Here is a 144,179-nt window from a genome sequence, read left to right as displayed (position 1 = left end):
TCATACCCTCATTGACTTAAATGTATTTAATCAAAGATAACGTACTTCCTTAAATAAGATGACCAACTTGAAAAGTGCTTGTGGACCTAACTAGAACTATTTGCTTATACAAAAGCACGTTTTATGCTGAGGCATCACACCCTCAGTAGAACATTGATACTCAATACCTCAATATCATACTAAATTTAAGCTAGTATCAATATAACTAACTAATCAGTTGATTAATTTAACCTGTGGGTTCCATCTAATACTGGTTATACATTACGATCCTCATAATTTGAGCTCTTTTAATATAATACGAAGTGAAAATATTTCTTTTTTCTCCCCCTTAGTTGGGCTAAACTCAAAATCTTGTCGTGGACACAAAGGAACACACATTATAGTTGGAGCTAAAAATGTATTGTTAGCCTATTTCATGATTTAACAGCCTAATCAAAATATATGAAAGGGTCATTGTAGTCATAATTCAAATTATCTAATTAACACAAAAAAACCTCATTAGTAATAGTAAAAACTGTGTTTATTAGGTGTAGGTGGCAGGGTGTTTTCAGTGGGGGAGCTGCAGAGGTGACCTCTATGAGGAGGCTGCTTTGCGCCTGTCACAGCCAGTTCCAGCAGGTTCCAAAGGACAAAGCGGAGCCCCTCAGCCACCGGTGGGACGCCTCTGGGAAAACATATTTGAGAAAGGGCAAAAATACCAGAGGGTGAAGAGAGAGGATTCAGAGGGAAAAAACCCAAACAAAAAAACCCCACACCACCATGACGACAAAAACAGTGTGAGAAACAGACCTGCAGACAGCAAGGCCAGAGAACAAGGAGGGGGAGGAGGTGCTCCAGGTGCCAGAGCAGAAATTCTCCTGCAGCCCCTGGAGACCACAGTAAAGCAGATTGTCCCCCTGCAGCCCATGGAGGACCCCATGCCGGAGTAGGTGGATATTCCCTGAAAGAAATTGCAGCCCATGGAGAATCCCCACTAGAGCTGGTTTATCCTGAAGGACTGCAGCCCATGGAAAAGGTCCACCCTGGAGCAGGGGGAAAGTCTGAGGAGGAAGGAGCAGCAGAAAGGAGCTGTTATGGACTGACCACAACCCTCATTCCCTATCCCCCTGTGCCGCTTGCGGGGGAGGGTGTAGAGGAGCTGGAAGTGAAGGAGTGAAGTTGAGCCTGGGAAGAAGGAGGGAGAGGTGAAGGTGGTTTAGGGTTTTTTTAATTTTTAGCTCTGATATTTTTTAAGCACAGAACTATGTGGAAAGGCCATTTCCAAACCCATTCGATGACCATCATCACTACAGGAAGCTGCTTTATAAGCAGAGCAGTGGCAAAAGAGTTTTGCTGTTCTTCATTACAAAATTCAGTATGTTGACACCATTTTATTGTCATATCAGAGGCTAACGTGTTTTTCCTTCTACATTTGTCTTTTCATTCTACATTTGTCACATCAATGATTAAATTAGAAAAAGTGGGATGCTGTGGTTCTGTACATCTTGTGGTGAAGTTTGTCCCACAGACCAATCTGTATTCAGTTCATTTCTTGTGCTGAGATCACAATTTAGAAGACATGATGTTGATGATAGAGAGATGGTAGACAACATAGCTCACTGGAAATCATGTTCAGTATCAGCAGTTAGGGGTCAAACTTTGCTAGAACCTAACATTAAATAAGTTAAATATTTTCAGTGTAGGCAGGTCCTTGGCAGCCCCTTCTGACTGTTGTTAATTTACATGCATACGTCTCAAACACACACACAGGACCAATTTTCAAGGTCGTTATTAAATCCTTTGGTAAACTTCCCACTCACATGTCTTCTCCTTCCCTAATCTCCAGCTTCAGTGAAGTTCTGGAATGAGTGCAAATAAAGAACAGAAAATGCTCATGAGTGATGCAAATTCTGGCTTTGAAAAGCTGAGTTTACAGTATCTTATCATTACCCCTGTTCAGACATCTTATTAATATACCATATATGGATCTTTAAAGGAGCACCCTTTGTTTAATGTAGCTGTTGTAATGTGATTAAAATGTAATGCTCATTCTCACTTATAATCAGCAGCATAGACTATGGGGCATTTTTATCTCCAATTTGAAAAAACAGAGCTTCAAATAAGCAACAGGTATGAAACCATGCTCTAGAAAAGAAAAACCAATGCAGCATCACAGCTGGGAGATGACTGTCAGAAAAGGATCACAGTCCAAATGTGGGGGAATGGACTCTCCACTGAAAACTGTGTTTTCACAAACACAGGATTGAATGTGTAATGAAAAAATTCTTCAGGAACCCAGGCCATACAGGGCTGATACCACTGCAAAACTTGCTGCATTTCTATAGTTTTTATGTTTTCCCACAAAAGAGAGTAATGCTGCTCATCTTTTCAACCTATCTTGCTTTTAGATACCCAAGAAACTTAAAATTTCCTTGGCTTACAGGATATGATTCTGAGGTCATGTGCATAGCCTATTAAACTCATGTAAGGAGGGATTTCAGGTTTGAATACATATAGTAACAAATTCTTCTCTTAGATGCATTTGGACAAGTGGTGTTGATTTTAATGCATGTATCAGCAGGTCACATTTGGCCCATGGTCAAGGTTAATTTTAACTGTAACTTTTATTCTCGTACTGTCCTTTTTAAGGGCAGGGCACAGAAAGCTGACTTTATTCTAAAGTAAATATATCCTTTTGATATTAGCCTGTTGTTACTCAGCCCACTCAATTACAAAACTTTGAAAATGTTCAGAGTACAATTTATTGCTTTCTTCTCATTAAGGTTAGAATCATTCATCTTTCAGCTTCTGTATAACTGAGAAACAACCATTTTAAAGAATTTGTTTGGTACTTCTCTCAGATTTCTGTGATAATGTGTGTCAATTTCCATAATTTTCCTATTTTGATTATACTGAGAAAATAATGAGCAGATTAATTTTCTTGAAGATCTACTGGAAATGAGACATATTTAAAACTGCTAAATGCTCTTGAAATAACCAAAGTTGAGGCAAATAAATACATGTTTCTCATACTCTGCCAGCAAGCGGGTGTACAAGAGGCTGGGAGGGAGCATAACCAGGACAGCTGACCCGAACTAGCCAAAGGGATATTCCATACCATAGAACGTCATGCTCAGTATATAAACTGGGGGGAGCTGGCCAGGAGGGGTGGATCGCTGCTCGGGTATCAGTCAGCGGGTGGTGAGCAACTGCATTGTGCATCACTTGTCTTTTCTTGGTTTTTATTTCTCTCTTTTTTTTTGTTATATTCCTTTTCATTACAATTGTTATTATTATTATATTTTTATTATTATTGTTAGTATTATATTTTATTTTATTTTAGTTATTAAACTGCTCTTATCTCAACCCACAAGTTTTACTTTTTTCCCCGATCCTGCTCCACATCCCCCTGGGAGGGAGGAGGGGTGAGTGGCTGCATGGTGCTTAGTTGCTGACTGAAGTTAAAGCACGACACACCCCAATATTAAGACAGACAGCAAGATTTGTCTTTTGGGGTGTTTATCTTTTATGACTGATTAGTCAGGAATGCAGTTAAGTTTAGATACATAATGTTATGGGGGATATAACATCTAAAGATTCTTTCAGTGCACTTTTTCATATTACATCCTGCATCATTCCTAAACTCTGCTTCTTCCCACAGTTGAAGAACAAGTCCATTTTCTGAAAGCAGTCTGGTCAGAGACCACTTTATTGCACATAACTGTAGAAACAGTAAATTTCTCCTCAAATATGCACGGTGCAATTCAAACAAATGTATTAAAAGTGTTGAAATAGTCAAAAGCAAATAATGAAAATAAAATCTAAAAAAATATGCAAATATGCTCAGACTGTAGTTTGCACTGCTAAACTCTAACATGTACACTCAGATGCCATAAAAGACAGCAGTTGTACAATAATACAGAAAATATTAGAAAGATTGGATTGATTTTTATAAGGCATACTAAAATCCTAATTCAATAAGGGCAATCCAACATTTTAAATATCCCATCCTATGCTTATCATTTGGCTTCAATTTGCATTTGCAGAACATCTCTCCCCCTCCCCCCAAACCCAAAGGGGTAATTTTTCATTTGCTGTCATTACTTTATGTGATGTATGAGTTATTCATCCAATAAATTCAATTTACAAATAAAATATTGATGTTTAAGGAAGTCTCATGAAAAAGACTTGTGTGTTTTGAGTTTTGAAAATAAAAAACTCCTGCTGCTTTCATTAAACCAAAATCTGCACCTCTTAGAAAATGGAAGGTGGAGTAGATTATGGAAAAAATGTTTTTCTTTTCTCAGGCTCTTGTGCAAGGAAATGTTTGTTTGTTTTTGTATTCAATCCCTGCTAATTAATTTTAGCCATCAGTCTGGTTGCTGTCTTAGAATTTGTGATCACTTACAGTCAACATAATTATCATCCCCTGAAATCTGACATTTCTTCATGATACTGTATCTGTACCATACACTTTTTAAAGCTTTTTAATCTAAAGAAGGTCTTATCATTCCTGGTCATAAAGTATCTATCCAGAGTTTTGGCCATTCTCAATATTTCACAATAACGTAGTGTAAAAATATAAAAAAAATAACATGTTGAAAGAGAAGTAAATGAACAGATTTGTTGCTAGTAAAGCCTGGAAACCTCTTTTGCTATTAATTCTCTCAAAGGCAATAAGATATATTAAAGAACATATATTAAGGAAGGTAAAGGTACAACTACATTGAATAAGTCACAGTGTATTATAGATATTATCTATTTAAAATTTTAAAATATTTTTATAATGTTAAAATGTCATTCTCCAAGGAAGGTAGATGGGAAGGAGCATAAGATAAGGAAGATAAAAGTGGCTTTATTTGTGGTATAGATTAAGAGGAGTTAATTATAAATCTCCTCAGTTGACTTTGCTAATTTCATTGCTTATTTAAATGTAAATTTTTTTTTTAACAAGGATTGTATGAGATTTCATCCCATGTATACACAAGAGATGCTATCAAGCGTGATAGGGGACCGTTTCCTTTTCATTTGGATGTTAATGCTCAGAAGAACATAGTTTCTGTTTTGGGTGTTTTTTTCCTAAATGTAAGTGCAAAGGGATGACTAAACTTCCCTATTCGTTTATCCAGAGAAAGACTGTTGTCTTGATGCGGGAAAAACAAAACAAACAATTTAAAGGGAATTCAGTTTGTCAAAGAAAATAGGAACTATCTGCTGTCTTTATGAAATGAGAGAATGCCCACTTAAGTTATTCTTTAAAAAAGAGAAAAAATGGGAGGGAAAGTAGGTCTTGTTTTCATTCAGCTATTAAGTAGACATCCCTAGCAAACAATGAGTATTATTTGGTCAAACTTGACAAGCCTGCTTGAGAGAAATCCTGTCCACAGTTCCTCTGCAAAGATACCTACATTTGCACTTCTACACCTTTCAAGGTTTTTTCAAGCAGTTTCCAGTCAGTGTCATTGAATTAAAGCTTTCAGCAATGTTGTGAGGTATTGGAAGTTTTGTATCTCTGTTTTATGACTTGAGGTATAAAAGTTTAAAGCCTTAATCCATAAAAGGCCTTCAATGTCTGGTGTAACACTTAAATGGAATTTTAGGGAGTCCAAGTCTAAAACGTAGGTCCTCGACTCTTCTTTCATATACAGTCTAACCCTGGTGATGCTTAAACTATATTACCCTCTCAGATTAATTTCTTGGGGAGAAAGAAGATATTACAGCTAAATTAATGGGTGTTAAGATGGTTCAATAAATAACTGGAATAAAAATACTAAGTGATTGGAGCAGGGATTGGAAACCAGGTTTCCTTCCTCTCAGGTGAGTGCATAGTGAAACATACATAGTGAAATGGTCATTCTCTTTTTCTCAAAATTTTCAGTCCAATGAACTTGTAGTTCTCCTTTGCAAAGTGTACATCTTCAAAAATAGAAATAGAGGGTGATGTCCTACTGCCATGTGATCAAATCATTCTCCAGGGGTATAGGAGAGAACAGAACCAGATTCCAACATCCTGAGTGGACTGTTCTGAGTTATGGACTGACATCTCTTCCTAAAACTTATTTTAAAGATGGAACACAAAGACAAGGGATTCAGAAAAGAAAAGAAAAAATCGAAAGGAAAAAGGAAAATCAGATGAGAAAGGAGATGGGGCAGGGGAGGGGAAGGTCAATGGAAGACTGGGCAGAGGTGCCCATATACCATATGCTAATAAATTAAGAACTATATTACATTTAAATGGCTATACTGCTTCCAATTCTTCAAACAGACTGGTTATCTCTGTAAGGTATGGCTTTGCACAGTACTGAGAAACCCACCATAGTACCTGTAAAAGTATTATTAAAAATAAGAAGACAGCAGTTTGTGTCCAGACCAATGCTTGTTTGGATGCATTTTTTTATATTTGTAGAATACTAGGAAACAGAACTACTCAAGTCCAAATGAAATATATTGCAACTTTCTCCATGAGATGAAAGTAAAACCAAATCAAGAAATATATTCTGAAACTATCTGACATGAAAGCAATATCGTACTGCAGCTGTGGTATAGCTTTTCTTCTAACGAGCATAAATGGGTAAAAACGACTATTATTTCTTCAACAAAATTCTGGAAAGGAAATTCTTTATTTCACAAATGAAAAGAAAATTCTAGTTTTGCATTGGCTGTCCTCTGGCCATCTTCCAAGCATTTACACTTTTTCCCATAAAACTGATGACTCAGTTTGGCTTCAATGCTTCTGATTCTGTTAATAAAATCCAGGCTGGAATTTACAAAGGAATCACAAGTCATGAATTAAGAATAATGATGTGCATCTTAGCTCCTTCTGCTTCCACTGAACAAATGAACACTCTTTCTCAGAATAGCTTTAAAAGAAAGTATTCATGTGTTTTAACAGAATAAATGAACACATGAAGTACATTTCCTTCCCTATATAGTTAACATGTCATATATAGTTAAACATATTTAATCAAACTTGTCCATTTGCTTTTTCAAAGTCAGCATCTCTTCTAAAGTTAGTGAGAAATTGAATACGTTTTTTGTAGAATTTGCATTTTTTCTTTCCTTGTTCTGTTCCAGGTTGTATTTCTTCATTTTTATGGTTTGGTTTCTGATTTTCCACTATACTGTAAACTTATTTTTAAGGTTGATTTTTTTTTTGTCCAGTGAAAATAAAGATTCCTATACTGTGCTTGTAGATGGTTACTGTCACTATACAGGAATGAGTCTTACAGTAGTTTATAGGTCTTGGATGAATAATATCTTGTGCTCCTTTTTGTGCATGTTTGCCATCATCTTGCACAGGAGATTTTCAAGAAGATGAGATAATGGTACTTTTAAGAACATAAGATTTATACTGGTCATTATTGGTATAAATAACATACTTCAAGTATTATTAATTGTGGAAAGAATAAAGAAAATCCATTATTGACATGTTCATGTGAAGACTAACCTTCATATATGGACTTGCACTAGCTCTCCACCTTCATTCCTTACTTATAATTTGCATGTTCTTTTCTCCTTTGTTGTTGTTGTGCTTGTTTCCTTGCTCCTCTCTTGCTTTGGCTCCCTCTCTCCACTTGTACTTTTTTCACAGGTACTATCCTTTTCAGTTCCTTCTGCCTATTTTTTATTGACCCTGTTTGCCTATGGAATAACAGTCATCATGATGAGACACACACAACTGATGAGCATATAGTATAAGCAAATGCTGCTTGTTGTTAGCGTTGTTTACCGCATCAGGTTGACACTAAATTCTTTGAATAAATCAATTAATTTTCTTAAAAATAAAAGTACTGGATGAGAAACGTACCTACTCTGGACTATACAAACTTTACAAAATTTGTCCAATTCCTTTCTCTCTAGCTCTCCTCATCCTCTTTCTCTTTCACAGCTGATGAAACCCACTATGTGCTCAATATATCTAAGCTCTTCTAAGCATCAAATAATGAATAGTCATGAATAGTAAAAATATCTAGCTCCTGCAAGTACCTGTACTGTGGGAGTTGGTGGGGTTTATTTGCTATAATTTCCTACAGCATTATGTAGAACAATAATAAAATTATCTCTTATGTTATAAACAAATACTTTCTGGTTTATTTTTGTTATGTTGTAGAATTCAGGTATATTTCTTAGTTCGATAAGTTTTTGTTCGATAGTTTTCCATTTTTTTGAGTTTCATAACCAAAATCTGAGAACCAAGTACTAAGAACTGTGTAATAAAACTCAGAATTATTTCTTTGGATCTGGATCCCCAAGACCTACCTGGAGCAGACAGTAGATGCTCAGAATTTATTGGAGTTCATGAAAAATCGTGGATGATAAATTAGCCTGATCACTGAATAGGAAGCATAATAGTTGCATTCTCTTGGAAATGTTCTACAGACATTGGTTGTATTTTTTAAAAAATACAGTAGCTGTTGACTTTGGCAATAATGACCATTTATCTTAAGGAACGTTTGTTGCTTGTTGTAATAGTTCTCAAAAATTTCATTGGCTTTGCATTCTGAAAGTCTGTGACAGCACACTTTAAAAACATTCCTGTGTGCTTCTGGCCTTTTTTTGAGCTGACTATGCTATCGCTTCGGTCTCACTGATCAATAGATAATATGCATGGGTCACTGACCTGATGTATCCATAAGTTTTTAAAAAAATTGTATACTTATTGTACTAGAGTCTGACTAATTTTCCTCAGTACTTACTAAGCTCCTGTATTCCAAATATCTGATTATCTATTGAGAACAATGAAAATAACTTAAAAGACCATTTTCTCATAGGATATTTTCCATTTCCAGTATCTTTTTCATTTGCATGCTTTTCACAAACTGTCTCCATATATATGCTCTAAAAGTGACATACTGATTAGAACAGCATGGAGGAAAATGGCATAAAATTGTACATAGTAAGTATTTCCCTATGTGTATTCAATCACATAAATTGAATTTTGATCTTCCAATGGTTTCTCCAGCTCTGAACAACTAATGTCCTTATGTTCTACTTCCAACTGCTTTGTAGAAACTGTTCCTTTCCAAGGAAAGCTAGCTCCCATTAAAAAAATCAAGCAAGGAAGTTTCTTTTTCATTTTTTTCTTGAAAGGGAATGACATATATTGTATTTTCATAGATATTATTTTAAGTTTTCTATACTTTTGAAATATGTAGTGAAAGCAGAAGGCATCAAGTTAAGGTTGTCTTTCATTAAGGTTCAGAAACTCAACCAAATTCTGTCTGTTAGAGAACTAGCTACCTGTTTTATATCACTAAAAAGAAAAGGGGGAGATATCAACAGAAACAAATGTTTCAGTGCATCTAATTCTATTGTTTCTAAGAAATATTAAACAAACTGCGGTTTTTGTGATGTGAAGCTGTATTGAACTAGCTACTTTCCAAAGTTTCCAGTACTTTGGATACAGTCTCCAGTCTTAATTGAGGCCTCTCTAAACATTTCACACTTCCTTGACATTTAGCTACTGCACAACTTGAGTTTATGTTAATGACGTCCAAATTCAAGGCACTCACTACCACTTAGTATTGTAATACTTCACTTTTTTTTTGGAGATAACCTAACAGCTCAGCTTTTTCAGGACATGAACATATATAGTACAAATATTTCAGTCTAGTCACAGTGGAACTTTTGATCTCAAGGCACTTCATCCAGTCTATATTCACATGTACAGGATGATATTAAGTAAGTTACAGTTTTGGTGTAAGCTGAGTCCGTTTTGAGTACAGTTTTGATTGTACAGGTTGGTCAGCATCTCCAGTGTATCCCTCATATCAGATGGCATAGGAAATTCCAGTTATATTAGATCTATCACACATTTACTTTGTATCATGTTCTGAAATAATTCAATATTTTTGGGTTGTATCAAATTCATTCTTTATGTGTAGCAATGTTTTGTGCATGGGCTGTGCTCATTTCCCAGGATTGTAGTTGTGCTGTAGCCCAGACAGCCAGAAACTCAGTAGATCACTGCTAAAAGAGGCAGGCCTGTGACTAGTATTCGCACAAGGTCAAGACAAGAGGATATCATACTATCTTTCTCTCTTCTCCCTTACCATCATCCACCAATATGTGAGTTTCATGGTAATTTTGAAGGAGGTAGTAAAAATCTTTGTTTAGGCTTTGTCTGAAAATCACAGTCATCACTTCATCACTCATAACTGCCTGTTCCTCCCTAGACTGGAGTGGTGCAAGACAGCTTTTGCCTAGTATAAACCTGAACAATTCTGCTACAGTAAATATTCAAACCATAGCTATTCTTTCAACAGCTCCTAAAAGCTTCATTTTACTCTTTTGTGCTTTGCCTGTGATTCTTCTTCTGGCAGCAAAAAAAAAGTGTCAGTCTGCAATTGCTTATGTGCTCTGAGATGACCTTCCCCCTGAGCAGACTTGGATATGGGGATGAAATTCTGTCCTCTAGAATATGATTCCATGCTGCTACTTTAAACTCCAGAGAGCAAGTAGTGATAATAACTCATTTTGGGGTTGTGTCTTCTCAGTAATTAAGCAAATATGCCTAATTGACATTATAACCAACAGTGCCATAAATATTAATCCCTAGGAAAGGGGGAACACAGGGACTCCAAATAATTTGGCTATGATCTCATAGCAATTAAAAAAAAGATGCTAGTTTAGAACTGGTATTTTGGCTTACAGATCACTGGCACTATTGCATCTCAGCCTAGAGGAGAAGTCCTATTATCTAGGTCCCATGTTGTCAAGTCCGAAAACGAGTCCTGAGTGTTGCAGTGGACAATGGAAGTCAGGTTAGCAATACATTTAACTTGAATTAGATGACAACATGCTTAATTGCAGCCACACCTAAGTTCAGGGTTGATGATCATAGTAATAAAAAAGCTGGAGAATACATTGAATGGCCAGTACCCAGTATAAACCTGTTCCAAAACCACCAGTTTATGGCAGATCACCCAAAGGCACATTTTGGTGAAGATTATTTCCATTCTGAAATTTAACCTTCAGTCCCTGGCCATGAAACCTAGGTGTGTTTCAGGAAACTGCACCTTGTCTGGATAAATACAAAATACTTCTTAGAAATCATAATGACATTTAACAGGCCATTACAGGAATGCTTTCTCTAAGTAAGTAAATAGTTAATAGATGAGGCTGAAATCTAATCAGCTAGATGGTGAGTTCAAGACCCTGAATCTAGTTAACCTGTACAAATTTAGACCAGGCCTCTGCCCTTCAATGCAGAAAGCATTCTATTACCTGTTACGTGCAGAAGCACATGGATGTATTTTCTAAGAATGTAAGATGCCCACTGCAGGTTATACCAAAGCCCCAGCTAAGCACCCCCTCTGTCAATGCAAATGCCCCAGGAAAAGAATACAAATTGGTGCCAGTATGTAGTGATACTCACTGAATGCACTCCCAATAACCAGTGAGCTGAAACCCAGGGGCTCCTGATGACAGAAGCAGGATATTCCATGGTGTACATAAAAGGCCATGGATCCTCTTCTGCGAAACCGTCCAACCCCTTTTTGAACCCTTTAGCACTGGAAAAGTTTTGTGGCAAGGAGTTCCACAAGTCCTCTATGCATGGTGTACGGACATGTTTTCTTTAGTTTCTTTTGTATCTGCTAGTTTATTTGATGCCCTCTTGCTCTTGGACTAGAAAAAACAGTGAAAAATATTTCCTTTCCCCTTGTCTGCATCGCTCATGGTTTTATTATCTGAGAACCAGCCAGTCAGAGCATGAAATGAAAGAAGACATTAAACCCTAAACCCTTCAAACTTCATTTATACTTTAAGTTACTTGCAATTTACATCAGATTTGGATAATTTTGTTTGGACTTACAGAATTTGTTTTCAGTCTCATCTAACTTAACAATTTTATACAGTCTAGCTAAATTTCCAAGCCCAAATCAATAATTGAAAATATTGCTTTAAAATGGAAGTTTTAAAATCGGCTGCAATATTTCTCACATACAGCAAAAAATATTGAGAAGGCAGTTTGCTTTTACTCCATAAATACATCTGACAAGCTTTCTGATACTCCTCTAGAAGATTGACATTTGAGTCAAATGGAGAAAACTAGAAAACATTTGTACAAAAAGTGAAAGTAATAAAAGACAGATATGAGTTGATTAGAATGAAAACAATTTAAGCCACCCTTAACTGCCTAGCCTTTTAAACAGTGCTTTTTTAATGATGATTTGGGAAAAATATACTTAAGCAGATGGTATCATTAACTGAAGATGTAAATCTTCATAAAACTACTAATGAAGCCTGACATTTTCCTACAAGGTTAAAACAATGTTACATTGCTGTTTGTCCACTTCTCTGAAGGAAAATACATTTAAGAAGAATTTGCTGAACACTAGAAGCCACTTAATTGAGATTACCCAGAGAATGACTTATCATTTTGATTATCAAGCCCTTCAGGTCTGCAGTCATGTAGCAGCAGCAGCAGCAACTTTTTGCCTAGACCAATGGAGCTTTAAAAACTCTGTAGTTACTATTTGGGTGCTTTTATGCTCTCTGTCAGCCCTTGCAGTGTTTGCAGCTTTGCCAAGAGTTTACTCAGAGCACTTGTGAGCATCACGTTTTGGAAGCATTTAGGAAATACCACAGCAAGAGGCTTAGTTTGCAGGAACTCTAAAGTAGATAATGAGAAAGCTTGTTTGGTGTTCGGTGCGAAAGATGGCATTTTGACCAGTGCATAAGGGGCATTTGCTACGCAGTATTGATATTACATCTTGACTTCCACTGGTAATTAAGCTACTTTTGTAGTAAAAGTCTCATTTAGGGCCAGATGGTGGCATGTTTATGTTTCTAGGTAATGATAGGTAACAGTATGTAAGGTGAGAGGGCAAGATCTCTTTCCCTTACTGTAATGTCCCATGCCTTGTTTTGATTCCAGTCAGAAGGCACAGAGCACACCTGACCATGACTGCAGCTAATACTCTCCTTTGATTTTGTCTTTACTTGTGAACTATACTGTAGAGGTTAACTAAAGTTTACTCCTTATTTTCCTGTATTTTCCAAATAATTTTCTGGACTTTTAATGCAATATTCATTGAGTCAATATATTCCAAAGGTGCCACTCTGAGTAACTTTCTGTGCCATTTCTTTTTCCTATGGTAGTATTTCTTTATATTAGCCAGTAAAATGGGATATTTTGATATAGCAACACTGACTGGGGAAATTTTTTTTTGAGTTCAAATATTGTAATTTGTTGGCAATCTATGTGCAATAAAAGTGATCAATAAAAAAAGACAATTCAGTAGAAGATACCTCAACAACAGATTGAAATATGTTTCACACATTCACTGTTATTTAAATTGTCGGTTGCTAACAGTGTTTTACAAGGTGCAGCAATTTTGTCTTGGCAGAAATTTAATTCTCTAGAATACTGAGCTTTCAAAATATCCTTATGTACCTGGAAAATTAAAAATATTTAATCTAAAATCTGAATTACTAGTATGAATCAGTCACACTGGATGCAAATCACAATTACATGTAATGTTACAGTGGGGCAGTTTCTGTCTTACTCAAGCTTCTGGCTCATTAGCCTCAAACTAATATTAAAACCATTTAAGTCCATTTAATCTATGATGTAAAGAACAACATTTCTCTCTCTTTATTGCCTCTCCTGTCTTTAGAATGTCTTCTATTTTTAATGTCTTCTATAATGTTACATGGTTTATTGCTGTTTTTCCCTTTGCAGAAATTATTAGTCTCTTATATTCACTTTAAGTTTTGGGGAATTTTTTGTTTATCAACCTGGAAAAAATCACTTTCATTGAATAGTTGTCCAGCTTATTTTGGCAGGAGTTCACCTATTTTCTAGTAAATCTAATATCTATCATGTGAAACAAGTCTGACCACAGAATTTGTACATGCCAGTGTATCCTCTTCAGTTTATGACTGTAGCTCATTTCATTTCTCTCTAGATGTAATCCTTCTTCCCATTTGTAACTGACTTGACATGGTTCTCTAATTTTATCTGTTCCACATTATTTGTTGTTATAAATGCCCATTTCTTTGTCTGGTATCAGTGTATAATTGGGTTCATTGTCTCTTTGCTGGCACTTGCTGAAAAATGCTTTGGTATTCCAATTCCATTACCTTTTATATTCAAGTTATTCTAAGAGTCAAAATCATCTTCCCAGTAATGCTGTGGAAAGAAATGTGCCACCGTCTTTGCACTGCCCATGTGCTGTCTGCCCTGTCTTGAGAGCCTCTTCTTGGTTCCTTTTCTGAAGTCTGTCTTTCAACTGCTGAGATTTTTGTAGAGAGTTGCACTACAATAGTAGATCAATAGGACAATACAATTTTTTCCCAAGAATATCCTGAACAGCTTAATTCACTTATTTCTTTGCTGCCAGCCGGTGTCCAGGATGGCAGAGGGCATCATTCCTCCTGCATCATTCCTCCTGTCTTCACCATATGAATAATTAGGTAGTTGAAACATAAAATATTAAAGGAACTTGGATCTCACTACCACCGATTTTCTGGTGTTCACTTGTCCTTGAAGGTATGTGCCTAATTGCTGAGGTGGAACCAAACCTCTTTGAAAGTTTCCAAAGTGAATGTTTTAAGTTTATCTCACTAGATCTCAGTGTTCAAAATGTGTTCTTCTTAGAAACATCAATGATTTGCTGACAAACTTGTTCTTGGAGGGTTTTTTCAGCCTGTTTATCTTGTGGGTATTGTTGACCTTATGTAATATTAAATTTTAAAATTTAGTTTTAGAATCCTATCACTACTGCATTTTGAGCTACAGCATTTAAACAATGTAATAACAGACAAGTAGTATATCTCTGTGCTTGAAGTTTGAAAGTATTTCTCTGGCATTTTTGTGGCACTTCAACAATGTTCTGGGTTTTTTTCAGTAGGGGGAACGGGGAAAAAAAGGAATGGGTATTTGTTTATTTTTGTTTTTGAAAAATACTTTTAACACACTTGGGTGATCGGTCTTGTATGCTACTGAGTTTCATAGGAAACTTTGTTACTCATGATATATGTTCCATATTTTGATTGATACCACAATTTTGATTAATTTCAATTTCTATGATTCTGATTCCCAGACTCCCATGGGAAGGGAAAAGAAGAATGAAATAGAAGCACTGAGATGACCCTTCAAGGCTTTTTTCAGACCACTTGCTGCTTAGCATTGGCAAAAATTAAGCTATTTAGTTTTATCTCATAACATATCAAGTATTCACCTAGCTTTCAACACCTCTTCTTATATGTACCACCCTCTTCCTGTATGGCTATTGTATATTACAAAATGTGTGCATGACATCTTGTGTTTTTCTGATATGGGGGTTGTTTATGTCTCTTTTGCATCCTTTTCCATGTGTAAGTGATGATGTTGGATAATGATGGTTTGGTGTGTTCTCGTGACTTTCTCCTCTCAGGAACTTAATGAGTTCTTTTTCCAGGATAGACTGCAGACACTCACTTAAACACATAATATAACAAAGCATAAAAACAAGGTTTCATCTCAAATGATCTTTATTTTTCTCTAATAATTTATTGTGACAGAAGGCTTTTAAAATTGTCTTAATTTTAGTAATGAATAATGGATGGTGTAATTACATAGAAATAGCATTTAATTATGCTTTTTTTCTTTGCACAATATGACCTATTAGCTACAGTTATTGAGGCTCATTAAACTGCAATAGACAATAGCACTCACACAGTGTGTCTTGGTCATGCCAGAAACCTTTTGTACCATTTTGTACTGCTTGACATTGCTTTATTACGTTTGAGTGACTGCAATGAAATATGAACTCTATTGTAGCTAAAATTAAAAATTCAAAACTAATTAATATTTGAAATAAATCTCACTTCACAATCCTAGCATTGTTCCTGAATGCTAACATTTTATGCTCTTTCAGTATAAGTTTCTAGTGTATTGAACTAAAAGGAATAATTATTTATTAATGGAAAAGCATACAGAATGTTAAACACATTCAGCTAATTCTTACTCATGAGTCATAAACCACCCTTTGCCTCAAATTAAAACAATCCTTGAAAGACGTATAGGATAGCAAACAGTTAAAGAAATCTGAAAATATGAGTATGTAAATGAAGGACTGTCCATTCAGAGTGACAGGTAACAAATCTGGAAAATGAAAAGGATTTTTTTGTAGAGGGAACAACCACATGAATGAGGAACTGGTTGGATGGTCGCATCCAGAGGGTAGTGGTCAACAGCTCAATGTCCAGATGGAGATCAGTGATGAGTGGTGTCCCTCAGGGGTCTGTATTGGGACCAATACTGTTTAATATCTTCATCAATGACATAGACAGTGGGATCGAGTGCACCCTCAGCAAGTTTGCAGATGACACCAAGCTGAGTGGTGTGGTTGACACGTCTGAGGGATAGGATGCCATTCAGAGGGACCTGGACAAGCTCAAGAAGTGGGTCCATGTGAACCTCATGAGGTTCAACAAGGTCAAGTGCAAAATCCTGCACCCGGGTCGGGGCAAACCCCGGTATCAATACAGGCTGGGGGATGAAGGGATGGAGAGCAGCCCTGCCGAGAAGGACTTGGGAGTACTGGTAGATTAAAAGCTAAACGTGAGCTGGCAATGTGTGCTCGCAGCCCAGAAAGCCAACTGTATCCTGGGCTGCACCAAAAGAAGCGTGACCAGCAGGTTGAAGGAGGTGATTCTGCCCCTCTACTCTGCCCTGGTGAGACCCCACTTGGAGTACTGCACCCAGCTCTGGAGTCCTCAACATGTTGGAGCGGGTCCAGAGGAGGGCCACAAAAATGATCAGAGGGATGGAACACCTACCCTATAAGGAAAGGCTGAGAGAGTTGCGGTTGTTCAGCCTGGAGAAGAGAAGGCTCCGGGGAGACCTTATAGCAGCCTTTCGGTATTTAAAGGGGCTTATAAGAAAGATGGGGACAAAATTTTTAATAGGGCCTGTAGCGATAGGACAAGGGGTAATGGTTTTAAACTAAAAGAGGGTAGATTTAGACTAGATAGAAGGAAGAAATTTATTACAATGAGGGTGGTGAGGCACTGGAACAGGTTGCCCAGAGAAGTTGTAGATGCCCCATCCCTGGAAACGTTCAAGGCCAGGCTGGACCTTGGTCTGAGCAACCTGATCTAGTTGTAGATGTCCCTGCTTATTGCAGGGGGGGTTGGACTAGATGACTTTTAAAGGTCCCTTCCAACCCAAACTATTCTATGATTCTATGAGTCTATGATATGACGTAAAAGAATGAGTAGGGAACGTTCTTGTGTTGGTAAATAAGAATTCATTCACTCATATCAGTGAAAGTGCTGAAGGACTGATAAAAAAATAAAAAACCTTCCAGTGAACTGAGGACCTGAAATATAATAAATGACAAAACTATAGAAAGTCAATGCCAATGAAGTGCTATGAGTAATACCCTTCACTGTCTGCCTGAGAGAATCTGATTTGATTTCTGGATTTGTTCTTTTTCCTTATCAGGCCACCAAGTAACTGCAGGATTCTAGCCAACATCCTCTTTCGCTAAAATAAGCCTATGTCTTTGGATGTTGTCCAGCCTTTGCTGAAAGCATAGTGACTGCTTTATTTTTCCATACAGTTGGTGCCCCTTCAGTATTTAACTCATACTTAGTAAAATACATCTGAGTACCATGAGTGTGAGAAGAGCTACTTAGGAACCAAACTATTCCCCTTCAGTTACTTATGGGAAAGGATGCTGGAAAAAGAGGTATAATTCCAGAGTGTGAATACTCAATAAAATTCACTCCAGGAAATCACAATCTGACTTTAACGAGAGCAGGAAAAGTCAAGTATAGCCTCCATAATGAACATTAAGATACAAAGCTATGAGGTTGCTATCAGAAAACTGTGTTTGCACCCTACAGTTGAGCTAGTTTGCCAAGCTTCACAAGTTTTTATTTATCGTGAGTACAAAGTAGTTAATATATAACTACAATACAAGTAAGATCATATTGTCCTTAGCACCTCATCTCACTCTACCTCTTTCAGAGCCTGATGCTGCAATCCCAGCTCAGAAAAACAACCTTTGTAGTTGTGGCTAACCCCATCCTTTGTAGTGGATGTCAAACAGATGAGGAACAATTATTTCTGAGTAGAGTGCACAAAGGTTTAAATATCTCATTGAGGAGCAGTTGCTGAAACTGAGCTGAAAAGGCATAAAATATTTAAATGTGACCATTTAAATAAGTAAAACACACAGAGGTAGAGGAGTCAACCTAAAGAAAATCTTTGCAAGGTCTTGGAGCCTTACCGAGTAGCTTAACCTCCTTAAGGATGAGTCGTCTCCTTGAAGTGAAATAAACCAATGATTACAAAAATGCAGGGGTCCAAAGTATTTCAGCTACGCTATTCCAGTCTTGTTTTACATATACCAAACTCTTTATATATTATGCAATAAGCAAGAATTACCAAACTCAACTGTAATTTGATTAGAGTATCAGTTAAGTTTTTATCTAATTTCTATTTAAAAAGTGTAAAAAAAGTGTAAATATCTTGGAATCTAGTCTTCAGGTTAGACAATGGCAGACTGAAGTCTTTAGTTTGCCACTTGAATTTTTGTCATGACATACCACAGTAGTTGTGCTGGTTTTGGCTGGGATAGAGTTAATTTTCTTCATAGTAACTAGTATGGGGCTATGTTTTGGATTTGTGCTGGAAACGGTGTTGATAATTCAGGGATGTTTTAGTTACTGCTGAGCAGTGCTTACACAGAGTCAAGGCCTTTTCTGCTTCTCACACCACCCCACCAGTGAGGAGGTTGAGGGTGCACAAGAAGTAGGGAGGGGACACAGCCGGGACAGCTGACCCCAACTGACCAAAGGGATATTCCATACCATATGACATCAGGCTCAGCATATAAAGCTGGAGGAAGAAAGAGGTGGGGGTGGACATTCAGAGTGATGGCGTTTGTCTTCCTAAGTAACCATTACGCGTGATGGAGCCCTGCTTTCCTGGAGATGGCTGAACACCTGCCTGCTGATGGGAAGTAGTGAATGAATTCCTTGTTTTGCTTTGCTTGCGTGCGTGGCTTTTGCTTTACCTATTAAACCGTCTTTATCTCAACCCACGAGTTTTCTCACTTTTACTCTTCCAATTCTCCCCCCCATCCCACTGCGGGGGCGTGAGCAAGCATCTGCGTGGTGCTTAGTTGCCAGCTGGGGTCAAACCATGACACACAGCTGGGGGTAAACCAGACTGTTTAGTCAGAAATGCCATTTATGCTAATATGAAACAGTAGCTTAGAGTTGTTGCCTCTAGCACTGCATGTAGATGTCTGGAGAACTACTGTTCTCCAACGTAGTGCTGAGGATATGAAGGCTGAAAAAGGACAGGAATTTCCTCCATTTCCACAAATATACAGGTATTGAATCAGAAATTTTTTTTATGACTTCGGTATGTTCTCCTTGAGAAATAATGATTTAAAAGAGTTAGATAGTTGTACTTGCTAGTTAATTTTAGGAAAAAGCACTTTTAAAAGCCTAGGAGAATCTCTCATCTGATTATCCTTTCATTTGAAGAGCAACAAACCAAAGTCACTTGTACAAATATTTGGCAGTGATATCGGCTAAGATCATTAGGAGCTTTAAAATCCCAATGAATTCTTGAGGCTTGGCAAGCTGCCAAAGTGACTTTCCGAACTCACAAGCCTAATGCAGGTTATGTAAGACAAGATACAGACAGAAGACTAGATAATTCCAACTGTTTGACACAATTTACTCCTACAGTATTCAACTGTACTGTACAAGACACAGTTACTATTTGGGATGCATTTAGTATGCTGCAGGTGCTTTAGTGCTAAACCACAACCTTCAAGTAATGACAGATATGATGCAATCTGGGATGCAGCAGCTGCTAATGAGTTATGATACTGCATGGGAAAAGCAATTGTTTTTCTTGGCCTGTCAGGCTGGCTTTGATTAGAGAAAGGCAGCAGAAATATTCAATTAAACAGTTCTTCCAGAAAAATGGCCTGTGCACCTTATTCTTTGAGTATTTCCAGTGTGCAACTGGACCTGTATAATTTCCTGTCAGACTTGCCAACTCCTGTTGAGTTTTAGCTTTTGTCTTGCTTTCTTTAAATATTTTTCTTTTGCAGACTTTTTAACAAACTGAATTAACGTGTCATTGCAGTCATTGCTGAGTGAATAACACAGCCACACCATGAGGACCACAGCAGAAGGTAAGGAGACTGCACTAGTAGCTATTGCAGGGATCTACGTACTTTCAGTCAAATTAGTGTTGTCTATATAGTGTGTACTTGTCTTTCAGTTTTGTGTATTTTTATAAGCAGTGGATGAAATGCCTTGTTATATTTAAGATATAGCAATGATGACATATAAGTCTCCGCTTCTCTCATCAAACCTTCACCATACGACTGGGTTGCATTTCCTATAAAGTGAGAAGTTCTTTTCTAAGGGTCTGAGACATGACTGACCTTAGGAGCCCAGACTCCTAGTCCAGACACAGCAGCTGCTGTCAGGCACATTAAGCAGTCCTTTACCAGCCCCTGCTTGCCAGCTCACTTGGGAAAACATTTGAAAGCACAAGTCCAGAGCAGCAATACTTCAGCAATTTCTGTTATCAGGGCTTGTGAGCCTATGAGGAACCTGTCATCTCCTCAGAGGTTTTTTACACATTTAACTCACAGCTCAGTGTCTTGGTTACAGGAAGGTTTCGAGTCAGAGACAGAAGAAAAGCCAGATCCTTCCTCTGTTTCCACATAGGCTATATTTAGCACATTTCTCTTCAAATGTTAACTAAAGACAAGGAGCTGCCACCTGGGCTGTGTGATCCCTCACTGTAGTTTGGCCCTCCTTTGAAAATGCCCTTATTAGAGGAAACACAGCAAGTGGGCAAAGAACACAGATATTCCTCCTTCACCTTGGGGTGAAGACCCTCTAGGCTAGAACTCCATTCATTGACAGGCTAGCACTGAACTCACCTACTTAACTTGTAAACCGAAGACATGAGTTTGTAGGAGTGCATGCTTTAAACAAGTTGTACAAATAACTGACTGTTTTCCTTCCCATCTGTCATTCCTGGAATGAGTAACTAGTGCATGCTAGAGTTAGAGGAATGAGCACAAGTGTGAGAGTGCATCACTGTGTATTTGCAACAGGTAGCATTTCATGTTTTTCTTGAAACATGTGTTTCTTGAACTACTTAATTTCTTTTGTCAGTCTCTGATTTGTTTTTTCCTTAATATTTACCTTCTTATATCTGTCCTACTGTTAACTGTGATAATATTGCAATAATCTCTATGCAGAAGTATGATTTTTACAAGATAATAGACAGAAGCTGTCAAAATGGAAATAGCTTCCATTTGTGGCATTCTGAAAAAAATCCTCTGCCAGTTAGCATGGCTATTCCTTTCTGAGTCTGAATTTTGTATAATATCTGTATATAATTTGTTTATTTCCTAAATAGTATCTTTATCAAAATCACATGAATTGTGGAAATATTCAGATATATTTTGTTCAGCTTTGCTAGCTTTGCTGAGCATGATGGGGTGAAGGATGCTAATTTTAGCAGAGATCAGCTGATGTACATTGTTTGTTATTCCTGGAGAAATTTGGTCATATGCCTAAGTCCTTTCAAAGTACAAAGCATGAGAAGTGATGGTAAAAAACCTCTTGTTCCTTGTGAATTTGTGGCAGTAGATCTACTCTTTTGCTTCACAGCAGCCTGTGTCTTCCTGCTAAGTATTTTTCCGATTCCTTTACTTAGCAGTCTTCTCAGTCAAGGAAGAAAATCTAAAAAAAATGAACAAAATGTTCATATCTGTATTGTGTAAGTCCCCCCATATTCAACTTATATGGAGCACAACCTTGTTCAAAGCACTGCAAAATATATATACCACTGTGCATATGGGATGGGCAGAACTAACTGAAGTTTCTCACTTCTTTTGCTTCTCTTCTAATTTAAAAGTGCCAAATAGAACTTAGATTTTTGGACACCAATTGCTCATACCCTTTTCTAGCCAGTATGTTATAAAATTGAATAATGTTCTTTTTCATTTTTCAGTTACCAAAAGGCTCAGTTACCTGTAGGAGGGGAAAGTAGTAACTCAGAGTGAATCCTTTAGACAGGAGTGTATCCTAGAGAGCTATAAAAATTGGAGACTTGATGTCTTTCTGTGAAAAGGTGCCAAGCCTTTCTCTCTGAAAACTTTGTTCAGTACAAAGTCCCAATTCTTATATTAAAAAAAAAACCCTGTCCTTCCTTAAGCCTTTTAAACACAGCTGTCTGTCATGAGATTCATTTGCTGCTAAATTCAGAATCACTTTGAGGCTGAACAGATACCCAGGATGCTCTTTCTCTCAAATGGTCTCTGTAGAGTCCTTAACTGTAGATCAATGTTTCTGAATTTTTATACAGGCTTTAAAGGGAGTATTGAAAGGAAATGCTCTGTTTCCTAGAGCTAGTCATGGGCTGTTACATTTGGAGAGATTTTACAAAGTAGTTTCCTTATTGGTTTGTCAGTGTTATTACCTGAAGGACCTGTTGGGCTTGAGTTGACATACTTTATTCTTTCCCATCTGTCCACACTACTAGACAGGGATAATATCCCCCAATTCTTTGTATATATGAAAAGAGCTCCCAGTGCTAGAAAGACAGCTGGGGAGAGCAAGCAGAGCAGATACAGGTCACCAAAAATGAAGGGATTCCTGATAATAAATGAGGAGTGTTATGGAATAGGAGGGATTGCTCTTCGTGTTGTTTAAGACCATGTTTGAAGGGCTTTCTTGAATCAAGGTTGAACCTCATTAGGTATAGAAGTGCAAATTTTAATTTAAAGTGTCATCGTCATTTTGCTTCTGGCCTGATAATTTCAGGCAAGCAACCTGAACAAAGAGAACTGGACAAAACACTTATTTTAGATTTTTCAAGAATTCCAAAAGTCTGTATACTTCTAATTCTTAGTTCATTCATGATCTCATCAACCTGGTTACCAAGAGATTTATTTTCTCTTCCAGTCCCAAGAAATAAACCCACATTCTTGTCATTTTCTTTGATGTTCTTTGAATGCTAGCATTCCAAAATGTTAATCTAGTAGCACCTTACATCTTTTCTTATTGGTTCATACAATTGAATTCTGCAAAATATTTGTGTAGGAAATCCATAGGGTGTATACTGCCAGCTTCTGAAATCACACATCTGCCTTCAGATTTCAGTTATCACAGAAATCACTGAGGAAGTTATACCGAAGTAAAACCAAAAGCCTATGTTAATGCAAATTTAAAATAGGATTCTGGTTCTTGAGTACACACAAGTTAATTCAAAGATTCATGCTCATTGACAGCACTGTGTAAACTTTTACTACTCTACCCTGTGATTATTAGTATTAAATTTTAGAAATGAACCTGAATGAAATCATTGCTATAATATCCTGTCTATAATTTATGGTAGTTGGGGTTTTGTGTGGGTTTGGTTTGGGGTTTTTTTTTGTGGTTTTAGTTTTGGTTTGGTTTGGGGTGTTTTTTGTGGGTTTGGGGGCTTTTTTTGATTTTGTTGTTTGCTTTTTTTTTTTTTTTAAATAACCTAAAATCTAACTGACTACTGATGTAGGCAGCTTTATATTTATGGTGTGCTGAACTAAAAGTCTATATCCAGACCTTTCTGAATTGCAGTCTTTTGCATACTCACAGCTCTGAGTGTGAATGTAACTGCTTGGGCTGATTTCTATGGCATTGGAATTTGTGAACTAGTAGAAGTATTTAACTTCTTTTTCTCTTGCATTTTCTTCCCACTTCCTCTCTTTTTCATCCACCTCTCCCAGCAGAAATAGAAAGAAGAAAATGTAGAAAAATAAGACAATACACTTGTCAGTACCTGTTTTTGATGGGGTTTTGCACAGTTTAAACATTTAGATGAGGAGTGGTCAGGATCCAAAACAGAAATCTATGTGAAATGGGAACTGCAGTGAAATATTACATTACAAATAGGAAGAAATACGGTAAAATTATTTACAATTTTATGAGCATGTGGTCTGCTTCATGATGTGACACTTACTACCGATCTCCAGTGAGTTCCATAGGAGAAAAAGTATTTTATTTCCTCACAAGACTCAGTATTAACAGAGCAATACCCTAATAAAGGAAAAATACTCAGTGCGTGTTGTTAAGGGAGCAAGAGACAAGCTGATGTGTCCTGCTGTATTGTCACAACTGAAATCTTCGTAAAGAATTGAATTTGATCATTAAGACAAATTACTTTTGAGATAAGATCAGAGAAGTACAAAGTATTTAACTTGTGCTTTGAATGCAAGCAGACATTAGTCAGTTGATGTCTGTTCATACAGGAAGGTTGGTGCGACAGTTTTGTTCCATATGACAAATACAACTGCAGATAAATGATCTTGATTTCCAGAGTTCAACTCGGGTGCTTTTCAGCAAACTAAACTGCAATTAAAGAAAAACAAAACAAAGAAGTGTGGATCACAGTGCTCTGTCGAGTTATAGTGATTGATCTGAATAATTATTACCACTGTTTCATTTTCACTGATTCAATAAGATTTCTGGAAGTGCAATACACATGTATGTACACACACAAGAAGGTGGCTTATCTACTTGTCGAATTGTTTAAACCACTGGTTGTCAAGGGACCTGATCAAATATAATGAAGAAAGAGATCTCATTAGTTAAAATAGACAAACAGTTACACACACAGGGAAATGGTTTTGTCTGAGATTTCAGGGAGTTCTTAAAAAAAAAAAAAAGTATTTATTTTTTCCACAAAGAAGGACATAGAGATTCACTGTGGTGTTCCCAGGCTCAAATTTCCATTCTACCTGAGCCGCACACAGAACTTCAAATTTGTTCTCCCAAATTCCAACAAGTGCTCTAACTTCTATGTTTCGGGCCTATTCTGCTTGAAAGCGTGTAAATAGTTAGTCCTAACAAATGGGCAAGAGTCACTTCTCCTGGTCAAATGTATTCAGTTTAATGAATCAGCAATGCACCACTTCTGAGTCTTGCCTTGTCAGCTTCCCTTAATTCTGTCCTGGAAGTACATGAAAGAACAATTTATTCTCCTGTTAGCTACGTTGTTGACCTTTGCTAAGTGAGCTCACAAGATACTTAATATCAACCATGGTAATAATTATTTCAGCCTTGATTTACCCTCTAGGTAGATCAGTGAAACACTCACATTGCTGAACATATTTTCACTGAAAAACTTCTATTTATAATCAGTCTGGATAAACTTTGAACCAGGTTCTTGAAAAAGATAACAAACAGTTGTTACTTCATGAGCCATCCAGTCTCTTCACAAAGGGTATCCAAAGATGTTCCAAAGTTACTGTGGATTAGCCTTTCAAGTGGACTAACTAAATTACATTAAACCTCTGTGTGGTGATGCTTAATCAGAATTACAGGATTTCAGTTCAGATCAAAATAGGTTAATGCATTTTGAAGTGAATTGCACTAAATCAATTATTCCATTTAAATTTTGAATGAACATGTTCATATGAGTAGTAGATGGGGTTAGGTAATGTACTTTAAACTCACACCTTTAGTTAATTTAATTAAGTTTTTGACCACACCCATGTAGCCTCAGTCAATTTCAGCGTTTATACAGGCACAAGGAAATTTAGCCCCCATTCTTTTACCTTTTCTCAGGCCAATACTTTAGAATAACTAGAGAGAACATAGAATTACTTTTTTTCTGAAAATACTTTCTCCCTCTGACTGCTTGATTAAATCAGATCAAAGAGTTGTTGAACATATTTCACAAATTAAGAATTACAGTAGTGATGTCTTAGGTGCTTGATCTTAAAATAACTAAAGAAATATACTTCTTACTTAGGTAAGTAGCATTCACCAAAGTTGATATTCAAGGAAAGAAAATCCCTTCTTAATAGTTTCTGTTCTTTTTGCAGAAAAATTAAGTGTAGAATCTTCTCTCTTACTAATTCTCTCTTAGTCAAAACCAGTTTTGAGTCAGGGAAATTAAATCAATTTAATTTATTGCTAATTAGCAAACTTTTCATTACTGATTCTTGTGTTTAAAGATAAAACCAAACAAATAAACAATCAGGAAAAACATCTCAGCTTCCATCTGGACACATCTCCTCTCTCCTTCCTGGTCTCCAGTCCCCTCGCTGCAGGTTACACTCAGTCCCTTCGGAGAGACGATGGGTGGCACAGGAGATAGGGGTCATTGCATTGCGGTTTCTACTCAGCTGCTCCAGTGTGGGTTCCTCCACTGGCTGCAGTGCCTTTGTGGTTATGCCTCTTCGTGGGTCTCCTCTCTGCCCCTGCTTCGGTGTCTCTTTTGCTCCTGCCCTGCTCTGGGTGGTTAGCTTTGCTTTGACGTTTTTCCTGCTCTACCATCCCTCCTGCTCTGGCATATTTCTTGCTTCTCCCTTACCTCTGCCGTGGTGTTGTCTCTTGCATCTCCTCCATTGTTCAGCGCCCCTCCTTTGGCATTGTTTTCTTGGCGTTTACCATCATTACTTAAATGTCTTCACAGCAGCACCACAAACTCATCGCATCATTGCTTCAGTTTTGGCACACAGTGCATCTATGCCCTCTGTTGTGGAGATGGCTGGAAGCGGCTGTGTCTGTCACGGGGCAGTAGCTGACCCCCTCCTACAGAAGTTCCCCCTGTTCCCCTTCACTACTGAAACCCTGACAGTTATGTCCAATACAGTAATGGACTCCTAAATTTCTTGTTTGATTAGACTCAGACAATAAACTTATCAAGACTTTTCCTGTGAAAGACCTGTAGAGAGCCAAAAGGTGTACACTGTAAATAACAGATTTCCTGCTATTATTCTGCACCGTTGTATACCTAAGGCTATTCTGCTTCTGTCAGTGATCAGTTTAATAACCCATTGACCATTTTTTATAGTCTTCATGCAGACAAAACTTTCTTGGCTGCTAGCATGCTGATGTTGCCAAAGTGACACAGAAATGTCTCCTTATAAACAAATAATAAAGGCCTCACCATGCTTGAGACATTTACTTGCAAAAATGGTATCTGCTGGGAAAACCTAATCTGTTAATAGTGAGATTCAATCAATTTCAATACAGAAATCAATTTAGAATTTTTTTTGGTTTTGAGTTTCACTTGGACCTTGGCAGTCCCTCCCTTAACAAAACCAAGAAACATTTCTTGAGAGGATGGACATTGCCCACATCAGACTTTCACTATGAGTCGATAGTTAACTGGTGAACTAAATGAAGAAGAAAAATAAAAAATAAAGCCAGATCAGTTTCTACATCTGGTTCAGTGTCACACAAAGGCAGAAATGAGTTGCTAGGCTGAAGAAAAGGCAAGGCTTCTTCTTATGGAGACAGTGATACCTCATGCTGTCTAATGTTTTCTTGAAATTTTGGGTTAAATCTTCCTGTTGCTTCTCCCTGTCATGTTTTCTTTTTTCTTTTTTTTTTTTTTTTATTTTGCATTCCCAACAATCACTTCAAACTCTGTAAGGCTCTTCAAAGCTGTCCACTTACTACAGCAGAGCAATATTTAGCTCAACATTTTCAGTGGGAAATGTATGTCTGCGCTGTCTACTCATCACCAAAGACCAGAATATTTTTTCACTGGTTAAGAAGTCAGGAACAATAGTTCTGCTAACAAAATCTGATCATGAATCTAGAGCAAGTCATAGGTAAAGTAAAAGGACAGAAAAGTTGCATTGGGAAGAATGAAACTCAGAGGGTTTCAGCATAGTTCAAAGCCTCAGAAGTGGAAATCAGATCCAGAATTAGCTTTTGCATCTCATCCTTAAGTTAAATCACCTGAAATTAGCATTTTCATATTAAAAGGTGAGGGATTATAAAATTAAATTTTGACCTGCCAGTCACAGAATATATGAGTGAAATGCCAGGGCAACATGCCTCAATCTTTGCATGTCACTACTTGGCAAACCTTCTAAAATATAAATAAAATAAATATAAAATAAAATAAATATAAAATAAAATAAAAAAGGTCAGTAACTTACTGTGGCTATTGGTTGATAAAAACCATGCAGGACTTCCTAGATCACTATTTTTTTCAAGTGAAACAATTCCAGGATCTCCAAATATCCTTTCTACACTTATATAATCTATATATAAACACCTTTTTGATGTTTTCTATAATAATTCACATAGCTGTGTAATCATGAATATTTTACTTCAAATTAAGGAACAAGTATTCTTAATTTAAGTGTGTTTTTTACTTCATTGCATGCAAATGCATCCAATATAGTAAGAGCTAGACTAACTGCACTATGTACTCAGGTTTTTCACAGCTTTTAAAGACCGTTACAAAACCAGTTTTAAAAAGTTTCCCTGCCCTTCTCAGTGAGTGACTCTACTAGCTTGTAGGGCAGCAGCCAAAGACGGTTTTGTAATGAAAGCTTCCAACGTGTGAAGGAAACTTTAAGTATCATTATGCAGATCATCATTTAGCAGCCACTCATATCTGAACAGATGGTGAAATCAATTCAAATGAATATGTAAACATATTTTCAAAGATCACAGCACCCTAAAGGAGAGTGCTAGAATTTATTTATCTTAAAGAGTTTTTGATGTCTTAAAATAAGACAGAGATAAGACTACTGAGACAAAGATTTTTCACTTATAATTGCCATTTTAGATGTCTAAATCCAAAGTTTAGATCCTTAAAATCTCTCCATAGCTGCAGAGGTTCCAGAATTTCCAAAGTGCCAAATTTTAATGCCAAAAGGACCCTTATAAGCCAACAGTTCTCAAATGGGTCATATTTCTATCTGACTAAATTTGACAACTGTTTGATGCTTGGTTTACACTGAGGGTCCAGTGACATTCACAGCTTGGTAATTTAGATCTATTTCCTGTTCAAAAGGCATGACCAGCACTACCTCTCTACCTCTCTAGCCAAAATTTGAGAGGATGCATGCTTTTCTTACAAACTACAATCCGCCTACAATCCATCTGGAGCATATGAGACCCAAGACTTGTCTTGTCCTCTCCTGCACTTCCCTTCTCTTCCCTACCTTTCCTCCCCGTCACCATCTTCTATGCCCTTCTGTTTTCTAAATTCTGATTTTAAAATCAGTTGCGGGCCATTTATGACTGCCCGAAATCATAAAACTGCATTTTTCTTATGGTGATAGACTTTAAGTGTTGCACTCCATCATTCTGGAGCAAAGCAAGGCCTTGGCCCTGTTAAGAATACTTATGGTAGTTGTATGCGACTACCATAGAATCAGCTTGTCATAGGATGCACTAAAAATCACATTTATTATTGCCCAGTACAGCCAGGCTGAGGGTTGATTTAAGGCAGTAGGTAATTCCTTTAAATATTGAATTACCTCTCTGTGCGGTGTTACAGATGACACAAACCTAAGTCCTGTTTCAGACTTGCACTTAGCCTACTTCATTACTGTGAAACCACATCTATTATATTGCATTAAGGGCTTTGAAGGTTCAAACTGATGATCATAGAGAGAGGTGAAAAGCTTATAGCTTTGAAGAAATCTGGTATACATATAATGAGAGGTTGCAGTTAGGATATTAATTCTTACAGAATGAATGACAAAGTAAGTAATTTTTTCAAAATCCTCTTCCTATTTTCATTGAGTCTGAATGGCCCTTTACTATTTTAAGGAATGGGATGGTTACTCATATTTAACTAACTCTTTACGTAATGAAAAAAAAAAGAATCTTAGTATTTTCACTGAGATCTCTTGTTATTCTTGAATGGTAAAGCAAGAATGTCAATTCAGAGCATCTTTTTTCTATTCCACTTGCTTTTTTTCCTTACTACCCTACAGTTGCAAGTACAGCAATTCAGAAGAAGTTGGCCATAGAGTTTGCATACAGAGAGACAATGCTAGACAAAGAAAATCACTTGCAGTTAAGTAATTTTTCCTCTTGGCTGTGGTCTGTGTCTACCTATGTCTAAAAGCAGTTTCCCTGTGCAAAAGGAAACCAGACTTTCTGATGTCAATGACAAACTCTGTGTATTTATGAACACACACACACACATATTTATACAAATGGACAGTAAACTGAAATCTTAGATTGAAGGAATAATTATGAATTTATCATCAACTATAAAAGAACATGCTTTATATGACAAGTTAAACAATTTGCCTTTAAAATATGTTGTACAATAGTTGATTGGAAAGCAAGGTAAACAGCAAAATCATGTTTTTCCTACTATTCCAGTATAATCAAGATTTTAATCAAGCCATGCAGTTTTATCATTCTTTTTGTCACAGTATATGTCTACTGCCATCCTCACTGTAGACAGAGGAGCTTCCAGGGATCTGGTCTGTGACACAACAGTAATTGTCTGAGGTTAAGAAATCTCTTGATCAAATGATCAAGATGATAGGAAAGATTGCAAAGGCTGAAGAATTTTAGGATTCTCGAAAAGTAGTAAGTAGTAACAGCAACTTGAGGGAATAAATCAAGAACTCATTAATTGTTAATATCTTAACAATCTTAGAAAAGAAAATGGTTATATTTTAAAATATACTTTTCCACTCACTTTTTATATTTATTTTTCCTTTTTCTAAAGCTTCCAGGTTTCTTTTGTATCTGATTAAAAAAAGGTAAATCTCTCATATCCCATATATCTGCTGTAGCTCTAGCAAAGTGCTGTTGCAGTTCATCTAAGAGCAGAAAAATATGAAAGAGGAAAAAGTATGCTTTAAAAACAGAGCACTTTACTGCCTGATATTGTGGAGAAATTATACTGCGTGTCATGTGATTATACTATCAAAAAATCTTTCTTTGGCGTGTGCAACAATCTGACAAGATAATTATCAAAATATTATTAGGAAAAAAATAAATATAAGCAAATATTTTTTGTAAATTCAAACCAGAGATATTTAAATTTTAGTTTGATTTGCCTGTAATAATCAAGGCACAGAAATGCCACTGTAAGTTTACACTTGTTGCCAAAGGCCTGAGAGAAATAAGATCAACAACAGCTGAAACATTGTCTACCAGTATGTCTCTTTTTTTGTTAGGTTTATATATGATCGGTTTGATAAATCCCTTTCCTGAAATCAGACTATGGTAATATGTAGTGAGATCTTTGCAGCAAAAGGCTACCACTTTGCACTGAAATAAGCCTAATAATCTAAAACCCAAAAGATGTAGAATCCTTGAGACAGACTCCTCAGCGTCAGTATGAACTGAGCCACTACATTAGTCATGGAAAGAGGAGGACATTTAGATGGCAAAACTACTATACAGTACTTGATGAACAGCAGAAGTTAAAGGAGTTCTGGTGTATTTAACCTCACCTTGTACAATATAATGAAATGATTCTTGCAATTACTGCAATGCACCTGGAAATAGGGTACTGAATTTTTACTGACTGAAAATCTGCTGAAACCAAATGCATTGAAAATGCAGTGAAACTAAGCAATAAATTCAATGTATATTTGGGTAATTGAACTTTGAATGTGCATGGCAGATGATTTCTCTAGATATTAGAAACCTGTGTCACATAGCACTGAGACAAGTTTTCTCATTCCTCCTTCCAGTCAAGAAGTTTCTGTCTGCCTACAATTTAAGGAATTGACTTGTCTGATTTGTCTATTTAAGCATGTTCTCTGGAAAACCTTAACGTATGGTTTATTCTTTCTATAATGTTTGACGATTTGTGACTCATTTTTCAGGTGGCCAATCTACAGGGATTTGTTGCTGGGAAGATACTACTTCTGCTTTTCTAAAACCATTCAGGGGTAAGTCGGCCATCCCTATCTGGGAGACAGTAAGGTCACAAAATATTTGTAATTTTGAAGAAAATGTTAAGATGCTTACAATACATAAGCTGTAAAAATTAGGGTAACGAGGTGAAGAAAAGACTTTTTTGTTAGTGCATTTTTGTATATTTTTTGTTCGTGTAAGCACTTCATTCATTTGTATCTTTTTACTTGTGCTGTTAAGGCCTGTTGGTAAGTTTAGAAACCTGCTTTAATTGACACTGAAAAATTACTGGGCATTGTCTTGGCCATAATCTCCATTCATTCTTCCTGACTGTGATTGGACAGAGAAAATAAGATGGCTCAATAATTTATATTAGTGCCTTAAGACAAGTACCTGCACAACCTTGTACCCTTCTGAAACTAGCAAAACTGCCATAAAGTTTTAGACAATTTCTATGGATGTGTTTCTTTAATAGGATAAAGATCTTCATCTGCCTTGATTTAATTTTGATTTTTCTCTTAAGACTGCAATTATCCAGCTGGCAAACACAGAATGGTCTCTTTAGTTATTCCTCAGCTTAAATTTATAGAGATTCATCCAAACTGAGTCTAGCAACTGAAACGTGAAGCTGCTTTGGAAGATCAGGGAGAATATAGCTCTTAATACTCCACCTGTTATTTCTCAATGCATTTCAGAATAGAACTGCATGCATGGATAATAATTCACATAAGAGTGAAATGCAAGTTATGGCGCATGGAGTAATGCAAGCTGGGTGTGTTGATATTGCCTGGTAGCTTGAGCTCCTGAGGAGAACTTTTGAGACCAAATTTGCTGTGCCATCATCTGCACATGCAGGATACTTTCCTAGTCATAAGCACGCATGATCATAAATGTTTCAGAAAGTATTTTGAGAACATGAATATAAGCAGATTATGTAGCTGTTTCTTGGATCCTAACAAATCTCATTTATGTACTTTTACAATTCAGTGTCCTGATTAACTAGAATTGAAATGAATGGAAGTATAACCCCCTACTGACAGTAAATATAATTGGACTTGTTTCTCTCTGGACTATTAAACCATATGACAGAGAACTCTTGCTTTACTGCATTTGAAAGAAAAAGAGTTCTTGCCAGGAAACATATACTGGCTGTAACTTTTAGAGGTCTTCTGAAAGTGTTTTGATAAAAATACATCAGAGTGGAGACTGTGAGACAGAAATGTGCTCAGAAAGAAGTAACTGTGACCTCATCTTATGTCAGAACATTTTTTGTTGTATTGCATCATTTCCCTGTGTTGGTGAAAATGTTATCTAAGGCTGATTGCTCAAGGTCCTGACCTGCAGATATAAGATATTTTGAGTGAGATTTTTCAGTGTAGATCAAAAACTGTTTTGAATCTTATCATCCAAGTGAATACCCTAAACTTTACATTTAAAAGGCACACACTTAAAACATTCAAAGACTTCTATTTTATTTTGAATCAAAAAAATGAAAATAAATCATAAGAAGAATGCAATTATTATCTTTTGCTGTGTTCTATTCACAGATCTTACAGCTTAAGGCAATGATCTATATCAGCTTTACAGTGGATTACAGCAGTCACTTGGTAGTTCATAAGACACCAGAAATTCAAGTGGTTGCTTATTTTCAACTTGTAACAAAAAAAGGCCCAAGGACCTGCTGTTAATACCACTTTATCATTCATGTCACCATTATTAGGCTGCCTTTAACAACATTCTAAGTGGTATTTACCCACAAACTGATACTTGAACAACTTGTATAATATGTGCCTCCCTCAAAAATAAATCACTGTCAAAACTTTCATATCCCCAGACATGTGACTATACCTTTGGCAACATCTGTTTTCCTGCATGACCTTTTTCAATATATTCAGAACTGTCTTATTATTCTTGACACCATCAGCATTTGACACCATGTGAAAAATTTCAAAATGAGCGTCTCCAGGTGTAATTGCTAAATGAAATCTTGTCTGACTTTTCATTACCTCCTGTAAGAGCTACATTCTCTTTTTGCAATGGCTATCCTGTAGAAATAGTAGAATATACTGCTAAAGGGTATTTTGCAGACAGAAAGGCATTTTCTGCACAGAGTGTTTTTACATTATGGAATACCCTGATGATTTTGAAACTCTAACATTATGTTAATATATCTGACAATGTAACACACTCTTGCGACCACATGAACATTAGTCGCAAACCTAGATATGTCTTACAATCTCATTTTTCAAGCTACTAAAGAATGCAGAGATAAATTGCCACACATTGCTTGCCCCAAGGACAGTGAACTGCAGGTGTCAAAACAGACAAGACTAATTAGTCACCTTTCACTACCTCAATGTCAGAGGAACAGGTTTTTTGTAGTTTGCATGAAGCAATCATCTACGTTCTTTTATGGTCAGAATGTCCCTCTCCGTTTTTCCCCCTCTGTACCATCAGTATGGGCAGCCATGAGGAAAAGACTGCGATACTGAAGTCCTATTTTTGCAAAGTGCTTTGGTCATCATCAAGTCTTTGTATAATAATTTATTTTCTTCATGGAGCCAATTGATCACGCAGTCATCTTGGCTGTATTTTGATAAGCAAGTAGTCTGCTATTGAAGTCTGTTTATCTTCACATGCATTGTCATGTGTTTTGGATCTTTTTAATGCATGTCAGGATTCTGCAACTTTGAAGGTTAAAGCCATCTTGTACTTCTCTATGTTTAATGTCCATCCGTGGTAAATGATTGTCCATCCTCATTCAAACTTTCCTCTTATGATGTCTTTGAAATAGCTTAATGCTACATTAATGCTGAAAATAAGTTCATCATTTCTAATGCACTGTTTGATGTCTGTTCATTCACAGCTGTTTAAAATTTCACCCAGTGTAAGCTTTTTCCCAGTCAAAACTATTTTCTTTAAAGCATCCTGTAACAGTCACATTTTGCACCATTCAGTATTTATCTAGCCACAACTATTGCTCAAGTAAAAAATTTACGATTTAATAATTACAAAAAATCTCACTGTACTCCTGTAATTGATGACATACAACTACAACGCAGAGGCACATATTCTTTTTTAAATGGGTTTATTTTACCCTTGAAAGTATGACAACTCTTCAAGCTTGGCCATGCGATTCAAATCACATGGTCCACAACCGTATTATACTTTAAGAAGGGTAGATGGGATGGGTATGTTAGATTTTCAAGAGAGAAGGGGCTTCCTCTTGTGCTGTAAGAGAATGAAAACAAAGTTGTGACAGACGCTCCAGAAAGAGTTCTGCTTAGTCTGGAATATGGCCGAACCTTATTAATGCAATTCTCAAAAATGTCAGATTCACCGTGGAGCAAACACTCCCTTTCATCTATGACATCTGTAAGTCACATAACAAAATAAGCCTACTAGCTAGCGTCTTCATCATGCTTTTATTTTTGTTTCTATTCTGTTGTATCTTTCTTTAGTCAGTCATACAAATAGAACATTTGCTCCCATCCAAACTACAGTGTCCAAACCTAAAGTAGTTTAAAAGAAGAATCTATTAAGTCTGTAATTAAGCACAGGGGAAAATATGAATATCAGTTATGGGTCCATGTTAAATCAAGAAAAGAAAGGAAATTCAGACTGTGATTAAGGATGAGAGATTCGCTTTGATATCAAGAATTTAAATAGCTTTTTTTCTAATGTATAGCTAAGAGTATTGCATTGCATATTATGGTTATCACAAGATTTTGGGAATATAATTCATTCAGTGCATTCAAAACACATGTAAATGCAGAGTACATTGTGGACTACATAACAGCAAAACTTCTGAAAGAATTGCATTTCTTTCCTTTTACACCTTGAGTCATACAATGCAAGTGAATTTTATTCTTTCTCTTTTAAATATGGCCTTTTAATGTTGCATTATGAAAAGAGACAAAAATTAAACAAGCTCTATTTTACTCAGGATTGTGAAACAGAGAAAAGGTTTGACTAAAAATGCAGCTTTTATTACAGCCAAACTTCTAACTTTTCTGTAAAGTTCTGTAAAATGAGTGTTGATCTGTTGGGTTTTGGGGGTTTTGTTTGGTTGGGTCAGGTTTCTCTGCACTCTTCACAGCAGTCTGTAGCAGACCTGAGTTGTGGAATTAACAGTTCTATCCCTATATTGATTAAATTTAAGCTGAGATTTTGCCTCTGGGAGTGTAAATGAATCAGATCAAATAATTGAGTATATATTTCAAGCACTAAAGGTGTGTAACTGGCTACAGGTTTTTACCCAAATTGCAGAATAAGCACAGGCTGTGAGACATTAGTGGTGTACTGACAGTGAGTCTGGAAGCCAGGATTTCTGGACTCTGTAGCTGCTCAGTGTTAAATCAGGGACTGCAGAAATCCCAGGAAGGATGTTTGGCCAAGAGAGGACCTTCCTGTTCACCCCTGGAGTGGGAAGAACCTGAAAACTCCAGACTCTTAATCTCATTCAAGGACACTTAAGAGGACTAAGGCAGAGGAATATTGCTTGGCAGGACTCCCTTGGAGCTTGAGAATATGAATATCTTCAAGTCCTTGTGACCTGCTTGAGAATACACAGGGGAAAAAAGGAAGAATCTTTCAGGTCTTTTATAACAGTTGATTTAACTAGGTGCCTGATGGGGAAACAGCTAGCTTTGAAAGAACCAGCATCACCCAATGGAAGTCTGTACTAGCACATACTAGTACTTGGCCAGCAATTCATGTGATATGACCAAGTCCAGGTAAAAATTTCCTTCTTTTTAGACTTATCATACAGATTGCAGGCAAATAATACTTTGACATGCATTTTTTTTTGAAACAGAGCCTGAAAAGCATGTTAGTAAGAATATTTTTAAAAATGATGCATTGCATCAAACCAAAATCTGGTTCAATGTCCTGTCCCTCACAATCAACAAGAGCAGATTCTTAAAGGAAAAAAAGAAATAAGGTATTTATCTTCCAGCTTTCCCAGTTCACCCACTTTATGTCACTAATAATTCTGTGGGCCCCCCATCATATCTGTTGTCAGTACTCTCTCTCCAAACCTATAGAACCTACTCCATTTCTCTCAACACACTTCCTATCTTTTGCAGTTTTTTGAGACAGGATGAACAGGACTGTAGGCAGCACGTAAGAATGTGCATTCTAACCTAGTTGTCTATTTTGTTTTTTTTCTATTCCTGATTATGGCTAACACTCTTGCCTTTTTGCCTACTGAAAATTCTATCTGATATTTTCAAAGAGCAACCTACAAAAACTTCAAGAGCTCTTTCATTCATCATAATAGAGTCTGTTATTGTGAGTATGTCACTGTGTGATTTTTTTTTTTAATTGATTACCTTGTATTATCTCGTTTGAGTTAATCTGCCACTTTATCTTCCAGTTTCTTGAGACTTCATCCAAATAAGGTCCTTTTGTAATACTTCACATTCAGCTTTGACTCTTCTGCATGATTTTGTATTCTCAGCAAGCTATATCACATCATTGCTCATGTAATTTTCAGTTTTATTTGTGAACATATTTAACAACAGAGACCCCAAAAGATTCCTCTGAGAAGTCCCTGTAATTGTGAAAACTAACCATTTATTCCCGTGTTTTGTTTCTTACCATGGGAAAATCTTACCTGGTATCTCTGACGTCTTATTTATTTAGGAACTTTTGTGTAGAATATGCTGAAAAGCCAAGAATATTGACCAAAGTGCCTTTTATTTTCTCACAAGTTTATTGCTGTGTTGGAGAATTCTGGTGGATGTATCAGACATGGCTTTCTTCTAGAAAAGTTGTGTTGATTCTTTGTAGCATGCAGTATTCATCCTCAGGTCACCTTTTCCTCATGTTTCTACCATTTTGCCCACTGTGGAGCTCAGGCTGATCTATAGTTATCCAGATCATTACCCAGCTTTCTTTCACAAGCTGTCATTGCTACTGTCATCTTTTATTCCTCTAGCACCAATTCCAGTTTAAGCAGTACTTTAAACTCACCCATAAACAGTAGTTCCAGAGAGGGAACATCCTCACCTCCTCTGTGATGAAAACCAATATGTAGAATTTATCTACTTCCTTTTCTGATAAAACTTTAGTTTTCTTGCATATTCTCTATATATTGTCTGTATCTGCCTTATATATATGCCTTATATATCTGCCCTGTCAGGTTTTCATTAAACTATGAAGCAACGGAAACTGAATGAACACATTCCTTTTTCCACTACATCATATATTTTTGATTCTGAAAGTAGTATGAAATCCAATGCTAATCCTATTAAAATTTTCATCTTATAACTCAGAATGTGAATGTGGCTTGTGGTGGACTTTTTGGCAAATACAGCATTTCATTAAATGAAACAAGTCATATGTTTATTCAGTTCAGATCTACTGTGGAAATTAAACCTGATCAATAGGATTTTTTTAATTGAAATAATTTATTTTGCAAGAGTAAAGACAACTTAGTGAATGAATTTTGTTCCTTTTTTTAAAGTGCATTTCAAAGAAAAGTTAAGGACAGTATAAATTTTGTAGGCATCATACGAAAGGATGAGCAGACTATGTCTCAGAGCATTCTTGAATTAACTTTTGAATGATCTCAGAAATGTTATTGCCTGTAATTTCTTCAATTCTGTATGGCAGGTGAGTTCCTGAATATTTTGAAAATGAACTGGTATGATTTATGAGCATTATTGCTTTATTATTTTCACAAATGCCGTCATCTGACTGTTCCTGAGATTTATTAGAAAATTTAGGGATTATCTGGGAATTATTTAGATTCCAGCAAGCATGTTCTGATCACAGGGCCTCGTGCTAGACTGTACCTTAATATTATATGCTGTGGATAAAAGATAAAGACCTTTCTGCTTACTTCGTAATTTATCTTTTTTCATGCTTATTAAAGCTTTGTGCAGAAGTGGGCTGTGAGAACCAAACTTTGATTAGAAGCAGCAACCAAAACGAGCGAGGTGAGCAATAGTGAGGGACATCATCTCATGTGCTGCATTAGGCAGCCAGGAGGGAAATGAGGAGGGAATACTTGGCACCCCAAATGTCTCAGGTATGTGGTATCATATTATAACTTATACCACAAACAGCATAAGTGGTGTAACTGAACTAAAACTGCAATGCTTTCCATAAACCACTGAGGAATAACTTAAAGTATCCCATATACAAGCTTGCAGGGACAGTAGTTTGGCAAAGAGTTGCTCTGCAGGTAGTTTAGAGGGAGGAACTATGAGTGTTAAGCCCGCAGTTTATGTTTTAGGATATCTCTTTTTTGTACTCTTCTTTGGTGATCTCTGTTTTAGCCAAAGACTAGACGGATCATAATGTTAAAGTGCAAAATCGAGTTCCCTTAATAGAAGAGTAAGCTTCAACTGAGCAGCCCCACTGCACCCAGAGCAGTGTAAGCCCAGAGTCTTGTGATGCTTAAACACGCTCAGCTGACCTGTGGCATTTTGTCAGTATATGGTGGATTTGCATCCAGAAAGATGCAGGTTGGATATTAGCACAAATGTGTGTAATAATAGGGGCACTGAAGCATGGAAAGAAACTGCCCAGAATTTAAGGACTGACTACACAAACATGTATCAGGAATGACAAAGACGTAGTTCATCTTACCTTGTGCCAGAGAACTCAGTGACCTCTTAAAGTCCCTCTCAGTTTTATTTTCCTATGATTCTATGAAGATTTGAAAATAAATATAATAAAAGCTTCAAGATGCTCACAGACTGCAGTAAAGGAGCCATATAATGTTTTGACTAGATGACACCGATGCTGTCTTCCTGGGACTTTTGCCAGGCAAGTGATTTTGAACTACAGCTTTTCTGAACACTTCTACTACTGAATCCCTCAAATTATTTCCAGTGAAGCCTTTATTCTTAAATCCATATAAATAAATTAGGCATCTGAACAGAAGGGAACACATTCTGTTTATTAGGAATTGATTAGTATGCTATAAATGCTAATAAATGTAAATACCTCTATAAAGAACATTTCTCTGATTTAGTCCATTTCCTTTTTGACCTTCGGAGACTCCTTTTAATTCTGATTGCTATGCAGGTCATCTGATTAGTAACATGTACATGCAGATCTCAGAGGGTTATATGAGTCTTTTCTGGCTTTCAAGCCTTTTAATATTGTCGATGGAAAAAGGCAAGTTTTCTGTGGTCAAAGGCTCATTTTGATATAAATTTCAAAGACGAAATCCAATAAATAGTGTTAATTACTGCAATGTAATTTAGTTATGGCAATATGTATAAAATTGAAAATCACCTTAAAAAGTACCTGAAAACATAAATATAGTATACATTCAGAAGTTAGGTATGCTGTATGTGAGATTATTTGATATCCTAATAACATCCCTTGTTTGTATAACAATAGTATAGACCCTAATTAATTTATCACAATCTTTTTTTTTCTAAAAAGATTTTTTTTTTCCACAAGAGCGAAGCAATAGCACCATCTAGAAGAAGTATACTTTCAGTTATGTGTTAGTCTTTTCATATCTGTCTTTTTCCTCTTTCCTTCCTACTGGGTGGAAGCCCTAACGTGTTTCTCAGTCTCCTAATTTGATCAAATTTGGGTAGACTTTTATTACTTTTATTATTTGTGTAAGGTATTAGAAATTTAACTTAAATTCATATCCTTCTATTTAAAATAAGGTGTCTATAAAACTTCTCAGTGAAATAATTGTCATAAAGATAAAGAATTAATTAGCAGAATTTTTTTCCTTTACATCAGACTGAGAAATGGCTAAACCATTCTTGACATTTTTCCAAAGTATGGAGATAGAATCAGATACTTGGCAGAAAAAGCCTACACAAAGGGATAAAGCTTAGAAAAGTATAAGAAACTGAGAATTTACCTTAGAGTTGAAAAAGCTGAAAAAATTGAGATAAGCCTTGATACACCATCCAGGATTTGCGCTCATATCAGTAACACTGGGCCAATATTAACATGTCACATGACAATAGCGTAGCTTGCAAAAAATTTCTGTCTTGTATAATACCATGATAATCCTGATAAAATTTTCTCGAATAAAAAAGACCATGACATAAAATTTTATCTGTAGGCAAAAAAGAGCTACTCAAGTGTGCAGTACATCAAAAGCAAGTTTCACTGATCCTGGATCAGTGAAAAGCCAACTCATTGAATGGTTAAACTCATTCTCTGAGGAGAGAATGAATGATTGAACATCCCTCTCTGGGTATCTCTGCTGGTAATGTAAATTCAGGAGCCAAATTCAACAATGTTCTTGGTATGGATACTTACGCTTTACATTTGGAGTTTCAGTCTCTAATTCTACAGTTGATCCTACCTGACACCTGAGATGAAGAACCCTCATGGACTGTCCAACACAGTTTTTGTGTTGCACCAATTAGTGTGACTAACATCATTTGAGCATTTGATATCTCATTGTCTTGAGGATGCACTGGAATGCTTTGCTTTGGTTTTTCTAGCTTTCAAACATATTATCTTATATTTTGGAAGGGCTAGGGTTTTTTCAGTGCAGCAGTTTGACAGAAGAGGGTTGTTTGGGGTTTTTTTTAATTAAAACATAATGACTTGTTGAAGTGAAACTTATTGTGGCAATGAGCTAGTTTCAAGAAAACATCTTTTGGGAAAAGTTTCTTATGTTCAGCATTGGATTTTCCAGGAAAAGTAAACAAGTGAAAAGAAGGCCATGGTCAGCATCCTGACAAATGCTTAGGGCAGCACCCTAGATTAAATCTGTAATCTGAATCAGGAAAAAAAAATATTTGAACCAAGATTTCTCAGATTCCAGATGCAGATTTCCTGTCCAACTCTTTAAAAGTGTGTTAGAGAAGACAAGGTCAAAGAGATGAACCTTTTAGCTGGGAAGAAAGGGGAGTAATTTTCTGTCCTTTGCTTCATAGTGATGATAAAACCTTGTGTTAGTTTCTTAAACTTTATCTGATGCTCTTACAGGCTAGACCTATAATCTACAACACAATCTTGATTTTTTTTTTTACTGGAAGAGTAAGCCTGTTTTCTGTGCCTTCCTCCCCAAAATTTGAATTGTTCTTTTAGTTTCCCTAGGCCCTGGCCATAAAATAGCAATTGAATTAGAAATTATAGGGAAAGTCAAGTATCATGGAGAGGGAAGGACAAGCCTAGTCTGTTGTTCTTGTCAAAAATATGTGTCTTTTAAATCTTCTTGCACAAGCGGGAATTTTCTCCACATGGGAAGTTTTGTGGTGACACTTACTGTATTACTGCAGTTCTACTGAGTGCTGATACAATCATGTGGCACACACAGCATCCTGTTCTAGAAAATAAACCATGTTTCCCATGGGTGCCTTGTGGCTCAAGCTTCTTCAGGCCATGGTGATTATCCTGTTGGACATTCCTGTTTGGCAGCGAGTGGGATCAGTGCTAGTTTGGGAGCAGCCATGCTATGCTCCATGGCACACTGCAGACATATCTGCTGAGACTTTCACTGCTCCATGAGGAGACAGAATCACCAAACGGGAGACTGTTAAATTGTAGTAGAAACCAAATTGCCTAAAACTCATGTTTCTTCACATGTAGAGTGCCTTCCTTCTGTATAACCTAAATTTTGGACAACCTGGAGAAGTTGTAAATTTACAAAGCATAGAAAGCACTACTCCACAGCTTCAGGTGAGAAGTGTTTTGGACCTTGTATCTTCTGTGGACCTATAGGTGGCAATTGTCATAACTGCACAACTGAGGTCTGGCATCTTATGCGATAAGAATATGGTGAAAAGACCTATCAGATACCAGTTGATTTTCCTACTCAGCACAAGTTGGAAGAGAATCAATAAGAAAAATGGCACAGCATAACTAAGAAATATGGTATATGATCTAACTTCTGATATTTTTCGAGTCAGTTTGTAAATAGCAGGAACAGGACATATGCATTTAATACTTTTCAACTTACATTTAAAATGTATTACATGTAACTGATTTAGACTTTTTTTATTTCATGTTCTAAGTACAAATAAGCAGGACATTAGTGTTTAGTGTTCTTTTAATTAAAATAGCAGTTTACTCTAAGCCCTGGAATTAATTACTTTTTGAACTGCTTCTCTGCTTTACTAATAAAGCTTGGCAGTTTTAAAATAGAGTAGCTAAACTGGAGGCTATTCATTTTAGAAAGCTGATGCAGAATACACTGAGTAAGCTGAACTGTAATTTAAAAAACTGTCATGTGCCAGCGCATACTATTCGTTTAACCATGAAGACCTCTGTGAAAATTTGCATAAGCACACTGTGAATGAAAGGCCATTCAAAAGATGGAAATCAAAGCTAATTTTAACATTATTGACCTAATGATACTAAATTTTGTCCTAACTATAACTTTAAAGACACCTGATTATTTTTGCATGAGCCTAGCCTGTGGAAAGAAATAGTTTGCATTTTACAGGAAATGTGTACTAAAAATGCTGGGGTTTAACATATTTTTCTTAACTATGAAGAAGTGTTATAGGACTTAAATGACAGGACATGCATTTTAAACTAGAAATTGAGAGAAGTTTTCACCTGGTAACAACTTACTGTTGTAAATAATAGTCAAGAAAAGACTCTGTATTTATAGATATATTCTTGGAGAAATTACAACCTTATTACCTACTAACATTTTGTCTCAAAACATAATACAATCATTTTGCCTCATTTAGAATACTTTGATGCCAGTCTCCTAAAAGTAAAATCCTTTTGTATGCAGAACAAGAAAAACATCCCAGATAACTTCAGGCGTTAACAGAATAGGCTCCTACATAAGGCAACTGACTTCTGGAAGCAGTAAAAAGACCAAAGTAAGGACAGGCATAGCATCAGTGTGTTCTGTGCCATTATAGACAGGGACTGGCTGTGCGAACCACATGCGATACTGTGGTGGTTTGACCACAGTAGGCAGCTCAGCCCCACACAGCCGCTCACTCACTCACCCCACCCGGTGGGATGGGGGAGAGAATCAGAAGGGTAAAAGTGAGACAACCTGTGGATTGAGATAAAGACAGTGTAATAGGTAAAGCAAAAGCTGCTCACACAAGCAAAGCAAAACAAGGAATTCATTCACTACTTCCCATCGGCAGGCAGGTGTTCAGCCATCCCCAGAAAAACAGGGCTCCATCATGCATAACCATTACTTGGGAAGACAAATGCCATCACTCTGAACATCCCTCCCTTCCTCTTTCTTCTTCCCCACAGTTTTTATTGCTAAGCATGATGTCATGTGGTATGGGATATCCCTTTGGTCAGTTGGGGTCAGCTGTCCCAGCTTGTGTCCCCTCCCAACTTCTTCTTCACCCCCAGCCTACTCACTGGTGGGGTGGGGTGAGAAGCAGAAAAGGCCATGACTCTGTGTAAGCACTGCTCAGCAATAACGAAAACTTCCTTGTGTTATCAACACTCTTTTAGTCACAAATCCAAAATATAGCAACATACAAGCTATTATGAAGAAAATCAACTCTATCCCACCCAAACCCAGTACAGATACATAGGCAACAGTCTCTTCCAGACATTTGGGGTGCTAACGAACACTCCCTGCAGACCCACTTGTGCAGGATCTGCTGGAGCAGTGACTCTTTGGAGTGCTTCTCATGTTCTGCCCAGGTCAACTGTCCCCATTTTTGGGATGCTATCACTTGAATTTGCTTGTATTGCTGAGAACCTCAGCGTGATTCTCCCTTCACTCATGGTCACTGTGTTTAAAACTCAGACACCTCCTGGAGGGTGTAAGCTGCATGGTATGGTCCTGAACGAATTCTACCCTGGTGGAGGTTGTCTCTGAGTACTTCTGTCATGTGAATTTACGTCCTCAGAAGTATTTAGATTTCTACTGCCAGATGTTGATCTGATATCTAATAGTGGAGCTTCCTAGATTTTTAAGTATTTTTAATGAAGCAGTTTTACCCAAGAAGAGTAAAGTCTGCAATGTTATCCATTAATATCCAAGTATCTCCATTAGGAATATGTCATACTTGCCTTCATATATGTACTCTTTCCATCTCCTGCCAACCTTCCCTTTTCTCCCCACCTCAAGATTAAAAACAGAACAATACAACTAAATTCTAAACTATATGTTAATCTAGAAGCTAGTAATTAAAAATAGGACTTCATTTGGACTGATAAATATGTATCCAACATCTTCAGTGAAATTTTGTTGATTTACACCTGCTGACCAAGCTAGGCTTCTGCTTCTAATTTAGTGTTCCCGTATAACTCTTCCTCTTTTACTGTCATCTCAATCTACTTTTCAGTACATCATTTGTTTACTTGTAGCTTTGCTGTATATGCTACATATAGAACTCGTGTGCTAGATATAGCAAAGATGCTGACTTGGCAGTTAGCAAATTGCGTGCAACATTCAAATTCCTTTTCTCTAAGAGATTATAAATAAGTGCCCTTTTTGAACCAGGTCTACAGTAATGAATATTTTCATGGTATCTAACAATAACTAATTCAAGTCCAAAATGTATGACCTGTCACTGCCTCTCTTACTCTCTCACAAGGATGAAAAGTTTAGTAAAATAGCACGACTCATGCTCTTCTTTCCACGGCATGATATTACACACATTCCATTTAAACAATAAAGACGACCTACCCTGCCTCCCTAGTGTAAAAAAGAGTATTTGTCTTAAAATGTAAATTGAGTCTTATAAACAATCCCCTGGAAAAATGCATTTAATCACAGTGTTCCACTGGAACACTAATGAAATAAAAATTAGTTGAACTTTCCAATTAATCCTTTTAAGATTCCATACTATTAAGTAGGAGAAATGGTGGTGTTTTGTCTTAATAAGGAGGTAATTTCTTTTGTCAATGCCAAAGAGAATATTTAATAAGCTTCATGGAAATGTGCAAATATCTTTATAACTAAATTAAACTTCGCCTTAAGATGCAATGAAGAACAAGCACATACAGTCCCTACATACGTCACATTATTTTTAAATACAGTTTTCAGGTGGGAACCCCATTTGGTATTTGGATATATTTACCCTAAATACAGTTATGGGAAAAAGAGTGCAGGGAAAGCTGCAATGGGATGGCTCAGAGGTAAGTGCAGATGAATCAGCTCATAGTTAATGTCACCAGAACATGGCTATACAGTCTACTTTATCTGCATATTGTGCTGAGGTCCCAATGGCATCAATCATTAGGCTATAATTTATTACCACAGTAGTTATCTGCCTTATTTCCAGACACTTTCTGATCACACGTGGCAGACCAATAGGCAAATGAATGCTCTGTTATAGTATTTGCATATAACTAGTTAAAGATGATACAGGAGGAATTTTCTATTCCCCCGTGACTCAAAAGGGAAAGTTCTCCTTCAGAAGAGCAACAGGAACGAGGCCTAGAGCTGTCTTACTTGCGTGAGCAAAAAGTTCCTGCAGTTTATCAGCAGCTTCTGTTGGCTATCTATAGGCACTGGAGTCCTCCTCTGGAGTATGCAGTCACTTGATTTTATTGAGAAATCCATCCTACAATTTACATTTCACTCCTCCACTTTGGAGCCTTGCAGTTTTATCAGATGCTTTCATTTTGGATTAACATTTTCTACATCTGGCATCATATGGGGAGGATTCTTTTTTCCCCCTTTTCTTAGGATTGAGCAAAATCTCTGCAAGGACTACTTTTAATTCCAGTAAATATGGAAATGAATGCTCTGACTTGTATGAGTGTTCATACTTGAATTGGCATAGTTCAAAAAAGATGAAGTTAGAAACCTCAAAGTTGGCTTATTTCTAGTCTTCATTACACAAGATAAAGCAGTGCTAATATGAATACCTAATTCCAAAATTCTGCATATGCATGTTTATGCATATGTGTAGCATTTGATTTTAGGAAGGTTTTGAAATGTGAAATATAGTTTAGGATATAAAAGTGAAAGATAGCCTAGATATTTTACATGTTTGAAAAATTCACAAACTTCTGTTTGTGTAAATATGAATCACAGAAGAGCATATTTTCCCATCCAAGGGATTACTTTCAGGATTTAAAAATAGGTAGATATGTCAGCATTTTGAACCATTCTTAATAATTTTTTTGATCCTTTAATATCGTATTGTTCTTGAATCTAACATAGTCTTTTTTAGTATTAAATAGCAGATCTAATAATAAAGTAATTACAGAAGGACTCTTAAAATATTTACCATTAATATATAATGATATATCTGTAATTCATTACTTCTTAATAAATATAAGATAGTTTTAATTCTTTAATGCATTTGCCCAACATAACATTCTGCTGAAAAGTGTTGCATTTCATTTTGCAATAGATCTTAATTTATTATACCAATTATTGATTATATGGTGGTTATCAGGTTGAAAGGGTTACCCTTAACTGTGATATAAAGTTCTGAGTCTTGCATCTCAAACATGGGCCCGTCAATGTTATGTGGTACCCAAATTTAGTAGCACTTTCTTACTGTAATATTAGTGATTGGGGTTAGCCTGATCTATGTAAAAGAGATTTTGACTTTCATAGAACATGCCTATTGTGTGGAAACTAGCTGGAAGTTATTCTTTAGAAAAAATGCAAGTAGCAATTTTTAAATAAGTGTTCATTATAGAAGTTTTGTAAGGAATAAGTTATCTATTTTAAAATTAATTTTAGCTTCTGCCATTTCAGTTTTCAATTTTCAATTAAGCATATTCCCATGGTTTATCTTGCACAGTTGTCTTCAAATTCTTAGCCTGTGGTTGATGATTCAGAATATGATCTTGGGAAAGGTTTACCATGAGATTTGTGTACTCTTACAGTTGTTTCTTTGACAACTGATTATAATTTTTTCTTGTTAATTTTATTTTTTTTTTAGCATTAGTTATTTTGGCCAAAGAGTAGTAATCACAAAATTCCTACTGGATGAGTTGGAAGAGAGAAAATATTTTCAAATATTCCTGTTTAATAGCTTTCTTCCGCATTTTGCCAATAATAAGCATGGAATTTCTTGAGCTCTTTCAGATAGCAATATGTCTATGTTTAATTCATAAACCAACTCACCAACATGTGAATTACAAAAAAAAAATTCCCATATTCTGCACTAAGAAATTCCATTAGGAATGCCCTTATTCTTGAAATGGTAAAATCAAAGGTTCTTGAAACCATTAATTTAAGTGCCAAATATTTCTCAGCCTAAAACTTAGAATCCTGGCTAGCACTTTTGCGAGTATCATTTGCTCCAGAGAGGATAGTTGGCAGTGGTTTTCTAGATCAGTGGTCTCCAAACTCTTTTGATTGTGAACTCCTATCAGCAAAAGATTTTTAAGCATGCACCTTCAATATATGTTTATTTATTTATTTATAAATTATAGACATGTACTACTATATTAATGTATTTTGTACATTATAAAACATATACAAAAACAAACATTAAAAAGGATGAGATAAAGATGAAATAAACATTATTTTTAAAAATATTTTTATTTTGTTTATTAATGGTGCAAAAAATATTTTCTTCCCGCACCCCAATGGGTTGTATTGTGCACCCCGTGAGTGCACAATCTCCCTGCATTTTGGAGACCACTGTTTTAGATAAAGCAAAGAAAACTGAGTACAGTAGGCAACCTTGCCAATTCCTGTATCGCACAACAAATATTTTTTAATTAATTCCATTTCAGAGTGAGGCTAATCAAACGGGAAGGTAAAAAAAAAAAAGAGAGAGAAAAAAAAGTAAGCGTCCTCTAGAAGAGAAGTCTATTATCTCATTGAAATCATGGGGTATCGTGTAAATCCAATTGCACTTAGCAAATCCTAGGCTAATTATGAGTAACTCTGCAGATGAAAAGTATCAGATTTTTCTTTCCTTGTTTAAACTGTTTTCTTCTCATATTTAAGTATTGTCACCCAGACTGGCTTGTGTAAGGGAAACACACTTCAATTTCCAAGAAAAGTTTGTGAAAAGAGGTGTTCTAACCCTGTTGTGTTCAGGAAAGCCTTTCTCAAAAGGGTGCAGACCCAGAATCCTCCTGCACTTACAGGAGAGAGGTCTGCGAATGACCAGAAAATGGATAATGAGAGAACAGATTTTATTTTAAGGGACCAAAAGGTGCCATTATCCTGATATCAAACAGGGATATATATATTATGCCTCTTGGTAGGTGTTTTATCACAAAAATAATGGAGTATATTTCAGTTTTTCTTGTTTCAGCTTCTATCTCAGTTGAAAGAAATATTGGATAATTCCATATTAATAAGTAACTCAGTGCAAAAGGAGCTTATCTGAAAGGTGAAATGGTTGGTACTGAGATCTCCACGCCTTCTCTGTATCTGTTTTAAGGGGTATTTATTTAGCATTAGTTTTACTCTGTTCTTGTGAACTGCATGCCCTTTAGAAGTTGGAAAACAGACTCTGCTCCTGGAACACATCTCTCAGCTTAGTTTCATCCATAAGTAAAACAGCTCACACACTCAAAGACTGCTCCAATTTGCAATTCAAAATGCCGTAAGTGGGGGCAAATGGGAGATTCACTTCAAAACCACACTCCTAACCCGAACTAAAACATGAATGTAGATGTGCTGATCGGCTTGGTGATTCGTTTTAGCGTCTCCAAATGTCACACTGTGTATAGCTGTATTATTCTGAGCCTGAAGTTTGGATTTGCTACATTCTAGCAACAAAAACCATTCACAAAGAGACTGTGACAAAAAGTGCATCTGCAATTACATGTGTCAGCACAGAATCCACACTGTTTTTAAAGAAAGTGTAGAGAAGTGAAATATCGCTCTCTTATTTCTTCTTTCCCACCCTCAGAGGTGTAGATTGCTTTCCATAAATCAGGAAGCCAATGTCTCCTCCGTTTCATAACTTTGCTGTTTCTTGCAGTTCAAGGAGTCTTTCAGTAGGAATGTGGGAGTAACTCGTGCCTACTTTGAATCCTTTGAGTCTTTTATCTACACAAAGAGGAATTAATTCACTTAGTTATTAAGGGGCATAGTTAGAACAGTGGTCAATGGCAGAGCAGGGATAGGACAAGACTATCCAAAATGGCCAAGAAAAGGTATAAATGCTGAATGGATTCTGTTTTCACAAGAAAGATTTTAATGGAGAAAGGTACAGGGGCAATTTACCTAGGATGCCTCCACGTTGGGGGATTTTTAACAGAGACTGAATAATTTTCCTTTTTAACTGAGACTGAATAATCTCCTCTGGTTCAAGGAGAAAATAATCCAGATGTATTGTCTAATTCTATTACATGTTACAAATGAAAACAAGCTAATTCAATCCTTAATATTAAGGAGTTTCTTTTTCTCAGTAACCGTAAACCCGAAGCTGTTCCCCTCCCTTATGCTCCATTGTCCCCCATTGCTTACAGAATCGCAGAATCACAGAATGGTTGAGGTGGGAAGGGACTTCTGGAGGTCCCCTGCTCAGGCAGGACCACCTACAGCCAGTTGCCCAGGACTTACTTCTGCTATTTGTCATATAAACACATAGATTAATCATAGAAGGAGGAAAGCAAGGCAGATTCTTTTTTTTCTTTTCTTGTGATTGAAACACCAGCATAACACAGTTCAGGGCAAAAGCTTTTCTTCTGTCCATTAAAGAAAAGTGTCTAGTCCTTCACTTAGTTCTCAATAGAGGACTGTACACTACTGTTTCTGACAAAACTATTAGAAATATCTTTGTACTTGTTTGTCTTTTTTCATTTTGTAATCTCAATTTGAAAATGTTCCGTGGTGCTTAAATTGGTCTCCAAGTGGTTGATCTCCTTTCTGCCATGCTAACCATCCTCAGGCTGATCAGTGTCTTAGGTTAGCCTGAAGATGTTAGACCACAGGAAGGAAGTGCTTCATATCTTGCTGAATAAAGTATTCTGGGTTCAAACAAACTCCCATAAAAATCAATAGAAAAACTCAGCTGTGAAAGTGAAAGAGAGAGGCTGACGGAATGCGCTATATGAAGAGATTACCACGTAATGAATGGTTTAAAACTACAAAGAGTAACATTGTATGTACTGAGTCAAGGAAGATAATTGTGTTTGGTTGTCTTGCTTGTTTTTAAAAATAAGATTTCAGCTGACATCCAATAAAGAACTAATAAAAGTACATTTCTAATCTAAAAGTGTAGCTGTCATTCCACATAATAAAATAAGGCAATATTCTTACTCTAAGGAAAATGTAAAACTTAAAAAAAAACTTCAACCCATTTAAAAATCAATAGGTCTCTTACCAAGTAAAATCCAAAGGATTCCAAACAATACTAAGATGTCATTCGAGACAATTGTTTATGGTCACTATTCTTTCCCATTCTTTTTTTTTTTTTTTTTAACTTTTCATGTTTTATTAGATGTGAATCCCTTTCTCCCTTTTTTAGTTTACTGCCTAATAGAAATGTAAGGGTATGGTTATTGGCTAATTAAGGATGCAAAAATACACACTAAGTATATAAATATTTACCCATACAAAACCAAGGTAGTGAAAGGTGCATGCCAGCTGGTGAGCTACTACCTTTTCAGAAAGAGTGTTTACCAAAACTCAACATAAACAGATTTTATAACAAAATGAGACATAAAGCAAAAAAAGCTGGTGGTGAACACTCTAGTAGTCGTATGAAGTTCAAAATTTCAAACTCTCTACAGGAGGGAGATCTATTGAGGTAGAAAGTGATTTTGACCAGCCTCTAACTTACAAACCCTGTGTGCTTGCTTACAAACACATTTGAACAAGCTTTTAGCATCCAGCTATGTAGATCCTGAGATATCCCCTTAAGATCTCATTAGCAGAACATGCAATGGCCACTGTGGCCATTCCTCAGCTATTTTGTGGATGTCTCACTCCATAATGATGGTGACTGTTTACATTTTGGCATATTTTAAACATACCTAGTATGTACCACATGCTATTTGTCAATACCGTTGCACTGGTGTCCTTAAAATTAAGAGTGCCAATCAAAAGAGATCTAAGATCTTTAAAGATGAAAAAACCCTATTTCAGAAAAGGAAAAATGTTGAAGCTCGCTGTTATATGATGTGACACAGCACATTTTCCCAGAACAGCAAAATCAGCTGTTTTGTGCCTACTTGTTCTATAACCTTTTTTTTTTAAGTAACTATAACTTGAAACTTAGCCATATGGATGTCTGCATCATCCTGCAGAAGAAACATCTGACTGTCTATAAACACTTCTATGACTGTTTTCAACACTATCCTTTTCCATTTACTCTACTGTTGCTTGACTAAGACAAACTCCACATCTGTATTATAGAAGTTTATCCTATGGATAAATCAGGTGACTTTCAATTACTGCACAAATAAAGTTCTTTAACTTGAGGCGGGAGAGAATAGCGAAGGTCAGAGAAAGTGCTGAGAGGGTTAGAAAGCAGAGTAGGACAGTTTATTAAGATTAACAGCTGCAGACTTGATGTTGCTAATGGCAAGACAGATTACACAAAACATAGGTGAATCCTTTCATGAAGTCTTATATCTTCTATATTCCTTATTATAAGGAGCTTACTGCAGAGCCCTGTAGCTGAATCCTGTGCCCTTCTCACCCAGCAGGATTTTTACATGCTTGAAGTCAGGCTGGCTGGGGTGATGGCTGACCGGCTGGTTGAACGGATGAATTCTGCTGGTCAAGATCACCTCAGACTTATCCTAATGTGCATGCCGCTATTGCTGACTGTCTGCATTAATAAGCATCGATGGCAGATATATTCTTGATTTCAGAGTACAGAGCAGACAATCCACAGCCTGAAAAAAGCCCTGAGGTTCTTTGTTAAAACACGGCGATTCACTGAAAAAAAAAATCGAGACTTCCTCATCATTCACCTTCTGGAATCGCAGTTGTGCTGTTCCGCGCTGTCCCAAAGGGAGTAAAGGTACCCGCCTCACTAAAAGGCTGCCCTAAAGACAACAGGCCGCCCGACCACGTTACTACTGCCCACCAGGCAGCCGGCAGACCCCGGGCTGGGAGACCCGACCCCGGCGGGCAGCCCGGCTCCGCGGGTGCCGCCTGCAAACAGCGATCGGCGCCGTCCGACCTGCGCTCGCCTCCCCTTTTGCCTTTCCTCGTCGGCGCAAAGGTGGATCCCGGACTGTATTTTATTTGTAATTGATTTACAGCCTCCTCCTCAACACCCTCCCGAACCCCCGCCCGGGCTGCGCGCTTCCAGGCACACTTTTCTCCTTGCAAACGGCGTGAGCATCAGGTGCGGGCAAGGAGGAGCGGAGGCGCCCCTGCCTCCGGGGTGCTGGCTGCGGCCTGGGGAGCCCGGGGAAGGGGCTGGGTGTGCCCCGCGGCCCGGGGTCCCCCGGCTCTGCCCCCCAACCCGGCGGGGGGCGGCGGCGGCGGAGGCGGCTCTCCCGCGCCGGCTCTTCCCCAGCCTCGCCGCCGCAGCGGCGGTGCGGTGGGGCGGGGGATCCCATCCTGCCCCCCTCGCCCTTCTGTGGCACAAATCTTCCCGCCTCCTCGGCCCTCCCCGCCGCCCCAGCGGTGCGCTTCGCCCCCCTACCTACCCCCGCCGCCCTCCCCTTGCCCGGGCCGGGGTGTGCCGGGGCCACGGCGCTGCGGGAGGCAGCTGCCGGCTGCCGAGGCCCCGCAGGGCCGGCTCCTGGGGCCAAGAGGGGACACTGCCCTTTCTGTCCATTCACTCCTCCTCCTCCTCCTCTCTTGTTTTTCGCTGAGATCAGTTCAGCTTCTCTCAGTACTATTATTATTAATATGTTTTCCCTACTCTACTCTCCCTCCTCCCTTCCCGCCCTGGCCACTAGCCCTCCGCAACCTCGTCAAAGGGATGGGTGTTTGGGGTGGGGTGTAGCCGGGGAGGAAGATAAGCCTGAGAAAGGGAGGGGGAAGCGAAAGGGAGAGATTTTGCTGTCGTCTCTGGGCTGATTGGAAGAGGCAATCATTGTATCTGCGGCCGGAGGATTAGCAGCTAAACTTTTATTGCTCCCTTTTGTGCGTGTGTATGTGTGTGTGTGTGCGTGTCTGTGCGTGTCTGTGTGCGTGCGTGTGGGGGGGCGTGTAAATGGAGAAGTCGTCTCTCAAGGGGGAAAATCTTTTCAATTTCCCTTTGGCAGGTGCAGTTCAAGGAGGAACTCATGAGCATTTTGGCTGATCCATGAACTGATTAGGGGAGGGGAAACGGTCCCTCTCGTCTTACTCTTCCTTTCCCAGTTTTGAAATCATTCTTTCCCCATCACTGCCACCCTCCCGCCCTTCCCCTCCCCTTCCCCTGCACTGAATGAATGGAAGAGTCTCCAGGGTTTTCTTCTGCTTCTCGCCCTGGACTGGAGAAGTGAGGGGACATCTCTCTATCCTCATCCATCTCTATCTCGCTCCATCCATTCCCGAGAGGATTTCAGACGGTGCAATGTGTCTTCAGCCTCTTGCTGCTTCTACCACTTGATACTATGCTACGCGCAGGGACAGGGTTTTGCAAAAATGGATTTGTTCGATTTTAGAGGATTTCTTCTCTAATAAGGATCGCATTGCACACAAATATGACTAAATCCCCTATTTGGTAAATCTTTCTTCCCCCCCACCCCTCCTCTTTGGGTTCCCTCCCGCCCGCCCCCACCCCTTCAGAGGAGCAAGCACAGGGAGCTGATGACGGACCCATTAATCCCTTCTTCAATGCATCAAAAGAAGCCGAAGGGCTGGAAGTCGCTGGGCTCGGAGTCCTGCAGGAAATGCTTCGATCTGCTTTTGGTTTTGTATGAAACTGGTGACTAGGGGCTCGGCTCGCCCCGCCGCCGCCGCCCGCCGGCACCTGGATGCGCGGGCCGCCGCCGCCGCCGCCGCCTTGCCCGCCGCCGCGATGCAACGCTTATGGTGGTGCTGATGATAGCTCGGGTGTGATGGGATTGAGCCGGCGGTGATTATTTGAAGGCGGCGAGGGAGAGCGAGTGAGAGGAAGGGCTGCTCCGCTCTGCTGTGTGTGGGCTTCGGGATTTTTTTTTTTTTTCTTCTTTTCCTACTTCCATCCTCTCCCCGCCACTGGAAGTCCTCCCGTATCTAAATGGAATTAGTGGAGACCGAAGCCCCTTGTGTAAGGAACAGACATGACCCATGGGCGCAGCTTCTTTCACAGTGAGTATCTCCCCTTTCCCGCCCCCCCCCCCCCCCCCCCCCCCGGCTGAGCTCCGCCGCCGCGCACGGGCTCCTGCCCTCCGCTGCCTCCACAACTAGCCTAACGGGACGCCCAGACCTCCGCGGCGTGGGGGTAAACTCCCCCCACGCACACACAACACCCCCTTCCCCACCACTCCGCGGTGCAGCGGAGGGGAGCCGGTGTGTGTCAGCGCTGTGGGGCGGGGGGGGGGGGCACACACGCTCCTGCGGGCTGGAGGTTTTCACCTGGGCGCGACGCGGCTGATGGCTTTGGGCTTGACAGGGGAGAGAGAGGGGAACGGCCCCCGCTGTCCGCGGCGGTGCGGTGCGGCCCCAGCCGGGGCTCGAACCGGGGGGGAGCCAGGGGCGAGGGGGCGCGGGGCAGCGCCGAACGCCGCGGCGGGGGCGGCCACAGCGGGCGCGGATCCCGGAGGGCTGCGGGGCGGGGGCGGCACCCGCGGGCGAAATCCTCCAGGAGCAGCAGGGAGGCACCGAAATGTAGCACTTATTCGTCGAAGACCCCCAGGGGCCTCAGGCTGCGTGGATGGGACCCCCTCTCCCGCCTCCGTTTTGCAGAGGGTCCGCTCTGCTGAAGGGGCTTGACTGGCCACAGTTCCTTCCCGCACCTCTCTCTACGCCCACACCTGTAAAATAGCAGCGCTAAGGCCAGGTATTGCTTGTCCAACAACTCTTCGCTAGGCTAAGCCACGTCTATGCCAAATTACATTCTCCAAAAAGCTGCCTGGCCAAGAGATAAATCTCTTAATGTACAGCTTGTAATGGAAAAATGCAGAGATCCAAAAAGATGCAAAGATGCGTAATCAGAGTGGCACTAGAAAGCATGATTATAATTACACCCGTGATTAGGAGGGAAAGGGGGAGGAGGAAGACAGAGAGAGTGCAACAAGAAATGTGGTGGAAACTTCTTTAAAATAATTCCCAAACCCAGATAATCACAATATTGTTGCCGTACTGTCAAAGCTTTCCAAGTGACAGTTTTCAGTGAGTGAAGGTTGCATGATTAGTCTCTGGGGTCGTCTTTTTTTTTTTTTTTCCCCTTCTCTATAAGAAGCACTGTTCTTTTTCTGTGGCTTGAGAAAGAACAAGGCAAGGGGTCATAGAATAAAATGGACTACCTTGACTGCCTACGAAAAAAATATTGTGTTATCTTTTCCCATAAAGCCCATAATTTTAATTACTTTCTGGCAACATACAGCTTTTGGTGATGCTGTGTTAACGCCACTAAATCAAGAGGCTTTCTCCCAAATATGGGAGAAGTATTTCACTTCTTCTATCCAAATGTTAGATATGATATGTCCAGAACAAACTTAGTCTCTTAGTCTCTTCTTGTCTATTACATTTTATTATCAAGGATTATTTTGACTCCTTATTAATAATCAATACTGACCTGACGATATGTTAGTATAGCTCCCTGCTTTGGAATAACTCTGTGACTTGGAAGCATCCTTTCTAGCAGTTACAGCTGGAATTGAAAAGACCTGTGTTTTTTCTGTCATCTTGGTAATAATATCTCTGTGACTTGGACCAACTCTCTTTACTTCTCTGAACTTGAATTTTTTCCATATAGAAAAGGAGGGGAGAGCTAATTGGTAACGGTGCTTGAAATGAACCTGTAAGGATCAGATATGAATTGTTATTAATTGCCTAAGAAGAAACATTTCTCACATGAGGTTGGTTTGGCTGTTGTGCATCCTATTCTAGCTTCCATAAATTTGTGGGCAGAAAGAACGCCGGCAGCTGGCTCCATATTCTAACACCAATCCACGTTACACTATTGAGAAATTGGGTTTTGACTGGTGAGGATTACAGGCATAGATGCAGTATGTTCACTGCATGAAACACAGCTAAAGTAAATGAGCAACTTAGTAAATGGGCAAATCCTGCATTGCCTTCAGATTCTGACACAGCCGGCAGGCAGAGTCCCAGCTAGCACATATTTCCAGAATCCATCCCTGAGGAGAGTAAGGGCATGAATGGTTGGGTAGCATTCAGATCCGAGCAGAAGATGTAATGTTCTCACTGAATGCTCATGACACAGAAGAGTTTTTAACTACCAGCTCTGCCAACATCTGTCTCTGTTAGCTGGGGGATTCAAAAAGACACAGGGGCTGTGAGCCTGACCAAGAAATAGTGAATATGCTGCCAAGCCTTCATTTTCCCAGGACTTCAGCCTTTCCCTGCTTAATAAGGTAGCCATCATCCATGCCTCAAACCCTCTGTCACACGGGAGGAGTCAAAGGCATAGAAATAGAGATCTCAATGTCATCAGAATACTGGAAATATGGAGACTGGCTTCCTTCAGGGTAAAAACTGCACACAATTTGCAGTATAAAAGCTGAAAATGACAAAAGCATCATCCTTGAAAGGATCATTTAGGTAGCTAGTTACTAGTCCATGATGACTTTTGGTGTCTCTTGGGGATAAGAAGAGAAAAGAATGCCATTCAATAACATTTGTTAAAGACCACAGGTCCATCACTTCCTTATGATAGTCAACAATACGAATGGCAGCTGATTGATCCAAAATACTCAGAACAAACACGCAACTTCATCTCCACTTTAACTTCAGTGCAGTCTGGGCACTATGTCTGGGCTTAACGCCAAACTAGCTGGGGTCAAAACCCCAAGCACTCCAAGAACTGATGGATCTGTTCTCTTATGCTCTTGGTATCCCACTTTCTCCAATAACCAAAGAAGATATGGGTGATGACAAGAAAATGCTATCATCAGCGCATGATTTCTTCATCAGGTAGCTAGCTAGTCACTTTGATCTTCCAAAGCAGTCTCATTATGACTGGCCTAAGTGTTTGCCTCTTAGCCTTTTCTAGCTAAAATGTTATATTCAGAAACTCCCAGAAACTCAGGAATTATCTCCAGGTTGAAGTCCATCTCAGAAAGGTCACATTTGTTCCCAAGAGGCATAGCTATCCTATCACAGTTGGAGATAGGAGATTTCTATTTGTAAAATGGGCTGCAGATTCACTGCAGCACAAAGCAACACCCTCTCTACAAGTCAAACAAACTAGATTAATGAGACTGTTAAGCACACACAATAATTTACTTCACTGGGGATTTGCAAATGCTTTGATGGATGTGAAAAACCCAACCCCACACTTCTTTCGTACTCCCAGTACTCATTTTCAGATTTTATTATGCCATAGCAAGAGACATTAGTGAGTCCAGTGGCACTGAAACTTAGCAGGCCTTTGTCTCCCTCTGTTAAAAGCAGCCGCTTTTCTATTACTGGCCCAAGCTATGATTATATAAATAAATATTGGTAAAATGTTTTTCTCTAATATTAAAAAAAGAAAAAAAATACGAGGGAAACATCAGTGCCTGGGGATTTTGTTTTAAACCCAAAAGATCTCCTCTTTAATTGGATACATTTACAAAGATAAATACTTACAAGGACAGATCACAAAGAAACTTGTTTATACAAAATGTGCAATTTAAAGATGCAAGTAAGCATGAAACCTTTTTTTTACAGTAATTCTATTTAATTTGTATTCTTCTAAGATAGATGTTTACAATTGATTCGATTGCAGGCACTATCACACTGTGATTTCTAATGTGTATTTCTCTTTCAGTTGTAGCAAGTCTAATCATCCTACATTTGTCTGGGGCAACCAAAAAAGGAACAGGTATGTAAACTTCAGACATTTTTTTCAGACATTATATCAGAGTCCAAAGTATGGATTTGAGTTGTTAGTTTAGTTCTTGAAATTTTTAGTAGTTCACCTACTTCCAGTGTCTGTCCTTTTTTCATTTGTTTTGAGTATTAGTGTGCCTGTACACACACAAAAAACCAGTGGTACTTTTTTTAACAAGTTAGTGACCTGAGCCACAGCTAGATCTAACTAAAGACTCAGCCTGACTCTAACTAAAGACTGTGAAGTGCCCCCACTTTCAAATTGGGAAGTCCAGTTTGGGCACTGAGCTACCTATGCTTGAGATCTTTTTGCTTGTTGAAGTAGAATTCAAAATCTGAAATTGGGTATCATGGGTGCATTTGTGCAGGGTGGGGATAGAAAGAGGTTCTTAAAAGCCCTGGATGCTAAGTGTGGTGACAGTCAAGCATGGAGACTTGCTAAGCACAGTGTGTGCCTGAACTTGTGCCTGAATACTCAGTCCCTGCAGGCCTGAATTCATTTCAGGAAATTTGGATCCATGTCGCACTCAGCTTGGATAGAGACCAGGAGGAAAGAGAAATGCTTGCAGAGCATAAGACAGATCTCAGGTGGTTAAAATCATCCTTGGAATGTGCCTGTCTCCCTCCATTGATTATAAGAGGGAGCCTCAAACAACTCGGCTCTACACATCAGAAGCTTAAGTTAGATGAGACATTCCTTGGATATAGATACCTCATTTGGAGCAAAACACAGGAGTCCTCTTCAGACACCTGTTTGAGGTCTAGAATCTGCTATCCTTCCTTTTAATACCAGCCTAGGTATTTTTCCCTCCAAAGAATCTATCTTACTTTAGCCTACTTCTTAAAGCATGATGCCCAGGAAGTGATCCTTCATCTTATTCAGCCTGAACAGACTCAAACCTTTGTCTTCAGGCTCTCTACCAATGTACAGAAAGGAGTGCAAGAGTTTCAGGGCTAGGAAGAAATCAAACAAGAAGGTCTGACTCTGCCCTCTGATGATTCACCTAGGAGGAGGAAAGTTCTGGGCTGTGATTCCTGGCCTCAGAGCTTCTTATTAATTTTACAGCAAACAGCAAGATAAAAATAATCTATGAACCAGAATCCAGGAATTCCCCCATCTGTCTCTGTCCAGTGAATACAAAGTCAAGCTGCTGCGAATGTGAAACAACTTGTACATTCTATCACAATTCTGTGTTTTTTTCCTTGATTTTGCGACTCCAATATATTCCTGTATTAAGGCACATAGCTTGCTGATAGAGCACATGCTTGAGCCTTTTGAGATATATGAGTGGGAAACACGTCTGCCATTTCTTGAGCAAGTGCTTTCCCTACAAAGTTATTATTTAAAAAGCAATATAAATATGTCTTTCCCTAGACAGCCAAGCCTCTTCTCTGCTTTGAAAAAATGTTTTGAGTAAGAATTGTATGTTTGTACCCCTAAAGAACAGCCTCGTTTTCCCCCAGGTCAATGATCATAATCTTAGTCTCAATAGAAAAAAGCTGAGGCTGCTGACAGAAGGGACTGTTTTATTCTGTAAGAGAATTCTAAGTGTCATAGGGACATAATAATTTGTGAGCTAATTGTATAACGCTTAATGTGATCATTTCACAGAAAAGCAAACTACTTCCGAAGGACAGAAACCAGTGCAGTGTGGAACTTGGACAAAATATGCAGAAGGAGGCATCTTCACTTCTCCCAATTACCCCAACAAGTATCCTCCTGACAGAGAGTGCGTCTACATTATAGAAGGTGACCAGCCGAAGAATCTTTATATTCTATCATCAACTGTATTAAAAAAAAAAAATCTTTTATTTTATTATATGTGAAGAGAAGGTAAAGCCTATATGATCATGATGAAACTTTTCAAGACACAAGGTTTAGAGAAGCTCTCTCTGTACTTTTTTTTTTAAATTTATTTAAAAATTTTCTAGACCATAACAAGAAATACTGGAAAACACTTGATTTATTTCCTGACATCACTCATACATTAGTCCAGGTGGTAAGTATGCACGCACGTAGTAATAAACACAGTATAATTTATTTCAGGATATTCAGAGAATGAATAGAACTTAAAATGCTGTAACATGACAGAAGAAAGAATATTTTAAAATGAGTGAAAAAGGTGAACACAGGAAATGAAAATGCTTTTGACTTTCATATAGATATTTTAAACTTATCATAACTGAATCAGGGACAACAAGCATAGCTAGGCAAAGTACAGTAAAGAAAGTCATAGAGAAAGTATCCATATAGCGAGTGTGAAAATTATTTTCCATCCAATTGTTCATGAGAAATGAAAATAAATGAAAAAAACCCCAAAACCGAAACAAAACTGGAAAGGAATAAACATTAACACCAAAGAGCTGTAAGACACAGTTTTAGAAGAACAGACAGTTGCAGGCATGGAGGTCATGTAAGAAAGACTAGAGGTGTATTACAAGCAAGTTATGTGGTTTCTTTTCATCAGTCTCGGCACAACGGATGTTGAAGGGATTGTTGTGAAAATGAATCTGTGGAAAGTAATAGAGATTAGATACTGTCAGAGCTTAGTAGCAGAAAAGATGAATCAAGTACAGAATGGTAAGCCGTTGGAACCAAGAAGATTCATTCATGAGTTGTGAATACATACAGAATACAACACTGACGCTTGTTCTATCCATGCTTGGTTGGACAGAATTATTAACTACAAATGATGGAGCAAGGAATTACAGAAATATTTATCTTACTAAAGATGAGGTAGTACCAAGAGAGATTTCCAAAGGTGTATAGCTGATTCAAATTGAATTAGCTGCTTTAGAACCCCCCACTAGGCCCTTTTAGAAACTAGTCTGTCTTTCCAAATCCAGTGCTGAGTTACTAAAAGAAATATATTTCATAAAAACCTTCCAGGGAAATGATGGATAGTAAATGTTGTATGTATTTTTTAGGAAAAAAATTCACAGCATAATGACTGAGATCTCTGAATTCCACTTTAGTGCTATGTAACCTGACTGAAGTCAGAAGTAAAGAGGTGATTATAAATCATGAAATCAAACAAGCCCTTTACAGAAAATTTATGCTTGTCGAGTCTTCCTACTTGAGTCTGAAATTTAAGCAGATGTATAGTAAACATTTAAGTTCTTTCATAGTTTAGTAATTGATTTAAAATAAAAAAAAAAACAAAACGATAAATGTATATGTTCAATATGTACTAAGCATTATATTTTTTGTTACACTTATGTTGCTACATCCAGGTCTTTTTGCATATATTGATCAAATTATCTTTCTAACATTCCTGTGAGCCTGGGAAGAAGTAAGCCTATTTTATCTTCAAGGATCTGAAACACAGAGAGATGTTTTATCATTAAAGAGAAAGGGTGTGGAAAAAAAATAAAATATGACCATTTTTGTAAACCCCAATCCAGTATCTCAGGCCATAAGGTGTTCCTCCTCTTAGTAAGAAGGTGCACGAAAGCCCTTTATTGTAAAGACCTTTGTCTTTATTATAGTAATTAAGTACTTATAAAAATATAGTTAATAAGTTAAAAGGTGGCAAAATACGCTGTTGAAATAACCTGATTTAGAATAGCTCAAATTGGAAATGTCTAAGAACAATTTAGGAAGGAAAGATTTAGTCAACCAACTTCTGTGATGAAGATTAAATTCCACGTTGACAAGTTTGGAGCAATGTATAGTAAAAAAGAGTAATCTGAACTCAACAGACACCTTGTTATATTTTACGGGAAAAATCAATCTGGCAAAAAGCAGTTGCACATAATTTCTTACGACACTGATATTTTCTGCTTCCTATCCAGCCATAATCAACAGTTTGGGTTGCAAGTGGGTATTTTAAAACCCATGATGATAGTGGCTCTATCAGTATATAATTTGATGAGAACCATGCATATTGCACAACATTTTCAGCTCTGATCTCCCTGTGTCTATTTCTACCTTCTAAAAAGATCAGGAATAGTCATGTCTGAAAAATGTCACAAAAATAAATAGAGATGTAGTAAGATGTCTGAGCAATGACATTTTTAAAAGTGGCAGTTTTCAAAAAAGGCAAAAGGAGAAACACTGAGGGACAACAAATATTATTTTGTAATTACAGTCAATTATTTGTCCATATTTATTATTTTTACAACATATAAAAATGGCAGAAAATGATAAAGAAGGCTAGCAGGTGAAAACTTTTCCCCATATCTTTTATATTCTGTGGAACTCATTGGCATAAGATATGGAAGTTAAAGGACTGCAAAAAAAAGGATTAACTATTTTACTAATAGCAGTATCTTTGAGGTCAGATAACAATCTATGGAGTGGATAATCCTCGCTAATCCAGGACATAAACATCCATTCAATTTTAGAGTAAGACAGAAACATCTCCACATGCATCTTATTCCTGTATTTATTACTGAGATTCCAATACGCTTCAAATAGCTTCTGGCTGCTGTTGAATATCAAGTACCAAACTAGGGGGACTGTCGATAATATCCATAATAGCATTCCCACATTGCTATCTCCACTTTGTGTGTCTTAGAGAGTTCAGCATACCAGGACTGTATATACCATACTGACAGTTGTATGATGTGAGTTTAAATACATATATGAGTCACCAGGTTCCTTCCTGCCTGCTTGCTTTCGTTCCTTCGTTTTTTGCTATCAAACACAATCTAGGGCAAATTCTGATGGCTTCTCTCAAACACAACTCCTACTGACTTTAGTGGACTTGAGTGAGGACTTCAGCATGTAGTGTGTTGTAATAAAACTGAATTCCATCTCATGATACAATTTTTTCCCCCACATTGTAGCTCATCTCAAATGTATGCAAGCCTTTTATCATTTCAAAATTACTTTGGTGAAGTAAAGGAGCTGGCAAAAATTGCCATGATCATAGACTGTGAGTTTCTAAGAGAGAAGAGAATTTCTGACTGCAGAGGCTTCTATCCTAGCAGTCAAATGCGTAAGCAGATCAAACAGCTAGAAGTTTCTTTTTCTTTTCTGTTTTTTTTTTCTTTTATTCTATTTTAGTAGTAATGATAATTAACTATTGGAACAACTAGGAACTTTAAAGTCCAGATTGGATGCCTTTCTAAAAGAAATCCTTTAGGTCATCCAGAAGTCATGGACTCAATACAAAAATTATTATGCTATAGAGGAGCTTCTGGTGAATCCCATCTGCTTTTCAAAATGCATTGAGAATTTGTTCTTTTTTTTTCTTTCAGTCTTATTGGGCATTTAGAAAATGTAGGAAATAGCTGAGTGTACACATTAAATTCCCTGTTGGGCCCAATTTCACCCCTTTCGCATATTCATGACTCTAACCTGGCAAAATACACAGCTGCCCAGAACACCCGCAGCAGTGGCAGCATTAGCCTTTGTCAGACTGCAGAAAATTTGGCATGTGTGCTCCAAAGGGAAATTTGCACAGGAGATTTTGTAGGAGCAAAGGCTTTTGTTTGTTTATTTAGGGAGCGGGATAGTCATACTTTACACAATATATCTTAAGAATTGGTTTGGAAATCCTGTAAGTGAAATACTTGTAAGATTTTATCCATTCTTCAATTTTTAATAATTAAATGCTTATTTATAGATATAGGTATGGACTAGTATTGCTTTACGGAGATGTGTAATAAATCTACTTTATATGTTTGTGGACATTTAGAGTTAGCTCTCTTGAAGGTCTTCCATGTTTTCACTAAAGACCATTAAACTCTTTAATCCTCGATATTTCACAGGTATTAGCAAATGGTCACGTATCACTGTATGAAAAAATCTCTGCTCAAAGTCCTTTTGTATTTCACAGTGATTTTTGTGTTCAAAAAGTTTTCATCAAAACAAGGAAAGAATCCTTTTTTAAAAGGAGGATATAGGTGGCTTTCTTATCAATAATAGCTGGACAACCAGAAAGACCAAGGATTATTGAAAACTATTAGTACTGTAGCAGCTCAGATAGATAGCGGTAGGTGTTGAGTTCAATGTCTCATTTCCATGCAGTCTGGTAAATTGAAACAGATTTTTTGCTTACCTTCAGCTGTCAGTTACACAGACTTAGAAGCTGATCAGAATTAAAACCTTCATTGTGTGTTTTTGCTGCAACTGTTCTTCTACCACAAGTTGGAACCCAATGCCCTTTTTTTCATTGAATGTAAAATCTCAAGGCAGCACTTGTGTAAAATAATTAGATGAAAAATATGACAAGACATGCAAGCATTAAGTAGTCTTTCCATGTTATTAAACATTTTTGAAGAAAGAGAATTGGAAGCTAAATATGGAAGTTTTTTAAGATTTGAAGTAAAATCATTTTATGAGACAGCTTCAATATATTTCATTTGGACTGGACAACAACTTTTCCTGACATTGTAGCCACAGAAAAAGTTCTGAAGATGTGAATGGGCTTTACCTGTGAATAAGGATACCAGAAATGACCATTCCATCCCTCCTTTTCTGATTAGATGACCAGATTCCAATCCAGTCTGTAAGAATTGCATATTCTGGGCTTTTTCTTTGTTTTGTTTTGTTTTTCTGTAGCTATACATACATTATTATTAGTCATTATTCTGGACTTGTTCTCACTGTATTTCTGTAAGTTTTACTGTGACCACATTTGCACACACTTTGTTCCAAAAGCTGTGGCACAAGATGTGTATTTATACATTACCTGCTTGTTCTAGCTTGCGTTTGGCAAAGAAACTCTTTGCTAAAGCTGGAGTATAAGTCTGAAATGATACCTTTTTTGCTAGAAGGAAGTTAAAGTTGGGAGTTTAAATTGTGTGTTTTCATCCCTTATGGTCATTTCCAGGAAGATTTGAATAATTTTGTTTCTTAGGTAGATTATTGCAAACAAAATATTTAACCTTTAACTCTAAATATCATACAAGATAAGCACAGAGGTGCATTTAAAAGCACACGATGAAAAGGTGCATGGACGTGTGTTATAGCATCCCTTCCTCCCTTAGCCCAATCTTTTGTGATCACCACAGTCCTCACAGTTATAGAAACACAAAGTGTTGCATTCCTCGGGAGAGTTAGGAGAAAGGACCTTGTCCTGTTTGGACTAGATTGCAGAGCAGGCTGGGACACAGGCAGTACCTATACTAATACCTAAAACAGGTCAGGAGATGTTCACTGGCCTTAAGGCTGACAGGCACAATCACAAATGTACAGATTAACTCCTTTCACTTTCCCAGTCAAGAGTACAGATACAAACTGCTTGCTGTGAATGGTCCTTGACTGATGCAAACCACAACATCATGCCTAAGAACAGGTTTTGGCAGTTCTGACTGGCATGGCCACAATGATGCCAGGAGTTGGTTTTAACATTTCAGGAGTGTGAACGGTCAGTGGTCCAGCCCCCAAACTCATTCCCCAGCCTTGTTTTGTGTAGCAGTGGAGAAATGGTGCTAATGAATAGTCAATGCTCCATTCTTAAAGCGGAGCAGCCTCTATCCATGGGAGCTTTGGGGGAAAGCAGAAACTCTTTCTTGAGCACTCCTTGAGCTGATGTGATTCTCTCTGATCCTATAGCAAGAACTGAGCTTCACTAGGAAAAGCCTCATCTTGACTTTGTTGAAAAATAAAAAAAAGCAGAGAAGAGTAAACTATAGCAATATTCTGATCGTAAAACCAGTTTGCAATGTGAGATTCAGAGCGCCACATGGAGGTTGTGGAAATTGTGCAGTTCTTTTTTAACAGGCCGTGCTTTCACCGAGTCAATAGATCTCATGTGTAACTCTGTAGGTCTGATTCTCTTTTACCGACAAAGACTCCTTTTATATTATACTGAGGCTATAATTGGCTTTAGGGCTCCTTTTCAACACCAAAAATCATATTGAATGACTAAGCTATAACTCAGAGGGCGCCTCATGCCCAATTTTATCATATGTTACATGAGTCTTGGATTCAGAGAAGACCTGTTAAGGATTTAACTATGGGCCAGCACTTGTAAGCCTCATCTTGGTATGAACTAGAGTAGTGAAGGCCTAACACAGGAAGTTGATAAAGAACAAATGGGTTATGTTAATGGCATAAGCCATTTTTGAAGCAGGTATCTCTTCGTTGCCGTGGAAAGCAGAGAAGCCATACACTGTGGTATGATGGTGTCTGACACTGACAGTACTAGCAGAATTCATCTTCATATCTAGTTTGCAACATTAAAACATTACAATAAACTTTAGGTAGGTTAATAACATAATATTTGAATAGTAAGTATATAAGATTTTCAAGCCTTAATGAGCATTCTTAAGATTACCTGAAGCATTGTCAGGATGGAGTTTCTGATACCTGACTCTGCAGTCCCCAGGTGAATGATGAGTAGTTCTCAACAAATCTCCTTAAATGGAATAAGAGCATACAAAATATGATCCCAGATTGAAACGTGCTGATTGCTCTCTTCTGCCCTAGTATTGCTTAGTTAAGTTTAAATCAATATTTGTTATAAATATGTGAAGTCAAGGGTAGAAACATCTGAACAAAATTAATCAAGGGTGTCTTCCAGTTATTCAGTCTTTTACTATAGTCTAAAAGATCTGCTTTGGTCTTCAGACCTCACCAACGGCAGCATTAATAAGATCTTCTTTACAAGCTTTATTATCTGATTTTAATTTTGTAGTTTTTTTCATACTTTCAAAGTAGTTTCATTTCCATGGACTGTGAATTTGGTGCAATTATACGTAAAGTTTTAGGTTTTGATTTTGCTATTGAATTTGTGTGGGCACAAAGATCACAAATTTCCTGTAAATTGGTATAAATAACAAGTCAATAGTGTACTTCCCTAAATGTGAATTTCTCCAAATTGAGAACAGTAGATCAGGATTATTTCTTACGTTAAATTAAATATTTCAATAAATATCAATCACCCAATTATATTAACATTGAAAGTAAAGCTATTAAAATAATCTTTCTTCTCAAATAACGTGCTTTATTAACTTCTTCAATGCTTCTTATAAAATGAGGCTGTATTTATTTACATGAAATAGTTGTAAATGGGATCTGACTGTGTGCTCTTATGTAAAGTTTATAAGATTTACCTAATGTCTTTTTATTTAGTTCATTTTAAATAGTCTGCCTTCTTATGTGAGTAATGAGCTCATCCCAAAAGTTTGAATTTAAAACATTTCAAAATACATACAAGATCTAGGTTCTGGTCGCATTGATAGTTTCCCTATTATTCCTGAGGAAAGAAATGGAAGGATACTGACTGCTGGAGTGGCAGCAGTTTCCATATTAAGCTTATGCACTCAGCTGGGAGTTCGATCTTGCATGTTTTCACGTGAAAAGAATGGTAACTAACTCAGGCAAAGCTCATAGCAATTTCAACCTCTTCTAATATGTATAAAGTGTAGGACATGATCCCATGAGAGATACAGCAGGCAGTAACACAACAAACCCTTGTCTTAGCAGAAGGCTTTGTCAGCAAAAGGCTGTATCGCACCACAATCTAGACACTGAAGGCATACATTTTTTGCTGTGGACAGGATTAAGCGTAGGAACAGCGCACCCCAGGGACACTGCATCTGTTAAAACCTGTAGACAAAAATCATGATTTTTTTTCTCCTTTTAAGAAAATACTATAGTTCAACCAGTAACTATTTTGCTTTATATAGGAGATGCCAGGGAATATTTGTTTTAGAGATCATTCTGACTGCCACTAGCCTTAGTATCTATGAATAAAGATGATTTTTATGTCTAATTAAGTGACCACTATAAAGTTTCTTCAAGGTTTTCAGTAGAATACTATTTGCTTTTTAGTTAGACGTTAATTTTGCTTCATCCTTATCTAGTTTCTTAAGTGAGAATTCACTACACTTGTCCTTATGTTTCAAATGAGATGATAAGTAATTCTGAATATAAGCAATTACACTCAAGCTTGTCGTTGACTGCAGTACATATAGGAACAGAACTTGTCCTTCTTACACAGTTCTGATCAGTTTTTTCTTCACCTTTGTGAGCATTAGGTAAAAAAGTATTCTGATTAACATTTCCCCCCCCAAATATAAGAAAATCCTGGTTTTCTAGATGCATAAGTTTCTTAGAAAGATTTTGTGTTTGAACCAATTGTTCCTAAACTGTATTTTGCTTTACATCATAGACATCTCTCTTAGTTTTGCTAAGAACTGATGTCATGAGCACTTTTTTAAAGGAAAAGAATAGACAAGTAAGCTGATGGTGTAAAATTTATAAAAATATAGGTGTACTAATTTTCAAACAAGTTTTCAAGCAAAACGTTAAGATGCATACAAAATTGATATATTTGATTTTCTTTAATTTTGTTTTATGTTTGAAGGGTCTTGGTTTACAAAATAATAAGTTAATTTTCTTTTCATCTTTAGCTGCTCCTAGACAATGCATTGAACTACACTTTGATGAAAAATATTCCATAGAGCCTTCTTGGGAGTGTAAATTTGACCATATTGAAGTACGAGATGGACCTTTTGGCTTTTCCCCAATCATTGGACGTTTCTGTGGACAGCAAAATCCACCTATGATAAAATCCAGTGGCAGATTCCTATGGATTAAATTTTTTGCTGATGGTGAGCTGGAATCTATCGGGTTTTCTGCTCGGTATAATTTTACACCTGGTGAGTACAAACCGTCACAATTTTTGATAGAAAAAGCTTAGCATAGTAGCTTTGCTAATGATGTATAATTGTGCTGTTGAATAATATCTATAACTGGGACTATGTTTATTATCAAGGAAAGCATTAACAGATAGGAAAATGCTAGAGGGTATATCTCTTTTGCATAACAAGTAAGGCTTATTCAAGGAAGAAATTTTCAACACAGCTTTGTCCAAGATGCATATATTCAGCCTCTGCAATTTTTAAAAGAATTGTTTTCAATTGAATTCTATTATAGAAAATAATTCAAAATGTTTCATGGGAATTTATGTGTTTTATGCTTGATTGTTACACTGTGCAGCTTTTCTTTCAAAATGATCATTGTTAAAGTATTCTAATAAAAAAATGTAATTATCTCAGAAAATTCCATCATTGGTTTTCCACTTCACCAATCATTTCCCCAGCTGAGGAGACGAATAGTTCTCCCTTCTCAATAAAGCAAACTATTACAAGTATTGCCAGAGGAAGTGTGAGGTTCAAATAGTAAAATGTATTAAATATTTTTTCTAAAAAAGATGTAAATCTTAATTGTAATTGTACAATTATTCTTTGTCACTTTTTAAATTTAATTAATTGAAGTAAAACAAAATTCATAGTCATACTTTCCATTAATTCCCCTCCTCCCCCCACTTATTAATAAAAGATTGCTGATTTTAAATTTCATTTTTGCCTGCAGCTACACTATACTGCACTGCACTGCTGGACTTGACGTAGTTCTGTACCTTCTTATGTATTGAGTGATGCATCATACCTTAATGTAGCTCGCTCTAAACCACTGTAATTATTATGTAATTTTGTCAATTATGTCACTATTGTTTCAGCTAAATTGTTGTATTAGGTGGAACAATATTCTTTAGAATATCTGCTAAAATTAACTGGCCCAAAATTCTGCTTGCTTAGTTATTCCACTAGCATCACAGAAGATAGCAGGACTACCTGAATGTTCATCTATGCGGTTTTCTTTCCCTAATGCAAGGAAAGTAGTTATAAAATTACCCAGCATAGTTCAATTTTCTTTTAAGTCAAAGATACTGTCTTCCAGAGGGTAAACATATTTAGAAGGTTCAAACAGCAACAGAACACAGAATTTCTGTAGCAAATAGCCTGATAGCTAGATATATGTATCTATTGTAAATGCAAAGACAATGGACGAAATTTTACTGTATCCACACATCCTTGTCTCTGAAAAGTGAGTTGAATTTGTATTTCTCATATACCATGGCTCTGTGGGCTTTTGCCATTTTCCTCCCCAACTTTGCCAAAAGTTCTTTGCTTTAGATTTCATGTCCTTGTTTCAAAGGGTTATGTATTATGGTTGAAAAAATGTTCATAGCACAATCTTCAGCTTATTCTGTCTAAAAAACTCTCAAGTGAAAAACAATTTAATGGACCATGTTTTATCCTCGTTCCTTTTCTACTGATGTAAGGTGAAATTCTACACAGAGATCAATGCTGGTAAATTGCTATAGCAGCATAAATTATTCCAGACTTCAGATGGAATAGCTATGTCTTTTTTCTTTTTTCTTTCTTCTTTCTTTTTTCTTTTTTCCTTCTCTTCCATAGATTTTAATAGGAACCTCTGCAAATGATAGACGGTTTCTAGGAATATTGGCCAAAATGAGAATATGATTAATCTGTCAAGTGCAAAACAGCATTGCTGCCTCCTTGATCACCAGTAACAGGAAGCAGTTCTCATTCCACATGATTACTTGACCAGTCTTTTATTATGTAGGCATGGATAAGGCTTGACATTTTGAGATCGGCTGTCCAAATGTGTGCAGCGGGAAGGGTCACTGTCAACTCATCAAAAAGAGTGGTGGCTTTCAAGAGTGTATAAAAGAGTAGCGTAGAGAGGAATTGCCTCCAGAAATTATCACCTAAACCATCTAGATCCATCTTGGCTAGTGACAACTTCTGAAATTAAATTATGAACAAAGGAGAGATTAGAAGAAAATTTTCAGCTAACTTGTCTTTAAAGAACATCAAGAAAATGATCCAAAGCAAAGACTCATTTGGAAACTATTGGTGTCTAGGGTAGCTGAACACTCAGGGGAGATGCAGTTTGTTGCATTCATCTCACTAGGCACAAGCAGCACACTGCCCAACTGCAGCCTGCATAGAAGACTTTCCCCATCCCAGTGACAAGCACAACAGAGCTATTTCTTTAGTACCAGCAATCTTTGATGTTCCCCAGCTGTGTGGTCCCCACCCACCCCTGAAATGTTCCTCAGCTGCAGCTTTTGCATTTGATATCTTGATGGAGGCTCTGGTTTGCTGATAAAGACAAGAAATGTGATGTTGAATGTGTGGGTGTGAGGCAAGATTTAAAAAAATTAATTAAGTAAATTTGACTAAATTGAAGCTGCAACCATTTATTATTATTTGAATGGTACCTGGAGAAACAGGGAAAGAAATTATTTACTATGTCTCCAGGGTGTACAAAAACAGCTAACTGGATGAAATTGAAAAAAACATCAGTTAGAGTATCAGGAAAAATGTTCCAATGAAGATCTATTAGTCTGTGCAAATGGAAAGAGCCCTGTCACCTGAGGCATTTTAAAACTAGTTTGGACTAGGTCCTAAAAAAAAGAAATTATATAGAACAATCCTAAGGAATAGACTAATATTTTACAATTACTAGAACTTTTCTGTTTAATAATTTCTTTGACTCCTGGGTATTGAAACGGTTGGAACTCCATCCACTGATGCAAAAGTCCAGTGGAGTTTCAACAGCCTCTCAACAGGCTGGGTTTTCAGGCATCTTGAAAAAAACGCAATTCTCTTGCCATAAATTCTGTTCCATTTAAATAGGTTCTTTTTCAGAGCACTTTTCAGCACTCTAAAAGGTGAGATCTAGCAGAAGAAACAACTTTAATGACAAATCCAGAACTACACACAAAACCAACACAAACACACCCAGTAAGTGGTAAAACTACTGAAAATTTTGCAAAAAAGTTCTTTCTTAAGAGGATAATATAGGCTTTCATTTTTGTGATTTTATAAATTATAGGGTTAAGCAAGATGTGGTTGAATGAAGCTGTATGTATGGTATAAGGATCGACTATTTTAAATGTCAAAACTCTGGGTTAAGGGAAGAAGTTGTCTTTTTCTTTTGTATTATTACAGCTGAATACCAGTAATAACCAGATGCAATTTGGATGTAAAGTAAATTTTCAACCTTTTTATATACATGAGAGTTTATAAGCAAAAACTCCCATATTTACTCTTCATGTACTATTTTAATTTTATTTTTTATTGTTAAATGTTGTTTAACTGTGATCATTTCTGAAGGGAACTATCTGAACCTATGAAACCGTCATAAATGTATACAAACATTTTGTTGTTTTTTTTCAAATCTCATGTATAAAAGAAATAACATATCAGAATACAGTATTTTCAAGTTGCTCTGGTTCATTTTGAATGCAAATATGATTGGCTAGGGAAAGACACACGAGACAAGTCACATGATAATCCTTTCTTGCCCTTGTTTTGTCGTTCTTTGGGCCATTGAAAGGCCTACACCTGAAATTTCATTTCACATCTCTGGGTCCTTGGACTCCATCTGTTGCCCTAATTTTTCCTAAAAAGTTATATCTCAAGAGCATTTTCTGAAATGGTGTTGAATCACTGTTGTGTAGAAAAATGCAAGTATTACTTCAAGGGGACTTATTCTTGACAACAATTCTTTAAAATGAGTCAATTTTTTAGTGCAGACAAGGATTCAGACAGAGAGAGGTTATGTTTATTTGAGCTTTCTTACTCAGCTAGAATAATCAGATTTCTGTTTATCCTCGTCCCTGATTTTGCAGAACAGTGGCTTAAGATAGCACATCATTACTTTCAGTTCCTTCACTTAGTAGAAGCCATCTGTGTTTTTATTTAGCCTCATTAATATAAAGGTCAGTCAGTAATGTTTTCTGTTCAACTGCCTGATAATGGAAAAAGAAAAAAAGCTTTATACACTTATGTCCCGAAAAGTGGAGTGTAAAACATTGTCTAATCAGAATAACAGTACTTTTACATCCCCATTGCAGAGGTACAAGTAGCTGTAGAATGTCAGGGTAATAGAATAATGACATCATTTATCTTGAGGAAAAAAAAACCCAACCCAAATTCTTCCTGTTTGGGGAATTTCCATATTTTAGGACTGATGAAATATTTAATGTGAATTTATTAAATTCAATCACAGTTCTAAAGAACTTAGATAAGATATTGTCAAATCATTTTGCCATCTAATGTCCGTGTCCTGCCTTGTGTGTATTTAAGGAAGGGATATTTCCCAGGCATCTGGGACAGCTGAATACTTGTGGGAGCTTGCTCACTTGCTTTTATTTATTTGTTTATTTATTTTCCTGTTCTATTCTGAACTTGGTCTGATTGCTTCTAAGTTAACATCAGCAGTGACAACAACTTTTAACTAACTTGTAATCCAGTTAAGTTTTTTGAGAAACAATAAACAATCTCAGAGCCGTGCGACTTTGAATGAGTCAATCTTTTTCCTTTGGGATCAGAGTTGGTTTGAAATTATGAGAAGTTACTCGTTATAACTCTTCGTTTGAACTTTTGAGACAGAACCTTCTGATGTTTAAAAAAAGAAAAGTGTGAATTTGTTTTATTTATTGAGATTTCTAGCCCTCAGCACTTCAAATTATTATAAGCAGCTTCCTTGAGTTATGAACTTTTAGTGTGTTCATACAAGCGTGCAACAGTCAGGCACTTCATTGCTGTTTACAATGTATTAGGGCATCTGGTCTTGTGAATGAGAAGGAATTTCACTGTAGTATCTAGGATGATGCATTTGCATGTTACACTGAAAATCATGATCAGCTACATAAATACTGTCTTTTCAAAGGAATTTGATTTGTATTGTGCTGTTCTATAGATTCCATTAACTTACAGGAACTGTAGGATTAGGCCCAGAGTATTTCAGTACCATAAATGTGAGAATATAATGGGATAATATGTTTATTTTAAATTTCAAGTGAAAAATAATTCCTTATGTGGAGCAAATGAGTATCTAAAAGATCTCATGGGATTCTCAGGTCCCATATTACCTCTTGTTATCACATACTTATATTTTTCTTTCTACAATACCCAAAAGGCAACTACAGAACTTCCTGGTTTAGAAATCCTTGCATGCTGGAAGCATCATATTACCAACAGAAAGAAGTTGAACACTTAAGTTCCTACCCTGTTGAGCTTTGCTGTAAAAATAAGAGCAATAGAAATATAAGATATAGTTTTAAGTATTCTAACATTGGAAGAAAGAAAAAACCCAAGAGCTGCATTAACTAGGGACATTAGAGTTGCATTTGTATTGACTGTATATGAATATTGGAGTGAAGGGGCTTTCCAAGTCATGTAGTGTTTTCTCTCACACTGGGACTGCAAGCAGCAAGTTTCCAAATCATGCCACAAATGTTTAAATTCATATCCCTCTATTGATAGATCTTAAAAGACTTTCAGAGTTAATTTTATTTGGGCATTTTCTGCTTCAACCATTGTTATGGAAGACCTGTTCCAGGATCCAAATTATTAGGAATGTTCTTCTGATTTCTCACCTAAAATTATTCATAGCCAGCTTATGTCTTTGCCTTCTTATACCAACGTTACTTGTTAGCTTTGAAACCTCTTTTCTCACCAGTACTATATGCCACTGCATCATGAGCTTAGACATGACAGTCATCTCTTTTTTAAGATGTCAGTTTGCTTGTCTACACAAGCCAAATCGATGTACTGCCTTTTTATGCCATAGGCTTTTTGTTCTCCCCGCCATCAGTACCACCCCTCCTCTCTCCAAGAATCTCTTCTCTGCATCTGTTCCACAACAAGTTGAACACAGACTTCTAGAGGAGGTTTATTAGGATATTGTACTGCAGTACAGGTACAAATAATTCTTTTCTACCTCCACAGGAAATACCTTTCTTGATATGTAGGTGATCTCACCAATAAAGGTGATTATGGTGTTGCATTGCTAAATATTTACAGAGGAACCACATTTATCTCACAAAAAGTCTGTCTTTTCGGAAGCACCTGGGAGGAAACTTTAGCAAGCTTAGATATGCATTCAAAAATAATACTAGAAAACCAAAATTTTTAGATTAAGCTGCATTTTTACGACACCATTGTCATAATTCTCAAAATAGTTTGTATTATTACTTGTTACAGAACAATTAAAACTAAAACTTAGAGGCAGGAGAGGATTTTCCTTAAATATGGTCCTTCTCTTATGCTCTTTCCCCTAAGGATATACATTTGGCTTTATGCAAATACTATACTGAGTTAGCTTAACCTTAGGTCTGATAAAGAGTGATTACCCTTTGCTTTAAACCCCTGCAAAATGCGGAAATAATCAGTGAGCCCTGGGAATTTATTTTCCCTATTAATTCTTGATTTCTCTGTAATGTTTGTGAAGCACTTGGAAATGGCAGAGTAGGGAAGATAATATGGAATTTGTACTGAACAAAAAGCCTGGCTAGTTGTCTTCCACAAGTGTTTGGAAACAACTTATTTACAATGAGAATTTTCACTGTTGATACACATATTCAGAATAACACCTCCAAAACCTGTTGTTAAGTATCTTACTCGATAGTTCTCATTCAAATATTTTAACACCTATTTCTTCAGGGAAAAATGAGAAACTTTGTGCCTCATATGTAATGAGTAAGGAGTTTCTGAGTACTCTTCAAAGTTGTCCCAGATCATCCGACTTCCTTATCTGGCAGATTTTCTAATAGCTCTTACTGTGATGCACTTCTGGCTGATAGTGGTGTGGCCTCATCCTGGCAACACTCTTGTCTCTAACAGTTTCTCTTAGTGACCTTGGTGATGTGGATGTCTGCAGAGATTCTGTTGACATTGAAGCAATTTTTTTTCTTATCCATTCCTTAAGCCATGGAATTTTCATCTTTATGTATTGTATCTACAGGTTTCTGAGGTGTTACAGGTATAGACAATAAATCTTGACAATCACCTCAGTGCTTTTGTCTGATCAGCATGACTGTGGCCCTTCTGTTAGGCAGAGAAACTATTTTTTATTCTAGCCACAGAGTTGCAAGTGGTCTGATTCTTTAGCTGTCAGTATAGAAAATGATGCTTTTATGTTAGATACAAAACCATGTTTATATCACTTGTTTTCAGTCACTCATATTTGTTAATTTGATATTTGCATAGGTTCAAGTAACTGTGATTGTTGATTTTTTTTGTTATCATCTGTTCATTTAATGAAGTATTTCTCAATTCTAACAGCAATAAGTAAGGATCTTTATTGACATATTTAGCTTTCCTTAACAGATTTTTTACTCTTTGAATACTGCTATTAGCTAATTCTCGTTAAAGAAATGCACACAAACCCTTGTTAGAAAGCTCCCAGTCTTCTGTAACTAATAAAAAGAGTTCTTGCCCGATAACTAGTAGCTCTGATTCTGCACCTGTAGTCTTTGGAAAAGCCAGTCATGTTTCTGTTTCTAGAATTGAATATTTTTTCAGTATACAATAGTTAGTAAATTAGTAAATGTGTCAAATTCAAAATATATCCTCTCAGCCTTTGTTGTGTATTCTCATCGACTGTTTGGCATTGGTTCATTTTCTGAGGGTAGTATTCATATTTTTTGTAAAGAGGTCAATCCAGAGAGTCTCTTTTGCTTATCAGTACTGAGGTGGATGTTACTGAATATTGGTTTGTATATTTGTAGTTCTAGTAGGTGTGTGTTGTCACCTTAATATATCTTTTGTGATATTGATGGCTGTGACCAGTGTTGATTTGTTTACTGTCTGTTGAGAAATGCAGACTATGTAATTCTTTCATCTCAGATATCACATTTGAGCTGCTTTGGTGCTCGGGTCCAAAAGTAAGATCGTGCTTCCTTCAACTTTGATAGAAATTTTGTCCTAATTATTTTGTAAATAAACTTTTAGCTGGCCCATTAGAGTATCTATGACTTTGATCTCTCTTCTCTTACTCTCTTATTATCTGATATCAAAGAGCGTGCAATCTTTAATATCATACTGCTCTCAAAGGGCAGGGAAATACTCTCATGCATAGCCTTTTCCACTTGGGGATTGAGAAATACTATCATGCATAGTCCTTTCCATGTGAGGACCAGAAATACAAAGATTTCTGTGAGAGGTAGGTGTCATCTGTATGGCTAATTCTAGCCAATGTATGTATTGCTAGACACGAACCTGGTGGAAAATTAAGAGCTTGAATCAAGCCTCTAAACATCCGGACTTACTCCTGTCTGTTTTATCCCTTTCTCTCTTTCACTCTTTCTCTGTACACTTATAACCTACCTCAAGCTACTGACAAGCTCTTTTTACCATATATACCTTTACTTTATACATACACTAAGGAGTTATGAACAAACCTCATCTCAGTAATGTTAACTGATGTTATGTATACAATAAATGCAGGTATGTTATCCTAAAAATGATCATGACAAGTTGATGAAGTGAGAAGTTGAATTCTTTAAGTCCAATCTTAAAAGAATCCAAACTTTAAAATATGAAAATCTATAATGAAGAGGTATATAATGGTAATAATGGGTTCATGCAAGAGTCACCTGCTTATTGTTAGTGTTGTTTAATGTTTGTGAATGCTGAGTAGATTAAAGTTTTTTTTTCCCTTATAATATTATTTCACATAATGTAGAGATATTCCTTTAAAATCTCATAAGTAGCATATTCTTCTGGTCAACGGGGTAAGGTTGACAAAAAATTCAGCCACCAAATACAGGATGCCACAAGTGTCTGACATCCCTATTTAAAGTTTCAGAATTTGCTAGCGTCCTGTGGTCTGTTTCTATGATGTCAAATAATGTAATTTACACTGTATCTTGTAGGTGTTTTATTAGTTATCTTTGAAACAAATAAAAAAAAATTGTCACTTAATTTTCATTCATGCAAATCTTTGAAGTCATCTTTACATGCAGAATGCCACTAGCACAGCTAATGTTTTTCTTTTGTTTGGGAAAGCCAATAAGTAATTTTTATTCAATTAATGTTCAATGTGTAGATATTTTCAATTTGCACACGTTTTTTATTGTGGCAAGTCCAAATGCTAGGTGTCTTTATTTTTTTCTCTGCAAAGCCTGTCCGTTTTACTAAGGCCCTCGGGCTAAATAAGAATAACAGCTACTATAATTTAACACTGTAATCCATCAAAAATCTCTGAAATTACTTTCTGATATGCCCAAGGATAATTCCAAAGAACAGTTGCTTAAGCTTACTATACTCAAATGCTGCACTGACAAGCCACTAAATCTAGTCCCAATTTAGCAAAGAACTTTAGGAAGCCTACATTTAAGCATGTGCCTAAATCTGGGCAATCTCTAGGCCTGGGTACTTACTTAAAGGTAAGTACGTTTAAATACTGTCCTCTACCTTTTCATCTATTGAACTAAGTCAAAATGAAATATTTGTTTATTTTGGAGAACTGAACTACTATTTCTTCAACTCTTTTCATGAATTAAAAACTAGTTTTCTACCTTTACAAAAATTGTGTGGTAGATATATATAAATTCATTTTTTGTCTATTTGATCAATATCACACTAATATAGCTTCAAGTAGGCTCAACTTATTCACTAACTCCCAGTTTTCACTTGTTTTCATATTCTGTTACAGTAAGTTGAGTTTTTGTTGGAGTTAGAACATCATGATTAGTGATTTGTCTGTCTTCCTGTGCTATTCTTCCTCTGGATATCCTTGTCCCTAAAAAATCACCTTGGAATAATCTGAAATGAAATTATTTTCTTTATGTAAAAACGTATAATTTTCTTCAACCATGCTTAGAACAGAATTCATTCAGATAAGTTTTTTGGTCCAACTCAAGTTGTCAATCAGGTTTACAAGCTATAAAATGAAGTGATACTAGTTCTGCAACCATTTGCAATGACTACTTGTTCCACTCCTTGGATTTTATATTTTAAACATAAAGTAAAGTTTCCAGTAGATTTTTACTACATTCCCACTACTTAAACTTGTTGTAGTGCATCCATTGCCAAATGGGCTTTTTGAAATAAAAATGGAGCAGTACTTAGGGATAATTTTTTGAAAGAGACAATTATTTATTGATAGGAAAAGAGGCCTGTGATTTTTTGTGTTATCATGTGTTCTTTTCTCTAAAATAGGAAGTTAAGCTCCCAGACAAAATCTCCACAAACGAGGTACCTAGGGAAAGCCAAGATGATCTTTAGTATCTTGCTCTTTCTGCAAAATCTCATCTCTTCGTTCTAGCTGATTTTGGAACTCAGCAGAAGTCAGGATTGAGGAGTAGTTGCCTTTATCACACGCCTTTCCAAAAATGAAGAAACTCAGATCTCTTGAGCTTGAGCTAGCTCAGCTGCAGGTCTTCCAAAGAATGGTGTCTGTCTTCTATGCTGTATGTTGTTGGCAGCTATGACTATTTATCACTAGTTTATTTACTGTTTACTCATTTATTTATTCAGCAATCTGCAGACATTTAAAAGCACCTACATCCTCTGTTCATTTATTTTCCCAATTCATTTAGGACCAAGCATAAAGACATTTAAGTGGTGAGATGTCTGTTGAAATAAACAATCATTTAAGCAAAAGAACTGAATTTAGGAAGATTCAGATTTAAGAAGCTTATTTTCTTTGTGGACCTGGCACTTTGTTATCTTTCAATTACATTTTTCGTATTTGTATTGTCTGCCTTTTCTTTCCCCTTTAGCTAAAAAAAACCCGCCCAAAACTTAATTGTTTGCTAGAAATTACATTCTATTAATAAAAATATGATATTTTTATTTTATTACTATAAGGAAATATTTAAAACTACTTTCAAAACTTACCTTTATAATTACTGAATGAAGACTACAGGATTCCTTAACCCCTCTTGCCTTCCTAAAGTTTTAATTTTTTTTCCCAAAGTGGTTTTGCTGCAGTCCAGTGTTTATTTAACTAGCATAATCTGATGTATAAAAGCATTATCTACAACTTCATACAATCCAGAAAAGATTTCAGCTAAACAGACCAAATTCTCCTCTGGTTTAAGAATGAGACTTCTATTCATACTAATGAAGTTGGATTCATGGTCAGGCAGGTTGGGTTTACTCTTGTATTCTGGTCTGCCATGATATATCTAACCTGATTTAAGAGCGCTTTGCAATTGTATGGATATATAGTCTAATTGAGGACCTTTCATTAAAAAGACGCTAATCATTCATAATCAAATCAGGTAACATTACTGTTAACAAAATTACTTCTGCCCTTAGAGAGCAATTCTCAAGACAGACATTTTCTGTTTCTTATTGAAAATGCATGATATAATAAATACCACAAGTATTCAAGTACACAAATATCTTTTGAAATTTAGAGATCCAGTATCCTCACATTATTCTTGCTCTGATGACTCTTCTTGATTATGTCAAATGCACATTGTTTACATGATCACAGTATAGTCTGCAATTCACTAGGTAAATGAGTGTCTGACATTAGTGTTTCCCCAAATAGATTTGTAGAGGAAAATTTAACTTCAGTGAGACAAAATGTTTTGGTCTGTGCTATACAGTCTAAAATAAACTTTCAATTAAGATTTTTTTTAATGTTTAGGGTGATGAGATCTACTAAACAATTGAAAATGCCATCAAAAGGAAAAAATTCATTGCAAAATTGTGAAAATAAGTAAGGAAATGCTTTTGATCATAATTTTAAAAATATTGCTTCAGATATCATTACACATTAGAGATGCAGAAAGTTTATTTGAATACTTTGATGTCAAAAGACTACTTTAATATCCAGCTATTTGTGTTAAGAAAGATTGCTTGAGTCATGAGTAAGATGATGAGAACAGAATTGCCATGTATTTTCTGAGAATTCAGATTCAAATAAACTGATGTCTGTGGCACATCCATTATTAAAAATTTGTACTAGCATGACAGAAGCAGGCAGCATGAAATATGTTATTCTAGTCACATATGAGTCCCCTAGATGACACTGAGAAGCCAGAAGATGTTGTGTAACAGGACTTACAGACATCATTTGCCAGATGTTATCTGATAGTTGAAGCTCAAGAGACAATGTTATCAAATCTGCTGGTTGCAGTATGTGGGTTAATAAAAGATTGTATGATATCACTTCTTGTTTTCTGTTGATTTTTTTCCTTTCTTTTCTTTCCTGTAGCTCATTTCTCAACTCTATGTGAAAATTAATATTAAAAGAGAATGCAGAAAATTATTATTAAAAATATTTTGTTCTTTAATGCTGATTTCATTATGTGGATTAGACAGTTGGTTATTAACTGCTACCAACTACAAGGTCCATACTGAAAGTATATAAAATAAGTTTATAGGTTGTTTTTTTTTAATAAAATGCATACTGGCTTAGTAGTTTAAAAATCAGATTTGGGTAATTTGAATCTCTGTAGTTGTATGTGCTCTCCCCACAAGAATCATTTGCAACATTAATATAGTTGTTTGTATTCCAGAATATTGCATATCAGTGATATTCCAATATACATATAGATCAATGATTTACTAAGCACTTTTAAATGGAAGGTTTATTTATATTTGATTATTTATTTTTTTTTATCACTAGAGCTTTAAATGACTTTCAAATCAAGCTAGGAAAAATCCTGCTGTTTGGCAGTCAAAAACTTGATCTGTTCAAATGAAATTTAATTATTGCCTGCTTGTTGGATAAGCAGCTGACCCATACTTAAAAATCCTGAGTGCTGTGACTGACCATCACGTTTGACCTGCTGCTGCTGAAAGTGGAAACTGTCCTGATATCTCATTTCTTCTAAATATTACCACATCAAAGGAAGAACTGGACAATCTCTAATCAGTACCCACTTTGCTGTTCTTTTCCCAGTCTCTTCAGCCAGTTAATGGTAATATTGGATATTGTATAAAGTAGACATAAGGACTTATGAACACTGCCTTTCCAAAGTGTGATTCAATAAATCACAATGGCTTTTTCATGGTGAATGTGATGCAAAAGACCAATTTTCATTCTCTGTGTGAGGCTGAGCCAGTCAATCAGTGTAGCACTCAATAAATCAATTGCTAAATTCAGCTCAGATTGTGGGCCTAAACCTGCTTCTGTTAGAATCAATATTAAAACTGTGAGTAAATCCAGCTGAAGTCAGACTGTTGCTTCAGACTGGTAGCTTTTGAATAGAGGAGAAAAACTGCAAATATGTTAAATCCCATGGAAACTATAACTTTTTAATCTAAATTCCCAAGTTATGACAATAGAATTAAAATTTTTATAATGTTGGTTGACGAGAAGCTCAACATGAGCCAGCAATGTGCGCTTGCAGCCCAGAAAGCCAACCACATCCTGGGCTGCATCAAAAGAAGCGTGGCCAGCAGGTTCAGGGAGGTGATTCTCCCCCTCTACTCGGCTCTCGTGAGACCCCACCTGGAGTACTGTGTTCAGCCCTGGGGCCCCCAACATAAGAAGGACATGGACCTGTTGGAGCGAGTCCAGAGGAGGGCCACGAAGATGATCAGAGGGCTCGAGCACCTCTCCTATGAAGACAGGCTGAGAGACTTGGGGTTGTTCAGCCTGGAGAAGAAAAGGCTGCAGGGAAACCTTATAGCAGCCTTCCAGTACCTAAAGGGGGCCTAAAAGAAAGCTGGAAAAGGACTTTTGACAAGGGCATGTAGTGATAGGACAAGGGATAATGGCTTTAAACTGAAAGAGGGTAGCTTTAGATTAAATATAAGGAAGAATTTCTTCACTATGAGGGTGGTGAGGCACTGGAACAGGTTGCCCAGAGAGGTTGTGGATGCCCCCTCCCTGGAAGTGTTCAAGGCCAGGTTGGATGGGGCTTTGAGCAAGCTGGTCTAGTGGAAGGTGTCCCAGCCCATGGCAGGGGGTTTGGAACTAGATGATCTTTAAGGTCCCTTCCAACCTAAACCATTCTATGATTCTATGATTCTATGATTCTATGATTCTAATCTATACTGAATATAATCACTGTTTAGGGATAGCTGGATCTGAACTTTCTGGGATGAGGAAAAGTCAGCGGTAACTGAGTTTTTATAGACACGAATCTAACTCTATTCAAACTCTAGATTACAGATCTCCAGTTATCCACAGATCCATTTGTTTGCTGATGTTCATGATGAAGTAGTTTGAGAATTGGTTAGTGAACACAGAACATGTGGCATAAATGATACTCAAACAGGACTGAGGATCTGTTAGAAGGATCTTGTTGTTTAAAGAAAAAGTTAAAAGCATTGAAGACAATACCCTTTGATTTAGAATTTATCATCTTGTTGATTTTTTCACGTGGACATATAGCAAAACATGTCTTACTGTTACTGATGAGCAACAATTTTTATTCATTGATTTAAGTGGAAACCATTTGGGGCTAGGATTGGTAAGAATTATGTTTGTTTTAGTCAAATACATAGTAAAGCATACAGTAGGGCTTTCCTCATCAAAATAATAAAAGTCCCAGCTGACCTAGTGTCGTGTTTCTAACAGATTATGTCTATGCTAGGTCAGTATTAACAATTAATTGTGGTTTGGACTGTTCACTGGCACTTTTAATTGCATGAAATTGGAGAATTTCAAATTATCTATTTGAACAAAAGGGAATGTTACTCTCATGATATTGTAACCAACAGGAAGCAGATGAACTGTAAGGCCAAAAATTTAGCCTTACTTAACCAAAAATTTATCAAAATGTTTTCTTCCCATAATCTCAGGAGAAGTTGAATTCATAATACTGGAAAGAGTGGAAGGGTTATTGCTCCCTTCCCATGTATTATTTATATTGTTTAAATATCTGAACGTTATCTTGTATAATAAAATGTAAAATCCGTAAGTTTGTGGGTAATTTAAGTAGGAATTCGCAGTTTAACACACAGAGTTGTCTTCTTTCTGAAACACTTCCTCAGAGAAAGCTGCTACCCTGTGCTGTTAAAAAGATGAAGAAACAAAAATATCTGCAAGGAAGCTCCACAGTATACTCTAGCTAAAGCTGATGAAAACCCATCTTCTCATTCTGTAGAGAGGGCTTTGTAAATTTGGGAAAACTGCTGAGGTCAACAGCTCAGTGCTCCCTGAAAGGACAATTTCTAGGCAGGAAACCTCCTAAAAGTAGCAGAATGAGAAGGAAAGCTCTAGTGTCACTGAAAGCTATACTGCTGTGCATGCTAAAAGGATAGGACAGAAGACTTATTTTTCCCACAGTTGTTTCTGAGACTTGGTGTTGATATGCCTTCCTCAGCAATTCATTGAGCTATGTGGCTTTTAAAGTTCCTCTTCTTGCTTACTAAAAGTGTCTGTGGTGGGCACATATAATTACAATTAGAGCTGACAATTTGGTTTAACGAATGAATTTCGCTCTTCCTTTGATACGTTCTAGTTTTTTTATCTTTCCTTTAGAAAGAGAGCATTCAGGTTCCAGTGGGGATGAAAACCTAGAATTCTCCCTTCAATCCTAAACACCAACAGATTTCTACTCTGGATATAGAATACATTTTAAAAACTTTGTGTGACAGGGGCTTTTGGAATTATACAAAGACTTTGTTGTAGGAGAGCACTACAACATAATTCATCCAATAACTTTCAAAAATCTGGTAGTTGCACAGTAAACTAATGAATGGCTTTTTGTCTATGGCTATTTCACTTGTTTCCACTCTAAGGATCATATTTTCTGTAGTACTGTGTCTGGGTCATCTCTTTCTGGTATCTTATATGGCCAGATGACTAAGCAATCAGTTGTTTTTACAAACACAACTCAGTTCCCTTCCAGTGCTCTTTGACAGGGTTATTTACTTTAGCGAAAGTCCACCTGGTGCTTTGCTAGGCTATAAGAGAAAAATATTTAGAGACAGTGCAAGAAATCTCTTGTTAAAGTGGATGGTGAACTATTCACAAGTGGAAACTAGAGGAGATTTTTGAGTTTCTCATGTGAGATGCAGTTATCTTCAAAAAGATTCCAATAGCATGCATGGCATAGCTGCCTGGCCAGCTACAGCAGAGGAATGTTAGTAGACGTAAACACTATGCTGATGTTTCTGTTTGTATTGGAAATGTGTCTTAATGTGTGGTCAACTACAGGTTATTCAGTACTATTTGAAGTGGCACAAGTAATATATTCTGTTGACTATAATAGCTGAAAAAGATGTAGCTCTTCAAAAGAATTGGGAACATTGTAGTGAATGTACCCATTCTGTTGAATGTTCTGAGGTAAAACTAGGAGAAAGCATTTCTCCTATGATAAAATAATAAAGGTTACTTTATATCACCAAGTTATTCCCATAAGTTCCCTCTGTCCTGGGAAATCCACTCTATGGACTGATACAGTATGAATGGCCTCTCTGAAAAGGATATGCAGATTTAGCACTCAATGGTAGCAAGCAATAACCATGTATAAATTGATTCAATCTGAAGAAGTAATGCCTAGCAATCAGTTGTGGCTAAACCCTCTGGATCATTTTTCCCTATACTTCTGCCATGGACTTAAAGTGTTATTTCCTTGGGCTGGGCTAGGAGTCATCTATAACAAACCAATGAGATAAATCCCAAGCTTTAGTGGTATTGCGCTGAAATTGCACGACTAGGCCATACTTAGTATTCAACATTCTTCTGGAAAAGCTCCATAGCCCTTTTATGTTGCACATCTTTCTTCCTAGTTAAATTCAGAGACCATTAGTAAATCACAGGAAGCCACTGGGATATTATCTTGGGGAGACGCATACAAGGTGCTGCCCTTGACTGATAGTCAGTCCTGGAGGTCAAGTCAGCTGCACTGTCGCAGCAAGGCTGTATTGCTCAGATAAAGTGGGCTCCTGAGCTCATTCAGTCTTGTTTCACATGTTTCTGGGCAACTGGTAGATAAAGGTATATGCAGTCCCTTGTATATTCGTCATAGGATCATTTTTCCCTGTGTTTCCACACAGTGTGCTGCATAAGGAGAATATGATGCCTAATTGGAGCACTCAGCTGCTAGTGTAAATATTTAACATAATAAAAATTATCTGCCAAATAATCCCACACATATCACCAAGGCTCCTAGACTTCCTTTTTCCACTCAGCAGCCTGATTATGACATTGTTGCCCGTTCTTGCTCTCCTTTCTCACTAGGTCAGTTCCAAGAAGCACTTCTCACTTCTGGAATTTAGGTGCACATCTCAAATAATCCAAACACCATTTGAGGATGAGACACAGGCTCTCTTGAGTCCTCTTACCTTCCAACATGATTCTCACCCATACAAAATTTACACTGGAGAAAGAACCTACTCTAAACAGTTTACAGAGTAGACAAGGGAGGCAAGAAGGTTAAGATCTCAAAGCCTGCCATTGTGTGCATGAAAAGAGAAATCTAGGTGCAACCTCTGTAATCATGTGGTCTGTACCAGTGGAGTTCATTCAGGCACTTCTCGTCTGCTCAGTTTGACCAATCTTAGCAAGAAGTTATGCAAAAAGACATGGATTTTCTTTTTCTGATGATACTGCCTTTTCATTTCCAAATAGATGTTAAAGAAACAAGTATTAACTTTTGGTATACAAATGTCCAGCTATTGCTAACACTTGCAGTATGTCTCATCTTAATGAGGTCACCATAGCTGTGCAGTTTGTAAATCAGTATAATATATTAACTACACTATAAAGATACTTTGATTGTGAGTATGAGCTGAGATTAGTAAATGTGACAAAAGAAAAAACTAAAAAAAAAACCTAAAAAATTTTAGAAATCAAACTTCTGGGCAGCAGTTTGTGTTATTTCAACAATATACAGAATCTGGTTAAAGTAACTAGAGAAGGTTGACTATATTTTTTTCTAAATATGATCTAACTTCACCTACTGCTCACAGTATTCATTTATAAAATTTCTTCCTAAGACAAATAGTAGCTTTAGTGTACTATACTGTGAGTCAGATCACCAAAAGCAAGACGAAGTAGTGTCTCCTTATGGAACTACATCCTCAAAAACAGAGTTTCTCAAACTTCTCCAGAGTACAAATCTTTTTTGGCTTATTTGTCTTCATATGACTTCTTGCTGATCTAATAGCAGGTAGAACTTCAAAGTGAAATAGCAAGAGTTATGTTCACTTCTACATTTGCACTTACCACCTTTGAGTTCCTTCATGACTGTGCTAAGGAGTGAAAAATTTGAGAAGCATTGTTTTAGATTATAAATATGTATCCTCCAAAATAGCTGATCTTGCTCACAGTATTGTTCTTAAAAGAAAGAACATAGAAAACAAAGAGCAAATACAGCAAATATGCCAGCTATAATTATTATAGAACTGTTTTTCAGGGTGTCTAGCAAACTACAGGCTTTCTTTGAAGATCCTTTGGTATATTTGATACAGATATAGACATATATATATATAAGTTTCAACAAGACTCCAGAGCTGAAAATATTCATCAGAACAAATTTCATTTTTGGCTAACAAGACAATAATTTGTGTATTTTTGCACAGCTATTTCACTTAGTGGTTTTTTTTTTTTACTTAGTACTCTTCCTTTACTCTCCCCAACAGAATAGCTAAATTCTCTTTGTTTGTACACCTCACAAAAAATGTTTACTTATAGAAATGTTTTTCTATTTTAGAATTGCTGTAGTGATTCTTTGAGCAGATTTTTATGCTCTTAAAATCTTTTGGTCATCATCTTCCAGTATTTTTACTGTATCATCAAATACTAGGAAGCAACTACATAAAATACCTTAGAATAATCCTGCTGTTCTGTACTGAGTTCCGCAAGCTCTGCTTTTACAGAGAATTATATTTCACCCCTCAAGAGGGCAGGACTGGTTTAGCCTCCCAGAAATCATTGTAAAAGAACCTGACTTCATAAACTTGAAAATAAATAACTGGTGTCTTGCTGAATAGTGCAATTCTCTTTACTTTTCCATGAGCATTTACATGTAAAATCAGATCTCTAATAAGTTCTATGACAAAGCAGAACATGCATGTGTTAAAATTTCTTAAATATTGATAGATAGAAGTTGAATGCCTATTTCTAGTCATTCAAAGACAGGAAAATGAAAAGATGTATCTACAGCTGTCTGTTCAATGAGTAAAAATGGACAATTTCCCTATTTATCATTAGAAAATACGGTTTCTATGTATTGTGACTACTTTGTGTATATATCCATTAAAAAAGGAGGTTTTTGTATTCACAAACAGCAAAAACTCCTCTATATTTCAAATATCAACCCTTTGTAGTGTATAGTTTGATCAAATAATTCCTTCATTTCTCATTTATAGAAGAAAAGAAATCAAAATACCTCAAAAGTTAATCACAATCAGGTCTCATATCTGCACCAGGATTTTGTGGTACACCTTTCCTTCATCTTGACTTCTGACCATACAGTATTTGCTCATACTCTGTATGAGTGCTCATACACTGTATATACTGTACTTCAGATATAAAAAATTCTGTGTAATTCAGTATATTCCAGTCCAGATATGTTAAGGAACATACCAGCTCAATCTGCCATTTTTAAAAGAGATATTTAAACATCTGTTGACTTAAATCATTTGACTTCCAAGAGTGAGATATCTATTATTTCTATCAGTACAAGCAACAAGTTTGACATTGACAGTGTAAGAAAGTGTCCAAATGAACTTTATATGAAAAGCTAAAGAAACTGATGAATAAAGTGTGAGAGTTTTACTTACAAATTTGTGCATTTTTAAGAAAGAAAATACTGTGATTTTTCTGTATGACTTAAAATTACTTTTAAAAGCCTTGAGGAATCTGTCTTTGAAGACAAGTTGAACAGCTTTGATAACTGCGGATTTTTTATTCAAAATTTGATCTTTTAAAACAGATTCATAGTAATACTTAGCAGCGGAATATCTTGTTGCTAGTAATTAGTTTGAACTTTACGTATTTTCCCTGTTTCTGTTAGATGCTATCTACCTGTCTCTTACAGAAATCACTCAAGTAATAGAATTTTAAACAATTTCACTTTCTGTGCAAGTGACTTAGAGTGAGAGAATGCATGCATACATGTATGCATAGGTGGGCAAATATGTTTCTGTGTGGATATGCCACAGCTGGGCAAACACATAAGATGCTGCAGTTTACTTGTAAACAGAGTAATTTCCATACTTTTTGAAGACCTAATCCAGTTAACCTACAGTCCATTTTTACTTTACAATTGTCTTTATTTCATAAGATTTTTGAGCAATCAGGTGCCCTAACTCATTACAATTGTCCTCTTGGTTTTGCATTTAAATTCCATGCTTGCCAGCTGCTTAGAAAAGCCAGACTTGTTGCATATTAACAGTGAAACTAAAAATAAAGAAAGGTAGCATGGTTCCCATGGGCCAGGTATAGAATAGATCCCAGAGCCAGCATCCAAAACCTTTAGAGGTTCCCATGAAGACCTAGTGGATCCATTTGAAACCAGTCCTAAATATTACAGATTTCTCCAGGTTGGATATATATGTTCCCATGACTCAAAGCAAATTCCACCAAAACAAGTCTGCATTGTGCTAGAGATTTGTCTAACCTCTGCTATTACCTTAGATTTGCCTTTCAACTAGTTATTTCAATATTAGCCAATTCCGGTGTTTAGTTATTACAGAATCACAGGATCACAAAATGGCTGGGGTTAGAAGGGACCTCTGGAAGTCATCTTGTCCAACCCCCTTTTCAAGCAGGGTAACCTAGAGCCGCTTGCCCAGGACCATGTCTAGACAGCTTTTGAATATCTCCAAGGATGTAGACTCCACAAACTCTCTGGGCAACCTGTGCCAGTGCTCAGTCACCCTCACAGTGGAAAAGTGTTTCCTGCTCTTCAGACAGTACCCCCTGTGTTTCAGTGTGTGCCCATTGCCTCTTGTCCTGTCACCGGATACGACTGAAAAGAGCCTGGCTCCATCCTCTTTGCACCTTCCATTCAGGTATTTATATAAATTGGCAGGATCACCTCTGACCCTTCTCTTCTCCAGGCTGAACAGTCCCAGCTCTCTCAGCCTTTCCCCATGGGAGAGATGCTTCAGTCTCTTAATCAGCTTCATGACCCTTTCTTTGGACTGTCTCCAATAGCTCCATATCGCTTTTGTACTGGGGAGCTCAGAACTGGACACAGCACTCCAGGTGTGGTCTTACCAGTGCCAAGTAGAGAGGAAGGATCACCTCCCTCAGCCTGTTGGCAGCACTCTTCCTAATGCAGCCCATGATATTGGTGGCCTTATTTGCCGCAAGGGTACATTATTGGTTCATGTTCAACTTGGTGTCCACCAGGACCCCCAGGTCCTTTTCTGCAAAGCTGCTTTCCAGCTGGGTGGACCCAGCACATATTGGTTCATGGGGTTATTCCTCCCCAGGTGAAGGTATTTGCACTTCCCCTTACTGAACTTCATAAGGTTCCTGTCAGCCCATTTCTCCAGCGTGTTGAGGCACCTCTGGATGGCAGCATGACACTCTGGTGTATCAACCACTCCTCCCAGTTTTATGTCATCAGCAAACTTGCTGAGGGTACACTCTGCCTCATCATCCAGATCAGTAATGAAGATGTTAAACAGGATCAGACCCAGTATTGACCCCTTGGGTACACCACTCATTACTGGCCTCCAACTAGACTTTGTGCTGCTGATCACCACCATCACGGGCCTGGTTGTTCAGCCAGTTTCCAGTCCACCTCACTGTCTGCTCATCCACTGCATTTTTTTACTGGTTAAGGAAATTACAGATTATCACTATTTTCTCCTTGGGCCACTCTACAGTTTCTCATTCTGCTTGTTTGCCAGTAACTCTAAATAACCTGGCACAGATTTTTGCATCTCGTAAGAAATTTCAAATGTAATTCTGTGATTCACAGAGACTTTACAGAAAAGCTTATACTAACTAAACATTGCAGGAATCTATTATTTGTGGAATAGGTTGTAATATATCACCAAAGGAAATTTCTGGATAACCTTTATTTTGCTGGTTTTGGTCAGTTTTAAGAGAGACATTCAAAGCTTCAGGAAAGAGCCACAGAACATCTTTTGGATGCAAGGTCTTCCACTTACATAACTTTTACACATTTTCACATTTCTTATGAAAGTTCCTGGTTTTCTCTTTATGTACTTCATTTCCCCATTAAGGAGATCCCCATTAAAAAAATGTACATGTATTGCATTCCCCTCAAGGCCTATTGCCTCCTATTTTTCTCTCTCATTATAGGTGATCAATGTTACTTTTCACAGCAAAAGTTTCCTGTCTTGGGAGGTTTTCCTAATGGGAATATAATTTTCATCAGGACTATCTGCCTATTGGAAGATCTAGCTAGTCAGTGTTTAGATATCATTAAAAGGGTTCTGACTCAGCCAGACTGATAATAACAATTTGATTGAATTACATACAGAAGAGCTGCTAAAGTATAATCTGTTTAATGGTAGACTATTTAAAAAACAAACATTTGCTGGCTAAATATCCTTAAACATGGTTGAATTTTCAGCATCTCTGATAATATCTTATTTACAGACTGTTGTTTTTATTATAGTAATACTGGTATACTATTAATGTTTAATGAAGTGTATCACCTCAGGTGCTGTAGATTTTATTTCACTATCACTCTTGAGATGTGGAAAGGTTGCAAAAGGATTATTTTTCAAAACTGAGCAAGATCTACCATATTTTGAGAATTTTAACAGATTGTGCACTTCTATGTGTACTGTTACTAGTGTTACTGTATTGTTAATAAATGAGAACATTTCAGAATTGTTTTGTGAGTCAAATTGCATGGTCCAGATTACTCTTCCACCTGGATTCTTGCTACTAGCACTCCTTTAGATGAAAACTCCTTCATATGGGAGAAATCCTGTCAGGACCTTTTTCTTCTTCTTTCCTCATCTGTACCTTGCTAGTGTGGTGGAGTGGTTTCAGTAAATCAGAGTGATCCTTGCAAACTCAGCAAAAGGAATAAATGCAATGGTTACACTAGGCACCATTTGGATGTTAATTTGAACCCGTAGTCAAAGTAGGTTTCCTTTAAGTATCTTGCTTTCAGCACTAGATATCAACATCAGAGTACATTAACTGAAATATTTAATTACATTTAGTGTTGTTGGTTATCATATCTATCTACTGATCTATAAAATGGCTTAACAATTAATGCTAATTGCCTACTCAGTTATATTTGCAGTCCCTTAAGCTCATGAGTATTTACTCACGATTTATATTTTGCAACTGTAAAAGATAACTGGGAAGAACAACAGCAGCCTGGTTATAGAGGGACAGTTTAAAAAAGTGATTTAACAGCTCCAGTTTTTGAAGTCAACACATTCTGACTGTTCAGATTAAAATGGCTGATCTTATAGAGCACTAGACTTTTTCAGGATATTATACGGTTATGATTCTTACTGTCCTGACTCTACTAAAGCTAGAGGGGAACAGCAGTTTTGGTGGTGTGTTTGTTTATTTTTCATTTGATATATTTCCTACTTCCAAAATTTCTCTTCATTGTTTTATTTATAGCTTTTTCTACACTGACCCAATCCTGAATCAGTAAGATCTGTTCCATGGGTAGACTACGTGGCTCAAACTCTACCTTGGTTTTCCTCTTGCGCAATCCTTTTGAGGCCTGGGCACTATGTACGTGGCTCAGGAGAAGCTTAATGCAGTGTGTTTATATATAAGTATTTATCATTGATTCCAGAAGACCTGATCCTATCAACTTTCCAGAAAAAAAGTAAAGGCTAGTGGATTACTTTCTTGTTTTCTTGGGTTTTTTTTCTCCTGAAAATGAGAAAAACAGTGCAGAACATTCATTTTAGGTAGAAAAGCAGTGTAAGTGATAAAAATCTCCCAGACAAGATCAGTCTATTCTGAAGAAATCATCTTCTCTTTAAATACTTCAGCCTCTTTCACGTTTCTGATTTTGGACAGTATCTTCAAACTGGGCTAAATTTTGTGAAATTATTTGTCTATGGATAGTTGTCTATTGAAGCATAGGTCTAAGACGAAACTCATTTCATCTATGTGTTATACCTAGCTATAAAAGCATGATACAAAGCATCTCAGACAGTAAATATAATCATGTTTATCTGATTGAAAATAGCACATGTATTAGACTTATTACCTTGTTAGCACAATGAATTCCATGGTAAATCCTTATGGTATTTATTCCAGGAAGACCAAACGGATGCTTCTGAAAAAGAAAATGTCTCCTTTTTGTCAGTAGGGATGGCAGAGTATTCATAAACACAGAATGAAGTTTAGATTTCTCTAGTTAAGTTGAGTGTTATACTGCAAAATGCAAAATAGGCAACAGGATTCTGAATGGATCTGTAAATATATCCTCTTTCATTAGACTGATGCATTAAAATATCATGTGGTTAGCTGTGTGACGTTCTTGCTTGCTAGTGTATGCAGAAATATTTTTGAACTCACTCTTCTGAAATAAAGATACAGAGAAAAGCAGGATTTCATAACAGAAAAAAAAGAACTTGGTATGACAGTATCAATAATTTCTGCATTAATAGTTAGTGTGTTGCCATAGTTTTGAAACGTTTCTCATTTCCAAGAAATATATGTATATCACTGAAGTGCATTGTTAAATTTTAGCACATTGACATTATAGCCAAGATACTGAACAAAAATAATTTTCTCTTTCTCAATTTTTAAGATCCAGATTTTAAGGACCTTGGCGTTTTGAAACCATTGCCAGGTTGGTATGTTGTTTTGTTTTTTTTTACCTTGGATGCCTTTGCAGTCTGCTGTAGAAAATATTTTTGTTTGCTGTTCAGGTTTCATTTTTTCTGGTATTTTGTTATTCAGTTTGTGAGTTTGAGATGGGAGGACCTGAAGGAATTGTGGAATCTCTACAAATTGTCAAAGAAGGAAAAGCTTCTGAAACTGAAGCAGTAGACTGTAAATGGTACATCCGAGCACCACCCCGATCCAAGGTCAGTCCTTCATCCACTTGCTGATTTGCCATTTAATTTAAGAAATTGACTTTTCTAATATGTTGTGCATTTCTTAGTACAGTCAGATCTTGTTTAATAACTTTACAGCTTGAACTTGTAAACTATTTTTTTCCTTCTGTTGTGGAGGGATAATTTGTCACCTCAGCCAAAATAACCTTCTTTCTCTATAAATAATGATGTGGGCAGCATTAATGTGCTTTTTGTGCCATAAGTAATTTTCTTAAATTCACCTTTAATTTTGCTCATATTTTTAAAGAATCAATGTGTTTTCTTAAGCAGGAGGTAATCTTATCACTTTAATTTTCAATATATTTCAAATACCTAATATAGAGGCTACTAAGGGAACAATCCTGGCTTCTAAGGTCATCATCGTTTCTCATCTGGGAACTGTGAAAATGGAGCCAAGGTAAATTCACATTCCTCTGTATGAGACCTTTAGTTCCTTTGGTTTAGAGCCACAGACAAAAAGAGATAGTGTTCTCATTTCTCTCCCACCGCCGTCAGCAAGCCATGCCTTTGTAACAAACAGGAGAGGGCTGCAATGAATTTAACAATTATTTTCTTGGATTCTGTTTGAGTTTCTCTCTTATCCATGGCTTATAAGTTACTATATGGATTAATTGTGGCTGGCTACACTACCATTTCTCCTCTCTCTGCAATTGGAACAGCTTTGTGCCTCCCACCTACTTTCATTCGCTGTGTTAAAGACAACTCCACATTGTATTTTTTCTAGCTGTCTTTTACTGGACAGGCAAGGTTTTACAAGGTAGAATTATATATCTACTAATCTCTGCCATCTTTAAAGAAATAAGGGGGTTTTTGTATAATCTCAGAGCAGACTGTACCAAATATATCAAACAATTTCAGCATTTGGTATTGAATAAGCAGGAGGAAGGGTTTCCAGAAGAGAAAAAGTCATTAGTATCAGCATTTTTCTATTGTGAAAGTTTAGGAGAGGAGTTGAATAGTTGGCTCATAAAGACTACAGATAAATTATTTCCAGAATATACTTTAATCTCATATTTTCTTTTACTTTTGGATAAATTCAATATTCATAGAGGTTTTCAATTAAGTAGATGAGCTTCCCACTTTGCTACAGTAAGTAGCTATAGACATGAAATGACTGGACTGATGAATGATTATTGCATATGTTATATACTTAGGTATTAGTAGAAAAAAAAACAGGTAAACACAAAATTAGAATTGTGCTTATTAGAATCAGCACAACTAAATAAGCCAATGAAATTGTCCTATAGTCTTAATTTCAATTTATGCTTGGTTGGTCAGATAATGTCATTGTGATATTCTTACTTGATCTAACTCTAAAGTTCTATATGATTCAAAGTCCTGCTAGAAATCCCATATTTACTTACCTGTAGGATTTATCCACATTTCAGTCCTGATGTAAAAATACAAATTGTGTAGGTACATAACCATAAACGCAGTGTGTAACAGAAGAATGCCACGCTGCTACTGTTAATAGAGAATTAAAGATTGTTAAGTTATTAATGAACTTCTATACCTGCATTTAGTTGTGTTGCATTTCAAAAAGTGTGTACCAGCTGAAGAGCATCTGGAAGGGAGAGTGATGAGAGAGTTCTAGAAAACCTGAGGAAACACTGAAAGTTATTTAATGTCATCTAGAAGATTTTGTGAAGGAGAATGAAACCAGATAATAAAAGTCTTTTACGATGAGGAAGGAATGCTCTGATGTCCATGTCTATAGGATAAGTCATGGTCCTGCTCTCCGAAAGAAAGATTCAGGTTAGATATTAGGGAAGAAAATTTCAAACAGCAGGGAGGGGATTATGAATGATTGGTTAAGGAAGTTTGTTCAGCCAGCATTGCTCACAGTCTTAAAGTGCAGGTTAGGTAAAAACCTATGAAAAATGAGAGAAACATTATTAATCCTACCTTTAGGCAGAGGGGTGGGCTGGGTCATCTCTTGACGAATCTTGCTGCTCCCATCTTACAGAATTCTCTGGGTAGAGAGATAGGGCAATATAAAAGCATATAAATCAGTGATTTTTAACATTTGGAGTTGAAAGCTTTTTCAGCAAGCTAGGAAAAAAAACCGTTTTCAAGCCTAGATTCATCTAAGAGGGGTAAGTCCACTTTAGCACTTGAACTTTCTTAATGTGGTTTTCACATATATATATATATATAAAAGTACAAATATATACATGTATGTATACACACATGCACACACACATATGGTTATGGTATCGCAATACTGGGACAGGTTGAAAAATTTTCAGATATTAAGGAAGGAATTAGTGGATAAAATTTTAAAAAACCTTGTATGAAGTAAGATTTATGGTAAGATTGTTTATGGGACTGATTCAATTGAACTGGATTCTATTGTCCATATTTTACAGTCAGCTTCCTTTGTGCTTGTCTAACCTTGAACTAATGACGTATTCAGTACAATAATTCAGTGACATCATTCTAATTTATGGCAGCTTGCACCTATGAAAACAGGCTCTCCCGCTAAGAACAGTAAGAACTCAGCAGACGTCTTTAAATCCACATGTTCCTGTACTCTGGCCTGCACAGTTTGTTACTGGGAACTATGCCTAAAAGGCCAGAGTTTCTCAGACAGAGTTTGGGTTGGATCTTTACATCTTTAGTTTCTTAATTAAACTGTGCCAGAATGTGGGCTGCTTGCAATTTCATTTGGCTTAAGCTCATCCACTCTAAACTGTCTGCAGAAGCAAGATGCAAGTCCTTTCCTTGGTTTGCAATTCCAGATTCAAGCCAAGTCTGAGCTCAACGTACGAGCAATGAGATCAGTCAGGAAGTATGAACTTGAGATCTCTAAGTCTGAACTTCAAACTGATATTCTGAGTGTAACGTTGCTGCTGTCCTCAGCAAGCTGGAATGGGACAGAGAACAGCAAATTTCTTGCACACACTTAAAACACAGCCATCACTGATTACCTCATAGCACAAAAAATAAAATGCTGAAAATGCATGCAGAACTGAAATTTTCTGGAAGTGCAGAAAACAGCAGAAGGCAGTTTAAACATGACTTCAATCTATACACAGACCTGGAGCCTTATATTTGACAGTGACTGGTTGCAAAGTGTGTGTTTCTTGTAATCATGCAAAGTCAGTTCTTGCTGAGTAAGATAGCTGTGAATCTGGAGTCCAGAAACACTGGGGGTTCTGCACTTCATGTAGAAGCTGACTTCAATCAGTAATCAGAGCAAGAATGGAAAATGAAGAAGAGAGCTGCTGACTGAATGTGTCAATCCACCCAGAACAGTAAAGAGCTGGAGGAACGTCCCCATCCCAAAATTCTTCACTGTAGAACAAAGCTCAAAGGAGGAAGTAGATAAGCTTATTGCATCGGGATTTGAAAAACTTCAGAGATATCATTGGCTACAGCAGTGGATAAGCAAAGAATCTCTATTTATGAATAGAAAATAAGAAAATGAAAAGAATGATAGTATTTTCTCACTTTCTGTTAAGGGTGAAATGTTGGAGGATAATATCAACGACAAGCACTTTTCTATATTGGATGTGTCAATAGAGTTTGACAAAGCCCCCCAAGAAGACAGAATGTATGTTTGTGCTCAGGTAGCGCTCCCTTTGGTGGGTAACTTTCCCAGCAAGGTACTATTGTGTTGTGCTTGTTCCCTGAGAGGTTTTGTAGGAAAAAAAAAAGATAGCAGAATTTGACAGTAAAAGTAATAAAACATGTACAAACATGATGTTCTGATGCTGGGAAAAAACAGTAAACAGTGCTTATAATCAGAAGCTCTGCGCAGCTCAGGAAAGAGCATCCAAACTACAGATAGACAAGTATTAATTTGAATCCGGTCCAATGGAAGTCATCTATTCAGGAAGAAAGAGCAAGAGGTACATTTAGGCTGAGGAAATAGTGAGGCTACTCTCTGTATGTACACCACAAGAAATAAAATGAAGTTGTAAGCTAGTTAGGCAAAGTGATGCCTAATTCTCCCGCCCCACCTGAGCATGCTACTCGGAAAGAAGATATCTTTACAGGTTATAGGATGCAAGACTTAACAAAAAGCTTAAGAAACTGAAAGGATTAATTAGCGAATATCTAATTTTGACATATTATTGCAGTATCCTTAAACCTGAGCTGCCTATGAGCAGTGACATTTGTTTCAAGCAGAGCTGTTGGGGACCAGTGGGAGGGGGATGCACAGCACACAGGAGGGGGCCAGGGCAAGGATGGCCACAGGGCCAGGACATGGCTGATGAGGAGAGCCAGGCAGGCCCAGCCATGGCAGCTGGGGTGCGGTGGTGCCTGGGCTCGCCCGTGGCAATGGGGCCAGCCTCAGCTCAAGCCTGCAGCAGCTTGGCAATGCATGAGGCTGGCGTGGTGAGGCACAAGGCCAGGCATGGGCCAAAAGCCCAAGTGGGACCAAGACACTTGCATATTTACAAAGGATAGGTATTGCTACCTGGTAGAGGCTCTAAATCAGTTGTCACTCTTTTCATGGTGGACCTTGTATTCACGTACTTGACTAAATACAGAGATGATGCTTTCGGTTCCAGGTGCCTGCCTTTGGATTTAATGTAGTCTGGAGAGAGACTGGGTTGTTGCACACACATTTCCTAGACAGTTAGGAAGAAATATGCAGTGAAGCAAATTGCAGGCTACAAGTCTGTATAAACCAATCTGACTAAACCAAAACATCTTCTGTTCTCACATGTGAAGTGGAAAATTGTGCTCTTGGATGACACCTGCAAGAAAAACAGTTTAAGCTGTCAGCACTGGCAGATTAACATATTCCTAATTTTTGGAGGCTTCTTAATCAAGTGTAGAAGAGAAGCTTTAAGTAGTACACTAAAATTTAATAGTAGGCATTTGAGTGCTGATTCCTGAAATGTTACAGAAAAATGAAATTTAGAGACTGAAAAACCTAATAGCCAGAGACACTTTTACAGGCTTCAAATGAGCTCCATCTCTGAAGAAGCTCTGAAACTTGCTAACATACAGATAATGCAAATAATATTATGAATGAAGAAAACCCAACACATTTATATGGCATCCCTGGAACAAGGTGAACAAATTATGTTTAAACAAGTAGAAAATATTGTTTACCTATGTTAAACTATTAAAATCACTTCTTTGAAACAGTTTTGTTAGATGAAGATGCAAGACAAGCGCATGTGTAGAATCATGTACGTAGAATCTCTTCTAGCAGGCATGGTAATACACATGTCAGAGTAGCACAAAAAAACATGTTTAAGTTAGCATGAATCTATTCCATTCAGGTATAGAAATATACCCAACCTCAGCATCCTCAAACCAAATAATTGTTAGGAAATGTGGTAAAAAAAAGCTACTGATGAAAGTAATAAAACATCTGCCAAAGAGAACAGCAGAATCAGGATGTGATCCACAGTTTTCAGTGTTAAAAAGCAGAACAGCACCAAGGAGATGTAAAGGTTGTCACTTGCGAGCATTTTGCCACTCTACGAGAGAAAAATGAGGATGACTTGACAGAATAAATGTCAGTTATTGGGGACTCACAGAAATCTGAAAAAACAAATAGGACAAAGCAAAGAAATCCAAAGAGCATCACTTGTCTAGGAAAATGGTATTTTGATGTCTAAGCCTGGCTATGAATCACAGGGTGTTAGAAGAAGTACCATATAAGGTTGTTACCTTCAACAGACAGTATTCTCCAAGCCCCAGCACAGAGGAAAATACGAGGTATGGAGTTCTCTGTTTGCACAGCATGGTCCCAGACTAGTAACAGCAGGCCCAAAAATGTAAAAAAACCCCTAACAAACAAAAAATCAAACAGAACATGTACTGTTAACATTTTTGGGCTGAAGTAATGTTGATTTAACAAAAAAGTTTAGGATCCAAGCAAGAAGACAGGGTACTTTAGAAGACAAATTCAAGCATTGTTAGTAATATGCTTTTTAGGCTGGTATAGTTGTCATCTTCTTGCCCTGAAGGAGATTAATTAGTGTTGCACAATCTGCTTTAAAAAACGGGGCTTCCCAGGCCTAAATACTGGAGGTAACATCTTGAAAGTCCTTTGTGAATCACACAGAGCTGAACAAGATGGAGAATAAAGCAGGCACTGTAACTGATCACTGAGCAATGCGGAAAGACATAGGACCATTTAACCCAGTCCTGTGCTTACAAGAGAATTGACTGAATCTAGAAGCTCAATATGTGAAATCCGGACGTTAGGCCCTGATGAAGAGGAGGTTTTTGTCTTACATCTAAATTACTTTTGGCAGTTGAACGATGGCTTTTTGTTTGTTTGGTTTGGTTTTAAGGGACTGAATGTCTGTGCACATATATTAAGTCTGATACTCTGGGATATGGTTTGAAGCTTTTCCTGACTGGCCTGATCAATCATGTTGTCAGCCGTAACCTTCAGTGATTGATTAAAAAGCAGAACTCATCCAAAGTGATTCACTATGAAGAGATTATAATCTGACCATTTTACTGAGGTGATATATTATTCATAGTTTACAATAATTCTATTTTTTTCTAATATATGCAGAGATTTCTGTTGTTTTCAAATTTAAATAAAAAAATTGTAAAACTTATGCAGCATTTCCTTTTTCATTATTATGATGACAATGCAAACCTTAAACATGACAAGACAATTATTTAAAATATAATGTGACCAAGTGTAAATTATATATACCACAGTTGCAGTGAGGCTTTATCAGTTTTGTTGCTAATGGCATTGGCATTTGCAGTGACATCTCGAAACTCAGTAAAAGCTCATACTTGTGCACTAGCAGCCTGTTCTTCTAAGTAATGTGGAACTGATGATTTGAGTAAAGTGTCTTATTAAAACTTTGCAACAAAAATGTGAAAGAAGAAGATATGGCTGTTATGCTGTTTCTTTCAAATAAGATGTTCTCTTCAACATGAATGTCCTGATTATGCTAATATAATGTGTCAGTATCTACGGAAATGTTATCATTCCAAAAGCTCCCATTGACATCAATGAAAAAATGCTTAATGAAGGCAGATGGTGGCATTTGGGTTTGTGACCTCTTTTTTGTTCAATTGTTTTCTTTTGGAGCAGCAAAGTTTCTTATCCACTGCTAGTAGAAGTAATGACTAAGATCTCAGTAAATGAAATAACCAGAAATATTCATATTTTTTCTCTCACTTTCTGCTTAATTTCTTTTAGTGAGATCCACATACCAGTGAAAGTAATGAGAATATTGCCACTGATTTCAGAAAACTATGTATCAGGAACATTTTGCATTAGATAACAGTTTGTCATACAATCATATTCTATTCTTTCCCTGGGGAACTCAATTTATTAGTCATTTTCTTCTGCCAGTGTGGGTCTTGCAGCCAGTGACAGGAACAATGGCAAATATATAGTAATAAAACCATAAAAATTGGCAGAGGTGTGCAGATGCAATTAAATTATTCCAGCTCTTTAAAATAAAATCTGATCCAACATGACGTTGTCAGTTTGTGTAATCAGTTTCCAGTTTTTAAAAATGCACTGCAGTCTTAATCCATAGGTCTGATCCAAATAAGTAAATGGAATTACCCACTGATTTCAGAGAGCTTTGTATCAAGTCCTCATTACTTTATATAAAGTTCCGGGAATAGTAATCTCCAAAGGAGACTATGAGAATGAAACTCTAACTCACCTCAGAATATCAGGAATTTATTTTCTCTAATTTATGAAACTTCATGCCATTGGAGAAGGTGTCATCTTTCTTCTGAAGGATGGACATAGATTTTTAAGTCAAATATTTCTTTCCAGTGATTCCAGTACCTATCAAGTCTATATATGTTATGATCTTAGCTGAATTTATCACACACAGGAATGAACCGATATGACCAACAGCAGAATTCAGGCTTGGGAAGAACTGAAAGTGTTGGCTTCTTCACTGAAAGACTCAAAGTGAAATGCTAAGTTATTGTTCTCTTGATTCCTTCTCAGCATTTATAACTGCTATTCTAAGAAATATTTTACTATTTTGTAATGCTAGCATGCCACCAGAAACTAGAGAATGTCAAAGGATAAGCCCGTAGAAATAGGACTTCAGCTGTACTGTTATACGAGCCATCTTTTTGAACAGATCAGGAATAATTGATGAATGCTGGAAACTGCTGTGAGAGCTGGTATTTTATAACTACAGTGAGGATTAGCACACAGTTCTTGTAAGAATGAAAACTAATATAAATTACATCTCAATACTGAAATGGGATACCCTATATGTGTGCTTATATATATGTATATAAACATACATATGTACATATAGATGCATATATGTAAGACAGCAGGGTAGAAATAGAGAACAAGTGAGCAAGTGTAAGAGGTCTTTCCCCCATTAGGTGAAGTATAGTTTTACTATTGTTCTGCAGTCAGACTAAGATAATTTTTTTTCTGGAGTAGGTAAGAGCTTTCCTGAAGAATGGAATAAGATAAAAATGTGATATATGTACATTGCATTATACCTGTATGGTCTATCATATCTGTATATGGTATATTTAACTTATAGATGGTATATATATGATAGGCATATATGGCATAAAAGTAATGATTCATGACACTAATATGTTGGAAGCCTTCTGTGCTTTCCTATGAGACATTTATCTGACATGCTTTGCCTTCTGGAAAACAGTCATGTGTATACCAATACCGCATATAATTAGGTGCAGAAGGTTTTTATTGCATTACCTGTGACAAAGCTGGCAAGCACTGAAACGCCCTTCTGAAGCAGGCTACTTCTGTTAGCAGAGGAAAGAAAAGCAAGGTGCACATTTAACTCCCCGTTCTAAGTGAAACGTTATGCAGAGATGGACTATTGGCTATCTCAGCAGCTTCGCAGGAGAGGCTGGGTGCCAGGGTGTCACAGTGCCTGTTACGCTCTTGTTTGAGCAAGAGCGACTGGTCTCTAGGACACAGAAGCAGCTCTCTGGTGTGTCCCAGCTATGGCCAGTTGCTGGATGTGGGTATCATGGCTCTGCTTCTTCCCATACCTCCCTCATGCGTAATCTTGCTCTGGCAGGACAATAGCATGCCTGTGCCAGGTGGACCCCAGGAGCTGCTAATACAAGAGGGTCTTATCAAACCATGAGAGTGAGGAGTAAGAGCCCATCTCACATTGCTGTCCTGGTTTCGGCTGGGACAGAGTTAACTCTCATCTTAGTAGCTGGTACAGTGCTGGGTTTTGGATTTAGTGTGAGAATGATGTTGATAACACTCTGATGTTTTAGTTGTTGCTAAGTAGCGCTTATCTTAAGCCAAGGACTTTTCAGTTTCCCATGCTCTGCCAGCAAGCAGGTGTGCAAGAAGCTGGGAGGGAGCAGAGCCGGGGCAGCTGACCTGAACTAGCCAAAGGGGTATTCCATACCATGGAATGTCATGCCCAGTATATAAACAGGGCGGAGTTGGCCGGGAGGTGCGGATCACGGCTCGGGAACTAACTGGGCATCGGTCAGTGGGTGGTGAGCAATTGCATTGTGCATCACTGGTTTTTTTCCTCCCCCCCTTCCTTTTTTTGTTATATTCCTTTTCATTACTATAATTGTTATAATATTTCATCATTGCTATTGTTAGTATTATATTTTACTTTAGTTATTAAACTGTTCTTATCTCAACCCATGAGTTTTACTTTTTTTTTCCCTTTCCTCCTCCTCACCCCACTGGGAGGGGGAAGGGGGAAGCTGCTGCGTGGTGCTTAGTTGCTGACTGGGGTTTGAGTAGCCACAGTGCTTGTCATAGGGATTAGAGTAGCTGCAGTAGCTGTCGCCAGAGTTTGAGTAGCCACAGTGCCTGTTGCTGGGGTTTGAGTAAACCACAACAATTGCCCACCCCAGTTCTGCATGGCTGCATTGGAGTCACTGACTGGTCCAAAATTCTTGTCTGCAGTTCTCTCACTGGCCTTTTACTGCTCATTTTTGCTTGGTTCCTGTTAATTTCTGCATGTTTTCATACACTTCCTATCAGAGGTGTAACAGTTTCTAGGAAGTAGGTGGCAGCAAAGGTCAGCCATCTGCCTGGTGGCCATGGAAGTAGCTGATGCTGTATGAACAGAAAAGAGCAGGAGCCACACTGTAGATGAGGTTTACCTGAGGGGCTAAAGTAGTCAGGTATCAGCAAGACGGAAATGCTCTAAATAGCTGGAGAACACCAAGAACAAGGATTTGGAGCATGAGAAGGAGTAAAGGGTCAGGTGCCTGAGCACCTGGGGAAGGGAGGAAGAGAATAGAGAATGAAAGAGAGACTTGTAAAGGGATGTAGCCAGTGCAGAGGAACTTCAGAAATGCATTTTCTGCACTCAACAAATCTTCAGAATTCAAAACAAGCCTTGAAATATGACCTCACCAAGGAAGTAGGCGACCTATTTTAACAGGAATGGAAACTGCATGTCCCCCAGTAGGAGAGGAAATGGCAAGACATTTCGAGACAACACATTTATAAAAAGTGGTAGATACTGTGAGAAAATCTCAGCAATGCTGGGTGACCGAACTCTAGTAATTTTTCATTCCACTGCAGGGGTGGAACAACCAGTAAATTAAATGAAAAGCACTATAAAAAGTATTCCTTGATATAAGATATTGCCATCTGAATATTACTTTGTGTATTGCTGGTAACTGTTCCATTTTATAGAGATCAATACAAGGAGCTTCCTTAATTTATAGTATTTAAAAACCAGGATACATGGTGAAAGTAGAATTCACTTAACTGCAATTTAATTGAAATATGTTCCTCTGAGTTCTTCTGGAGGATGGGAATGTTGGAACATAAGTAAGGATTACTGTAAGAAATAACACACTAGAAAAAGGTGAGGCAAGCAAAATGAAACTTAGTATACCAAATTTCATATGCTAGTAAAAATTGTTTCACAAATATTCTTTTCAGAGAGACCAGTTGCAAAGCATAACAAGGAATGAAAATGTACCATAATACACTGCCTGAAAAGGCTCATTTAAAAATCTGAGCTATTATTAAACAGTGGCAGACTGCTTAATAGCACATAATTCTCAAACCATAAGAGCTTTAATATATTAATGAGGTGAAGTGGTGAGTCCTGTTGCTACTAGGATATGCTATGTTTGTGTACTTTATGCAAATCCAGAGAAGCTTTTTAAGCAATTGTTCTGTGCATGTAAAAAACTACCTGAAGTTAATAAGATTGTTTGTAAAGAAGTATATTTGATGTCTAATACAGTGGAGTTCCTTTTTGGCTATTTTTTCAAGTGAAGATGCGTATAGCTGGATGCTGAATATGTTTACTGGCTTTTTATGCTATTTCTGCCCTACTTCACGTTTCTGTATCATTCTCCTGAAGTCTCCTGGGTACGCTTGGCAGTTTGATTATGTATCATGTGTCTATTGAAAATATTACTTGCCTTCTCTGTTATTGGAATATTTGATGTTGCTTGTATTATCAGTTGCTTTGAAAATGAGTGGTTTTCCCTATTAAAGTCCATATAGAGTTGAATATCAAATAATAGCATTTTCTCCTCACCCCTGGTTCTTTTTGGGTAGATTTAAAGAGTTCTTTGCAAAGAGTAATACGTCTATTACTTTTATGAGAGAACTTAGCTTGTATGCAAGAGATATTTCCTGAAAAACTTTCTAGGTTTCTAGCAGTTTCCACGAAATATGCGTGATTTCAACTCTGTTAAATTATGAAGATATATCCCATAAGGCTTTGCTTAGAAAAGCTGAAATGGTGGCCAAATTGCTTGAGGAAACATAAAAAGATTAATGATTGAGTTCTGCCTGCCTCCCAGATTCTCACTTCCTGAATCAGTGTAGCTGAGCCATATCACAAAAATGACACATATTGACTCTGGGGAGGGAGCAGCAATTATTTGCCTTATTATTTTCCATGTCAGGCAAGTAATAGAGCAATGTTGTGCCAGCCAGCGAAAGAAGAAATTTCTAGCTTGTCTGTCCTTCAGCTTGAAGGACTGTTGTAAATACTTCTCAAAGATGGGTATGTACTTGGAAATTAGGACCTTACTGCAAAGAAGAACAAAAATATCTAGATCTTCCACTAGATTCTACTTTGAAGCAAGACAAAATACCAGGAAGTACAAACAGTGCTCAGTTTCTGTATTAATGCCCTTCCAGGGAAGTGGCCTATGGATCACCAGCTCCAGAAAAATTATTTTGATGGTGTTGCATAGTCTTTCTCCCACAGGGTAGAGCAAAGGTGTTTAATGTTTGTTTAGTCATTCTCAAATGTCTGTACATGTTGCCTTTGTTGTTTGTTTGTTTCATAGATCTATTTGCGATTCTTGGACTATGAGATGCAGAATTCCAATGAATGCAAAAGGAATTTTGTAGCCGTCTATGATGGAAGCAGCTCTGTGGAGGATTTGAAAGCGAAGTTTTGCAGCACTGTTGCTAATGACGTAATGCTGCGGACAGGTCTTGGTGTAATCCGTATGTGGGCAGATGAAGGCAGTCGAAGCAGTCGATTCCAGATGCTCTTTACATCTTTCCAAGAACGTAAGACCCTATCAATGCATCCGCCTTTCAGTTTATTAAATGATACAAGTCCCAAAAACTGTTAATGTTTTCTTCATGCAGAGTAGTCACTGAAGAATGTTCCCAAACAAGCTATGTAAATATTCAGAACAGTTTTTATTCCAAGCATTCATAGTGTGCAATATACACAGTAGATAGAGCACAGGATTCAGAGACAGGAAGACAGGTATGAGTAGTCATGACCTGACCAGTCGTATGACCGCGGCTTTTATCTGATCCCCAAGCTACTGGGCCACTATGTCTCAGTTTTCCCTTACACAATGTGGAAAATAATACAGCTCTGAAGGTTTTTGTCAACACTGATCCTTTTCTATGAATTTGATTTTTTAGATCTCATTATGATGGGCATTTGAAAAATACCGTATGATTATTTTATCACAGATGGCGGGTGTGTTTGTGCATATTCCAGAAGGCATATATCAATAAACATATATGTCAGATATTGTTAAGCAAAGAATTCAGTTATTTTTTTGTAGTAACAGAAGTTTTCTAAAAGCCTTACATGATATTTTGGTTAACATTCTCTCTATGTGCCTTGCCTGCATTTATATGTTTATATGATTTCTGGACTCAGATAATAAGTAAAACAGTCTTTGAAAGAAATAAAAGGTAGTTCTCGCCAGTTTAAAAAATCAAACTAACAAACCACAAAAAACCCCCAACAAAACCCAGTAATCCTATTCACTGAAAAGGATTGACTCAGGTAATCACCTGTGAAAGATATCGATTTGTTTTCTTTGATGGAAATAATGCATATTTGGTCCCTTGAGGAAGGAGTATACGCATTTATTTTCACATGCTGATTCATGTTCATTTTTAATGTATTTTTTGGTTTGTGCATCACATGTCTGACAGGAAGATTTCTGTGCGGCTGTCAGTGGTTGGAATGAAGGCGCAATCCTACCAAACACATTCTTCATCTGTATTCTGTGTGTGTGTACCCTGCAATGAGGCAATGAGACTCTGTTGAGAACAGCCTCCGTAATTCCTTAATTACGACTCTGATTAAAAATTTCTGACAGTCTATATGCCTGAAACTGCATATGCCACTGTAGTCTCACACTGCAGCCTTAGGGTGGATTATATTTTTCTTGTCTGTAAATCAGGCCAGGGCCTAAAAGATATTGAGAACCCTTAGCTGAGATGAAACTGCCCTTTTCTCATTTCTGCAACTGGAGATGTCTTGAATATTCAAGATCTGATTCATTTTTTTCACAAGGCATCCTGATCTGTTACCTTAGAAACAACTGCATAGACACTGGAGGTTCACAGCATATAAAGAACTGGATAGTGAAGCACTATGATGACTAACTTGAAATGAAGGTTTGAATAAGTGTGTGTTTGCAAGGCTTTCATATGTTAAAGGAAAATAAGGAAAAATGTGGTTTTTTTCTCTTATATTATTCCTAATATGTTTACCTGACATGCTACTCCATTCTTGTAAACAGATGATAGTTTATACTGCATGGTATTCTGACTAGGAAGTTGAAAATATTAACATGATGTGTTTTCTGTAAATTTATTCTGAACAGTCATTGCACGCTAAAAGCTGAAAATTTATTAATGGCTAAATTGTGCTTTGAGATATGTATACACAGCCTGCTCATAAATAGTAGAAGAAACTATATCTGTGTTTTTAATGCTGGAAATTGACTTTAAAGATTTAAAGGTGATGCAGATTGCACTTTCTGTGCCATGTCAGCTGTCCGTAAGTGCTGCCCTATGCCGCAGACCGGTGCTGGCAGTCAGGAGTTAGCTAGAGCAGACGTCCGATGTGCGCACTGCGAGACACAGCTCAGAGCATGTAAACTGAAATGTCTTTCAGCAGCGCGTGGGAATAATTAGATCATCTGCATGGAAGAGAAGAAATGTCAGACCTCATTCAGGGAGATGTGCATCGGGGAACAGACACCTGTGTCTCTACTCAGGGACAAAGAAAGAGGAAAAAAGCTATTTTGTTCACCTAGAGCTGAGAAAGAAACAGAATAGATGACGTTTATGTTGTGGTTATGTGCATGGCAAAGAGTAACAAAGTGAAATTCCTGTATTTACTGTTGCTGTGGGAATGACCAGGAGATGTTGTGATCTGTAGGTCCCCAAGTTCCTCTCCTTAGTGTGGAGTTAAGTTGTGGAGATTGTGAGTTTTCACTTACACGAGGCTCTGTGAACTGGAAGTGATTTTTTGTGGAAACAGGCTACTTAGCCTGAGGAATGTTTTATTTCTGTGTAAGTCTGTTCAGTGTTAATTCTTGTTATAGAGCTGTTTCCTGGGGACTTGACATTTGTGTAGAATAGAGAAATCTTAAAGAGATTTCTTATAGGATTATTTTCATATGGTTTGATCAGTGTGTTCCAATTGCATTTGAAATATATATGTCTTTTTTGTTGGTGTCTAAAAAGTGGTCTTACCAGTTTCCAGACCTCTAGCAGTGATGTTTTGCAGAGCAGCAGTTATAAATATGTCTGAAGGAAAGGCATACAATGCAAGAAGTTGTTAAATTTCCTACGCCAGAAAATGAGTAATGATTCTCACATCATCAAAATAGTAGTAGAGCTCTAAGTAACACTTAATAACCAATTAATTCTTAATAGCTGATAATTTAGAGGGATGATCTGATATTTTGTGATCAGCATTATTAGCTATTCCAACTATCATTATGGGTTTTGTCTGCTTATGTCCGTACCTTTTTAATCTTTAATATATCTTCTAAAAATACATATCTGATCATATTTTTGTGTATGGTAGTCACTGTCTACAACAGATTTTAAATATCCAATAAATTAATTTAAGAATCAGAAAAAGGAAAACAAGAAAGCTGGTATCATCAAAAGGCATCTGTTCATCTGGTAAGAAGACTTGAAAAATGAGTCTTTGTTTTTTCACCTGCTGACTAACTGTTCGTTTCATTTTCCATGACTGTGAGAGTGATCTCCAGCCTGATTAGTGACAGACATGCTACACCTACAGCTTCTTCAAAGAGCTGCTCCTGAGCAGACACACCTACGCTTTAACCTAAAAGCAGATTCGTAGAACCAGGGCATATGGAATAAAAGAAAATCCCTCTGTTTGCACAGCAGGCAAGATGTTCGTTCTCTCACCTCTGACTGCTTTTTGGTAGCACTGCTTCCTTCTCCATCCATAACACTGCATCACAAACCCCAGACCAGAAAAATATCATTCCTTCTCTTATTTTGGTGCCCCTTTGAGCTCCAATCCTGTTTTTAAAGCCCTGTCACACGTGCCTTTCCTAAAGGAGCACAAATTCTATCATTCTTATTTTCTTTTTATTAACAGAACCCTAATTTGGATAGGAATCTAGGGCCATGTTTAGAAGAGTAGTGCACAACTTTATCAAGTAACAGCACTCAGGTCCTTGTTTACAGCCAGAATTCCTGAAGATGATCACCCCAGCATGGGCAATTCTCTAATGGGGAAAAGGCACTGCAGGTATGCAGTATTAATGCCTGTGTTTATGTGGTAATGCAAAGGGAACTACTGAGAAAGGGAATAAGGAAGCAATAAGTGCCACACATGTGAAGAGATGGTTTCCCTTTGCAAGGACTTAGGAGTGTAAGTAGATTGCAGCTTTGCTGGTTTTGCTCCCAGCTTCCACACCAACACAGAAAAAAGAAAACATTAGGATTGCCTCCTTACTGGTGAGCACTCATCTGCAATTTTCTTCCCCTCTGTGCTATTTGCAGCTATCTCTAGTAAAAAACCCTCACTGGCTAAGCATCCCAGTGACTCTCTGACCCTGAACAAAATAACTGTTTGTGGTGCCTAGAGTGTATAAACTGAACACAGACTGGAGCTCTGTGCACATGCTCCTGAGCTGCCATTCTCTGGTGAGTTTGTATATCAAAAAAACCCTATGAAACCACATGTAAGTGTTTTTTAAAGACCAGATTATCGATGTGTATCTGGTTTTAACTATCCGTAAAAGTTACATTTACCTTGAACAGAGCTGTCTGAAGGTGGCTGAGAAAGAAAATTCAATATTAAGCACATTTTATTTTCAAGTTTCTAATAGCTGTGTTTTAATAAGATTTTTTTTCATTAGTGGCAAATGAACAGTTAAGCAATTTTACCTTAGGTAATATACTTGTAGTGTACAGTACTAAACCCATCTTAATAATTTTATAATTTTAATAAAGTAAGTGAAACAGTCTCTCAGCATGACTGATGAACTGTTCCTTGGAGAAGCTGAGAGAAAACTTCTTCCTCTGTTTCAAGGATGATTCAAGGAACATCTGAAGAATTTAATTTTTCTTTCTCTTGTGAAGGAAAGAAAGCTCTATTTTTCAGTAAGGAACAGTGGGAAAATCCAAATGATCTATACTTAAAGAATTCATATGCAGAGCATGATGCAATGAGCTATCTTGAGTATGTGAGGAGTAGGTGTGAAATGTCTAACGAGTTCAGTGTAAAGTATTTCTCACATCTAACCATTGTTAAGATTTTCCCCATTCACCCTTAGGAGAAAGCAAGACCTCTCAAAAACGTTATGACAAGAAGGGAAGGGGGGAAGAGAGGGAAGCCTAAAAATAGGAAGTAGGGTAGGGCATTTATCTAAGATTAGGGAGTCCTGGACTGAAATCCCTGTCTTGAAACAGGCTCAAAGGGTAAATCCACACCGTTCAATGAAGTATGACATAGACACCCAAGCTAGCTTGCTCAGAGCTAGTTCACATCCTAGAAGCAAAGGAGTTGCACTAACTCTGCATGGTGCTGAGAAACAGTGTTAATACACTGGGGAAAGCACTGCACTGAAGTGGAATAGCCAGGCTTCACACCAGGTGCGTAACAAGTCAGCTTTTGACTTCATCTTGTAAAAATGTTTTGACCTGGCTGTGTTTGCATTTTATACCCAAAGTATCCTGTAATGCCCAACAAAATGATGCTCAACACACACAGATAATGTATTTTATTATTAATGCCATAACATCACAATAATAATTATTAATAACACATAGACTATTCACTATAGTGTTTTATAAATATTGCTATTTTATAGTATAAATGTGCATGTATTAGTTGTGATTATTTGTTTTATTGTCTCAATGAAAGCAGTATTTTTTTTTTAAATATAAAATATGACTGCTTTTATTTCATGCTACTTTGTGTACATGGCATATGGAAGAACTATTAATACTCTTTATGTTTCTCTGCCTTAGGGCTATTCAGGATTAAAATTATTTATGATAATAAATAATAATGATAATATATATAATATATAATATATTATATATAATAATTATGATAATAAATAATAATGAATGAATAAGTATAATAAATGAAAAAGTAGAGATTATTGGCTCCATGTGCACTCCCCAAACCTTCCAATAGTAAGAAAATATAGACAACTCCATCGGCTCAATTTTTATAAATTTTGAAAGCAGTAACCTTCAAATACTAAACTCAGGCTTTTTTTAATACTGTGATGGTAACCTTCTGGAAATATGATCATTATAACCATCTCCTAACTTGTACTAGAAACAAAATATATTTACATGCCAGATAACAGAAATAGGGTTATTATTATAGGATTTTTTAAAGTATAGGTTTCCTAAACCTGAAGAAGACTCTGGGATTTCATGTCTATTCCTGTTAACTCACTTGCTTATATATCTTCTAGGATAAGTGCACCATCTTGTGTTCAGTATAAATACTTGTTGCAAAGCAGAAGATGTTACGTTATAATTAATTCAATAACTATAATATCTGTATATTAAGACACAAGGTATCCCTACACATACCACACAAATTTTTAAAGAGAAAGTATTATCATTAAAAATAATGTAGAATGAAAGTGTTTGAAGTTTTTCATTTTGTATATATTATTTAATATAAACTATAATTTTACATAAAAATGATTATTGGTTCAAATCCAAACTGGAAAAAGAACCTCTAATAATATTTTTTTCTTTAACTGGTGATTTAATTTAAATTATAGTGTTTTCCTGCTGTAAAAATCCAACAATTTATCAAAGACTTAAAGTTATTAAAATACATCAGGTTGAATTATATGTATAGTTCTAATTTGCTCGCTTGTGTTATAATCATTATGAATTGTTCATTGTGCTGAATATGCTATCTATCTCATTTATTTCTAGGCCAGTACTTTGGCAGAGTTTGACTCAAGGCAGCTTAGGGACACAGGAGAAATAACATAACTGTGTGTTCCCAGCTGTTACTTTTAATCTAGTTATGAAGTGATCTTCTCAGAGAGTCAGAGAAGGGTTGAGGTTGGAAGGGACTCCAGGATATGGTCTGGTCCAATCCTCCTGCTCAAGCAGGGTGAGCTACAGCAGGTTGCTCAGGGCTGTGTCCAGTTGGGTTTTGAATATCTTCAATGATGGAGATTCCACAACCTCTCTGGGAAGCCAGCTCCTGCACAGTGTCTGACCAGCCTCAAAGTAAAAGTTTGTTCTTGCATTTAAGGGGAATTTCCTGTATTTCATTTAGTGCTCATTGCTTCTTGTCACGTCACTGGGCACCACTGAGAAGAGCCTGGTTCTGTCTTCTTTACTCCCCCCCATGAGGTATTTGTACACATTGATGAGAGCCCCCTCGAGCCTTCTCTCCTCCAGGCTGAACAGTCCCAGCTCTCTCAGCCTCTCCTCATATGTCAGATGATCCAAGCCTTTAATGGTCTTTGTGGCCCGTTGCTGGACTCACTCCAGTACGTCCATGTCTCTCTCGTGCTGAGGAGCCCAGAACTGGACATAGCACTGCAGATGTGGCCTCACCAGTGCTGAGTAGAGGGGAAGGATCACGTCTCTCAACCTGCTGACAATGCTCTTTCTAATGCAGCCCAGGATACTGGTGGCCGCCTTTGCCACAAGGGCACATTGCTGGCTCATGGTCAGCTTATTGCATACCAGCAACTTTTCTGAAAACTTTCTTTCCAGATGGTCAGTCCCCAGCATGTACTGGTGCATGAGGTCATTCCTCCCCAGGCACAGGACTTTGCATTTCCTTTTGTTGATCTGCTTGAAGTTCCTGTTTCTCCAGCCTATTGAGGCCCATCTGTACAGCCACCCAACCACCTGGTCTATCAACCAGGCCTCCCAGTTTTGCACTGCCTGTGAACTTGCTGAGGATACACTCTGTCCTATCATCCAGGACATTAATGAAGAGGTTAAAGAATATTGGCCTCAGTACTGACCTCTGGGGTACATCACTAGTGACTGGCCTCCAGCTGGACTCAATGCTACTGATCACAACTTTTTGAGCCTGGCAGTTCAGCCAGTTTCAGTCCAACTCACTGTCTATTTATCTAGCCCATATTCATCAGTTTGTCTATAAGGATGTTATGGGAAACGAGGTTGAAAGCTTTCTTAAGTAGAGAAACACAACGTCCACTGCTCTCCCCTTACTCACCAAGCCAGTCATCCAATTGTAGAAGGCTGTCATGTTGGTCAAGCATGATTTCCCTTTCATAAGTCCATGCAGACAACACTCTTCTTGTCCTTCATGTGTTTGGAAATGATTTTCAGGATTATTTGCTCTGTCACTTTCCCAGGGATCAAGATGAGGCTGACTGACCTGTAGCTCTCAGGATTGTCCTTCTCACCTTTCTCAAAGACAGGGGGACATCTGCTTTCTTCCAGTCCTTGGAAACCTCCCCCGATCACCAAGACCTTTCAGAGATAATCAAGAGTGGCCTTGCAATGACATTAACCAGCTACCCATGGGCTCGTGGCTGTCCAGTTTGTTTAAATATTCCCTAACCTGGTCCTCTTCCACTGAGGGTAAGTCTTCCTTGCTCCAGGATTTCTCCCTCATCCCAAGTGCTTGGAACTCCAAAAGGCAAATCCCACCAAAAAAAGATGGAGGAGAAGAAGGCATTCAGTACCTCAGCCTTTTCCACGTCCTTTGCCACCAAGTCCCCTGCCCCATTCAGCATCACACTCACATTTTCTCCCATCTTGCTTTGGCAGCTGACATATGTGTAGAAGTCCTTTCTGTTGCCCTTTACAGCCCTCACCAGATTCAACACCAGGTGGGCTTCAGCTTTCCTAAGTGTATCACTGCATCTTTGGTCAGTGCTCCTATATTTCTGCTGGGGTCGTCTGACCCTGCTGCCACCTCTTGTATGCGTCCTTTTTATGTTTGAGTTTGGTCAGGAGCTTGTTGTTTATCCGTGCAAGCTAACTGCCACTTTCACTTGATTTTCTGCTTGTCCAGATAGACAACTATTGAGCTTGGAGGAGGTGATCTTACAGAATCAACCAACTCTCCTGGAACGCTTATCTTGCCAGGACCACCTGCCATGGCATTCTTCCAAGCAGACCCCTCAACAGCGAAATTTTGCTCTCCTGAGGCCCAGAGTTGCGATCCTGCTTTTTGCCTTATTCCCTCTTTGCAGCATCCTGAACTCCACCATCTCATGATCACTGCAGCCAGGGCTGCACCTGACATTCACATCCCTGGCAGGTTCTTCTTTGTTTATAGAAGTATGAGGCCCAGCAGAGCTCCCCTCATCAGCTCCTTGATTACCTGTATCAGCAAGTTATCATCAATGCGCTCTGGAAACCTCCTGGATTGCTTGTGCCTTGCTGTGTTGCCCTCCACAGATATCAGGTGATTAAAGTCCCCCATAAGGACCAGGGCCTGCGAAAGTGAGGCTTCTTCCAGCTGTCTGAAGAAGGTTTCATCTACTTCTTGTCCCTGATCAGGTAGTCTGTAGCAGACAGACACCAACTACAATATTGCTAGCTGTGGGCCAACACTGGGCTGCCCACCAATCCTGACCCAAAAACTCTCACTTGGCACCTCGCCCAACCCCAGGCAGAGCTCTGTGCATTCCTGCTGCTCTCTCATATAAAGGGCATTTATATAGTCATGGGGAAGACCGTAGACTGACAGAGTAGGGCTTCTTCTGGGTGGAGAGGTTTGTGCTGCTTTATCTAGTTGAAGCTAATGAGAGCAGTAGCTTCCTTTTGTGAAAACATCCACAACCTTTCCTCAGGTTTAAACGTTTACGTATTGAGGCATTGCCATAGATAATGCTCAAGAAAGGTTAAGCTATCAAGTGTTGCTGCCACATACCTTGTCTGCTTGATTCCACTCCCATCCTGGGTTCCGTAACAGCTTCAGGAAAGCATCAGGACCAGATCCATCCTGCTGTAAAAGAGTCGTGTTTCCTACCAGCTCATTTATCTTTTTTCTATTACTAGAATGTCCTTGATGCAGCATCCCAATACCCCTTCAATGTGCCTCTTCAAGGGCAAAAAACCTAATTCCTCCAATGTACAACAAGACTGACAAGTTTTCAGCTTCCCTTGATGCTTTCATTCATTCCAACAAAAAGTCTTCATTAGAGTGGGGAAAATATATTGATTTCTTGTCCAGCTTAATCATTCCATGTTCAAGGGACCACAGAGACGACTTGACTATACTAATTTTATAAACATGAACAAGAGGGGGCTGTTTGTCATTAGGTTTAGGAATCTTACATTTGGGTTTCTCTCATGCTAAGTTTGCTGTACTTACTCTGAAATTGCTCTGCCTTGCTATTCATCTAGTTTTGACATTTATTCACATATCATCTCTTTCCTCCATAGTTCAACAGCACAATTTAGAGAAATTGAAATTTTCTTTCTTTTTTCTTCCTTTCTCTTGCCTTTCATTTCCAGATCTCCCTGCCATCACTTTGCATAATTATCCCTTCTTCTTAAATCTGCAAAAAATCTCTTTTGTACTGCTCTTATTTTTTCTCTCTTATTTCTGAAACATTTCCTAATATTTTTCTTTTGATATAAAATCTATTGTCATTCCTTTCAGTGCAGAATGCCTTAAGTGTCATCTATTTCTGCTGTGCAGTTCTCTCTTTCTTCCTCATCCTTTCACTTCCTTTACTACCTTCCTCTAGTTCTCCTTTTCTACTTACCACCACTATACTTCTAAATTCCTTTATTTTTGCCTCGCACATCTGTCCTTCCTTCCCTTAAATTGTTCTCTATTCTTTTGCGGGTTGTTTTTCCGCTATTAATCCTTTCTTTGCTGTTGCATTCAGCATTAAATCAGGCTGATTTTAAAGTGGCAAGAGCAAGTCATAGACATCTAGGAGGTTCTGCCTGCTCAGACACAGCACTCTGTCCTCACCACTTCACTTGCTGTTCATGCCACTCTACATGTTTTTTGGTGTTTTGGTGGGTTTTTTTTCTTCTTTATGGCTTTATTAGCATAAACTTTCCTAATCCTGCACTTCCTTCTTTTTCCTTGTTCTTCTGTCACTCCTTGTGCTTTCTCCGTTTGTCATTTGGGTCTTCTTTTCTTGTGCACTTCCTACTTATTACCATGTATTTTGAATGGGCCGCTACTTAGGTCTTCTTAGGTTTCCCTTTCATAAATTCTCTCCCTCTCTGTTTCATTTTTTTGCTTAGAGCAGGCAGTGAGACTCTTTCTGTGTTGGAAAGAACCGGTCCCAAAAGATTCTTGCCTTGCCCAGAAACAGGGATTGCAGCTAGAGTGTCAAAGGATGACAGTGCCTCTAGTGGGTTCCCTATATGATGTGTCACGTCATGATGTGACACAGTATCCTCCAAGCTCAGCCCTCACTGTCCCCAAATGACAGCAACAGATAGATAAGGACTGTCCCAAAGCACCCTCCCTTGCTAATATGCACGTGTGCTGTTCTGCTCTTTATGTCCAATTTAAAGTAAAATCCTTCCTGTAACAAACTTAAATACCTGACCAGGATCACTGCAGCTTAGGAGATGGTATACCAGATTTTTCCAAAAATTGAACAGTGGGCAGAACCAGTCTGGCAGATCAGTCTTCTGCATTGGCTAAGAGATACAGTATACATATACTGTTATGAGTAGATGGTTGCATATTGGGGGGGTGTACAAGTTTTGATGGTATTTACTATTCGTTTAACAGACCATAATTGCTCTAAAGAAGCCATTATAGTCAGTTATGGATATCTTAAGCAGTTATTGAAAAGTTGATATTTTGACATGATATATGAAATCACTGAGTTCTACAATATAAATCCTTTGTACTGTCCTTAGTTAGCAAACCGCTGAAGCAGTCATCTACTCTGAGCCAGTCTCTGTGCTATGCATATATGTTGTCATAGGAACTGTTTTTAAAGTTGCAAAGGAGAAAAATTGTCATGAATCATCAAGTTCTAAGTATCAATAATATGAGCACCATAACTCCTTTCTGACTAGTTAAGGGTCTTAGGTTATTTTTTAACTTTCCCTTAAAAATATTTATAATAATGCTTTGGGATTTTTTTGTGCTAAAAAAATACATAAACAGTTCATTTTTACTGATTTAACACTGATAAAGTTTGTAGCTCTTTTTCTAAATGGAGGAAGATCTTCTGGTTTCGTTTTAATAAAAAAAATATGAGGATGAATTTATCTTTACTGTTATATAATCTTGGAGTAGTATCTTTACAACCCCAACACCTAAGGATCTCCCAACACTTGAGTAAGTAGCACAGTTTAGCAGTGTGTAAAATTCCTTCTGATGGCTTCCAAGCTGCTTCTTCACAGTAATAGTATATGGCCTTCAGTAAAGCCTTCATCCTGCAGCTTTAGTCTGCATGATTCTCCTAGACTATGGGCTTCAGGGACACTGAAGACTGTTGCTTTTTTTAATCTTCACACTTGTGATCAAAGGAGTACTTTTTTACTGTAGCCTTTCTTATGACCAAAAGGTTTTTAAAATAATTTTATTTTCTCTGTGTATAAATATTCAGGCACCATTGATATGGGCACTAAACTACATATTTTCTTTGAGTCACACAAGTTTTCTTATAAAACTGGAGTTTCAGCAACAAACTTTAAAACAAATTATTTCCCGTACACAGGATCTGGCTGGGATACAGCTAACTTTTTTCATAGCAGCCCATAGGGTGCTGTGTTTTGGATCTGTGGCTAAAACTGTTGATAACACATCAATAACCCCCACCAATGTGTGGTGGGCCAACCCACTACAGCCATGAGAGTCAGACTGCAGGAAAGTCCATCTGTCTTAGACAGAACTGCAAATCTCTTGCCACAGAGTAATAAACAGTGTGTGACTTGAGTACTCTCAATGCTGCATGTCAAATATTAAGTATGCTCAAGGAACCTGTGTTGTATAGCTTTTTCCTGCTACAGATTGTATGATCACTCCTAGATGTGTTTGTTGCAGAGAGCCGAATGATTTACTACTTAATATCAGCTTTTTCTCTCTTGTTTTTAGCCCCTTGTGAAGCCAACACATTCTTTTGCCACAGTAATATGTGTATTAATAATACATTGGTCTGCAATGGACTCCAGAATTGTGTGTATCCTTGGGATGAAAACCACTGCAAAGGTAATGTGTAGAATTGGAAATGTCAAGTCATTTAGACTGCATGGGATACAGCATCTTATCATTAGTTTCTTGTTAAGTATGTGCCAGATGGGTCAAAGCTCAGGAAGAGTAATTCAGGGAGAGCATACATCAAGCAACAGAGAAAATGGAGAGGTGAAAATACCAATGGATTTTACTTTCAGTGTTTGCATTTGTTTTACTTGGTGTTGATTTGTGTTGGTTATGTCCTTCTGGCTGGTTATGTCCTTCTGGCAGGCTTTCTGATTACTTGGTTTCTGTTCCCCATACAATCTAAAATGTAATTAAAAGTCATATATTGGTTCCTTTGTCATAATTACCTTTGTAGTGGAGTAACATATGGGTAGCAGGTGTCTTTTAGCTGCATGCTATGTCCATAATAGCCCAGGTGGGCTAAAAAGCCAAGATGAAGTGGAATTAACACTGTAAGAAAGCAACCAAATCTACCTATAATCAAGTGAAATTGAATAGCAAGGAAGAAGCAGAGGAAATCAGGCATAATGTCTATTTCATAGGTAGGGACTGATGTTCCTAACCAGGTGCTGACAATGGTTTCTAAATATTGCTCTCTGTTTCTGGGGAAAAAAAAATCAGCATCTGTGCTATCTTCAGGGAAAAGAGCTTAACGAACTTACATTGCAGGCTAGGGAGACAGTTCGCTTCCCTCCCTGCCCCCCCCCCCCCCCAGCAGATTTGTTCCTGGAAACATGGGATATGCCAAATTTAGGAACCGATCAAGGAAGAATTCAGAATGAGGTGGATTAACAGTCAGCCCATAAGTCTGCTGAAGCCTGTAAAATCCTGACAAGCAGTGCAATAGTGTAAAACACAAATGAAAATATACTTCAAAAGAACACAGAAAAACTGTGGCATGGCATAATATTCTTCAAAGAAACTAAACATACGATTGGGAAATAATTATCTGTTCTCTGCTTCTTCAGCACAGAGGAAAACAGAAAACTTTCCCCACTCTTTAATTTCCAGAATGATTTTCATCTTTCATTGGCCAGGTATCTTTTTACTGGGTCTTGTGCATTTATCCTCTCTTGTTTTTCTGACTAGAAAAAGGAGGTTTGCTGATTCCAGCAAAAAGGTTGTTTGCTGCTATATTGCTTTTTCTAACTGTGCTACTTCCCCAGAGTCTGTGTCAGTCAGTTAGAGAAACCCCAGGTGAATCTACAAGAGTAGGCAATGGGGAGTACTGAAAAGTTCATTTTTGGTATCTAGGAGATTATGAACAGATGGATGTTATTGTTTTGGTGCCAGTAACTTTCATTTCAAAGGCTTTTTATTAAGTCCTTTGATATATTTTAGGTTGCCAGGAAAAACTACACTAAACTGGGTGTTGAAACTTAATCACAGTTGTTGAGTCTTGCTATGCCTGTGAGAAACTGATGCGAATGCTTTCAGCTTGGATTTCTACAAGGCTCAGTCACCATCTCATGTGTCTGTAACAATTTGAGAGCAAATCACAGAGAAATATACCCAACAGTAGGGTGAAACTGGTTTTCTTTTAATTATTTTACTGCATATTTTCTGTTTTTCTTCATTCACAATGCTGAATTTGCTGGCTAACTTCCTAGAGGCCCCTGAGTAAAGGACAGTAGGTAGGATCAACTTTTGGAGTTTTTATGGCTGTTTAGAAAAGCTGTGGTAATTAATAGGTCAGGAACAAAAGAAATAACTTGCACACGTTTTTTTTCATTTCTGAAACCTCATTTTGAATAACTTTTCTATTTTCTCCTGATTTAGCTTTTTCATTGAACACTGTCAACCGTCTCAGTCAGCACATAAATACTAGGACTTCACCGAAGTTCCCAATGTAAAGAAGAATTTCTTTTTAAATCCTGTAAAGTCTTGCTCTTTCATTGGTCCTAATGTCCCAGTTGCATATATTTACTGGAAGAGACAGAAAATAATGAAGAGAACATCTGTAACAGTCTTGGGGGCTTTAGCAGGCAAATGGAGTTCAGAGGTGACACTAAAGCCATCTGCTTGTTGTGGTGGTTGCTTTTTATAAAAAATGTAAATAATTCTTTCATCTAATTAAGCTTGTAATATACCCTGAATAAATCACTTTCCAAGTGAATAGGCACATAGAGGATCTGTGTGTTGTTTATTTGGCTTTCATGAATACCTGATTTCTTCCTTTTTTCTTTTTGTCAGTGAGATTGATTAAGTGAACTCAGACTCAGACTAGGCTTGGCTTTGCAGTAATCTGTGAACCCATCATGGTTGTTTTTTATTCTTGAGCTGCAATTAACACTGTGCTTTTTTTTTTCTCCTGTCACACAGAAAAAAGAAAAGCTAACCTATTGGACCAACTTACCAATACCAGTGGGACTATAATTGGGGTGACTTCTTGCATTGTGATCATCCTCATTGTTATCTCTGTTATAGTACAGATCAAGCAGCCTCGTAAAAAATTTGTCCAAAGGAAAACAGACTTTGATCAAACAGTGTTCCAGGAGGTGTTTGAGCCTCCTCATTATGAGTTATGCACCCTAAGAGGGACAGGGCCTACAGCTGACCTTGCTGATGTTGCAGATGACTTTGAAAATTATCATAAACTGCGGAGATCATCTTCAAAATGCATTCATGACCATCACTGTGGATCACAAGTGTCTAGCATTAAGGGCAGCCGTAGTAACCTCAGCACAAGAGATGCTTCTGTCTTGACAGAAATACAACCCCAGCCTGTAAAACCACTCATTCAGCCCATGAACAGGAGAAATATCCTTGTCATGAAGCATAGCTACTCACAAGATGCTGCAGATGCGTGTGAGATAGACGAAATTGAAGAGGTACCAACCACAAGTCACAGGCTGTCCAGACATGATAAAGCTGTTCAGCGGTCAGTATCAATAGATTTTTGATGAAGACTATTGTGTAAGGACTTGATTGCCCAAACATATTCACTCTTTATTCAGTAAAGATATATTTTCTTTCTTCTTTATTTATTGTTTAAATTTCTGTTTCCTGATAGCACATACCATTATATTATGTCTCTCTTCCTGTCTCTCTTTCTCTCATCTCTGCTCCTGTTTCCTGAAGGATCCTGTATATCAGTTTTACCTTTCTACTCGATGTCTTTCTTTTTCTTTTACTACTTTACACATACCCACATGCATACACACACAGGACAACAGAGAAGAGGTACAATTTTTGAAAACCAAAGATTTTCTGTGAATCTAGTTTTTGAAAGAAAGAGCCACATACATGTGGTTTCCTTGTAACTGAGGTGGCCTTGAGTATCATCCACTGTTAGTCTAACATCTCTAAATCGACACATCAATAAATAAAAAATACATGTATCCATTTTGATGCATGGCACAATAGAAAGAAACACAATCCTGGGGTAAGGAAACCCTTTTTCTCATGAAACATTATCTTTTATATAATGAATGACAGTATTTGCAAAACTGTTGTTACTGTATCTGTTCCATTATTAATCACAGTATCTTGGCTTGTCATATTAAAACATCTCTCTCTCTCTCTCTCGATTAGAACATGAGACAGCATAGTGCATAGAGAATAGCCATATATTTACATATAAGAATGTAGTTAAAAGGAATCTTTCTAATCAATAAAAAAGTAGTCAAGCATGATATTTTTAATAAAAGCTATTTCTACTGTATATTGAACTTTGACTGTAAATATGAATGATTAAAAGTTTATAAGTAAAAGAAAAAGAAAAGCAGAAACATTTATGAACAATTTATTTGAAAAAAAAACCACAGAAACTTTTTATATATATTTGTGTTTTCTCTTGCATGCATTATTTATGCACTTCTTGTGACTGTTTACATGCCCTCCATATTTTCTTTGCAGATTAAGGCACTTCTGTCTCTTAAAAAAAAAAGTTATTTTATTATTTTAATCTAATTGCATGCCAATGTAAATTACTTCATGAATATTGATCAGATTATCAAAGTGTACTGTTTATTAAGTATCTATATGCATATATTTTTTTTTCTATGCAAACATTATTATTTTGAATGAAATAGCCATAACATTCCAGGTTCTGCCTCATTGGGTCTCTAAGCAAACATGAGTCTGAGTACAACACAACTAGGGTCTAAGAGACAAACTTGAGGTAAGTAAACATACCTATACAACAATTGAACCATCTGTTGCTTCCTATTTTATTTGTTATATTGCTAAAATGCATGTTAGTTCTCAAGTTATATGTCGCCTTATATGGAGAGAGCCAGGTTTGAATAATGAGAAAACTGAAAGATAGATGACCACTTTAGCATTGTAAACTAAGCAAAAACTATTAATTCCTTATTCTTGACAGAACTATAATCATTCCCTAGCTAAATATAATCTTCATTCCAAACACATTATAAAGAGAGATGCTTTGCATGGCTCTGGTGTTTCATTTATTTTTTTATTTATGAAAATAAAATTTAGAGTCCTAGCATGTGAAATAGTATGTAAAACTTGGCAATCTAACTCCAGCCAGGAAGATGTGGAACTATCTGTTTTCAGTTCATTTTATTCATTCAACCTTGTGTAGTGTTGGGGGAAGGGTATGTGATAGTACTGATAAATTTAGAGATTCAGTAGCACTAAAGTTAATGTTTGCAAATTAAACTTCTTTTTTTGAGTCTTTTCCTAGGCTTTTCATTTTGTATAATTTGTTATCAACACAATCTCAATCAACATAATCTCAGATGTCTATAATGAAGTTATAGATAGCTGCTAGTCTGTCAATTTATATATGTATATGTGTATATATATATAAAAACATAGGTATGTGTATATACGTGTTTATATGTGTATATATGTGTACAGCAATTTTACTGAGAAAGAATCCATTGATGCTTTTATTGCTTCTAGATGGTTTAGATAAACATTTTTTCTGTATTTTTCCCCATAGAACATATTTTCACTTTGTTTTGCTTTCAGACAACTATTTATGCAGCCATGCAAACTCTGAATGGAAAAATCTGTAGTGAATTATTTCAGCTGTCTGAGAGAGTGGACATGTTTCTAATTTCATTTCATTGCCTTTATCCAAACCTAAGAAGTACAGACATATCTTACTTCCTTAGCAAGATATTCCCATTGCACAATAATGTTTCTTTTGTAATTTGGTTGCTGGCCACCAAGTGCTCCTTAGTTTTTAAATACTTTTGGAGATTTGCTGCAAACTTGAAGAAGAAATTAGCTCCTAACTGACACTGTCTCTTTTTTGTTGTTGTTTTTTTTTTATCTTAGTTTTATTTCAGTTGATATGTTTTATGTCTGTTATTTACTTGTATGTTGTGTGATATGTGGAAGAAGATTTACATTGAACTTTTGTTATATGTACGTTGTTTTCATTATATAGACTGCTTGAGAATAGTGCGCTCCTGGGTGATTTTGAACATGCTACAATGAAATGTGAAACTATCGTCCTTGGAAACACCAGCTAGAGGTTTTATGGACTCTCTGACCAGCTATTCTCATATCATGACAAAATTCAGCAAACAGTGTTGAGTAAAGTTACTAGAAGGCAATAAGACTTTGGTTATTATGCTTATTGGTCATTTCTCTTTTTCTTTTTCTCTCTTCTTTTCATTGCAAGTTAAATTCCCAATTTCAGGAACAATTTATTGAAATCAGGTATTTAGCCATTCATAATCACTTCAATAGAAATGTTTGTTGGATAAGCATCTAGCAATATGACTGAATTTGACATTGAGAAAATAATCTGCATGTATGTTACTGAATATTTGAGTTGGTAAAAATCCCTTTATTAGATACATTGTAAAAAGCATGCATTCACAATTATTGCTGTTACTGTTCCATTTCTGTGTCATATGCTTGCTACTTGTAAATTTTTATATAAAGATACATAAAACAATGTATAATAATTTCTTACTTTGAGTTTAATGGCAATGTTTTCTTTTACCAAATTTACAAATCTTGTGTAATTCGGAAGATTAAGCTCGAAATGTAGCTTCTAGGAACTTGAAACCCAGATACATCGAAGAATCAGCCGTCTCTCATCCCTCACTTATTGAAAAGCAAAATACATTATTTTTTTAAGATTTAAATGAATTCATAATACATAAAGTTGATCACTTAATTTCAGTTAAAACGTTTGTGATTGATAACCTTTGTGTTCAATTCTCTACTCTTAACTAATTTATTTCCATGGCAATTATTAGGAAGTTTGCTTCAGCGTAGCAGAGTAGCAGATTTTTATCAGTTATACAAATGTTATGACTGGGCTCCAATTTTAGAGATACAGATATAAACCACTTCCTTATGCAAGATAAAATGATATTCATAAATCAAGCTATAAACATTGGTAACCGACACCGAAATCAAACCTGAGAGGTTAAGTTATTAAGGAATTATTGTAGGTTGAAAAGCCACAATTATGTAAAGTTGAAAACCCCCTCATTTAAGAACTCAATAACCATGCATAAAATCATAGTTTCATTATCTATTTAACGTGTTATCTTCCAAATTCTATTTCAAAACAAATCCCAGTTCCTTCTTAAACATCTTGTGTCATTCATGGTTGTTAGGTTTTTCTGTATAAAAATATTGCGTTTTATTGAAAAAGTGGGAAGAATTCCATGGATCTTCCCAAAGTATAAATAGATGGGAAAAGAGAAAATTTGAAAGACTGACATAAAAAATAAGGTGATCTATATCAGCTTTTAAAATATATAATACATAATTTACATAATTAAAAATACAGGAAATCTTATTTCTACAAAACCATTTCTACAAATGTGATTTAGGAATGACATGAGAAGATGCGTTTCAGGTATTTGCCTCCTTTTTTGTACACTATATTTGCAGTATATTTTACATAATTTGATTTCAGCTTGATTAATTTGTTTGTTATTACATATTAGCTACAAAAAAACAGTCCTCCATCCTCTGCAGTCATTGAGAGTCATTAAGTCATGTCTCAGCTACATGGATTTTTAGCATGCACTAATAGTTCATTTCTAGATCAGTATCTCTTTCCAAGTTCGTATACTTTATCACTGTTTTTTTCCTTAATCTTTCCAAGTCCTATCTCATGATCCTTTCTTAAATATATTATGTTAAGATATTTGCCACAGCCATGCTTAAAATGGATGCATCCATGCATCCATTATAAAATCAAGGAAGAATGAAAGACTTGCTGAAAGAAATGCATATACATGCACACACATTTATATATATTTATAAATATTTGCCAATGGAGGTAGTGTATAAATAAATATATAAGGAGAAATCTAAATATGTGAATTTAGCTTTGAATGAATTATATTGGTCACCTAGAAAAATGCTGAAGCCTTGGATTTTAAAGTTGCTATATATTTAAGTGCCTAAATCCCACTGAAACATAGAGTTGGTCTAGTCCCTCCTAGACAAGCACACAATGAAATCCATTTTATGATTTTTCTAGTGAAGTGTTGACTAAGAGAACTTAACTGGAGAAGACATGGATATTAATAGTGATGTTGCATGCACATCCCTGCTTTCTTAAAAAAACCTAATTGCATCAGGGAAAATGAGTGAGAAACATAAAAACCTGTGTAAATACAGCAGATCAAAGTGAGAATGGTCATGCTTACTTGATCTTGGAAACTCCTTTAGAAACATGTTGTCTAATAGCTAGGCATACCCTTAAACAAAAACACAATTGTACGTCACAAAATATGTGGATACTGGGGTAACAGGGTCAAATTATAAAAATATTTATTAAAAAAATAAACAACAGTAAATTCAAACCCAATTAAAATCTTATAATTGAAAAATTTAATTTTAAGTAATTATATTTTGAATATAGTCAGTGTAAATAATAGCCTAGTCCACTATACTGCAAACAGTAAAGATAACTTTTGTTTCTTATCACACAATAGTAGGATATCTTAATGTGATCTATAAAACTCAAAATATTAAAATAAAAGGGATTGTTGCTGAAAGTAAACAGTTTGCCTTTCTTATGAGTATTTTTTATTATTATGAAGCCACTTTTTTAAAAACAGAAAGCAGTTCAAGCAAGCTAGTTCAGACAGGCGAGCTACTTCAAGCAACTTCAAGTTCATGCAAGTCCAATTAGCTATAAAGAGGATACTCAAAACTGGTATTTGACCACACACTATAAGTGAAATTTAACCTATTCTATTACACGTTTTCCATTTTATGGAAAAAAGATTTGGCTTGTTAAATTAACATAGCTCATTGTATTCTGTATAACAACTTAGTAAATTACTGTGGATTAGCTCAGATGGTAGTGTTAGCTTCATGCATTTTACCTCATGTTTGCCTTAAGCTAAAACTAAGAATGGTAGTTACTAGACCATTTTGGTTTAACTGGTGCAATGTGTCTGATGTATAGCCATGTTGACAGTATGCTTATTTCTTATACATTTTTTAAAGATAAGTTTTTGTTATCACAGTGCATTGCCATACTGTTCATAGTTTTGCTTTTTTTTTTTTTTTCCCATGGGTGTAGTGTTATGTATATACTTTTCTTTTTAGATGATAGTGTGAACAACCACTCCCAACCATTTTTCTCTGCTCCAGGAAATACAGCCTTTTCGGTTTGTGAAGTCTTCTCTGCAGCATCACTTAAAAATCTCAGGAAGTCCATTTTATAAACCATCCCAGTGTAAACCTTTTCTATCTTCCCAATTCCAAAACCAGCTTGAAGGAGAAAAAAAAAAAAAAAGGCTCTGAGAAATGTTGGCACGTTATCCTTCTATTTTTCTCCATTTTTATGCTGGAGATATCCTCTTGAACCTAGCAACAATGTAACCAATGGCAGGGAATAACAGAAAGTAGAAAAGTTTCCTCCTCAAAAGAAATTGCTAGCACCAAAAAAAAAAGGCAGACAAAGAAAAGAAACAGAGAAAGGTATGTTAATTAGAAGAAGAGTATGAAGGATTGTTGCTCATACCCATTCACAAATTTACAGATACATTTAGGACAGATAAATTCCTTAGCCACCAAATAAAAATGTATTGTCCATGTCCAACTCCAAAAGATAGCTGTAATACCTGTGCTTTATAGAACACTGTCCTGCAAACAAGAAGTTGGCCTTTTGTGTTTTCTTGTCTTCTACTTTATGTGCAATCTCTCTGCTATCACAAAGATATTCCAGCTGAGGGAGCACAGCTGAAGACCTAAGTGATACAAAGGATGAAAACTGCACCATTCAAAACTCTCTTTAACACAGAAGTCTGTATCTGATCTGGAAGTCTCTTGTCTCCTCACTCCTGACTCAACAATTGATGTGAAGTCCTGGACTCATGGCTCCACTGCTTTTCCTCATCATTACCTTAGCATCATCTCTTTTTACTCTTTGATGATCACTGCTGCCTTTCATTTCTGTCCACAGTGAGTTTAGTTCTGTTCCCTTCTCTCCTCCAAATTCACTGAAAATACTGAAATTCTATCAGTTCACTGACCTTGTGTTACCCTTGCATCCACTTGGCTCTTTCCCATCTACCACTTCAGAGCCATCTTAATCTTACCTTCACAGCATATCTTAATTACCTTTAATTTATGCAGCACAACAAAAGCTATGAAGATGCATTGGAATGGACTGGAATATGGGCTTATTAGGGATACTGGATTTGTATTTTAATGACTGTGCATCAGTGTTGTCTGGGCCATCTACCTCTGGATTGGCATACCTGCTCCTGCTAGAGTCACACCTCAGTGTGCCACAAAGAGAAACTCACCTCCATCCCTTTTCTTCTCCCAGTGATACCTGCACCATTGTCAAACCAAGATTTGTTTCAAGCACTTCTATGTTTTCTCCTATGCTTTATTTATATTAGTATGTCCCTCCACACAACATAAATCCCTGCCCTAGCCTCCTTCACACGCCTATTAAAACACGTTTGAGCTGCATAGCCTGGCAAACACCTGCCAGTGGTGTGGCAGAGGTATCATCAGCAAGGTAAGAACATCAGCTACCAGGAGAAGCAGGAGTTGCCGCTTCCCTCCGTTTTCTTGCCCAGGAAAAGGAGTCATGCTGATCCACAATCTCCCAACAAAGTCACTAGGGGAAAAAAGGGAAGCTGCCATCCCCTTCAAGCAAAAAAACATAACTAGGAGTAGAGAGACAATCTAAGCAGCTCATGATAAAAACCAGAAAGAACAAGATTGTTCAGATTTCATTATGAAAGTAACAGACCTGACCAACACCATGCAGCAGCATTGCATCTCTTCATTCTCAGATAAGGGAAGACTGAAGTGCAATCCTTCTTTATCCCAGGGAGCAGGATACCACAACTGTGAGTACCAATTCTGCTCAGGGCTCTGGAAGGACTTAACAGCTGCTTGCATAAGTGTAGGCAGACAAGGACTTACTGGGCCTATAGGGGCAGTCTTGTGCTGGCACATGCAGTGGACAGCTCTGCAATATCTAGTTGCTTAGACCTTTTAAGTTTGCCATTCTTCAGTCTGTCCTACTCTGCTCCAGTGAGAGACGTAGTAAATGCACTCAACTCTTTCTAAAATGGCGGGTTCATTGGAAAGTGATTACTTAGCATTTAATTGAGTTGGATGTAAAAGGCATCCATGGCACTTGCTGCAGCTATTGTTAAAAAAAAATAGTTGGAAGTTTTTGCAGAGATCCTAGATAATGTATCTGGCTAAACAAACCATTCAGCTGCATCAACTGCATCAGTAAATGAAGACCTTCTATGTGAGGTTTTGCTAATAAAGCTGCAGGGCCTGATTCATGCTCTATTCACACCATCCCTCTAGATCCTGCTTTTTTCTGAGTTCAGTGAAAATTTTAATTAGGAAAAAGCAGTTTGTTGAAAGCGAATGGCTTTCACTGTCTTTAGTGAAGCACAGAATACAATTTACATTGGGAAGCAGAGCTTCATTCCTCATTTCTTGCTTAGTGCCAGAGAAATTTTCAACGGAAGAGAAAATATAGGTGAGCTGCTCTTTCCCTTTGTTTGACAAATCAGTGATTCAAAGCAAACTTAATGCTCTATACTTAACTGACCCATGTAAGTTACAAAAGGAAGTAAAACAGTGGAAGAGAATGCCAAAAATCTAAAGTAAGCATATTTTCCCAATGATCAATGCAGCAATAATATTTTTAACAGTTACAAGACTAACAGTTGAACACTTTTACTATACAAACCCAACCCTAACCCCCATTTTTGTAACAAATTTTATATTATCGTAAAATGGAGTTCAGCTGAGGAATACGAATGATTTTATATTTGTGTACCAGTTTAAAATTATAAATCTAACATTTAAAAATCTGTGACAAGGAGCTGATATCCTTTATTTTGGGATAGACATTTTAAATACAACTGATTTTGCTGGCCAGAAAGAATTATTGTCTTCTTTTTTTTCAGAGCCAGATCTCTGCATTTTGAGTTTTCCTTGCCAAATGGAAGAAAGTTTTAATTCCTTTCTGACTTTTTCACTCCCACATTCTACTGACTGTTTTGGTGTAGAAAACACCCATGGGGTGGTTTTGTTTGATATTCTGAGTGTATGTGGCACCTCTTTAGTAATGAAACAGTATATTACAGCTTTGCCTGCAGGACGAATTTCTTCAACTGTTATCTAAGTTGCATGGCAAAGATCCAGTCCCAGAGACTTGTGCTGTTATTTGAGAGTAACTTTAGTGACATAAAGGATCTTGTTAACTTTTAGTGTGTTTGTGGAAAGCCTACACCAATCTTGGCAAATACTGAGCGTTGGTTAGCTAGTAATAAATCTTAATTATTAGAAATAATATGAATATGGCATCTCCATTTGTTAATATCACCACCACGTTGGTGATTGAAAAAGAGAGTGATATTAACATGGAAAACTTTCAGTTCATAGCAGAAGAAAGCAAAGACAATGTGACATTATTATTATATATTCTAGGGTTTTCAGATTTGTGATTCTTCTTAAATTCAGCTAGAATTCTTAGTTTTACTCCTTCTTCTCCTTTTGTAATGCAAACTTTGTACTCTGTATGTCTATTGGATGAACATCTCTTTTGCAATTCAGTAGCTTATCTTGGTGGGGACTCAAAAGGAAAAAATATTTGCTCTGATAACATAAAAAATACATCTTTTCTAAAAAAGGCTATCAGATGTCATTAGAGTTTAGCTGAATCACTTAATGTGCTACTGGAAAATGATTAGATCATAGATGCATAAAAATAAAAATAGGAAAGTACTCTGGAAGCTCTGCATGATTTTAGTTCTCAAAGATTTTATTATTCTACTGGCTTTGATCAAAAGACAGAAATCTCAACAGGCATAAACTTTTATGGAAATCTCAACAGGGACATAAACTTTATATAGCATAAAGTTTTAAACACACATCTGTTTGTTTGCAGTATATGGAGAAAAGAAAGGGAACATTTAGGAACTTTTTTAATGGTTTGAGAAAATGAGTGGTTCTTCTATCTCAGAATTAGTCAAATAGACTTTGCACAGGATCCTTTCTGTAGAATCTGTGCATCATGATGAACAAAACATTTAAATAGGAGGTATAAAATGCAATCTTTAAGAAGCAACAGATGTAGATCATGGTAGTTAAAGTGTTTAGAAGTATGGTGTGCCATTCTGAATCTAGTAAATACTACCCTGAAATACTGCAAAACTTAACATCTCCCTTTGGTTTCCTCACTATAAGGCATACGGTTTCAACCTGCTACATACCAAGGGGGTAATATCCAATGAAGTCACTAGGAAACTTCTTTTCTTACTGAGGCTCTTGTCTAGTTCCTGAATCAGGATCTTGTCATCCAGTCTGTGAGGGTGGGCTCACCACCCTCTGTTGCTGATGACACTAAATGGGCTGATTATTCAGAGGCGATGCTTTTTGTGACAGACCTGTTGTCATTTTTGTTAGCACTGAAAATCCCACCTCCAGCTATGATAGTAATAACAGAAGTTAGTGGGTGATGGAGAACTTGGTCTAGTTAAGCCTTAACTATATATCTATATCGTCTGTGTCTGTCTCTGTATTTTAGCAGTCCAAATAGAAATAACAGGGTAGCTAATTTAATTTAAAATACATTCTGTCACTCTGGATTTTGTTTAGCATTCTTGAGACATGTTCATTGATAAACACCTATCTGAAGAATTTCTTGGTGAACGCCATGGCTCAAACAACATTTAGCTTGAGCATGAAACTCTGAAGATCTGAATTTTTGTATCCCGCCCAACATTTATTAACATCTTAAAGCTCTCCAAGCCTCTCAAGAACTGATATCCAGTTTGGAGCTGACTTTTGTCAGTGATGAGTAGCAGCTGGGTCAGAAGAAAGAAGAAAATCTTTGCGTCTGAAGATTGCTGATATATTTTCTCAATGTGAAGAACAATCTCAGTACTATAGGCCCATGAATCCTTCTACTGTTAGGGGAGAAACAAAACTTAAAGTTCCAACTAGCTAGGTTTATGCCATAGTTGTATTTTCACCATGTGAAAACAGTCCTTATTATCCTCAGTTTCAAAGTACGTACAAAAGAAAGTGAAAGGCAATGGAGGCTGCTAAGAAAAAAAACACCCAGAACCCCAACAGTGGTAAGTAAATAAATCATTGTACACTTGTGCATAAAATTAATGTACAGCATACCATGGAGTGGAGCCACTTCTGTTCCTTTTGGACAATTTGCAAATCCTCTAATGACTTTATGGGGTTTGTTTTTAGATATGGATCAGGCACTGTCTGCTAACATTTTAGTTATGTTTGCTTCGTCTAGTTCTAATTATGAACTCTCTACATTCCTAAATACTTTTGAAATTTGTTAGCCAGACTGTTCCAACACCTTCCTCTGCTCTACATATTTTATAGATCATTTAGAAACAGGAACTACGCTATGGAACTCCTGTTGAGCCTAGCAAAACATTGCATAGCTATGGCATCTAGCCAGTACTGTAATCATAGTGCATTGTTTGAAAAATGGGGAAAAACACAATGATGTAATATAAGGTCACATTCGAGGACCCAATCCACAGAACCCTGGAAAAGGACCTTTTAGTGAAAAGGCAGTGCAGAGTTATTTCTCAGGAGCTTGAATTTGTCCTTTTTTGTATGCTGATGTCTAAAATGATAACAAGCATTGTGAAGGAGAAAGAGAGAACAAGAGCATAATCCAGATTTTTTTCTTTCATGACAATAGTAATGCTTATCTCTACATCTGCTGCTTGGGTGATGTATTGTTTGGGGAGAATTCTGTGCTGATACAGGCTTTCAATCATAACATGTAATGCTGATGCTTATGCAAGCCTCCCCGAAGCTTGTTATTGAAGTTTCATAAAATTCATAAATCCAATAAACATGATATGAGATTATTACAGCATTTTGCCTTTGCTGTTTTCAACAGGAAATACATTCTAGATTAAAAATTTGCAGGAAGCTCAAGTTTGAACAAAAGTCATGAATCTCTCCCCTTCCCCCAGTCATGCATATAGTGGAGTTTAATGCAGACTAATTTATAAAAATGTGGTGCATATGCTGACATATGCAATCAATTTTCTAATATCGCATGCTTTCCATCACTTAGTATGCATATCTCCCAGGTATGTGGATACTCCATTATGAACACAAGAGCTTATATGTCCCCAGACAGCAATAAGCAGTCATCAGATTGCTGAAAACTGCAAATGTGCCCAAGCTAATGCTGCAAGTATTTGGACTGATATTGCACAAAGAAGTTGGACAGAGAAATACAAAGGAAGACTTTCATCCATTTCCAGAATATTTCATGTTTGGCATTACAAAATGTATTTCAATTGCTATGATGATGAAAATAAATTAAAAAGATTTATCAGTTCGCTTTCTGAAGATGCTGGTAGTGTTTTATTCTGGGGGAAAAAAAAGATGCAGCTAAAATGTCATGATGCTTAGAAAACATCTGTTCTACCAGATCATGACTAAAGAAACTCCACACTTATTTTATTTGTGTTTTGTTACTGGTTTTTATGTCTTTCAATCACTCTCAATGAATGTTAAAAGCTGTTAGTCAAAGGTACGTAATGTCTCAAAGCCGAATCTTGCTTCCAGAAGATCTTGGATGGGTTGGACCTTTAGTGGGATAAACACAGCAGGAGCCAAAAGGAATGATGGATACTTGGCATTTCCCCAAGCCTGTGCCACTGCAGGGACAGCAGGGAAAGAAACAGCCTTGTGTGAAAAACTTCCAGAGGTTTGTTGGACTCCTTAACCCTATTGTACATCAGAAACCAAAGCACTGTAAATAAAATCCTTCTGTAAAGTACTTCTTTTGCTGCCATCAAAAAGAATATGAGAGGCAGATTCAAGCTGTCTGACATTCTTCTAATTTATTACTAGGTGATTGTTCATCTGCATTAGTTTTCATGAAACAAATAGAATCGGTACCTCCTTCTGAAGCTGATCTGGGGGGTTTCAAGCTTAGTCTCCCACATAAAAGAAAATGGCCTCTAACCACTGGGCCAAGGAGTTGGACTCTTCCTTACTCCTCTCTCTTCAGTTTCCCTCCTGTTCTAATGAATGGTTGTCTTTAAACAGAAAAGGAATTGTTCTCACGAGTAATTTAACAGAGAACTATGCAAGAACAGCTAGAGTATTGCACTTTTAGGCGTTTAGTTTTAGAATTATTTCTGTTAAGTTACCTGAATTCACAGCTTTAGGTAACACTATCTGAAACCTTCCAGTTGAAAGCAGGCACTGATATTGCATCTGTCTTTCCATGTGTCAGTTCTGCTGTTCCAGTAGAATTTGGAAGCTGCTACTTCTGAGGGCTGGAAGAAAATGCCTACAGAAGAAGGGCTGCTCCGCAACATATGCCTTAGATAGTTGAGTCTCCCTTCCTCTCAGCTCAGTCACTCTCACTGATTACCAAGGTCAAAGAGGTGGCAGCAACCAGTAGCAGCTGGAGGAATGAGACCCTGAGGTGGTGTTGTTGGCAGCAAAGGGAAATGGAGGTATTCTCCTGGTCTATTACTACTGTTCTTTCACCAGTAACAACTGATAAGTTATCTTGCATCCAGTAAAAGCGAGTGAAGGTTTCTTTAGGCAGATCCTCCTTATGTGAACTTACACCTTATGTGAACTTACAGCAAGTGCTGAGTGGCAGAGGGGACTGTAAGCACAAGGGGATGTGCCTTTTTCCCTCAACTAATTCTGCATATTTTTTTTCAGAGAAAGGTTGAATATTTATTGTGTTTAAATAGAGCTACCTTATCAGCAAGGTGTTTAGACACCTCAGGCTTTAGTGCAGGACAGGTTTTAGACACTTCAGTAAGGCAGTCAGTTTCTATCGAAAAACTCAGTGTCCAGAATTGTTATTTCAATGAATTCGTAGTCAAAGTTACTTTCCTCATGAGTATTTATTTCTTTTGATCCAGGTCAAAACAAACTCAATTACCTGCCTCTGTGACAGATTTCAATAAATCTTTCTTATTTCTTTCTGCTAAAATGGGAAGATGAAGTGAAGAACATAACATATTTTATCTGAAGTCAGTTCCTAATTCAATTAGAGCTTCATCTTGGCCTCACTGAACTCACCGGGCTTTTTGCCACTGACTTTAATAAGGTTAGAATCAGACTCCTAACACGCAGTTTCTTATTTTTTCCAGATAACCAATTAAAATATTAAATATCTCAGGGTGAATGCTTCCTTCTCATCTACCTGTCCATTGATATTGTGTCATTGCTTTTTCTTCTGTCCTTCATTAAGTTGTAATTAAGAGTTAATTTGTGTGTAAGTAAAGGGGGCTGTTTTATTTTAAAACTTTTCAGGATATGCTTCAGTTTTGATGGTTTCTAAAGAGAGAAAAAATATGAACATGATTTTTTCTAGTGGAGGCCTAATCTACCAAATGTGCTTGCCTGAGGATGAATTGGGAAATGAGATGACAAATAAGGGATATGAGAGTAAGCATGCACTCTCTCTTCTCTTTTAATTAAAAAAAGGAATGCATTTCATTAATAAGAATCTTGGTTCTCATCAAGGCTCTCCAGAGAAAATAAACCTCCTTTCCATTTCACAGAATGTCCATTGTGAAAACAAGATTAATATTACTGATAGTTGGTTTCATTTCTGAAGCCTCATTACATTCACATCCATTCATTCTTCTTTTAAACCTGTCAGATCAGTGCTTATTACTTTACATCAGTGACAACTAGAAGTAATGCCTTTTGATCCACAGTTCATGGCATTGGTTGCTATGCCTGACAATACAGGTCAAAAGAATGTGATACCAGGGACTACAGATTCAGATAAGAGCATGCAGGAAGAGATGTGGGCAAAGCAACACCTCTAAAAACATACTTGAATGCTGGTATGTTCTTCTACAAAGAAGGAAGATATTTACTTGAGTGGTGGAGAGAAGAAAGGAAAGAGAAAGGGAATGATTTAGCTCGATTTTCATTCAGATTTGTTCTAGTGACCATGTACTTGTTGGGTTGCAGTGTATGTACCAGTAGTACTGCCTGGCTAATATTTGAACGAATTTATATTGTCCTCCTTTCAGGTAAATATTTGAAAATCATAACTTTGGTCTAAGCGAAGATTTTGCACTATAGTTACTGACTTAGGTCTTATGTGCAAGGCCAAAAAGATACTAGTTATCTCTCTGTGCAGGTACGCACAGCATATTGGTATATGCAAGATGATAGTTGAAGACCTTTGTAGGACATCTGAAATTAATGAAAAATTAAATTTTTACTTGGATTTAATAACTGTAGGGGGATAGAAGGGGAGAAAGTAAAATCCCACCCAATCTACTGACTTGCCAAGTCAGTAAGAAGTTATTTCTAATGGTGTGCATTAAGTCTACTACCTTTTTTTATTCTAAAAACCTAAATTACACAGTCTAGGGTGTTAGATGCATGATAGCGATTCCCACTCCTTGTAAGAATTAAATTATTGGCTGCTTACAAGGTTTTCTAATGACAAAACTGTCTTGTGAATTCATTATGGCCTTGTTTATCAGTTTCTCCAGGTCTCTAGGGAACATTACAGACTAATCTGAAATTTCTGTCTCAGATGTATATTGAAAGACTTAGAACTGCTAAAAACAATCTATTTAATGTACAAGTACCTTTGTCTAATTGTTGACTTTAAAGCTAGTTCAAACAATGTATTGGATGTCATCATGACATTAACTTTTCCCTCTGATGAGGGTGTTTGAGTGTCCTCCTGCATGCTTTAAGTTCCTTGCTGTAGATGTAGTAAGGGCAAGAAAGAATTTCTCTCAATACAGCATTGTGCTGTGAAATCCTCTCCAACAAAGCATTTTATCTTGACTAATACTTTTTCCTTCTGTCTGAAAATCAATGGGGAATGTTTTCTATGCACTGTACATCCTGGACAACTTCCAGGGTTTGAATTTTGGCCAGTGTCACTCTTAGACTCTAGGGGCAGGAATTTAACATTTATTTAGTTAAATGAAATGGGAGCCATAGATCACGATGTTATTTATAATCCAATGTCCCAGGCTAATTTTAGTAGCCAAGCTATATATTCCTCTAGCAACCAGTTGCTAAACCTTGCTTAAAGAGCTTTGGTGTCTATTGATCTTGCTGATTATAGCCATACCTTTCATCTGGAAAGTGATAAATGGACTTCCTTGGATAGATTGAAAACCACATCAAAGCAAATTAATACCTTTTATTTAAACAAACAGATGTGAAACTTTATTTTGTCTATATTGGCTCCAGCCAACAGCATATAAACTGCATAAATTTTCTTCTTTTTTCACCTGAGCCAGGTGGTGGGAGGCTTTCATTTTCTCCATCAAGTTTAAGAGACTATGGCTTGAATGAAACAGTACTGACTAGATATCAATTTAAACAAGAATGAAGGGATGGAAAAAGATACTGAGTTGTTAAACTGAAAACAGGCCTTGTACTTCATTCGTTCAACAAGCTTGCAAATGGGTTATCTTTTGTGTTACTAAATACTAGATTCTAAGCTGAAGTAGTGTATCTGGCCAGAACTTGTTAGATGAAGAAAAAGAAGATAAAAAGTCACAGACATTTATCTCAAATCAGGTGTTCCTTGATGTCACTCATGACTATGTGAGTTTTAGATGTGATTAAAGTTATGTTGTAGAGCAGGGCAAATTTTCCTTTGCCAGAAACTGGCAAGATTTGTAAAATGACATAAGTTTATTTTACAGTAAAATAATCATGTGATCTTTTTTTTTTTAATTCAACAAGCAAAAGAAAGAGATCCAAACCACACCATTTTATTATAATATTCAGGTGTTTTGCAGAGAAATACATGAGTCTGAGGTGATTCATACCATGGATCCAAACCTGAGGTTTTTCTGTATTTTGGGAGAGTCCTTGGATGAGCAAGTTTGTACTTATGCATATGCAAAATAAATCTATTCCTCTGGAAAACTGGCATATTTTGACGTGAAGATTTAAGATCTGCTTCCTTTATCTCTAAAATTAATTAGTATAGATGTTATCAGCAAGTTTTTGAGTTGCTTAAAGCTAAATCTGAGTGGTCAAACAGTATTGCAGAAATAGCTCTGGTTAAATATCTGAAGTAAAAGTGAAGGCAAACCCAGTTCTTCTTCAGCTCAAAACTTAGCTTAAATTGATCTATTTCACTGGCTTAGTGGGAGGATGGTGACATGTCTGCAAACCTTTATAGATTAGTGAATGTGCTGATCTGTTAATAGTAAATCCTATTGAAATTATGGTAAACTTACATTGATTTTTTTTTTTTTTAAGGGCTAGAATATGAGTTTAGAAAGATCTTCATTATAAAGTGTATGGCAGCCTGGATGATATTTTTTAGTGGAACAACTAGTAATCGATTACAAAAAGAAAATGCTTCAACTTTTGAGTCATTCTTGTTAGTATGAATAACCAAGGTAAAATAAGAAGTACTGCTAATGGCTATTTAATGAAATGTGAGCAATGAATAACATTAGAGATCTTTTGGAACGGCTGATCTGTCCAGTGGTTTATCAGAAATACAAATTTTAAACAGTAAAAGCACAAAATATGTTTGTTTCAGATTTTTATTTTATATAAAACTGATCATAATACAGATATATTTTTATATCTGATTTAATAACACTATAGTAATTCTATCCATTTACTGTCTGTCTGTCAAAGTTTGTACTATTATAACATTCACAATTCACACCTGCAAGTTCCGAGAACTTAAAGGTGTTATTACTATTTGTAATGCTAATATCTTTCTCCCACTTTTCATTATTTATGAACTGATTGTGCTTTGTTGTGCAAACTGAGAAAACACTTTGAGAAACCTTGTATCTCACCTTGTCTCTTAGTTTAAAAAGAAATACAACCAAAAACCTTATATAGTTAATTGTGCTATAATCTTTTAATTTGTCCTGTGTAGTCAGGCTCTATGCTGGTCTCTCCAAAAGCATCAACATGCATCTGTTCATTGATCAAATCAGAGCCTACACTGTGTTTCTGAAGCATGCACTGAACAACATATATTTCTTTGGCTTCACTTGTTCTTGCTGTTTTCTCAATAAGATGCTTAAGGATTTTGACTGAACTGGTGGGATTGAATATAACTAGGAACTGAAAATGCCTCCAGTTAAGGTTTTCTTGTCACTGAAAAAGACCTCAGCTTCTCCTTTCATATTCCAGTGGATGGCAATCTAAACTGAAATTGTTCAGCTGAAATTGCCGGGACCTTAGGTACTCCAGGCTACTGGAAAGACATCTTATTATTAAGCCTGCATTGATGAAGAAATTGGACTTAGGGCATGATCCAGAGCCCATTGTAGTCAATGGGAGTCTTTTTCCATTGACTTCAGCGGGGTTTGGATCAGGCCTTTACTTCCTAAAATGAATAGACTACTAGCAAAAGTCTGCTATAAGCAAGTGGCATCCTTTCCTGAGATCTTGGAAGATACTGAAGACAATAGTATACTTATACTTTGCTCATGAGTATGGCTATACGTATGGCTCACTGCTCATGGGTAGCACCCAGTGTATCTTAAAAATAAAGAAAACCCTTAAAGTCTAAGCGTTTCTGGCAGAATACTTGATCTAGAAAGCAGGGATTTATGTTCATATCATAAATTGATAAATTATGAGAAACAATGCAGATGATAAATTTCTGAGTATTTCTTAGTTCCCAAGGGAAAGGGGAGAATTTAAGTTTAAAACTCCCAGAACTCTAGTGCGTGAATCCTTGATGTTCAGAAATAAAAAGCAACGGTATCACTAGAGACTTCACTTTCTGTCACAATGACTGTAATGAAAACTAATAGTACCAACATAAAATCATCGATTTTTCTATGAGGAGTGACCATTTTCAAAATTTCTATTTCCATAAAAGGGATATAAATGTGCTACAAAATTGAAAGAAACTAAAGGATTTCTTTAAAAAGAACAAATTGCAGAGGGTTACAAAGTTCCTGTTTTGTTGTTGATGTTGTTGTTTTTCCTGAATAAGTTTAAAGAATTTTCCTAAACTGAAGAGCAAATAGAAAAAATTTAAATCCTCCCCTACCTCTTGAACTCATGTACTTTCCAAGGAAAAAGTTCTGTTTCAACTCATGTAAATGTCTGAAATCCTGAATGCCTGAGAGCACAGACTAAGCAATGGCTTCAAGGCTTTTGGCTTCATAGTCTTGATTAGTTACGTGATGTCTGACTTAGACATCTGCAGGACTGTATGTCTAAGATGGTTGCTCAAGATTTCCTTTACTTATAGCACTTTTGTAGCAGAAATCTTACCATGCTCATGCAGTTGGTTAAAATTGATCTGATGAGCTATGCCCCAAAACTACCTCTCTCTCTCCGCTCATTATGAAAGGAATAAATATGACAACTCAAAAATACATGTATACATTTGAGCGTGTGATTTGCTTCTGCCTCTGTCCTCAGTTGATAGAAACTGAGAACCTTAAAACCTTGTGATCAGGACCAACAAAAAGCTTGTAATCAAGGCTAGAGGTTCAAGAGTGAAGTATCTGAGAAAGCCTTTGGACTTCCAGCAATCCTTATTGTAACAGTGAGAGGACTTGGACACTGCCAACTGCAATTTCCGCAGCTCTAAAACAAGTGATTTGCAAAGGGAAGAAGAGGGAGCCTGAAAGATTTCTGCCAGATGTTCAGAGACATCTCAAGTCCAGACACTCCTGATACCTTCTTCTCCTTTTCCTCCTTCCATGTGAGGTTGCTCATATCTTCCATTTCTGGCCAACAGCCTGAAGCAATTACTTTATGGTACTTTGTAGAAAATTCAATCAAAAATTGTCATTTTTTAACAGAAAGTTCTGTCCTCCTTTCCTAGGCGTAACGAGATGCATAGAGAGAAATAAAATGTCTCTGAAATTTTTGTTCTATCTGGCACCTCTGAAGAGAGTTATCTGTAGTGTTTAATTAGCATAATCTTTGACAAAACTAATCATTTCTGGTGCACAAATAGTATGGGGCAGATTGTTGGTGCTTCTGAGGTGGTTCCATCCTCTACAATAATTTCATAAAGGTAGAGTCCCCTGGCTGACTGCAACAGGACTTAAATGGAAATGGAGCTGCTTGAAAAATCTGTTTTGGAAATAGAATGGTATAGTGGCACTCCTCAAGAATTCTTGCTTTTATATCTAATCCAAATTTCTTTTCCCATTACAAATTGAATGCATTAATCTTGTCAGTTAACATAAATTTTACAGGAAACTTTATAGTCAAAGTATGTATTGTAATTGGGATCATTACTTCACCTGATAATTTGTTTTCTTATAAAAAGCTACATTTCTTACTAGGTGACTCTTGTCATAGTTCATATCTCCCTTGATTGATGTGACCATATATGACCCCATTTGTGCAGTTTACAATGTTGCATACGTCAAAAATTCTCTTTGAACACTGGAAAGGTGCACTATTAAGTTTTGCAAAGTTACATTCTGTGGGGCAGATTGGCATGACTGTAGTTTATAATGCAACCAAACTGTAAATCTGTATATGTAAATTGTAAATACAGTCTTGAGGTTGACTTTGGGCTACTGATTTTTGAAGGTTGCTCTTCTATTGTATAGTTTCCTAATAAATGAATGTTACACTCTTTTTTCTTTTATTTGATATAGTCTCTTCACTTCAGTTTATCATTTTCTTATTGCTAGTTCTTAGACTTCATGCAAGAACACTAATTAAAACTGTTAACATATTGTCTGATGGAATGAATGTCTTTTCCTAACTTGCAAGAGAATGTTGGTAGTATGCCTCTTTATATTCTTGAAAAAATACTATGATAACACTGCTGAAAATTTTTGGAATTGTTTTCCTTTATACTGTGTAAATTATTTCTGTCATCTATGTTATTAGATTTTAATTCAGTAAAGCTGAGCTAACAAACTGTGAAGGGCACAGACTATAAACCTTTCAACAGCTTTGGCAAGAAAAGTCATGCAAGGAGAATATGTGTGCAAGTATGAATGGGGATTTGGAGGATCAGCTGTGTGAGTGAGTGATGTTATAAAAGAAGGACTGTATATAGTATTACAGATTATGATTTACATCTTCAGCTTGAAAAAGAATCTGCATATGTTTTACAGAATGTGATAATTCAAAGTGACCAAATTACAGGGATGTCAATAAACTTCCTTTTCTGTTGTCTACCTAAAACAAATCACTTTTTTTTTCTTTTCTGCTTCTTTGAAATAACACAGAAATATTAAATGCAAGAATTCATTCAAGTATGCCACTGTGGTGTGGTAAATTGCATATTGTCCAAGCTCAGACAGTGTTCTGCAGAAACTTTACATGTTGCCTCTAGAACTTTATGTTATCTACAGACAACCTAAGAGTTTCCACAGCCTTATTTTTAAGAATCTTTTAAGTGATGTTAGCTATGTAGCTATCTTTGAAACTATCACTGTTTCAAATACATCAGGAATATCTTATTCCTCGTTTCTTGTATCAAATTAATGTGTGTGCATTAGCTAAGAATAGAGGTGAAATGGCTGAACATTAGAAAACTGTTCCAATGGGCAAGTTGGCAAAGAAAATTAACCAAAAATTATGGGGAACTCAATGTCTATATGGGTTTGTTTTCTCATTGATTAAGGTTTATTTAGGACAATAACCCAAAATCATACAGAAAAATAAGTCATCCTCTCATATACAAAAAGAAAACAAATGGGCGCTGATACGAAAATTAATTACTTAAATAGCTATTTCACACAGGGATATTGAATGAAGCATTGTTGTTGGCAAACAGTATTGATTTGTTTATACTGCATGTAATGATTGAAATAAGGCTATAAAACAATCCATTAATGTGGAGAGACATCTTTTATGAGTACTAGAGAGTGATAATGTTGATTTTGTACAGAAGTGATGCATGTTAGAAGAGAAACCATATCAAGGTCTCTTAACCTGAGAGTTTACACCCAGAAAGCAGAATAACCATTTTGATTCATGCTTGATAGTCTCAAATAGATTTATGTCTTTGGAAATTAGTTCCATTGTTCAGAGTTGGTGTATCCCAAAGTACTAGTATGTAGGGAATCCTGAGTCTTGAGAGCTTGAAAGAAAGTCTCAGTTGCCATACACGTCTACGCGAGATAAAAATACTGCTCCTTAACTGAGCTGTGGAAATGTGCTATACACAGACATAGACAGACACACAGACACTTAGAGATCCTCTTCACACACAGCTGATACATTTGCTATTCATTGTTTTGATGACTCACTTTCAGTCCTTCTGGTGTATTTTATTTTTGAGAGAAGTTTTTGAAAGAAGATCTCCCATTAATTATGTGAACAGCAAATAGAGAGATGTTTTTGGCACGTGTAAGAATAAGGTGTAGGAATAGATTCAGTTTCTATAATATATAGTCCCAGAAACACAGCTGTGTGATGGTACAGGCTCTAAGATGACCTGCAGAAGACGTTTATTCAGCGTGGCAACCTGCATTGTTGGCTCTGTTAAATCTTTCCCATACAAGCTGATCAGAACTACTGTGGATCAACTACCACCTCTTTATTTTGCTAGACGCACAGATCTGGATGTTTCAACAGTTTCACTGTGCATAAAAACTGCATCCTTTGCATGACTACAGTGGGCCTCTCCTATTAGTCCTCTGACTATTGAGACTCTCAAAATGAAATATCTTAATATTACTTTCTTCCATATCCTTTATAAATGGTTATCACTAATAAATTCTGGAGCTGAAGTTCTGTATTGTTGTCAACTGTTACAAACTGCCAAATGAAGCTGAAAATTGTAAATGTCATATGAATATGATCTTGAAGAAGACAATTACTGCAACTATTAATTTAAATTTCAAATTATCTGTTGTCGGTATTCAACTATCACTTAATCTCCCAGACTAGCACTGAAGGTGTGATTTTTTTTTTTTTTTTCATAGAGAATAACCTGCCCATATATTCTCTAGGGTATATTAGCTGGGAAACAAAGATGATGAAGGGTAATTTAGATTTAGACTAACAGACCAGAATATTTTCATTTCAGTCTCTGCAGCACTATAATACTGAACCCCGAGCTTCTAAGGGGTTCTAGAGAACAGAGAGGTTTTAGATAAATTACTTTACTTTGAATCCACTTCTACATACCACACACTGAAAATACAGAACATAATTTTGTAAGGAGATCTGACAGATGAGATATCAAACTTATCTTTTGCTTTATGTCTTTCATAATGTTACCAGGTAAAAAG

General features: G+C 37.1%; 1 protein-coding gene across 1 annotated transcript; it reads left to right on the top strand.

Moving 5' to 3' along the window:
- Positions 1-54,573: 54,573 nt before the first annotated feature.
- NETO1 (neuropilin and tolloid like 1) lies at positions 54,574-122,660 on the top strand. The gene is made up of 10 exons (XM_050892298.1): positions 54,574-54,601; positions 58,230-58,283; positions 59,904-60,041; positions 68,603-68,851; positions 93,445-93,486; positions 93,597-93,724; positions 105,971-106,199; positions 118,447-118,560; positions 120,874-121,432; positions 122,600-122,660. Exons 1-10 carry the CDS (start codon positions 54,574-54,576, stop codon positions 122,658-122,660), a joined length of 1,602 nt encoding a protein of 533 aa, XP_050748255.1.
- The last annotated feature ends 21,519 nt before the right edge of the window (positions 122,661-144,179 follow it).

Source organism: Gymnogyps californianus, chromosome 2 (genome assembly GCF_018139145.2).
Source record: "Gymnogyps californianus isolate 813 chromosome 2, ASM1813914v2, whole genome shotgun sequence".
Classification (NCBI taxonomy): Eukaryota; Metazoa; Chordata; class Aves; order Accipitriformes; family Cathartidae; genus Gymnogyps; species Gymnogyps californianus.
This window is presented reverse-complemented; position numbering and strand designations above follow the sequence as displayed.

Excerpts from the sequence above, each read along its gene's own strand:
- NETO1 (XM_050892298.1), top strand. The coding sequence starts at position 54,574 with ATGACCCATGGGCGCAGCTTCTTTCACA. Across the intron at positions 68,852-93,444 it reads TCGGTATAATTTTACACCTG|ATCCAGATTTTAAGGACCTT; the intron begins GTGAGTACAAAC and ends TCAATTTTTAAG. Across the intron at positions 93,487-93,596 it reads CGTTTTGAAACCATTGCCAG|TTTGTGAGTTTGAGATGGGA; the intron begins GTTGGTATGTTG and ends TTTGTTATTCAG.